Source organism: Papio anubis, chromosome 17 (assembly GCF_008728515.1).
Source record: "Papio anubis isolate 15944 chromosome 17, Panubis1.0, whole genome shotgun sequence".
Classification (NCBI taxonomy): Eukaryota; Metazoa; Chordata; class Mammalia; order Primates; family Cercopithecidae; genus Papio; species Papio anubis.
In genome coordinates, this window is record NC_044992.1 from 6,698,125 (window position 1) to 6,831,792 (window position 133,668).

Genomic DNA, 133,668 nt, shown 5'->3' on the forward strand with positions numbered 1-133,668 from the left:
TTCTGCAGGGCAATCCATGGCTACTGGTTGAAGTGACACCCCTTCAGCGATCTCTGCCTCTATTCTTGGACCTGTTTAGGCTTGGACAGCCACGCCATCCACACAATCACTACCCCTGGGCTGGTCTATTGCATGCAACTCTCAACTTTAGTCCGGAGTGGCTACAAAAAATGCCCTTTTGCACTGTTTGGGATTTAACCACCACAACTTAGGGCCCTCTGCCTCAGCCTTACCCACTGGAGCCCCTGAAAATCAGAGAGAGAAAGGAATAGTACCCCAGCAGGTGCCCCCCAAGGTTCATCTGTGCCACAGCTGAGGCCTTCCTGCTGAGAGCTTGCCAAACACATGAAGAAGGCAGAAGGCTGGGAGTCACCATTCTACATAGCAGGATCTGAGAAGCTTCAGTTAGGACTTAGGGCCAGGAAAATATGACTCCCTAAAAGAACTAAAATTCTTTCTCCCTTATAATAAAGAACTACGTAATTGATAATTTCCTTTTTTGCCATGGCTATCAGGAAGCTCAGAGATCACATTTACCCTCATGGCTCGTATACATTTCTCCAGTTTTCATCTTTGGCATTTAGATTCTTATTTTCCTACCCTCATTATTTAAAAAGCTGCCTCAGATTTTTCCCATAGAGATAAGGCATAAAGGCCGGGCGCGGTGGCTCATGCCTGTACTCTTAACACTGTGGGAGGCCGAGCCGGGTGGATCACCTGAGGTCAGGAGTTTGAGACCAGCCTGGCCAACATGGCAAAACCCCATCTCCACTAAAAATAAAAATACAAAAATTAGCCAGGTGTGGTGGCAGGCGCCTGTAATCCCAGCGACTCGAGAAGCTGAGGCAGGAGAACCGCTTGAACCCAGGGGGCGGAGGTTGCAGTGAACCAAGATCGCACGATGGCACTCCAGCCTGGGCGACAGAGTAAGACACTGTCTCAAAAAAAAAAAAAAAAAAATCATTTCCAGAGCCTAGCTCTGTCCACAACTCCATGAACATGAATGAATGAAGTTTCCTCTCTATTTTCCTTTAGGGACTGTTGTGCTACCCAACAGGGCTGAGACAGCCCAGAGGGGATCAGAGCTGGACTAAGTTTGCAGGGCCCCAGACAAGTTCCAGCCTCCCGTCTCCCTCCACACCCAGGTCCCAAATAACCAGGCCACACACCGAGTTTCAAGTATCTGTCTCTTCCTTTCACTCTCTCAAAAGAAAAAATAAATAAATTGCAGAAGGCGGCAGCATTTCCAGTCTTCCCTGGCTCCCGGACACCCGACCCCCGACCCCTGCCCCCCACCCTCCCTCCCGCATTTCCCACTCCCTAGACCCATCCCTCCCTTTTCCCCAAAAAAAATTCCCAGGAAAAAAAAAAAAAAAAAAAAAAAAGCCACATTTAGACCTTCCACTCATGCAAACCGGCAAAGAAAAAAGGTGGGGGCGTGTGGAAGGCAGGGGCCCACGGTGGAGTCCCCTGCTTCTCCCCCCAAAAAACCACCTTTGAGAAGAAAAAAAGTGGAAAAAATAAATGAGAAATCAAGGGACATGGGGAATTACGATGAGGGCAGGGGTGACCCCAGACCCTGCCTCAGGAGAGAGCGGAGGCCTGTGGCCCTGCATCCCTGCAGCGGGTGCTCCTCGAGGGGGCCCTGACTTCTGGAATGTGTGTGGGAGAAGATGGGGGAGGGCAGGTGGCCCCCGGTGGGTCTGTGTGTGCATTGGGGGCGGGCGGGGGCGGGGATCCTAAGGAGCAAGGGCTCGGAACCAGGAGCCCAGCTCCCCCCCCAGACCCCAGGTTCCTGGCATTCAGGAGCCCAGTTCTGGGGTACGGGGATACATGCAGAGGAGTGTCCCCCCTCCAATAGGCTGGATCCAGTTAGAAAGGAAATAAATAAGAAGGGGTGGGAGGGAGGCCGGGGGGAGCCAAGGGCTTGGGCGATTCAGTCCAGACCAAGGGCCCAGGTGATGGAGGCAGGGCGAGTCCAGGCCAAGCCAGGGCAGGAATCAGAGTCTCTCTCGGGCTGGAACCCAGATGTAGGGGCCTGAGAGGTCCTCGATGACACGCTTCACCTTGTGGTAGATCTCCTCAAAGCTGTCACCCTCCACGATGGCTGGGAGTGGGGTGGAGCAGGGAGTAAGGCCAAGGAAGGGCCAGAGGACACCTGGCCAAGGGAGTGGCACCAGCCCAGAGGAAGGGGCACCTCTTTCTAATTCTCCAAGCCATGAGCCATGAGGCTGTACCCACCCAAAGGGGCACCTCTTTTTTTTTTTTTTGAGACTGAGTTTCACTCTTAGTGCCTAGGCCGGAGTGCACTGGTGCGATCTCGGTTCACTGCAACCTCCGCCTCCAGGTTCAAGCAATTCTCCTGCCTCAGCCTCCTGAGTAGCTCGGATTACAGGTGCCCGAAACCACGCCCTGCTAACTTTTGTATTCTTACTAGAGACAGGGTTTCATCATGTTGGCCAGGCTGGTCTTGAACTCCTGACCTCAGGTGATCCACCTGCCTCGGCCTCCCAAAGTGCTGGGATTACAGGCGTAAGCCCCCATGCCACGCCCACAGGGGCACCTCTTTCTAAACCATCCACTGGGAGTGGCGGAGGAGCTCTTTCTAATCCGAGCAAAGGCACCCTACGTGCTGGCGACAGCCTTGCTGTGGCCTCACCTGAGAAGCACTCTGTGAACTCCTGCTCCAGCTTGGTGGCTCTGTCGAAGGCTTTGCGGGCTTGCTCCTCTGTGATCCGCTTGTTAATCTCTCTGTGAAGAGGGAGGGAGAGCAGGCCTGAGACTGGGCCCACCTGACCCTACTTTTTACCTCCTCTATCTAGGAATGTTAAGTTACAACTAGTATTCTTCTATTTGGAGCACATAGCAAAAAAAAAAAAAATACAATTCCCAGTATCCTCTGGGGCCACAGATGAGACCCCCCCACCCCAACCGCCCCAGCCAGGTGTGGCTACTCCAGGGACATTTCCAGAGCTTCATCCTTCCAGCCTTCAGCCCCAGAGACGGGATTCGGACTCCAACTCCCAACAGCCCCGGAGGCCCTGACTCGCCCCAGCTGGTATACCCCAGGGGCTGCTGGGAGATGTAGTCCCGTCTAGCCCAAGGCAGGAGAGGAGGGGAAAGGCCCGATTCCCCGCATCCTCTGGGTTCCAGGTCTCCTGGATTCCAGGTTCTGCTGGGTTTCAGGAATCCCCCTCTGGGGTTGCTGAAACCGCTGTCCAGCGTTCTGAAGGGAGAGTTGACTGCAGAGGCCTAGTGAGGCCCAGGGCCACATGTGTTGGGGGAGCAGAGGGGAGGCCCCCAGGACTATACTCACAGCACATTCTCCAGGGAGCGGGGGCGAATGAAGATGGCGATGGGGTGCAGGTGGGCCGCCTGCAGCCGCCGCACGGCATTGGCCGAGACATCGAGGATGCAGTGCTTCCCCTGGGGGCAGGCAGGGTGGGCGGAGGGGGGCCAGCAGGTGGCGGGAAAGGACAGACAGCAGTGCCAGAGGGACATGGGACGGGGAGAGGTGGGGAATGGGAGGTTGGCCGAAGGGGAGTGACATGGATGTCAAGAAACACGGGGGCAGAGAGTCAGGCAGGAAGAGGGCAGGGACAGAGTAAAAGACAGAGAAAGGAAAGGGAAGATGGAGAGCACGGGGAGAGGGCAGGGACAGGACAGAATGGAGGAAGGGAGGAGCACCAGGCAGACAGGGACCCAAAAGATGGTGGCAGAGCCGGGGCAGCAGCGAGTGGGGCGGGGTGTGTAAGGCAGGGGTGACACAGGCCGGAAGGAAAGCCAAGAAAAAGGAGAAAGGAAGTAGGATAGAGGGAGGAGGGAGGGGAGGACGGACAGAGGACAGACAGATGGAAGGAACAAGGAGACAGATGGGAGGGAGGGAGGCAGATGGAGAAAGGAACCATGGAGGGAGGGAGGGCAGGGTGGGGAGCAGTGGGGAAAGGAAAGGAGTTAGCAGAGGAGTGGGAGAAGGGAGCGGGGCCCCAGGAAAGGGTGAGGCAGGGGAGAGGACCAGAGGGGAGTCAGGAAAACGGGAGGGACCCAGTGGGGAAGGCCAAGCCACCAAAGACAAGGCCATGGGAAGAGAGGAGAAATGGGGCAAGGAGGAGGGAGTGGGGAGAGAAAGAGGCCAGATGGTGATGGGAAATTTGGGGTCAGGAAGCGAGGGAGGCGGGAGAGAGAGCAGGGGCAGAGAGCAGGCGGTCAGAGTTGCCCAAGAGGAGAAGGAGGTGGAGGAGCGGAGTCGAGACCCAGCAGGGAAAGAGACAGAGAGAGAGAGAGTTAGAGAGAGCTGGAGGGAGGCAATGGGGTGGGGAGAGGGGAGAAGGAAGAGGACCAGGTGCCCGCCAGGTCCTACCTGCTCTGCCACCTCTCGCACGGACTGAACGCTGGTCCCATAGAGGTGGCTGTTGTACTGGCCGGCCTCAATGAACTTGTGCGCCTGAATGTCCTTCTCCATTTTCTCCCGAGACGACACAAAGTGGTAATCCCGGCCATCTATCTCATACTCCCGCTTGGGCCGTGTCGTATCTGCCAGGAAGTCACCCCACCCCCCAAAGATCTAACCACCATCCCTCTAGCTTAAATCCTGCCTACTTCAGTCAAATCCCCACAGTGCCCAGCTGGTCCTTTGGTGAAAGGGAGCTTCCAGGGAGACCAAGACTGCAGAGGGCCAGAACCGCTTCCCCTAGCACCCTCCAGGGCCTCCAAGTTTCTGGCCTGGGCATGGGTACTGTGAAATGAGAGTGTGGTTGAGAAGCACCCCTTCTTGCAGAAACCCTGTATCCCCCTACACACCAATCCCCCAAAGGCTCTACCTATGGCCCCAGGGATGGGCCTCCTCCGTCCCACCCCCACCTCCACCTTCTCCTCCATCCAAGGCCCCAGCACTCACGGGGAACACAGGATCCAAACTTGTCGGGGAACTCGGAGAGAAGATCATCGTTGGCGCGGTCCTTGGTGGGCCCAAGGATGATGATGGGGCGAGCATAGTGCACTGCGGAGAAAGCCTGGCTTAGGCCGAGCACAGGGTTGGGGGAGCAGCAGGCGCTGGGGCCAAGGCAGGGGCCAGGGCTCACCTTCCATCTGCGTCACTGTCTCGTAGCTCAGAACCGAGTCTTCTCGACCTGGTGGGAGGTGGGGCATCTGCAAGGGGCTCTGAAACAGGGGACCTGGAGCCCTGTCTCCCCCTTGAGGATATCAAAAGCAGCTCAGTGCTTCTCTCACCCACATCTTCCCGAACTGACCCTACCTACCCTGTGATCCAGAGCTGGAGCCCCAGTCCTAGGAAGAAAAAGCAGGCCACGGGGTTAGTTACCAGCTCAGCTCCATGAGCCCTCACGCTTCCACCCAGGCTCACGCCCTCCTCCACCTACCTTGGCCTTTAACCTTGACCACTCTCGTCGCTCAACCCTGTGGGATACATGGAGAGATAGGCGGGTAGGGGAATGCCCAGTGAGGAACCCTGCTGCCCCCACGCTCCAGGCCAGCTGACAGCCCTGGGCACTGTGTTCCTCAATGAGGAGCTGTCCTTCCCAAAGGCTCATGGGAGCCAGGGTCCCCAGGAGGGCCCAGCAGACAAACTGCTAGGAGTTCAGAGGGCAAACGCATCCCCTGTTGGCTGCCCACCCTGGGGGACCTTGGAAACTTCAGTGCCTGTGGCAAGAAGCCTACAGAGCCCAGAAGCCTCACCGCCGTTTGCTGGGGATGAACCCAATGTCGTCGGTCTCACTGTCAGAGTGGACCCGCCGTGCCTGCCACCACTCCTCATCACTAGCATCGATGACATGCAGCACGTCCCCAAAGCGGAAGCTCAGGGCCTGGCTCAGGAAGCCGCAGTCCTTGGTCTTGTCGTAATCAAACAGGGCCCTGGAGGGCAAGTGGCTATTGGTCAGAGCCCAGCTGAAGACTCCAAGAAGGATGCCCCAGTCACCCTTCAGTGACAGAGGTCTGCAGATGGCCCTCCCATGAGTGCAATGGATGCCGAGGAACCCAAAACTGTGTGGGGACCAAACGCTGACTATCACTCATAATCACCACAACTGTTAGCCATCATTCAGTCCACACTGAGTCCAGTTTCCAGAGGGAGGGCTCGAACTCAATCCTCTCAAGAAAGCAGCTTGCAGTACACATGCATGTCATAAAGTCACAGGGGTACAGCCAGGCGTGGTGGCTCACGCCTGTAATCCCAGCACTTTGGGAGGCCAAGGCGGGTGGATCACGAGGTCAGGAGATTGAGACCATCCTGGCTAACACGGTGAAACCCCGTCTCTACTAAAAATACACACACACACACAAATTAGCCAGGCGTGGTGGCAGGCACCTGTAGTCCCAGCTACTCGGGAGGCTGAGGCAGGAGAATGGCGTGAACCTGGGAGGCGGAGAGCTTGCAGTGAGCGGAGAGCACACCACTGCACTCCAGCCTGGGCGACAGAGCGAGACTCGCATCTCAAAAAAAAAAGTCACAGGGTAACCTTCAATCTGCCCAAATTCATAAGAAAAAGAAAGGTCCCGTGTTTCCAACTAATGATTACCCTTACCAGTATCAAATCTCCATCAGTAAGTCACAACCCCTGGGGTCAGAACCAGAGAAGGAATGAAGATGGGCCTGGAGAGGAGGGAGGAGACCCTGGGCCCCCTGGGAGTGTGACAACCACATGATGCTCCCCCTGGGAGCCACCACATAACCCCTGTGGTCACTGGGAGTCAGAACAACGTTGGGGACCAACTGGCCCCAAGCAGGGAGGAAGGGCAGAGCAAGGGCTCAGGTGGGAGCCAGCATCCGGGTGGCCGGTGATGCCATTCAGCAAGAGGGAAACTGCTGGCACAGCAGGACAGAACACAGTTCCACAGCAGGATGGTGAGCTCAGTGTGGGACATGTTGAGTGTGGGATGCCTGTGGGACATCCCAGTGGAGATGGCCAGAAAGCAGATGGCCAGAAGCGCAGGTCTTGACCTCCAGAAAGAGGTCAGCCAGGGCCAACAGCTCCGAGAGACATCTGCAGAGCGGAGTGGCAGACGAGGCCATGCAAGCCACAGGGCCAGACGGGGAGAAAAGTGGGGGGTGACCCGCGGGGGCGGGACGGAGATGTGCTTTGGCAGAAACCTAAGCCACAAAAAGAGTCAATGGAGACGAACCCTAAGAGGGGAGAAAATGCCACTGGAGAGACGGGGGCAGGCACCACAGAGCTGCAGCCCCCTTCTCTGGAACTGCCCACAGTACCGCTGGAGAGACGGGGGCAGGCACCACGGAGCTGCAGCCCACCTCTCTGGAACTGCCCACAGAGATGTGAAGGCTGGGGCAACACTCCAAATACCCTAGAGGACCATGCTCCACCAAGCATTAACCTTCGAGAAGCCAAATTGTGCGGTGGCCTGGGAGTCCCGAGGAAGTGCTGGGATGACCAGGGGCTAGAAGGCAACTGGGATACTTGGGGTAGAGGCTATTTTCCCATCGACAGGGAGTATTTCAAACGTTAACCTGTGCAGTGAAGCCCATGAACCCCCGCTGCGCCTCAGGCCTGGGGTGGGGAGTCAGAGCAGGCAGGGTAGAGAGGAGGAGCGGCTGAGGCCCGGGCCAGGCACAGAGTGCCCAGGAACGCAGAGGGGCGGAGGAGCCCAGCCCAGGGAGCCTCTGACCTGATGTAGAAACCCCTTTTGGGGTTGCTCCGCAGGGAGGCAGTCCCTGAGCCCAGGCTGCTGTTCATGAGCTGTTCCCGGAGGTCGTGGATCTTGGCCTCGAATCGGCTGTACTCTGAGGAAGGACAGGGAGGTTCCTGAGCTCTGTCCCCATCCTACTGCCACCCCTGTCCTCCCCTACTGAAGCCATCAGCTGAGGAGGCAGAGTTCTAAGGGCCATTTTAGCTCACAAGACAGGAACTTCTGGCCTGGTACCTTCTGGTTTATACTGAGCGATGATCGTGACCGTCTGACCTGCATTCTTCAGGGCAATGGCGGCCTGCTCGTGGCTGGCATTTCGGAGGTCAACACCGTTGACCTAGAGAGAGGAGGACAGGCTGTGTCACCAGAGACAGAAGCCAGCACTTCTGGGTCCAGGTGGAGCAGGGAGTGGTCCCGCAAGAGGACTCGGCTGCAGCCCACCCAGGCCCCTCCCCAAGAGCTCTGCGCTCTGCCCTGAGGGGAGGGGGTGGTGCAGGTAGGGGCAGGCCTTCCCTCACCGACAGGATCTGGTCCCCCTTCCGCAGCTCCCCACTGAGGTCTGCAGGGCCCCCGGCCAGGATAAAGGAGATGAAGATGCCTTCACCGTCCTCGCCACCCACGATGTTGAAGCCCAGGCCCGTGGAGCCCCGGTGGATCACAATTCGCCTCGGTTCTCGGGGAATGTCTTCCTCCCCGAGCAGGTCCTTGGCCACTGGGGAGTAGCGCCGAGGGGAAGTGGGGGTCATGGCTGTGGGGTAATCGGTGCCCAGGTAGCTGCTGTGACTGATCTCGTTGTCCAGGTGCTGAGAATAAGCTGAGGAAGACACAGGGCAGAGATGAAAGTGCCTGGAGGGAAACAGCATCCACCACCCAACCTTCTCCCCAGGTGCCAGGAGAGCCAAAGTCAGGTGGAAGGGAAGCTGTTCTCTCAGAGACGCCGGGGTGGGGTGGTAAGGGGATATCGGATCACAGTGACGTCAGGGGTCAGGAATTTAGAGGTGACATCACAGGCTGGTTGTCCTAAGGGATAAAGAATTTAAACATTATATGTCCTCAGTATGCCAGGGATGGGGAAGTCAAAGGGAACATTAATATTACGCTTTGGGAGTTTTCTTTTGGTTCCTGTGTCACTCAAATCTCTTAATCCATAAAATTCTTCTCCCTCTTTTTCCCCCCAACTCTTTGCCATCCATTTGTTAAGAAAAACTAGGTCATTTCTCTAAAAGAATTTCCCACATTCTATGAGGGAAATTCTTTTTTTTTTTTTTTGAGAAGGAGTCTCAGGCTGGAGTGCAGTGCCGTGATCTCAGCTCACAGAAGCCTCTGCCTCCCAGGTTCGAACGATTCTCATGCCTCAGCCTCCCGAGTAGCTGGAATTACAGGCACGCACCACCACGCCCAGCTAATTTTTGTATTTTTAGTAGAGATGGTGTTTCACCATGTTGGCCAGGTTGGTCTTGAACTTCTGACATCAAATGATCCACCCGCCTATGCCTCCCAAAGTGCTGGGATTACAGGCATGAGCGACACCTTGACCAGCCCTATGAAATTCTTTTTTTTTTTTTTTTTTTTTTTTTTTTTTTTTTTTTTTTGGTGAAGTCTTGCTCTGTCACCCAGGCTGGAGTGCAGTGGCGTGATCTCGGCTCACTGCAAGCTCCACCTCCTGGGTTCACGCCATTCTCCTGCCTCAGTCTCCAGAGTAGCTGGGACTACAGGCACCCACCACCACTCCTGGTTAATTTTTTTGTATTTTTAGTAGAGACGGGGTTTCACCGTGTTAGTCAGGATGGTCTTGATCTCCCGACCTCGTGATCCACCCACCTATGCCTCCCAAAGTGCTGGGATTACAGGCGTGAGCCACCGCACCTGGCCCTATGAGGGAAATTCTAACAGGGAAATTACTGCTTACCCTCCTGTGGTTTGTTTAGCCTATGCCTCTGCCCCTGTATCTCCTGTAAACTGGCAGTTCATGCTGGAGGCTTGATCAGTTTCAAGTTCAATTCAGAGGTTTTTTTAGTAAGTCCTGTATACTTCATAGGTAGCGCTATGTTCTTCCTACGGCATCACCACAGGATACAATGTCTGGTTGTCTTTCTGTCAGGTAAGATTAATGGTAGGTTCAGGGTCGTCAGCCCTGTCCATCCATTATATGGCGCCCCACCAGCCTTTCAGGTGAGTTTTAGCCACATTGACAATCACCGCCTGGTTCTGATATGTATCAGGGACTGCAAAATGGTGATATTCTACTTCTTTCTTTCTTTGGAGTGGGGAACATTTATTAGTGGGAATTCTTCTTTAAAAAAGAAAAATCTTAGCCAGGCACAGTGGCTCACGCCTGTAATCCCAGCACTGTGGAGGCCAAGGCAGGCAGATTACTTGAGGTTAGGAGTAACCTGGCTAACATGGTGAAATCCCATCTCTACCAAAAATACAAAAATCGGCTGGGCGTGGTGGCTCATGTCTATAATCCCAGGTACTCGGGAGGCCGAGGCAGGAGAATTGCTTGAACTCAGGAGGCGGAGGTTGTAATGAGCCAAGATTGTGCCACTGCACTCCAGCCTGGGTGACAGAACGAGACTCTCTCTCAAAAAAAAAAAAAAAAAAAATCCTCCAGCTTGGATAACATGGTGAAACCCTATCTCTACAAAAGACAAAAGTTAAACGTTACCTGAGCATGATGGCACTCGCCTGTAATCCCAGCTACTCGGGAGGCTGAGGTGGGAGGATCGCTTGAGCCCAGGAGGCGGAAGTTGCAGTGAGCCAAGATCATACCACTGCACTCCAGCCTGCTGGGTGACAAAGCAAGACCTGCCTCCAACGACAACAAAAAAAAACCAGCCCTGTGTCAACCTATTGGTTACTCTCTGAGGTAGTCTGCACACTAAAGGGAGGATAAATGCATGCCTCTCTCTGCATGCCTCTCTCCCTTTATTCACCAATTTCAGAATGAATGAGATTGCCTAGCATCCTCCAAAAAAAATTTTTTTTTTTTGGGGACGCAGTTGGTACAATCTCGGCTCACTGCAACCTCTGCCTCCCAGGTTCAAGCGATTCTCCTGCCTCAACTTCCCGAGCAGCTGGGATTACAGGTGCCCGCCACCACGCCCGGGTAATTTTTTGTGGTTTTAGTAGAGATGGGGTTTTGCCATGTTGGGCAGGCTGGTCTCGAACTCCTGACCTCAGGTGATCCGCCCGCCTCGACTTCCCAAAGTGTTGAGATTACAGGCGTGAGCCACCACACCCGGCCAAAATATTTTTAAGTATTATTATTACCTTAAAGGTTTTAATATATTTAATGAGTTTTCACTGGCCAGTAGAAGCCTCTTCGATTTGGATCCTGTGTCTTTGCTGAGAACCTATTAGTCTTGGATACCTTCCTTGCTCTCTAGTATGAAAGAAGTTAGCAGCTCATCTTATACATTTATTGCCAAAGATTTTAAATTGACCCTTCTTCCGACGCTCCCAGGTTCCTTTTGGTAGGTTATGGTATTTAGGAACAGTACCATGTGATTTTAATATGGTTTTACAGTATTATTTCATATTTTGTACGGGCTGCCACACCTCATTATTCTTTTCCAAAATGTTTTAGCTTTTCCCCCACACAAATTTTTCCAGTCGAATTTTAGCATCAACCTTCCAAGTTCCCAGCAGGGAAACAACATTAAAATTCTGATTAGGATTGAAGGGAATGTAGAGATTAATTTGGAGCCGGTTGAGATCTTTAGCATATTAAGTTTTTCCATCCAGAAACACAGTGTGACTCTTCACCCCTTCCAGTCTTGTTTTACGTCTTTCAGTAAAGTCTTGTCATTTTCTTCATACAAATCTTACATTTCTTGTCAAGTTTCTATTTCTAATAATTTTATAGAATTTTTTTCTATGGCAAAAGGGGACTTTTTATTCACTACATCTTCTTATTGCTGGGAAGTTACTAATTCCTGTTATTTATCTCACAAATAGCCACATTCCTTTTTTTTTTTTTTTGAGAGAGAGTTTTGCTCTTGTTGCCTAGGCTGGAGTGCAATGGCACGATCTCAGCTCACCGTAACCTCCGGCTCCCAGGTTCAAGCAATTCTCCTGCCTCAGCCTCCTGAGTAGCTGGGATTACAGGCATGCGCCACCATGCCTGGCTAATTTTGTATTTTTAGTAGAGACAGGGCTTCTCCATGTTGGTCAGGCTGGTCTCGAACTCCCGACCTCAGGCGATCCACCCGTCTCGGCCTCCCAAAGTGCTGAGATTACAGACGTGAGCCACCGCGCCCGGCCTGTTTTGGTTTTTTTTTTTTTTTTTTGAGATGTAGTCTCACTCTGTTGCCCAGGCTAGAGTGCAGTGGTGCCATCTCAGCTCACAGCAACCTCCACCTCCCGGGTTCAAGCAATTCTCTGCCTCAGTCTCCCGAGTAGCTGGGATTACAGGCATGTGCACCACACCCGGCTAATTTTTGTATTTTTAGTAGAGACGGGGTTTCACCATGTTGGCCAGGCTGGTCTTGAACTCCTGACCTCGTGACCCACCAGCCTTGGCCTCCCAAAGTGCTGGGATTACAGGAGTGAGACACCGCACCTGGTCTTTTTTTTTTTCTTTTCTTTTTGCGATGGAGTCTCACTCTGTCACCCAGGCTGGACTGCGGTTGCATGATCTTGGCTCACCACAACCTCTGCCTCCCAGGGTCAGGTGATTCTCCTGTCTCAGCCTCAGGATTAGCTGGTATTACAGGCGCCCGCCACCACACCCAGCTAATTTTTTTTGTAGTTTTAATAGAGACAGGGTTTCTCCATGTTGGCCAAGCTGTTCTCAAACTCCCGACCTCAGGTGATCCACCCGCCTCAGCCTCCCAAAGTGCTGGGATTACAGGACTGAGCCACCACGCCCGGCCAACAAATAGCCACATTTTAACTTCCCATATGTATTCAGTTAATTCACTTACATTTTGATCTAGATGCACAGTAGTATAATTTACAAATAAAGATAACTTTTTTTTTTCCCTTCCAAATGTAACTGTTCTTCTTGTCTTGTTACACTGTCTGAAATCTCTAAAGTAGCGATTCTCAACTACCATAATTTCGCTGGGGCAATTCTGTCACAACATTTTTTATTGTTATGACTGAGGCGGAGGAGTACCACTGTCATATGATAGACAGAGGCCAGGAATGCTGCTTAGTATCCCACAAGGCACAGAACAACCCCCCACAATGAATAGTTATTGGGTCCAAAAATGCCAGGAGTAACATTGAGAAACCCTGCTCTATAGCAATGAAGGATAACAGCAGTGGGAAGAGGCATCCTTGCCTTCTTCGTAAGTTCACGGAGGCTGGGCACGGTGGCTCACGCCTGTAGTCTCAGCACTTTGGGAGGCCGAGGAGGGCACATCACCTGAGGTCAGGCATTGGAGACCAGTCTGGCCAACATGGTGAAACCCTGTCTCCACTAAAAATACAAAAATTAGTTTGGCCCGCCGGGCACGGTGGCTCACGCCTGTAATCCCAGCACTTTGGGAGGCCAAGGCTGGTGGGCCACGAGGTCAGGAGATCAAAACCACCCTGGCTAACATGGTGAAGCCCTGTCTCTACTAAAAATACAAAAAATTAGCCAGGCGTGGTGCCGGGCACCTGTAGTCCCAGCTACTTGGGAGGCTGTGGCAGGAGAATGGCATGAACCCAGGAGGCAGAGCTTGCAGTGAGCCAAGATTGCGCCACTGCACTCCAGCCTGGGCGACAGAGCAAGACTCTGTCTGAAAAAAAAAAAAAAAAAAAATACATATATACATACACACACACAAAATTAGCTGGGGTGGTGGCACATGCCTGTAATCCCAGCTACTCAGGAGGCTGAGGCAGGAGAATCGCTTGAACCTGGGAGACGGAGGTTGCAGTGAGCCAAGATCGCACCATTGCACTCCAGCCTGGGCAACAAAAGCGAAACTCCGTCTCAAAAAAAAAAAAAAAAAAAAAATTAGCCGGGCGTGATGGCGAGTGCCTGTAATCCCAGCTACTCAGTAGGCTGGGGCAGCGGAAACACTTGAACCTGGGAGGCAGAGGTTGCAGTGAGCTGAGATCGCACCACTGCACTCCAGCCTGGGCAACAAGAGCAAAACTCCACTTCAAGAACAAAATAAAAATTAAAATTAAATTTAAAAATAAGTTAATGGACACACTGCTAAAATTGTATCATTATAAAATGTTCATTACCGGTTCCTGATAACTAGTCTTCACCATCCTAAGGAAAATTCCTCTGTTCCTAGTTTACTAAAAGCTTTCATCCAAAAGAGATGGTGAATTTCACCAAATGCCTTTCTCACGTCTATTTGAGATGATCGTATCGTTTTCTCCTCTCGCTCTGTCACCAGTCTGGTGGGCAGTGGCACAATCATTGGCTCACTATAGCTTCCAACTTCTCGGCTCAAGTGATCCTCCAGCCTCAGCCTCCCAAGTAGCAAGGAGTATAGGTGTGTGCTAATTTTTTTTATTTTTTGCAGAGACAGGATCTCGCTATGTTGCCTAGGCTGGTCTCAAATCCCTAGCTGGTCTCAAATCCTCCTATCTTGGCCTCCCAAGTGCTGGGATTACAAGCATGAACCACCACACTTGGCCTCCCTTAACATTTTAATATATGAATCATACTGAGAGATTTCCTAATATTGAGCCATCTTTAGTTTTCTGAAACAAATCCTATGTTATTTCCTTAACATGCTGCCATGTTTGGTTTGCTACTATATTATTATAAAGTCTTGTATCTCTATTCAGAAGCAAAACAGGTCTATACTCTCCTTATTTTACGTTATCCTTGTGACCATTTGAACTGACCTTATAAAATGAAATGTGAAATATTTTATCTTTCCTATACTCTGGAAGAGCAGAAGAATTATCTATTCCTTGAGAATTTCATAAAATTAGCCATAAAACCAAACAGGTTTTGTGCCTTCCATGGGAGAGATCATTGACGATCTTTTCTAGTTCTTTTATGGTAATTGATTTTCCATCTCTTCTCTGACAACAGCAAGGATCAGAGGTTGTGGCTATTGCATTGGGAATATCTGAAGAGGGACAGCTATAGGGATGTCATGGGACTGCATGTCATGGGTTAAACGGGATGGGTCATGGGGAGCTTTGGCGTTTGAAGGGCTCTCACAGGTTGTGATGTCTGGGGGAGCATAGCTGTCACTCAGGTAGGCATTGCTGGGCTTGGCCACCTTTAGGTAGACAACATCATACGTGTTCTTCAGGGCTGCCACAGCATCTTCATGCATGACATCCTCTAGCCCCACACTGTTGACCTGGAGTCAAGGAAAGCAAAGCTCAGACAAAGCCACAAATGGCCCAAGACAGATGGACTGGGATGAAGTGATGAACTTGCGCCTGCCAGGGCTAGTAGGTGAGACCCAGATTTGGGCTAGAAAATGGGCTAGATGGGGTCCTCACCGCCAGGATCTTGTCTCCAATCTGCAACCTCCCATCCTTGTGGGCAGCACCCCCTTCGATGATCTTTGTTACATAGATGCTATTATCTCCTGGGATGTGCTGGTTCCCTACGCCCCCTGCGATGCTGAAGCCAAGACCTGGATGGAGGGGAGGCCAGAGGTGGGTGCCCAGGTGCCCAGGAAGCAGGCTTGGGGGCACAGGACAGTTGGGATGGGGGAACAAAATGAGTTACTACCTTTAGGCCCCTTGATGAGCTTGATCTCCATGACCTTCTCAGCTGGGGGCTTCCGGCGCATGACATAGAGGCGAACGATGGAGCCTGCCTCTTTGAGGGCCTCCACCGCTGCCGAGTGGGTCACCTCGCGCACGTCCACTTCATTTACAAACAGGATGCTGTCGTTGACCCTGGGAGCAGCAAGGTGGGCCTGAGCCAAGAGCTTCCTGCTGCCCTGGCCCTCCCTCTCCAGGGACCAAGCATCCTAACCCCTGTATCCTCTCCTCACCTGAGGCGGCCATCCTGGGCCGCAGCCCCACCAGGAATGATCTTGGTGATGAAAATGGACGGGTCGTCACCGATGTGTGGGTTGTCAGTGCCACCTGCGATGCTGAAGCCCAGACCTGAGTTACCCTGGGCGAAGGAGGGGAAGAGGGTCAGCTTCCCTCACTGCCCAAGTCTGGCAAGGCAAGTGGGGTGGGCAATGGCTTGGAGCAGCCAGAGCAGGAAGGGATAGGGTGAGGGGCTGGCCACGCAGACCACATGGGCAGAAAGAAAGGTACAGATGGGGGGCCAAGGGGACTGCCAATGGAGGAGCCTGCTCACCCTTTCCAATGTGATTTCCTCGTATTCCATCTCCCCCTCGGTCCCGTTCACCTGCAACTCCAGCACGGGACAGAAACACAAAAGCAGTGAGACAGACATTCCTGCCTCACAACCTGCCCGTCATCTGCTTCCCTCCCTTACTCCCTCCTTCCTTCTGCAATGGCCCTAGCCCCAAAATCTAAACAACTCACATATCCTGGGGCTTCTAGGGTATCTGTGTTGACAATCACAGGGGGAGAATTGGCCTGTTTGGGGAAACAAGAGACAAAAAGCCACCTGAGCCTTGACTCGAGAGGGAGCCCATAATGGAGGGTCCCATCAGCGTGGCTACCCTTTCAGCCTCTTAGCCAAGCCCACTCTGCCACGCTGAGAGCTGCTCAAGGGCCCAGTCTCACTCCACATCACACACACACGCACACGCGTGCACATGCGCACGCACACACATACGCACAGATGCACAAGCACATGGATCTAACTCTGCCCAGCCCGGGGCCCCCTGCATGTGGAAGGAGGTGTAGGAGAAGCGGGAAGGGAGACAGCCAGACGGAGAGGGGAGCAGCAGATGGCAAAGAGTGGGGAGAGGGGAGTAGGCTTGGGGGAAGGGAGCTTCTCACCGGATGTAACACCACAGGGTGTTACATGCCTTATGTGCTACACATGGACAACCCAGGGATCATGTCCACCGGGTCCTGGTACCCACTTCCTGCCCCATCCCCCCCAATCCCCCCATAACTACCCAGATATTATCATAATCCTCCCCTAGACTTGTCCCTCACCTTCACACACATTTGCCCTAAACCCTGCACCCCGGGAATCCGGGGTTCCCCCAGCTGCAGACCCCTCCCTTGGTCTCACCAACCAGACGTCCAATCCACCCCTTCCTCTAGGGACCGCGTTGCCTAGCAACGGTATCTAGGACCAGCCAAGACCCGGGGAGACCCACCTCCAGGAGGCCCCGTCGTCAGGACAACAGGGGGGTGGGGCGTGGCCTGAGGCCGACCAAACTCCTGAGCGCAGAAGGTTTCCGCTAGCCCCGCCTCTTCTGCCCTGGGCCCCGCCCAGCGTTAGCCAGGCCGAGAGGAGGCCGGGCTGAAGAGGTTTGTGGGCGCAGCGCATTCTGAATAACCTGCCTTCCTCGCTCCCCTACGCCCCTCACCCTACGCAGTGCAAAGGACGTCAGGAAGGGGGAGTGGTGAAAGACATCCGGGTCCTATCCCGCTCATCTATTCCCTCCCCCAACTTCATTCGGGAAGGGGTTAAAGTGGGGCGTGCCCAGGTCCCTGACGTCAATCGCCTGGTCTCTAGACTCCCAGGCGGGGCCAGCTTTAGGCTGGTCCTAGGGGCTTCCCCAATTGCCAGGGCAACCGAAGCCACGTCTCTATGGCAATAGGGGGAGGCCGCCAAGAGCCTCCTTCCGGGGTCCCCAACCTACTTCCTCCTTAAAGAAACATGTATTTGCAGTAGCCCAAGCCCAAGGATTCCCCAGTCTCCTTCCCGCTCTCCCCGTCCAAAGGGGTCCCTCCCCTCTCCTACTGCTATTTCCCAAGCCTACAAACTACCAACCATTTTCAAGCTGTATCACAGATTTCACACCCATAAATCGATTAACACCACCCTCCAACCCTTCACATCTCAGCAAATGCTGTTGTCCAACCAACAGCCACTGACTGCCAAAATCTCATCCACGTGTTCATCCTCCATCCCATAGCCTATCCTCAATCCCCATCCCATCCCTATCCTGGAACCTCCTTCCCAGCACACCCACCTTCATCCACTACGACATTCATTTGCTTCCCATCCCTGTCTCTGCCCGCATCCCACACGCTCCATCTCCATCCCTGTCTCGCCCTTCAACATCCATCTTCCAACCCTAGCCTCCAGCCTCCATTCTCCATCCGCTTCCCTGGCCCTATCACACCCTCCAGCCCCATCCCTTACCAATGTCGTGGCCTCATCCTCCATTCCAATTTTTTTTTTCTTTTTTTCCCGAGACAGAGTCTCGCTGCGTCACCCAGGCTGGAGCGCAGTGGTGTGATCATAGCTCACTGCTGCCTTGAACTCCTGGGCTCAAGCAGTCCTCCCACCTCAGCCTCCTGTGTAGCTACAGGCACATGCCACCGCACCCAGCTACTCCATCTCAATTTCTGATTCCCCAGAGAGTGTATCACCATTCTCCCTTACCCTGCCTTCATACCCTCAAGATTATTCTCAAGTAACAATCTTACACTTCTCAATCAACTCCCCCTCTCTTCTGAAAATTGGGGCTTCTCTTGTTCCCCAGGTGAGGCCTTGTCCTGAGACCTCCACCCCATGCTTATGGCCTCCAACACTCTCTCCCTCCACCCTCTTCTGCTCCTAAGCTTTGATCCACAGTAGCTCTGTACTAACTACCACCCCTCAGGCTCCCTACCTCCTCTTCCCCCTGCTCAGGGATTTAATGGCCCTGCCTTACAAAAAGCATCTCCAGTCTTCTTTCCCTCACTCCTAGCATCCACAGAATTCACACAAACACTCTGTACCATCCCTGTCTCCAGGGCCTTCCTTTCCTTGCTCTGTCAGCTCCATTCACCACCCTGATTTCACAGTCTTATCCCTATCCGGGCCCTGACCCAGGACCTCTTACCTTCCTGTTCCCCAACTCCTGTCTTGCCAGTTCTCACTCCAGAACCTGATTGCCCGCTCCCTAGGCTCAGAGACCTCCTCCCCATGCATCTTCTTGGTGAAATGTCAGCAACCTCCCCCTTCCCAGAGCATCCCACAACATCCTAGAATCCCCACCCTGACCCCACGGTGTCCTCTCAATCTCACAGCTTGCCTGGTGCTCTCCAGTCCTCCCCATCCTGTGTCCCCAGAAGAAGAGACGGAGGAAGGGGAAGATGGAAAGTGGCCTGGAGGATGGAAGTTCCCAGAAACCAGGCCTCCCGGGGCTGGAGAGAGGAGGACGCTGTGAGCAGAGAGGAGAAAGGGAAACAGGTGGTGGGGGATGATGGAGGGGGCAGAGGGGGACAGAAAGAAGATATGCAGAGGTGAGAACCCAAGAGGATGAGAGAGGGGAGGAGGAAAAGAGAGAAGGTGAAGATGAATAGGCAAGAGGGAACATGGGAAAGGGGAGCTGGCTGATGGAGGGAGGGGACTGATGAGGGAAAGGACTGATGAGGCCGCAGCGGCCTGAGCTGGGGATCAGGGAGAGGGAGAGGAGAATGCGTGGGAGGAAGAGAGAGACAGCATCAAGAGCCAGCCAGTCAGCCAGCAGGGAGGAAAGGCTGCAGAGCGGGGAGAGAGCTCAGGAGTGGAGCAAAGGCTGGGGCAGGGGACGAGGCAGCAAGGCCCCACCATGTGAAGTCTCAGGCCAGACAGATGGAAAGGGCTGGAGACTCGGGGACAGGGCGAACCAGGCCCAGAGGCGGAGGTAGGGGGAGGAGGCGGGGAAGGGACAAGAGCAAATGAGGGCAGCAGGCGCTTGGAACAGAGCTCTGGACACAGAAAATGGAAACGGAGGTTGGGGGTGTGAAGGAATGAGGAGGTCCCAGGCGTGGGGGGCTTCCTGGGGGATGCACACACCTCAACACACACGCATACAGCACACGCACACACACGCATATAGCACACGCACACACGCACAGGCATGCACGCGTGCACACACGCGCAGGCACACACACAGCACACGCACACAGGCACAGGCACGCGCGCACACACACATTCTTGCCTTAGGCTGGACATCCACTCCCATTGGCCTGGCCTGTTTCTCCTCTGAGGGACCAAGGTGTTTCCAGCCCCCCAAACGCCCCCTCCCCCAGGCCCCAGGAGCCCACGTCCCAAACCCCCACCCCCAGTTCCAGCATCCCCCCCATCCCCCCCACGGCTCTCTCTCACCCTACCGGCCCTTGGGGATTGCTGCAGCTCCGAGGCTCCGAGGGCCGCACTGGGGAGGGGGCCACCAGGGTCTCCTACCTTGAAGGGGGAGAGGTGGGCGTGGCCCACGACCCCGTGGCCAGCCTCGAGGTGGGACAAGTTCCTCTCCGCCACGTGCACCAGCTCGGGGGCGTTTACCTGGTTGGGGAGGTGGGCCGGGCTGTGCTCCAGAGGGGGCGTGTCTTCATCTTGGTAGCGGTATTTCTGGAGATGGGGACGGAGGTGTCACTGGGGCCGGCCCGGTGCCTCAGGCTCCAGGCTGGCCGCCCTGGCCGCCTGCTCTTCCCCCAGCCAGTGCAGTGCGGAAGGCCCTGGGGCCTGACCAGCTCCTCCCCCTCCCTCTCCTCTAGCCCATTGGCTCCCCTCTCTCCACTCTCCCGACAGCCCCCTCTCCCGCCAGGGCCTCAGCACCTCTCATCAATTCCAGGTCCCAATCAATCCCAGGTCCTAATCCTATCCCCCAACTCCTACTCCTCACATCCTGGGACACCAGCCTTCTGGCGGGCATAGCCCCTCTGGCATCTGTGTCTTCACCCCTTTCCCTGCCACCTTCATCTTCGGGTCCCTCCAGCTTCTCAGAGCTCTAGCCCCCGACACTCACACCTCCATTCTCTGCATCCAGTCCCCAACTTTCTTGCTTCTCTCACCATCTCAAACTCACTCTTGTTCTAGCCTCCCCTCCCCTATCCCTCTGGCTGCTCCTACTCTGCATGGCATCCTCCCCGCACCCCACCTCCATGGCCTCAGTCTCCCCATTGCAGCCTCTACCCCACAGGTGATTGGCTCTCCTTTACCTTGCACTCCTTAGGCAAAGACTGAAGTCAGCCCCTTCCACCAGAAGGTACTTGGCATCAGCCCCCGAGATAGGACAAGGCTAAGCCTGTCCAGTTCACTGCCCTTGCTGGTTTCCAAGCAGTCAACAGAGGGGCCCGGGGAGTCTGGTCCTACCCCTACAACAGCCCACAGCCCAGCCAGCTAATCCGGATATGCTAGAAGGGCATGGGCTGCGGAAGGAAGGGGAAGAAGAGAGACAGCAGGGCTCAGGACAGGGGCAAGAATGGGTGCCAGCCTCCCCGGTTGGGGAGGAGGGTAGCATGCTGAGCCTCAGAGTGAATTCCTGGTCTCCCTCTGGTCTTTTGGGGTGAAAGGTCCAACATGGCCCCTGACTCCCTGCCCAGTTAATCAGCTGCCATCCCAAGGGCCTCCTGTGCTAGCTTAATAGGGACAACAGTAAAATGAGATTAACTGGGGGCCAGAGAAGGAGGAAAAGGGCAGATGGAGACAGCAGAAGAAGACAGCGATTCTGCCTGGGCCGTTCCACGTCCGCCTCTGCCCTCTCCCCTGCTCCTCTCCTCTGGAACGGGCCTCCACAGAGACAGACCCTCCAAGCTTCAGGTTCAGGAAGGGGAAGGTATCATATGCAGGGTTCCCTCAAGGACTGAAGAAGACAGAATGCACCGCCCAGCACACATGGGTAAAAAGAGAAGGCACGGTAATCCCAGCACTTTGGGAGGCTGAGGCGGGCAGACTGCTTGAGCCCAGGAGTTGGAGACCAGCCTAGGCAACACGGTGAAACCCCGTCTACAAAAAATACAAAAATGAGCCAGGCATGGTGGTGCACGCCTGTAGTCCCAACTACTAAGGAACCTGAGGTGGGAGAATTGCTCAAGCCCAAGAGGTGGAGGCTGCAGTGAGCCACGATCACACCACTGCACTCCAGCCTGGGCAACAGAGTAAGACCGTGTCTCAAAAAGACAGAGAGGCCAGGAGCAGAGGCTGATGCCTGTAATCCCAACACTTTGGGATGCCGAGGTGGGCAGATCACCTGAGGTCAGAGACCAGCCTGGCCAACATGGTGAAACCCCATTTCTACTAAAAATACAAAAATTAGCTGGGCGTGGTGGCGCATGGCTGTAATCCCAGCTACATGGGAGGCTGAGGCAGAAGAATCGCTTGAACCTGGGAAGCGGAGGTTGCAGTGAGCCGAGATCATGCCACTGCACTCCAGCCTGGCGACAGAGCGAGACTCCATCTCCAAAACAAAAAAGAGAGAGAGACAGAGAGAGAGAGCAGAATTTCCCTCCCAAAAGTTTCTGAGAGGCTGAGAGTGCCCTAATACTTAGAGGGCAGCAGCTGCGAGATCAAACGGGAGGAAGCTTATCAAGGTCAATGGCCAATCCTAGAGTATGATTCTGAAAATGTTAAGGATGATGAATCAAGGCTGAGACTGTAACACAACTCTGGCTGCAGAGTAAGGGTACAATAAAAGAATGGGAGAAGGGAAGTGGTCCTGTCAGCACGAAAACTCTCAAACCCAGAAGACAGAGACAACGCGAATCAAGAAGCACCCTGATACATTTAAAGAGTCTTAAAGAAGGAAAACAGGGGCTCAGCAAGATTGAGTCTATTCTCTGGGCCACAGACTTGGAGAGGGAATCCTGAACTCCAGATTTCAATCCGATGGGCACAAAAAGTAGAGAAGGAAAATAGAACACACAAAATAGCCCTGCTCAAAGGCTGAGCTGTCTTGAATAAAGGAGTTCTATGAACCGACAGAGAATGTTCATTCCACATCCTGAGAAGGTGGTCTTCTACCTGGGCAGTGCACAAGCTGAGGGGCAAGCCCCAGAATTGAGGAGACCTGGGGGAAGGGGTGGAAGCCACTCTCTGCTATCCACTCTTTCTTCACAAGGCCTCCGATTCCCTGCAAGGTAAATTAGGACCAAAGCCCCAAGTTTTGGAGTCTGGGGGAGGGTTTGAGTCCAGTGCACCTCTATCTTCACTCCACCTCAGAAAATTCCTGAATCTGAGGAGGAAATGTCAGCGTGCACCCGAAGAAAATGGAAACATGAGGAGGGCCATTTCATCATTTATTCTAGGGAGGAAATGAAGGTAAATTTATATCTCAGCGAGCCCCCAGTATCTCTCCCTGCCCCACCCCCATGGAGGGAGGGTGGTGTCTGGCACTGAGGAAGAGGCTCCTCAGGATTGGGAGGCAACATGGGGAAAATGGGGAACAAGAAATGGGTACCAGGGTTTCCAGAATGTGGCTGGAAGAGGTTAGGGACTAGGTTCAGTCTCTGGAAATTTTCGACGTACGTGTGGGGGGTGGGGAAACGTCTGGAGAGGTCGGGGTGGGGGAGAGTAATTCTGAAACTGCATACTGGGGGCTGGGGAGGTGGCGGATCAGCACCTCTCAGTCCTGGATTACAGGGCAATTAAAGCAGGACCGGAAAGGAGGACCCCCCACCCTTTATCCTACTGGGACTCAGGGCCCTAACCCACGACAACTCAGATGCTACTGGGACATGTCTGCACCCCCAATATATTAGGGCTTAAGACAAGTAAAACGCCTGGGGAATGGGGGACACGGACGGAGTCGCTGTTGTTCCTTCCCCTTTGGCCCCCTCCTCACCGGAGCCCCAGTTGCACAGAATGACCTGGAACCGAGGCTTGCACCCCCAAAACATAGGGGTGTGAGTCAAAGTGAATGGTAAGAGGGACGACCCACAGCGCCTGTCCGCAAGAAGTTGCAACCCAGAGACCCCGCGCCAAGCAGAAGGAAGAGCGACAGCGCTTGAAGCTTGCACCCTGATATTTGCGGGGGTCCGGGAAGAGGGGAGCGGGGCCGGAGCCCATATCGCGGCACGTACCACGCAGAGACACATGGAGGCGAATCTGTTCCGAGCCGACATGGAGAAGGGGAGGGGGACTGAGGGAAGGGGGTGGGTGGAATATCAAGGGTCCCGGGGTTGGGGGAGGGGGAGGGGCAGAGGGGCGGGGGCTGCGGCGGCCGCGGCGACAGGAGGCTGCGGCCGGAGGGGGGGGAACGGCGCCTGCGCAGTAAGGGAGAGCGTCACGTTGGGAGAGAGAGGGGTGAGGGGAGACCCTCTTAGCCACCAACTCCCCTGGTTCATGCTGTTTCTCTGTGGACTTCACTTTCCACTGTACTTCTATTCTGACCCCTCTACAAATAGAGACAGACTTAAATTTGCCAGTTTATCTCTCTAGTTCTCGGGGACTCCTTATTCCATCCCATCTAATGCCCCAACCCCAACATCGCGAGACCCCTAACTGTTCCGAAACCTCACTGGACATCTCGTCATTACTGGACTCCCAGAGTCCAGGGAAGCAAACAGCACTTCTCTCACAAGAACCCCCAAGGGATCTACACTGCTTCTCCCACCAAACCCCCCAATCTCCTCAGATTCCAAGGCATCTCCTATTCTAACCAGCATAGTTCTCCCCTGCAGTCCAGCCCCACCTGATAGGCAGCCCATGATTCTTCAAAAGTTTAAAGAACCACAGATCCTTGTTGTGCCCCCAAATTAGTATATGCTAAATCATCCCTTTCCATATCACATCTATCCCCCAATCCACTAACAGGTACCTTGCAGTTAGTGCAAATATTACTCTTGCTCTAATATAAATATCCAAATAACAAGTCCTCCAATTTGTTTGGGATCCCCTGTCCAAACCCCCGAATCTAGTAAGATACTCATGACTTCCTCATGTGCCAGTCTCCAATTCCACACCAGAACCCAATTTCAGGAAATATTTAATCTACTTTAAAGCAGACCCTCCAAATTCAATTGCAATCTCGTCATTTTTTTCCAAAACCCTTATAAAAAGAAATTTAGGCGGGAGGATCGCTGGAGGCCAGGCGCTCAACACCACCTTGGGCAACACAGTGAGATCCCACCTCTTTAAAAAAAAAAAAAAAAAAAAAAATTTGGCCCGGCGCAGTGGCTCATCCCTGCAATCCCAGCACTTTGGGAGGCCAAGGCAGGTGGATCACGAAGTCAGGAGTTCAAGACCAGCCTGGCCAAGATGGTGAAACCCCATCTCTACTAAAACTACAAAAATTAGCCGGGAGCAGTGGCAGGTGCACGTAATCCCAGTTACTCGGCAGGCTGAGGCAGGAGAATCGCTTGAACCTGGGCAGCAGAGATTGCAGTGAGCCGAGATCGCGCCACTGCACTCTAGCCTGGGCGACAGAGTGAGACTCGGTCTCAAAAATTAATTAATTAATTAATTAATTAAAAGTATTTTCCTTTTCCTTTTCTTTTTTTTTTTTTTCTTTTTGTCTTTCTTTCTTTTCTTGAGACAGATTCTTGCTCTGTCGCTCAGCCTGGAGTGCAATGGTGTGATCTCGGCTTACAGCAACATCTGGCTCCCGGGTTCGAGTGATTCTACTACCTCAGCGCTTATCGGGGTAGCTGGGATTACAAACCCGCCACCACACCCGGCTAACTTTGTTTTGTTTTTTTGAGGCAGGTCGCTCTATGTAGGCCTGGGAGTACAGTGGCAGCGATCTACGGCTCACTGCAAGCTCCGCCTCGGGTTCACGCCATTCTCCTGCCTCAGCCTCCCGGTAGCTGGGACTACAGAAACCCACAGCAGCCCGGCTAATTTTGTATTTTTAGTAGGAGGCGGAGGTTTCACCGTGGTCTCGATCTCTCTGACAACAGCAATCCATCCGCTCGGCCTCCCAAAGTGCTGGGATTACAGGCGTGAGCCACAGCGCCCGAGCCAGCTTTTTTGAGACAGAGTCTCGCTCTGTGCGCCCAGGCTGGAGTGCAGTGGCAGCGATCTCGGCTCACTGCAAGCTCCGCCTCCCGGGTTCCGCGCCATTCTCCTGCCTCAGCCTCTCCAGGCCCGCCACCTCGCCAAGATAATTTTTTGTATTTTAGTAGAGGGCGGGGTTCCACCGTGGTCTGATCTCCTGACCTTGTGATCCGCCATGGCCTCCCAAAGTGCTGGGATTACAGGCGTGAGCCACCGCGCCCGGCAATTTTTTGTATTTTAGTAGAGACGGGGTTTCGCCATGTTGGCCAGGCTGGTTTCGAACTCCTGACCTCACATGATCCGCCCGCCTCGGGCTCCCAAAATGCTGGTGTGAGCCACCGCACCCGGCCTCTCCTCTCCTTTTCTTTAACCCTGAGGTTCATAGATTACACCCTTTTCTGGCTACGCAGAACATCTCCACGATTCTGAATTCCAACTTTGTCGGTAGATTGCTCCCAAATATATCTTCTCCACACTCAGGCCTCAAAAAATACACACCAAAGATATGGCCGGCAATTTGCAATTACCCACAAGTCGTCCAGAACACTCCCAACCTCCTCCTTCAGTTCTCTTCAGAGATTTCCATTTTCTCCCAAACAACTTAACCTGAAAGCCTCTCTTCCAATTGAACGCCCGGTTCTCCCATTGAAGGCCCACCTTTCCAGCTCTTAAAACCCAGTGAGGGGTCTCCTCAAATCGGCTGACTTCTATAAAATGCTCACACATGGTAGAAATGACGACTTCCCTAGAATCTCACCCAAGCGAGACTGACCCCGTTGATCGGCATCTGTTACATGCACCCCCAAGATGACCCCCAATGTCCTAGTTTCATATCTGGTAGGAAGGCTTGGATCACCAGAGGATCCAAGGAGTCAGTGCAGAAGGGGCTGGACTCAAAATTCCTTATAGAATAGAAAACTTACAGGCCCTGCTTATCCACCAGTGGGCGCTATGGCCCATAAAGACCCTTCCCCATCCCCCATTTCCCTTTTCCCTCCATTTTCCGTTTCTCTGTTGCCTGGCAACGCAGCAATCAAGGACTTTGCTGTCGCCTAGCAACCGTCTCCTGGGAACACAGAGCTGAGGTAGGAGGGGTGCTCTGATGAAATCTGAACAGACCTCCATCTTAGGAAAATTGAGACGTCAGACTTCCCAACCCCCGGATTCTCCTTTCCAAAGACCCCCGCGCCCTGAAGTTACTTGGACAATAGCTCCTTAAACCCTGTCTCCTTTACGCACGGGGGGCCACGCCACGCCCATCCCGGGTCAGCCCCGCCCTCATTTCGGTCAGGTAACCCAGCCCCAAGGTTCCTCCTCTTTCCGAGGGTTACTGCCTCCCTCGATAGGAGTAAGCCAGACTCCGCCCACCTGCCCGGGAGGCCACGCCTCCGTCCACTTCCCGCCCATTCGGTCCCCCTGCCTCGCCCACACTGTCCCTCCGCCACGCCCCTGCCGGCCAATGAATGAGGCCGTCGGCCACACTGCCCCGCCCCCGGCATCTCGGCTTTGCCCAATAAGGACCACCCGGAGGGTTTAACCGCTTCGTTCCTGGGGCTCTGGCAAATAGCCTCAGTCTTTCCCCCACTGTATCCCCACCCCCACTTGTTCTGCTCCGCCCTCCGCCACCCTCGCCCGGCCCTCCAGCCCGCCACGCAGCTTCAGTCGTCGCCGGTTACCATGGCAACGGCGGCAGCAGCGCGGGGAAAGGGGGAGGGACGGGGGCGGAGTGGGAGAAAGAGATGCTCAGAGACGAGAGATGCTGGCAGAGATAAAGGCACCAAGAAAGGCAAAGTGATCGCTGTAGAGTGGAGTTTGCATACAACACAGGGCCTAGCACGTAGTAGGCTTTCAATAAATGTTCCTTAAATTACTGCGGCAGGAGTCTAAATATAGGCAATGAAAGATGGAAGACTCAGGCAGAGCTGGGGAGCTCAACGACCGCAAAGCCTGAGCACTCCCTACCCCATCCAGCATTTGGGGAAGCAGGAGCCATGTGCCCCCTGCAGGCTCCTCTTGGGCTATCCTCCGCTAGCTGCCCTGGATAGAGATGAACCACAACTCCCAACATCGCCATGGGCAGCAACCCTCTAACATTGAGGGATCTTGTGCCTCGGGGCCTTATGGGAGTTGGAGTCCCCATCATCCCGAGGCTGACAAGTTTTCCAGCCAACGAATGTGGCAAGCCTGGGTCTCCACGCCTCTGTAAACCCCAAATGCATGATCTGCTCTGTAAGCCTCCTTCCTTCAGGGATGCTCAACCCTGGGCTCCATGGAAGAAGTAGGAGTCTGGAGTGGGTAAGGAATAAGGCCACCCACCCACCCAGAATAGCTGCCAGTGCAGGCAAGCCCCTCACCCTCGCTCCCATTTGTGTGTTCACGTGTTGGAAGCAGAGCCCACACATTCCAGCGGGCTTTCTATTTACACCTGGATACAGGGGACCACAGCCACGGAGCCTAAGGCCAAGTGGCAGGCCTAAGGGCAGGAGACAGCAGGAACAGAGGAAACCAGGCCAGAGAAACTGAGGCATAAAAATCCACCGAAACTACAGGGATGTGGGGAAGAGGCAGCCTGGGAAAAAGCCCGAAGCCCACAGAATGAGGGACAAGCAAGTCGCCCTGGTGGAGAGAGTGTGGGGGCTCCAAATCTAAAGGTCCTCAGCCCCCAATCTCTTCCAACCATCCTCACACGTGCACAATGCATGTGTACACACATGTGTGAGTTTGTGGCAGGGAACATGTGTGTCCTCAGCTCCCTCCCATGAAAAGCTGCAGTTCCCACTAAATATAACCCCCTCCCCAGCCTGTGACTCACCCGGACCCCGCCTCCCCCGGCCCCCACTTCCTGTCCCACCCCCCAGCCCCCAGCTGCCTGCCACCCGCCCAAGCCTCCCTCCACACACCAGGCATCCAGCTCTCCAGTCCCAGAGTCTCCAAGCAGAGCCTAGGTATCCGCATCCCACCAGGAGCTCGCCTGTGCTCCATCCAGGATCTCCTGCCTTTGCCAAGCTCCAACCAGAGGGACACTCTTGCACAGATCCCCACCGCTGCCAGCCCTGCCCTCCTCCTACACCTTTTCACCCCGGTAACCTCAGTACCCTCGGTCATAAGTCCTCAGGGACCCTTAAATCCTGGTGTCCTCCCCCACCTTGATCCCAAGCGTCAGGGGTATCTGGAACAGTCCCCCCATCTGCTCTTCTCCCTCTTTCTTGACCAGGGCTAGATACAGTGTGGGAGGAGATGGGGACATTGGGCCCCTGCCTTTGGGCCACCCCCAAATTGTGCACCACCCACCCGGTCCCCCTCCTCAAATCCCCTCTCTCCCTAAGCCTCTCATCCTCCTCCTCAGAGGCTGGCAAGCTCGGCTGCTGCAATCTTCTGCCTCCTATGGGAATACCCCCACATCCTTGCCTCACCTGGTCCATTCCCTCAGGTAATCCCATGCCAGGGCCCCAGCCCTCTGACAACTTCTAACTACCTCCATTCTATATGACTGAACCCTAAATTAACAGTTCCCTCAAATTGAGTGTGCATCCCTAAATGCAGCCACGAGATGCTTGTTCCAGAGTCTGAAGGCCCACCCCTTCCCTGCCAGCTAACACCCCAGACCAGTCAGGCACTCACAACCAATAACCTTTACCCCATGCCAGGAGCCCCCCAAAACTGGACAAGGCCCTTGGAAGCCAGCTTTTCCCTGGGGAGGAAAGAGGAACCCCCCAGCATAGCCCACCTTCCCACATACACCAGCAGGACTTCCTTGTGAGCCAGGCTTCTCCCTAAATAAGTCTCCCTCAAACAGCGCTGGTGAACCCCGAAACCCGCCAGGCCCCCCAAACCATGGAATATCCTAAATTTTCCATTTCCCTACAGGTACAAAGGGATCACTCCAGGGGGCACCTGTGGCCAAATCCAGCATTTTCTCAGATGTGAACCCCAAAACTAAATTAAGACCCCCAAATACATCTTACTTCTGATGCTGCCACTCCAGGGACGCCAGTCCCAGATAAGGCCTACTAACCCCTCCCCACAAACTCATGCCCTCCCCCCAGTTTATAGCCCCCCCATCATGCTTACCTTGGTTGTCACTATACAGAGACAGTCCATGTTGGGGGGCCTGGCCGCGGCGGCGGGTAAGGGGCTCTGACTTCATCGGAGTTTCGTTCCTCCCCTCCGTGGGTTCTCACCCCTCCCCCCTCCGCACCCCACTTTTGCAGGGGGGGCCAGGATGGGGGGAGGGGTGAGAGGGGAAGGAGGGGGTTGGAGAAGGGAAGGGGAGGGGAGCGTGGGAGGGGAGGGAAGGGGGCCCTAAAAGGGGCTCCCCAATGGAGGGGAGGGGGCCTGGGGAGCACACCCCGATTCTCAGGAGGGGCGGGGGCACCGGGGGCTGGCAGCCCCGGAGTTCGGGGGCTGGGGCATGAGCTGGGGTGGGGGAGGGGAACTGGATTTCGGGGAGCCCCGGGGTAGGGGGGGGTCTTGCCAAACGGCCAGGGGCTAGGGGCCGTGGCGGGGGAGTGGGGTGGGGGGGTTGGAAACGGCAGCGGCCGAGGGAGCCGTGGAGCCGAAGAGGGAAGGGGAGAGAGGAGGAGAGAGGAAGCAGGGGGGGGGAGGGGGGGAGCTAGGAGCCAGAATGGGGGGGTGCCTTGGCAGAGTTAACTCCTTCCGTGCTGGCAGGAACCCGGATAATGGGAAAGGAGATAGAAGCAGAAGCACAGAGGCCCTGAGGCAAACATGGAGACCTGGCCAGCCACCAGCGATGACAGCAAAGACGATGAGGCTGGATTTCATTTCTTAGAGAAGGAAGCACCTATAGTTGGGCTGGGAGCACCCATGGTTATTTGAATACGGGAGGGAGGCCACGACAGGCGGTAGGGGGTCGGGTATGAGGGAGGGGCTGCAGGAGGCAATCCCTGGGGGCCTAGTTCTGCCTCATGTTTCTCAGGGGGAAACCTAAAAAGCCTTAGACTCTTTAGTGCCTGAAATTGAGGCAGCCAAAGAAAAGGAGGAAGAAAGGGAGAGGGGGTACAGGACCACAGAGAGTGCATTCTCGGTGCCCCAAGTCCCTGGGCCACCGACTCAGTCTTTCGTCAGCAGGGCCCCCAAGTTTCCATGTAATATTAGCAATATTTGCCTCACCCCTCCAGCTCTGCCTGCCCCTCAGGAAGTAAGGCGCTCGCCCCCACCTCCTTACCTGACTCTCTGAGAGGGAAGCCTCATAATAGTCCAGGATGTCTGCCACAGAACAGAACTGAGTTACCTCCCCATCCCAGGCCTCTCCAGACACATCACCCCTGTCATCACCGCTGCTGTCCGGCTGGCAAGGGAGGAGCCCTTTCAGCCAAGGCTGGTCCACACTCATGGAGGACACCATAGGCATGACCCTGCATGGGGCTCCAGCTTGGACCAAATGATTTCCAGGCTCCCAAACAGCCCCCGAAGTTCAGTAACGGACGGCCCTTGGAGGCCCAGGTCCCTCAGAAAACGGGCTACTCACCCAGCAAGGCCTGGAAGAGGTCGCTATGCAGCACTGTGAGGAGGGGGGGTGCCCACCGCAGCAGCGGGGGTGCCAGGAGCCAGAGGGCTGACCTGGGAGCTAGTGCGATGCAAGGAGAATTGGGACAGGGAAGAGGCCAACACAGGAAGACGAACACACTGTCACTTCATCTCCCCAGCCTGTGCCCTTCACCCCAAGCCCTATGGAAAGATTCAGGGAGAAGGATCCCTGAGCCCCAGCCCCCCACTTCAATCCCAGACCTCCCCTCCACAAGGACCCCTGTTTTTCACCTCTTGGTCTCTGGGACATCTCTCTCTTCTCTCACTTTAATCTCCCTAATCCTCCAGGATTGGAGTTGAGCTGCTTCTCCCCACTAAATTCCAGCTGTGAGTAAAGTAGGCCATCTCTGAACCGACCAGCTGTCCCATTCCCCCAGGTCCCAAGGCACCAGCACCGCCACCATCTTGCTGCACACACCCTGGCCCGTCTCCCCATAGGCAGGCAGAACCTAGCCACACTCTCCTGAGAAGCCAGCAAAGAGGGCCTCCTCACAGAGGGCTCCAGCAGCTCAAAAAGAAGCTGACCCCAGCTCTCTCTCTTCCAGGGCCTCCTCTCACCCCAATGAGAATTGCAGAAAGAGGGGTAGAAATTGTTTGGAACTTCCTGACCTAGGGCTAGAGAAGTTGGGGTTTCACAGGTAAGAGGCAGGAGAATTCCTGCAGTTCCTCTCAGGCCCGGGAGGATTCCATCTGCCTGGGCACATGGTCTCTGGAAGTAACACAGGGCAGAGACAGAAGGGAATGTTCAGGAAGATCTCAGAGGCTTTATTAAGGGAAGCGCAATGAACCTGGCGGGGCCTTCCCACTGGGAAACTGTAGCTGCTTCAAGAGTTAGTGAAATGGTTTACATCTCAGAAGAATACACTTAGGGCACTCACACCCTAGCTTGGGTGCCCCCCACCACCACCGTGCCCTCCCTTTTGTGTTGGCCGAGACAGATTTCATCAGGAACCTTAGAGTCTGTCTTTCGGTGCCTCTATCTCTGCCATCTACCTTACACTTCTCTTTCCCTACTTCTCTCTTCTAACCCCACCAGAGAAGCCCTCCCTTCAGTCCACCTCCATCCCTCTGGCTGCAGTGACTTAAGCCCCTTCCTCTTCTGTCTCATCCTATCCCATCACCCCGTCGGAGGACTAGACTCTAGTTCAGACGGGCGGGATTAAGGAGTTTGGGGGAGACGAGAGACGCTTGGAGATCCCCCTAGGTCAGCGGAACGCAGGGCCGGGCTCCAGGGAACTACAGCTCCCAGCATGCCCCGGGGCCCGCAACCGCCGCCGCCCGGTGCACTCTGGACGATGAGTCAGGGCTAGGAGGTCCAGGACTTGGGCGTACAGGACGCCAAAGCTGGGTCAGCGCTCCGTCCAGCGACGCCCGGAGAGACTCGGAGATGCAGGCGGCTCGGATAGCCCCGAGCTTGGGGCGGCAGCTGCTGAGGCTCGGGGGCGGAAGGTCTGTGTATGGACAAGAGGAACGGGGGGCAGCGGCCCTGGGCACCGGGCCAGGACTGAACCCCCACTTCCCACAGCTCGCGACCCACGGCGCTCCTGGGGCAGCCCCGGCCCGGCCCTGCCCGGCGGCCCTATGCGGGAGGTGCCGCTCAGGTAAGTCGCGGCAGCCTTGGCAAGGGGGTGTGGGAGCAGCGGTCCGCTTAGGCGCCCGCCTCCCGCCGTCGGCAGGGGTCTCCCTCTTGGTGCCAGGCACCTGCCCACAGCTCTGTCGCCGAAAGTAGGGGAAAGGGCAATCCAGGGTGCCCTAGGGCGAAACTAGGGGAAAGGTCACCGCTTCGCGCCGCCTCCCAGCGTGGTCTCGCCTGTGCTCCCCTTGGCACAGCGGAAGTCCCTTCCCTGGACTTGCTAACCATCTCTTTTCCCAGCTGGCTCTGGACAAGTCAGATTCCCACCTCTCTGACGCTCTGAACAAGGAAAAACCGGCCAAAGCGGTAGGTACCCTCAAGGCCAGGTAGGCCTTAGCCAGAGACACTCACCCCAACCAGAGTCCTGAAACTCGCCTCTCTCTGCCCAGGAATCTAAGTCCTTTGCTGTGGCGATGTTCAAAGGCCAGCTCACCACAGATCAGGTGTTCCCATACCCGTCCGGTAAGGGAAGGGGTAATCAGAGCTGGGTGGGGCCAGGGTGGTTTCCCCTGCCAGCCTGGCTTGACCAGCCTGTCCCCCACCCCAGTGCTCAACCAAGAGCAGACAGAGTTTCTTAAAGAGCTGGTGGAGCCCGTGTCCCGTTTCTTCGAGGTAAGGAATGACTCGGGGCTTGGTCCCTGGTGGGGTGGATGGCGATGTTAAGCTCAAAAGGAGCCTGGATGTGGGATCCTGTGCCTTCCCCAGGAAGTGAACGATCCTGCCAAGAATGACACTCTGGAGATGGTGGAGGAGACCACTTTGCAGGGCCTCAAGGAGCTGGGGGCCTTCGGTCTGCAAGTGCCCAGTGAGCTGGGTGGTGTGGGCCTTTGCAACACCCAGGTGAGGGCACCCCATCGCCACATCCCAGTATCTCATACTCCAGCTTGGCAGACTCAGCTCCTTTACCATCTCTAGGGTCAAGGTCTCTTCTAAGCATCTGCCCTGGGTGCCTGTGGGATGGATGTTAACTCTCCAAACATAATACAATTTACATGCAGTCCCCTAGGGCTGAACCATGGGCCTCCCCCTGGTTCCCAAGTCCTTACAAATCTCTAAGTTGGGGATTGCCTAACAATAGACTAGTAGCAAGTCGTCCTCCTACCTAGACCTAAGACAGACCAACATTCTCTTCTGTACCCTTTGCAGACCCCACTTCCTTTCCACACACTGGGGATGGCCCAGGTCAGGCACTGCCCTAGGTCAGGAACTGCCCTGTTGCCCACACTCTCCTGTTAAAGTCAGGTCCCTCTGCAGCCAGTGACAGCCCCATATCCCTGCTTCCCCTCTAGTACGCCCGTTTGGTGGAGATCGTGGGCATGCATGACCTTGCCGTGGGCATTACCCTGGGGGCCCATCAGAGCATCGGTTTCAAAGGCATCCTACTCTTTGGAACGAAGGCCCAGAAAGAAAAATACCTCCCCAAACTGGCATCCGGTGAGGCAACCCTAGGAGACCCAAGGATTGGGGGGGTATACTGAGCCTGGCACAGATTAGGCCAGTTGGCACTCAGATTATCAGATGGCTGGGCATTTCAGTCGGGGGAAGATTCTGGGGAGGCATCACAGTGTGCTGGTTGGGACATGCAAAAGAAAACTGGATACTCCCAGGTGTTAAAGGGGAACTGCCTGCTGGAGGGATGGGGAAGTGGGCCGAGTGGACTTTGAAGCTCGTCAGAACTTGGGGTAAAGGAGCTCTCTCCCCAACAGGGGAGACTTTGGCCGCTTTCTGTCTAACCGAGCCCTCAAGCGGGTCAGATGCAGCCTCCATCCGAACCTCTGCTGTGCCCAGCCCCTGTGGAAAATACTATACCCTCAATGGAAGCAAGCTTTGGATCAGGCAATCTGCCTCCCATTTCTCCCCTTATCCTCCGCCCAATTCCAGGCCCCGCTGCTCCCCGTCTTCCATGCCCTGAATGTCCCTCATTCTTCCACAGTAATGGGGGCCTGGCAGACATCTTCACAGTCTTTGCCAAGACACCAGTTACAGATCCAGCCACGGGGGCCGTGAAGGAGAAGATCACAGCTTTTGTGGTGGAGAGGGGCTTCGGGGGTGTCACCCAGTGAGTGAATTTGGGTTGGGAGAGCTTAGGACTGAGGGGCAGGACTGGGTTCCTGGGCAAATGGCTGTTGCAAGTCACCCGGGGATGTGTGCAAAAGCCAAAGCAGGTGGACTGAATGTGGCCTTTGGGACTAATATGTATGCAACTGAGCTAAAGTTTTGGCTCCAGCAACCAAGTCCAACACAAAATAAGACATAGCCAGGCCTCCTTAGCCTTCAGGGCCGGGGGTAAGTGTTGGCTGTAGCCTCTAATAGTCTAGGAGTTGTAATTCCTCCCTAGTGCATAAAGAGCGAAGAAGCAGTTTTTCCCCACTGACAACCTGTTGAACACACCTCTGCTTTCCCACACTGCCCTGACACAGTGGGCCCCCTGAGAAGAAGATGGGCATCAAGGCTTCAAACACAGCAGAGGTGTTTTTTGATGGAGTACGGGTGCCATCGGAGAATGTGCTGGGTGAGGTTGGGAGTGGCTTCAAGGTCGCCATGCACATCCTCAACAATGGAAGGTTTGGCATGGCTGCGGCCCTGGCAGGTACCATGAGAGGCATCATTACTAAGGCGGTGAGTACCCTGCCCAAGTCCCCAGGTAACCCGAACAGTAGTCTCACTGTCCCCCTTGCCATGTGTCCCTAATCACTTGCAGGCACTCCCTACACCAGAAACTCCTCCCCTACCAGCAGCCCCAGACTTGTTAGCTTAGGTCTCCATCCAGCGTAGACTGAACTCTGGTTGTATGCAAAGCCCATCCCTGTGGCGCAAGCCCAGCCCCCGTCTAGGGAGACTGCAGAACCACACTGAACCAAAGTGGAATACATGGACCCTCTTCCAGGTAGATTATGCCACTAATCGTATCCAGTTTGGGGAGAAAATTCACAACTTTGGGCTGATCCAGGAGAAGCTGGCCCGGATGGTTATGCTGCAGTATGTAACTGAGGTGAGGGCCTCCCAAGCCCCTCTCCCTGGAGCCCTGGGGCTTTCTTCCCAGTTGGGTCAGACTACAACCCCCAGCAGCACCTGGGGCAGTGGGTCTCCAGCTTTACACCAATGCCCTAGGGGATGCGGGGAGGCATAGTCAGCTCAGCTTCTGCCGAAGGAAGAGAGCAATGATGTTCTGCTCAGGTGCCTGCTAGCAGTACCAGAAGTTAATTCTACCCCATCCCCTACGTCCACCCCTTTTAAGAAAACAAATACTGGCCGGGCGCGATGGCTCACGCCTGTAATCCCAGCACTGTGGGAGGCTGAGGCGGGCGGATCACGAGGTCAGGAGATTGAGACCATCCTGGCTAACACGGTGAAACTCCGTCTCTACTAAAAATACAAAAAATTAGCCGGGCGTAGTGGCAGGCGCCTGTAGTCCCAGCTACTCGGGAGGCTGAGGCAGGAGAATGGCGCGAACTCGAGAGGTGGAGCTTGCAGAGCTGAGATTGTGCCACTGCACTCCAGCCTGGGCGACAGAGCGAGACTCCGGGAAAAAAAAAAAACAACAAATACCTGGAAGCGCCTGATGAACTGACCCAGAACAACTATTTGCCTGACCTAACAAGCTAGGTCATCGTCATCCCTAATCTTGGAGATCTGGGTGATGAAGCCAAGTCTGACAAAGCCCTTTGCAATTTTCCTTCCCATGTCCCAACCATGCAACCTCAGTCCATGGCTTACATGGTGAGTGCTAACATGGACCAGGGATCAACGGACTTCCAGATAGAGGCCGCCATCAGCAAAATCTTTGGCTCGGTGAGGTCCCAGGCATGCTGGGAGGGAGTCCAGTTTGGGAGCTCAGCTCCCACAACCAGTCTCATCTGTTCTTTGTCCCTAGGAGGCAGCCTGGAAGGTGACAGATGAATGCATCCAAATCATGGGGGGTATGGGCTTCATGAAGGTACAGGACGGTCTTCTGAGCCTCGGTTGGGCCAGGGGTGGGTAGGCACATCTCAGCAGGGGCATATAATTTGTGTGGCCCTGTGCTAGGAACCTGGAGTAGAGCGTGTGCTCCGAGATCTTCGCATCTTCCGGATCTTTGAGGGGACAAATGACATCCTTCGGCTGTTTGTGGCTCTGCAGGGCTGTATGGTAAGAGGGAGAATTGGGTGGGGGTAGAGGTGGGGAGGACAGTGACTCCTGACTGCTGGACCCTCTTCCCCACAGGACAAAGGAAAGGAGCTCTCTGGGCTTGGCAGTGCTCTAAAGAATCCCTTTGGGAATGCTGGCCTCCTGCTGGGAGAGGCGGGCAAACAGCTAAGGCGGTAGGCTTAGGGTCAGGGCCAGGGGAGGGCAGGGCAGTGTATGACAACTAACCAGTCATTCTCCCTCTTCCTCTCAGGCGGGCAGGGCTGGGCAGCGGCCTGAGTCTCAGTGGAGTTGTCCACCCGGAGTTGAGTCGGAGCGGTGAGCTGGTAAGTGGCCAGGGGTCCAGGAGAGCCTGCGTCAGGGACTGTAGCCGACGGCCCGTCTGAGCCCTGCACTGTCCCCATCTCTTCAGGCAGTACAGGCTCTGGAGCAGTTTGCCACTGTGGTGGAGGCCAAGTTGATAAAACATAAGAAGGGGATTGTCAGTGAGTGAGCTCTACACCCTTCCGCCCCTCCCTTTCCTCTCCTTGAGACTAATGCCCCCACCCCCACCCCACCTACCCGGCAGATGAGCAGTTTCTGCTGCAGCGGCTGGCAGACGGGGCCATCGACCTCTATGCCATGGTGGTGGTTCTCTCGAGGTGAGGAGGCAGGTGGGGAATGCCTGAGCTGCAGGGGGCCTGGGCCTGGATCCCAGCCGGCCCAGATTTATTTTCATCTCCTGCTTCCTGCCAGGGCTTCAAGATCCCTGAGTGAGGGCCACCACACGGCCCAGCATGAGAAAATGCTCTGTGACACCTGGTGTATCGAGGTGAGACTCGGGGCTGCCAAGCTCAGGTGAGGGCTAGAGGTGCAGGCCCAACCCTCCTTCCCTCTCCCCAGGCTGCAGCCCGGATCCGAGAGGGCATGGCCGCCCTGCAGTCTGACCCCCGGCAGCATGAGCTCTACCGCAACTTCAAAAGCATCTCCAAGGCCTTGGTGGAGCGGGGTGGTGTGGTCACCAGCAACCCACTTGGCTTCTGAATACTCCTGGCCAGGGCCTGGCCCGGTTATGTGCCTTCCCTCAAGCCAAAGCCCCTCTCCTTAGGGCCCTGGTTTGTCCCGGAGGGGGCCTAGTATTCCCAGGACTGTGCCTGCTCTCAAGAGCACTTACTGCCTCGCAAATAATAAAAATTTCTAACCAGTCATGCTTTGCTCCTGTGTGTCCGTTCTTTCCCTCTGCTGCCTGCCTCCCTCCCAAAGAAAGGAGCCAGAGGCGTGGGGAGTTTGCCTCTATTGCTTTATTTGGTGTTTTATACAAGTGACTAAAATAAATAGAGTAACAAAGGCAGCTACATGGCCCAAATCTCCCAGCTTCTTCAGGCTGCTGTCTAGGGTGCCTAACCCCAGGGTACCACTGACCACCCCCAAACCTGCACAGGGCAAGGCTATGGGTAACTGGAGGAGGAGGTCACATTCTGGGGTTAGAAGGGGCCCAACGGAAGGGATTTTTCATATAAAAGAGAAAATGCCTATTTAAAAAGTCCCAAAAATGTAAGAAACTCTATTTTAACCCCCAAAAAGACTTATAAAAAAAACAAAGCTAAAAATAATCAAAGGTCCCTTGTCTACCCGAGGGAAGGGGGAGGAACCAGGCACTGCTGGTGAGAGTCACAGTGGCCACAATCTCCTGTATGGCAGCAGCTGCTAGGCTGAGCCCAGGCACTGTAAGAGCAAGCACATGATGGCCAGGACAGCCAGTCACACACCAGGAGCGCCAGGCCAAGCCTGGCCCCACAGTGGGCTACATGACATCCACAAAGAACTCGCTGGGATTGCCCATGGCCATGTGGAAGCTTTGGCGGCTGGCTGTCAGTTCTGGCGGCACAGAGCCCAGGTCTCTGACTGGAGGGGCCCCCGGAGGCTGCACTGCTGGAGGGACTGGAGGTGGGGGTGGGGGCATCATGACCACCATCATGGGGTTGTAGGGGAGGGCCATGCCAGGGGGTGGTCCATAGGGATGGAGCCCCGAGTGGGCTCGGAGATTAGGGGCACCCCCAGCTGAGCCTCTGGATGGAGGAGGGCCCCCATCGCCAGTCCCACTTGGTTCCCCACCCCGCCGAAGGCTGCCCCCTCGGCTGGAGGGCTCGGACTCACTGCCACTGCCGGACTTGGACTCGGGGGCCCGCTCCTCGGGCCTCCCTGTGCGCCCTGCCCCCCCCATCACTCCGGGTCGACCCACTGCTCCGGCTGCCTGTGGACGGACAGGAGGGGCAACTGAGTCCTCACCCAGGCTCCTCCCTGGCTCCCCTCTGATCCACCCTCAGACCCTGGCTGTACAGGTATGTGGGGATGACTTACCCTCACTGTGCTGGCTGCTGGCACTGCCCCCACCAAAGGTATAAGATGAAAGTTCATGGTACGGTGGGGGCTGCGGGCTGTAGGGGTGTGGGGCCGGGTATTGGTAAGAGAAAGTGGGCAGCAAGGGCCAGGGGGTGGCCCCAGGCAGAGGAGCCAGAGTATCCTGGTCCGAAGCCCCACTGGAGCCATCGTTGTCATTGAGAGACAGGTTGACTAGGTCTGGAAAACAAGGGAAGTGAGGAAGAAATCACTGCTTCAAGAGGCTAAGGCCCCAAGACACGGAATGGAGAGGAACTGGAAAGTTCTCCCAGACCCACCCACGATGGGGCTCAAAACAGGGGTTCACAAGGGTCTCTGACAGGAAACTCCCATCTACTTCTGCCATGAGGGCAGGGGCACAGCCAGGGCCACCACTAGCCCATGTCTTTGTGGGACTCAGGAGGATGTGCACCTTCCCCCGGTGGACACAGTCCTGCACCTGGCGCGTGGCTTGTCCAGCAGCGCATGGATGGATGCCAGCCACGATCCTCGGCCAATGCAGGACCTAGTGCGGGACACACGCTGCTCGACCATCCATCGTGGCCCTGGCTGCGGTTTCTGGGCTAGGTCTAGGGTTGGAGAGGCAGAACAAGGCAGGCAAAGCCATACTGCTAGAGTTGGGGCAGAGGGACTCACAGCTCTCACAGCCACCACTGAGGTCTCCGAAGACGTAATAGCACTGCTCAGAGAAGGTGATCTTGTTGACGGTGTGTCGGATCAGGCCCGCTTTGAGCAGCCCGCTGGCATACTTGCGGGCCTCCCGCCGCTCAGGAAAGCCCTCCACGTGATGGTAGAGCCAGTCAACCACATCCGAGCCTGGGAGCATCCACAGTGGAAAAAGGCCTCAGGTTCTCCTTCCGACTCCTGCTCTCGCCTCTGCCTGTGCCACTCCCAGCTTTGGCTGCCTCCTCCTCCCTTTCTCCAGCCACCTGCCCAGGACCCAGCCGTACCCAGAAAGGCATTAGGGATGGTGATCTTGAGCCACATGCGGTCCCGGACTTCCAGTCCAGACTCTGGAGCTGCCATGGCCTTGGTCACCGATGCCATGTCCGTATGGATGGAGAGACCCCGGCCCTCACAGCCTGGCAGAGGAGACCACAGGGAATGAGAGTCAGGGATCACTCCCACAAAGGCAATGGGTCAGACCACTGCAGGACAGCCTTCTGCTGGGAGGGTGGGATGCGGTGGGCTGGTGGCTCACCATCAGGCAAAGAGGATCCAGATGTAATGGTGCTCATGGAGGAGGAGCCCGGATAGGCTGGGAAGGTGCCAGTCAGAGCCGCAGAGTGGGACACCCAGGCAGCAGGGTCAATTGGCTGGATGGGCTCATCTGGGACAAAGATGGCACCAAAATGACCCATTCTCAGTCCCCAAAAGCCAGCCCAGTCCCTCCCTGACTCAGCCTCCTGTTCCACCTCTGCCTGGACCCTCCTCCCACCCATTCCCCATGACCAGACGTCCAGCCCCAGCCTCCTGGCCAGCCCCCACCCCCAACTTCAGGCCCCCTCCCTGAGTGTCACTCACTTCGCGGGAGAGTGAAATAGGCCTGAGGAGAGGGATCCCAGCACTTGGCCACAGTCAGCACAATGGGGCTACGGGGAAGAGAAGTCCAGTCAAGGGCGCAGGGGAAGAGGAGGCCTCAGGAGAGTGGGGGCCTGAAGCAACGATGGATTAAGAGACACAAAGAGAGGGAGAAGCAAGCACATCGCGGCTGGGCTAGAGAAGGTGAGGGTGGAAGGCACCACAATGCGGATGACTCATCAACATGGAAAACTCTTAAAAACATACTGCCAAATGAGACGAGAGAGTACACGCTGTACAATTCCATTCACAGAAAGACCAAAAACAGGTAAAATGAAACCGTGCTGCTCAAGGATACATGCAAGAGTGGTAACTATCGAGTGAGGCAAAGCTCTCCTCTGTTATGGTGATAGCCAAAGAAGTCAGGAGAGTGACCACCCCTGGGGGAGGGAGGCATTTGGGAGCAGGAAGGGACATCTGGGGAGGAAGTTCTAGAATATCAGCAATCTCCTATTTGATGGTCTAGGTGGCAGTGACATGGATATTCACTCTATTATTATTTGATACGTCACACATTTGTTTCCCGTACTTTGAACATTATGTCTCAGCACTTTTTTTTTTTTTTTTTAGACGGAGTCTCGCTCTGTCGCCCAGGTTGGAGTGCAGCGGCGTGATCTCGGTTCACTGCAACCTCCGCCCCCCGGGTTCAAGTGATTCTCCTGTCTCAGCCTCCTCACTAGCTGGGACTACAGGCGTGCGCCACCACACCCACTTAATTTTTGTATTTTTAGTAGAGACAGGGTTTCACCATGTTGGTCAGGCTGGTCTCGAACTCCTGACCTCTGGTGATCCACCCATCTCGGACTCCCAAAGTTCTGGGATTACAGGCATGAGCCACCACGCCTTACTACTTATTAAAATTGCAAAACAAAACATAAAAGAGAAAAAAAAGGGGACTGAGGACCTGCAACCTGCTCGGCAACTTACCCAGGCTTGTGCACAATGTCCCTCAGCACCCGCACGGCGTCATCATTGCTCATGTTCTCAAAGTTCATGTCATTCACCTGGAAGCAGAGGAAGTGGGTCAGAGGCATGGTGGGAGAGGCTGAGGGCTCCCGTGCAGGGCAGCTCGGTGGCCGCACCCCAGCACACCTGCAAAAGCATGTCCCCTGGCTCAATGCGCCCGTCGGCCGCCACAGCCCCACCCTTCATGATGGAGCCAATGTAGATGCCTCCGTCTCCCCGCTCATTGCTTTGGCCCACAATGGAGATACCCAGGAAGTTGTACTTCTCTGTGGAGAGAGGCCATGTGAGGAGAGGAGGCCCCCGCGGCAGGACCCCCAGAACCCTAGAGAGAGAGGCCATGTGAGGAGAGGAGCCCCAGCCGCAGGACCCTTGGAACCCTAGGGACCAGGCCCTCCCCACGCCCTAGCCACAGGCTCTCCCCATACCCATGTTTAGCGTGACTGTGATGATATTGAGAGACATGGTGGAATCTGTGACGCTGCTGAAGGACGATGTCTGTGGTGGGAAAAGGAGGAGCTAGAGTGCCCTTCAATAACCCACGGTCAACCCTGGGGTGCTGCCAGTGTCCAGGTACCACCCAAACCAAAGCTTATGCCCCACCTTCTCCCAGCACCAGCCTTCCCGTGGGAACCCCTCACCCTCTCCAGGCGGGGTGGCCGCTGCTTCCTCCGCCGTCGGTGGCGCTTAAGGAGGCGGGAGGCACTGCTCTGCTCCGTGGAGCTGCTGAACCTGCCAGGAGGTTGGAAGCAGAGCAAACGTAGGCCAAAGTGGTCATGGGGCCAAAAGAAAGAACCAGAGGATTGACTGGAGGGGAAGAAAGGGGGCTGGGCACGCTGGAGAGAGCTGTATGGAGCCACACCTGCTCATGGTGTCCTCCTCGTCAGAGTCCCCCAGGCTGGTACTCTCCAGCTCACTGGTCATGAGGGTAGAGGAGCTCTCATATCCCGCCAGGTGACGCTCCAGCCTTGAGGGGCCACCAGTCCTGTGGCCCCCAGCTGCATATGGACAGGAAGCTCAGGAACCAAACCTCCCCCTGCTCACCCCACCAAGGCTGGGGTCTGGCCCAGCCCTTCCCGGCCCCCAGGCCTGCCCCTCACCGCCATGCTCACTGCTGTCTCTCCTGCGAGGCCGCTCCCGCCTCAGTGACACTACTGACTCGGTTTCTGTCTCAGGCTCCAGATTCTCATGGCTGCTGGACACATTAGGGCTGGACAGGCAGAGATGGTTTCCAATCCACATCAGGAGAACAGGGTTCCGGATCCCAGGCGTACCCTACCAAAAGGCCTGGGTTCCCTCCTCACCTCCCTCCCTCGAAGTCAAGAATCAGAAGGACTCACTGAAAGGATGGAGGCCTTGAGTCCCCAATGCCGCTGGTCCTCTCGGGTGGCAAAGGGGGTAAAGGTGGGGCTGGAGGCGCCAGTTCTGCCCGAGGCTCGTGGGCTGGAGGAGCCATCTCGGGTTGGGGACTATCTGAGGACACCAGCTAGAAGGGTGCAAACAATAAACAGTGGCTCACCTGGGAGTCGGGGTGTGACAGGTTGCAGTAAGTGAAAGAACGAGAAAGGGTCTCAGAGAGCTGGAGAAGAGCAAAATAACCTAGCAAGTATTAGAGACTCCAGAAGGAGAAGGCTGAGGGCCTCTCGCTGGCTCTCCAAACAGATAGGAGGTAAAGAGCCAGGGCTGCTCATACCTGGCCTGGGAGAGGGCTACAGAAACAGACTGAGGCCTGCAGAAGCTTGGCAATGCAGAGGGGACCCAGCCCTCGGCGTGTGCACCTCTTACCCAGGATACCACCCTTCCGTTGAAGCAGGGGAGGCGGGCGTTGTCATCTGAAATTTCTTCCTTCACCACTCTGCCAAGAGACAAGGTGGAGGTCAGTGAGCTGGACCAACCACCCCCACCCCCACCCCCATCAAAGTTCCTCCCAATCTTCACCTGGCTCCAGGATGCTGACTTTCTCCCGCCCTGTTCAGGTCTTCTCTTACATTGAAAGAACTCACTCTGACTCCTAAGAAATCTCCAAACTCAATCCCCTTTCCTTATTTCTCCTCTCCCTAACGCACCCTCAGGGGCGTAGTGCTGCTCCAAAGACTTGATTGAGTCTGATTCAAACCTCTCAGTACAATTTCAAAGGCAATCCCCTATGCTGATGCAGCTGCCTAAGATACCTATCTAATGAGACTGGCTGGTAGCCTCCTCTCAACCCCATCCCTGTTCCTTACAAACCTGCCAAAAAGGCCGGGCACGGTGGCTCATGCCTGTAATCCCAGCACTTTGGGAGGCTGAGGTGGGCGGATCACCTGAGGTCAGGAGTTCAAGACCAGCCTGGCCAACATGGTGAAACCTCGTCTCTACTAAAATACAAAAATTAGCCAGACATGATGGTGGGTGCCTATAATCCCAGCTACTCAGGAGACAGAGACGGGAGAGTCGCTTGAACCCAGGAGACAGCGGTTGCAGTGAACCAAGACTGTGCCACTGCACTCTAGCCTGGGCGGCTGAGCAAGAATCTGTCTCAAAAAAAAAAAAAAACCTTCCAAAAAAAAGGCTTCGGTCCTCAACCAAGTGTCTACTTTTATACTTTCCTTTAGTTTTCACTAATTCATTTCCAGAAGACTGTCCTTTCTTGAGTAAAAACACCCATTAGAGGCCAGGCATAGTGGCTCACACCTGTAATCCCAGCACTTTGAGAGGCCAAAGTGGGTGGATTACCTGAGGCCAGGAGCTGGCCAACATGATGAAACCCTGTCTCTCCTAAAAATACAAAAATTAGCCGGGCACGGTGGTGCACACTATAATCCCAACTACTCCGGAAGCTGAAGTAGGAGAATCGCTTGAACCGAGGAGGCGGAGGTTGCAGTGAGCCGAGATTGCGCCACTGCACTCCAGCCTGGGCGAGAGAGTGAGACTCCACCTCAAACAAACAAAAAACAACAAAAAACAAAACCACCCATTAGATCAAACAAACAATGGAAGCTCCTCATTAGACTGAAAGCTCCCAAGGAGAGAGCAAGCTGGCGCTCCCATTCCCCTGTGCCTCATCTGGCACAAAATTCAGCACGAAGCAATCTGCTCAGCCTGACAGATCCCAAAGCCCAGCCTTGGGGTCATCTCTCCAATGGGTTCCCTGTGGTGGACTGGACTTGCCCCTTCTTCTTGACCACGACATCAAACCATGAACACTTACTCTGATCAATACCATGTCCTGGCCACACACCACACACTGACACTTAGGCATTAACAAATACTGTCAACTAAATGAATAAACGGATAAAGCATCAGACTCTCTGCCCTGGTTGTTTCTTTCTCTCTTTCCACACACACCCTTGCGGCCAAATTAGGACACCTTGTCTAATTAACCCGTTAGCCTAATATGGTCATAAGAGCCAGGATATATATCAACTTAATCCATTTGCTGTCAATGTGACAACACAGCCCAGTCACTACCAATCTGTCTCAGCATCATGTAGGATTCTTCCCAACATAACACAATCTCAGCATAGCTCAGTCCACTCTTAAGACAAATTACTCTGTATCACCATAACCTTTATAGAGTAGTCAGCCTCAATACTAATTACAATTACCATTCACCAAGAATTTACCATGTACCACACACCTCAACTAACCATTTCATTCTGTGATTTTCTCCATGTCACAGACGAGATCAAGACACAAAATTTAAATTAATTGTCCAAGATTGCACTGTTGACAACTAGAAGAACCTTGACTTAAAGCCAAGATAACTCCCAAGATAGTATCACCCTTCCCATATCAAACAATCTTTCTAGCTAGAGTCCAGTTTGTTCAGTTCTTCTAAAACCCATGCTATCTCAACTTAATCCAGCCTGCCTTCAAAAAAGGAGAGGTTGGACTGGGCGCAGTGGCTCACGCCTGTAATCCCAGCACTTTGGGAGGCCGAGGCGGTCCGATCATGAGGTCAGTAGATCGAGACCATCCTGGCTAACACAGTGAAACTCCGTCTCTACTAAAAAATACAAAAAATTAGCCGGGTGTGGTGGTGGGCGCCTGTAGTCCCAGCTACTGGGGAGGCTGAGGCAGGAGAATGGCGTGAACCCGGGAGGCGGAGCTTGCAGTGAGCCCAGAATCAGTCACTGCACTCCAGCCTGGGCAACAGAGCGAGACTCGGTCTTTAAAAAAAAAAAAAAAAAAAGCAGAGGTTGAGGACCCAGAGAGGGCTCAGCCCCAAAGACCATAAACACAAAAGGGCTTTCTCTGCATTATTTACATGCCAATCTAGTCCAAGATAGCCCTGAATGTCCAAATTACCCTAGGGATAGCCCAATCTATTCTAGCACAGCCTACAATGTCCCCACACGCAGCTGTCTGCACCAACATAGACTAGAATACCCCAATACAGCTACCTGTACTAGCATGGGCACCAACAGCCTTGTCTGCCCCCATACTCAGTGCTCCAATAAAACCATGTCTTGCCCCAAGAGAAACCAGGATTAACCAATACAGCCCAGTAGAGTCCATAATGGCCCAAGTTTGTTTTGTTTTGTTTTTTGGTTTTTGTTTTTGGAGATGGAGTCTCGCACTGTCGTCCAGGCTGGAGTGCAGTGGCGCGATCTCGGCTCACTGCCTCCTCCGCCTCCCAGGTTCAAGCGATTCTCCCTGCTTCAGCCTCCCAAGCAGCTGGGACTACAGGCGCCCGCCACCACGCCCGGCTAATTTTTTGTATTTTTAGTTAGTACAGATGGGGTTTCACCCTGTTAGCCAGGATAGTCTCGATCTCCTGATTTCGTGATCCGCCCGCCTCGGCCTCCCAAAGTGCTGAGATTACAGGCGTTACAGGACTCCTGAGAACGTACTAAACGACCAGACGATAGATGAATTTACTCAGTACAGTCTAGAACACTCCAAAATAAACCAGTATGCCCCCACCTATTCCAGTAGAGCCTAATCGTCTCTAATCTGGTTTAGGATATTCTAGTCTGTCCGTGTGCCTCAATCTATCCAAGCATAACCTTGTCCATCCTGGGAGAGTCAACCTACCTCAGCATGGTACAATCTGCTCCACCACAGGCCAGAAAATCCTAGTGTGGCCCGAAGTAGATGTGTGCCCCTCCACGTCGCCCAATCCACTCTAGCAAAGCCCCCGTCGGTCCTATCTAGGCCTTGCGCTCACCCGAAATCCTGATCCATAGACTTGAAAAAGTACTTGGCGCCCGCGGGCCGCTGCAGGACGCTCTTGAAATCGCCGAGGGTGATGCGCTCGGCGGGGACAGGGATCTTCACCAGGTATGGAGTCTCTTCCTCATCCAGGTGGTAAATCACCTTCGTCTCCCCAACCCCACCGCCCCCAGCGCTGCTGCCCGCCATGGTCTCGCCCGCGCACTCCCGGGCTCCACCGCCCACCCAAGGGGCTAATGGCCCCTGCCGCGCCTGCGCACACCCGCAAACCGACGCGCGAGCCCGGACAGGACGGACCCAGTACTGGAGAGAAGCAAAGGGAAAAAGCAGGGGTCGGCAAGGGTGGCGGCGGGGGGCGGGCCGCGAGGTGCGACTCAAAGCCGCGGTCTCAGCGGCCGCCGCGCGCCACCGCCACCGACAACGCGAGCGTCCTCCAGGTCCCCGCCCACCTCTCCTCATGTCACGTGACCTAAGCCCGCCCACCCCGCGCTCTTCAGCCGCCCCCGTCACGTGACCCCTCCCAGCCACGTGACCGCGTGACTCCTCCTAGTGCCCCCGCCACGTGATCGCTGCCTTCAGCAACGGCCTCCCAGCCCCCAAAGGTGTACCCCAGCCGAGGTCCTCCGAGCACCCAGGATAAGCTGGCCTGTGCCCTCAGGAAGCGGACAGTCGGCTCCCACCCAGCTTTACCCCACACCGGAGGGAGCGCGAAGCAACTCTGACCCTCAGGAGTGTGCGTGCAGGGAGTGAAGGTGGGGATTGTGGGGGTTCCTAGACTCGAGTGGGGAGGGCCAAATACAATGAAAGCTCTGAGGTGGCTTACTCAAGTATTTTGGGGTGGGAGAGGCCCAGTGCTGTGCCATCTTCAGACTGGACTGTGAGAGGTGGCTTTCAGCACCACGTCCAGCTAGTCTTCAGCCACCAAAGCCTCCCTCCCAAGCAGGACAGTGAGGGCTATAAACACAAAAGAGCCCACTCTGCTTTATTTACAACACGCAGGCTGTCTGTACAAACAGCGGCCAATATTATTAAAAACAAAAGAGGTGAGTGAGAATCGTCACCTTTCTGCTTTCCTCCCTTGCTTGGCCAGGCTCTAGTACTCCACCTTTGAGCTGCCATGCCCAGTAGGGGAAGTCCAAAATTAAAAATACAACCGGTGTAGAAGAAAATAAATGGGGAGTGAAATAGAAGAAAAGATGAGGGAGGGGAGTGCTAATATTTACACTAGAGTTTTATAGACAACTGTCCCATTCCATCCCAATTCCAATCCTGACCCAGAAAGTGATGGTGGCAGGTCCAAGAGACAGAGATTATGTGTCTAGAGACACAGACAGCCTCCCACCCGCAACCGTAATGGGTTCAATTTCAAGTTCAGAGTGGCGAGGACGGATAGGGTAGGAAAGTGAGACACTCATTTTCAAACAAGTCTCCCTTGGGAATTCCTGCCTTGAAGTGCGGACAGTATCCAAGCTCCAGGGGGTAGGCTGAGGACCCTGAGGCTCAGTTCCCAAATCATGTTATCATTTGGAAGTTCCAGGCTAAAGTTGGTGCCGTCAGGGCTCTCCAGATTTGGGAGGCCCCCCTAACCGCCGGGCCTCTGGCCTCAGTTCCTTGCATTTCTGGCAATAAAAGAAGTCAGGGACGTTGGTCTTCTTAATCTTAGCACAGGAGAGGTGGATCCACGTCCCACACAGGCTGCACTCAATCATGGGCCGCCCTGCAAAGGGCTTTCGACAGTAACACGTGATCAGATCCCATGAGTCATCACCTGGGGAAAAAAGGTTTGTTTGGTATTCTGCCTGAGCAGTTGTTGGATCCACAACACCCTCAAACCCCTCGCCCCAGCCCAAACCTCTCACCTGATTCTACCATGATGTCCTCATCCATGACCCGCATCTCGCCTTCACTGGAGCTGGCATCTCCATCTTGGCTTGTTTCAGTGCTGCCCACCTCCTTGCTTTCACTGTCAGTAGGAGGGACTCCTTCAGGGTGCACTGTGGCAGGGGGCCTAGGAGCCTCGGGGGGTGTTGGGAGCACAGGGGCTGGGGCTTCACCCCCTACCACTGTTGCCATCTCTTCCTCTTCTTCCTCTTCCTCTTCTTCCTCCTCCTCTTCAGAGTCTGTATCACTGGGGGGTGCCTGGGGAGGCCCAGGAGGTGGGAGTCTATCCCCCCGTTCTGCCTTTTTTAACTTCCGCTTCTTGCTCTTCTTGATTCGAGATCTCTTTTCCCCATCCCCAGGAGTTGGCCGAGGCCTCCGAAGCACCCCAAAGCCAGCCCCAGCTCCTGGCCCCAACTTTCGGTTCTTTCGGTCCTTCTTTCGAGGAGGATGGGAGAGGTCCCCCTGGGAAAGGGGCACGGGGGTAAGAGCAGCAGGAGGCCGGGAGGTATGTGTCAGGGATGTGGGAGACAAAGGAGATGCCACCTTGGGCCCATCGAGATCAAAGAGAGAGTCCTTGAGCTTCATCTTCTCAAGCAAGGTAGCACTGTCGGGGGCCTGCAGACGAGAGAAAGTGGACCTTGGGGGTCCTGGCTGGGTGGGACCTGCTTGGGCTGCCCTTCTCTTGGATGACTTTGCTTTCTTAACAAAAGTCTGGATGGTTCGAAGATCTGAGGGGGCCGAGTCCCAGCCATCACTGTCGGCCGCACTCTCTCCTCGCAATGGAGAGCTGGAGCCAGAGGCAGGCCAGTCACTTTCCTTAAAAGCGGAAAGAGACCAGGGTCAGCAGAACCCCAGTGTCATCTCAGCCCCTCCACAAACCCAGCTTGAAAAGGAGTGACTAAATTTACCCCAAAATGTCCTCTACCTCAACCACTAAATCCCACTGTACTCCCAAAACTTCTCCCCACCCCAATTCCCATCAGCATGTCCTCGTGACCACTCCGTGTTACCTCCACCTTCGAGTCTTGATACCTCACCGCTGCCCCGCCCAGGGCCTGTGGAACATGGTGTCCCCCAGACCAGAGCCGTATGTCCTTAGCTCTTTTCTGTGTAGCCTCATTTGTTACCATTTTCATCTCCCTAAAATTTATCCATAAACACCTTCTATTCACAGCACCTCAAGACTGCCAAAATCTCGACCAGCAACTCCAGATCCCCCTTGCTTTTCACTGCTGTTCAAGCTAGCTAGCCCTGCCATCCACTCCCTGCATACCAGCTTTCCTACCACAGTCCTAAGAATCTCCAACTTCCCTCTAGTCTTACATATTTCTAGGGGCTTCCTCCTATAAAGCAATACAGTTCTATTTGAACAACAGCCACTCTCTAGTCCCATGACACCAGCCTCAAGTCAGTAATTCTCTTGCCCCTACCTCTTTGCTAGGAGGGATGTAACCAGCATATGCCAAAACAAAACTGCAGAATTTGTTGAAATCCTCAATTGTTCTCCGCCGTTTCTCTGGTGGCTGAAAGGAAGGAGACATGGATCACATGGAAAGCCACACAGTTTAAGAAGGGCATTCCCAGAGAGACAGTCCCTAAGTGAGGCGTCTAGAAAAGGGGGGCGGGGGCGTTGTCAGGCAGGGCTACTAGGCTGCAAAGATCAGGGAAATCTCACCTGAGTCTCTGGCTTTAGGGTCGGAGGTGGATCTGGAAAAGCAATAAAAGCTGAGTCAAGACACTACGAAACAGTCTGTGTAAAATTCCTCCTCTAAACCCTGTTGTTCCTAAGTGAACCCCCGGCTCTCCCAGGTCCCTCTGCCAGGCCAGCAGGCCCCCAGCTGTGTTGGATCCGCCCCTGCTCCCCCTTCCGCCCCGCCAGGGGCGGAGCCTGGGCGCGGCGCCCTCTGAGGCCTCGCTATAGCGCTCCCCTTCCCCCAACCGGAGGCCTGGCGCCCCGCCCCCCCCAACTCACGGTCTCTCTCGACTCCAGTCTACTCGGATCCCTCAGCGCCCCACCCCACCTTACCGCTCCCGGGTCCGCGTCCGGGCCGCCGCCCGCCGCCCCCGTCCTTCACATGCGTCCAGAGCCCCGAGGTCCTACCCGACCGCGCTCCACCGCCTCAGGCCCTCCGAGACCGCACACGCCGCCCGCCGGCCCCCAGGGTCCAGGATGACCACGCCGAACCGCTCCCCGCCCTCCGGCCCCTTCTACTCGAGCACGCGGCCCGGCGCGCCCCTCACCCCCACCCCAAACACACACAGGCACACGCATCCAACGCTACTTCACGGCCGGGACAGACCCGGGAGCTCTAACCCGGACGCGGCCCCACCTGCCCCCCCGCCATACCGCGCTCCCCACAATTTCGCCGTCCCTCCGCCCCCATCCGGGGCTTTGGCCCCTCCTCGTTTCGAGCTCCCCGGGCTCCCCGCCGGGCCCCCCGGCCCTGTTCCGAGCCCTCTCCGGCCGCCGCCGCCCCCCCTCCGCCCCCGTACTCACCACCCAGTCACTAGGCTATGGACCCCTCAACTCCAGCCCCTTCCCCCCAACCAGCCAGTCTCTCTCCACAGCAGCCACCGCTGCTGCCACCGATGCCCCCCTCACCCTCAGCAACTCCCAGGCTCTAACCCTCGCGGACCAACCCTAACCCCCCCGCAAGTCGCCGGTCTTAACCCCCCCACCCCGCCCCCCCACCCCCTACAACTACCCAGCTCGCCTCGCTTCCTGGCTCGCTCTCTCCACAACTACCCCCCGGTACAGGTCCGTCTGCCGTAGACAATACCCAGACCCCCTCTTCTCCCCACAACTACCTGCCCACCCCTCCGACAATCACCGGGCATTCTCCGGCGGCAACTATTCGGAGCTCCCGTACCACCGCCACAAACTACCCCACCTCGGCGAACTACCGGGCCCCTCACTCAGCCTCTTCTACGTCCTCCCTCCTGAGCAACTCCCGGCCACTGGATTTCCCCAACCTTCCAGTTCCAGGGCCCCAATCTGCTGGTGGCCCTTTCGGGCCCTAACCCCCGAGGCTCCGGATTTCAAGCTCCTATCCCCCGCACCCCCACACCGTCTGATCTCCAGCTACCCCAGCCCAGTCTCCCACTCCTCTTTCTCCAAGGTCTCTCAACTCGTCGCTCTCCCACCTCCAGGGCCAGCCTCCCGACCCCCTCCCCGAACTCCCCCGCTGGGCTTCGGGGCTCGACCTCCAAGTTTGCCAATTGATTCCTCGTCCGCCCCCCCGCCGGCTCAGCGCTCCGCGCCGGTCGAAAGCTCACCTTCGGGACTGGGTTCCGCCATGGCTTCCAGCATCGCCCCCTCCCCTCCTCCCGGTCCGGCGCCCCCCTCCCCGGAGCCGGGGATCCCGGTGCCGCCTCTAGTGCTCGATGCTCCCACTGCTTCGCTCCACAGAAGTGTCCGCCTCAGCCCGGTTGAGACTCGAGTCCGCTAGCCGCTGCCGCCACCTCCCTCTACCACTGCCTCCCGCACTCCCGGACCGGGGCCCCCTCCCCCCGCGCCGCCGGCCGCCTGCTCCCTCCTCCTCCTCCTCCTCCTCTCTCCTCCCTCCCTCCTCTTTTCTCCCTCCTCCCTCCGCCGGCGCCGAGGCGCGGTGCACCAAGGGTTTTGTAGTCCGTCCGGGGACAGCGGAAAAGGGACCGCATGAGCCTCCGGAACTTTGATTCCCAGAAAGCCACAGGCTGGCGCAGGCGCACTAAGCTGCTCCCCTCCCCCGGGGAGTGGCGGGGAGACCGGGAGCCAGAGGGGAGAGCGGAAGTGCGCGCGCAGGCCCCTGGGAGATGTAGGCTGGGCGGGACCAAGAAAGAAGAGGAAGAAGGGATTAGAACTCTCGGCCACCATACTGCCTCGTTCTGCAGCTTCTTTCTCCCCCGAGGGACCGCCCCACTTCCGGCCTGCCGGAGAAATGATTGCTGGGAGATGAAGTATTCCTGGCGATAATGGCTCCCCCTCCCAGTCTTCTCCCTCCCTGATTCCACTCTGCCGAATCCCACACACCGGCAAAAGTCTAGCCAAGTGACATGCAACTGAGAACAGCCGTTTTACTAGCTTACACACATGAAAATATCTTCCTTAATTAGAATGTTCTAGCAAATGTGGATGTTCACCTAAAGCAGGTACTTTGGAACTTTCTCCACAGGAACCCACAGTTAAAAAAAAAACAAAACGTTTTACCTGAGCATTTTTAACATTCAGTTTCACATACATGTCATAAAACTAAAGTTTCATGAAATGATCCTCAGTATTCCATTCCATCATAAAAAAGCACCCTCTTTTTGCAGACAGGGAAAAGCCCAACATGGACAGAATAAACCAAAATATACTTCTATTCCTCCAGCTTGTACCCAATACTCCTTTCCCCACCACTGAAACCCACTGACACCTGGGAAAGACTAAAAATCAGCGGGACGAGGGGAGCAACACAAGGCAAAATTCAGTTCAGCTTGGTGGTTTCCTCTTTATTGATGTGCCTCCTACCTTTCCCCCCACAATTTCAGTCCCTTCCAACTACCCCCAAAAAAGAAGGTAGTGAAAGGAAGGGATTGCTGGGGTTCTGAGCCCCTTGGGCAGTCAGAAAGGGAACAGAAACCAAAACAATCACTGGATGTGACAGAGACTGACAATCAGGAAGTCTAAAGCAGGATGGGAAAGGCGGGCAGAGAAAGGGGAAGAAAGGAGAAAGGAGAGGTACAAGATGCCAACTCTACCATTACCCCTCCTAAGAGAGGCTGGAGAAAGAAGTGCCGGTCCTGAATAAGGGAGGTGGTGTTTGAGCTTGAAGGAGGAGGAGGTCAAGAAAAGGGGGCCACCTCTCTCTTTGTAGAATGAGACCCCCCTCCAGCTCAGGGACAGCAGCTTCACAGACCGTAGACACTTTCGTCACTGTAGGCAATGTAGAGAAAGAAGTCTTCTTCATGGTGTTCCTGGGATGAAGGCAGAAAACTGTTCAGCAACTGGGCTCCAGTTACTTCAACCAACCACGACCCAGACACTTTCTTCTAGAACCAGAAACCAGTGCCCGACTCCTTCACTGACTCCAAGGCCTAGCACACGAGCAATATAATCTCTGCAGTCCTGGGCAAAAAAGGCCTCAAACTGTTTTCTGCTGCTTTGGAATGGGGAGGAAGACTGGGAAGAGTCCCGAACAGTTTCTCTAGTTCACTGTTCTCTTTCCTTCTCTCTACTCCTACTGTTCTGTCCCAACCCCCAAACCACGGCTATTATGAAATGTTAAGGCAAGCGAGGAAGCTAGTCCAAAATACTGATGTAACAACACTTTCTTCCCCTCACGCTCTTCCAAGATTCCTCTCCAAAGCCTCCACCACTTCCCGGTCACCATACCTGGTAGAGCTGACCCATTGTGGCACTGGTGGGTGGAATGACATTGTTGACAAAGAAAAACAAGGCATCCTCAGCTCGGAGATGAATTCGCTTCCGGATCAAGAAGTAGAACTGACCAACTGCAAAAGATACAAGGTGCAAGAAAGTCACAGAGGTCAAAAATGCCCTCAAAAGAACAGCTGCTAGGTGGAGCCTTCTCCCGCAGAGACTGCACTCCCACCCACGGGAAGCAAGCCTGAGCCTTGGGTCAGGTTCCCACCTGTGAGATCAGAAGGCACCAGGTATTTCTTTTTGTCCAGGTCTCCTATCCGAGCTTTGGGAGCCTTTTCTACTATCACCTGATAAAGAGAGGAAAATTAGCAGACAGAAGGAATGCAGCGCCAAAGCTGCACCTGTCAGGAACTCAAGTAACAATATTCCTAGTACCTAAATCTACCCCAGACTCATCTCTTTGTCTTTGTACACGCGGTGCAGCACTGAGTCCCAGAGATCCTGACCTCACTGACTGGAGCTCATTTAAATATCCAGGATCCATCCACCGAATAGGGCGTCACCATAAACAACTATCTTAATCAGACGGAGATGACTTGTCTGGGTCCACTAGTGATTCCATCTCGCAACCTTAGCTAGTTGGGGGTATGGCCATTTGAGGCTCAGGCTGTCAAACTCTCTAAGGCCTCCACTCACACAAATGCTAAGGTTTCTCTCTCCTGTCCACATCCCTCTCAACCCCACGTCCACCACTACCCCACTCTTTTCATCCTCGGTCCCAAGGACAGCAGTTTCAGGCTTGCTCCCAACCCCAACACAGCCAGCAGCCTGATCCCTGCGCTGCCCGTCCCAGATCCAAGGCCAGGCTGTGGCGTCAGCGTAAGCGTCCCGCGCCCTCGGCCCTGGCTTCTGTCCTCACCGGCACCCGGTCCGGGTATTTCTTTCGGATTTTCTCGCCCTCAGAGCGGCGCTTCTCGAACGGATGCTCTTCTTTGTACACGAACTTCATCCTCCCGGGAACCGGGCTGGACCGGGCTGGGCTGAGGGAACCCGGGGGGGCCGGGACGGGGGGCGGCGGCGACGGCGGCGACGCGCGGGCGGATTCAGCGGAGCGATCCACGAATTTGCGCCACTTCCCTATTCACCAACCCCGCCCCCGACTATCGGGGACGGCCCCCCCACTAAGATACGCCACTACCTCAGCGGTGCTAACGCTGCTAGCGTAGCACCACCCACTGACCGGCCCCCTCACGCCATTAGCGTAATCGCTTTGGAATCAATTTGTGGGCTACGCAGGCGACGTAGCAAAGACGGTTGGCTTTTGGTCATGGAAAATAACTCTAAATCTGTTCCCCAACCTTCCCCTCAACGAAGCTGGGGCTGAAGAGGAGTAAGATATGGTAATCATCATACGTGACTTGCTTCTCCAAGTTCCTTTCGGAAACAACGTAGAGGAACAGCAGAGACAATTACAAGGTTAGCTATTCACGAACCGTATTGCTACGCTGAAGGCGGCCGTTGACACCAAAACAAAGTAGTACCCAAGTGGCGGAGATGATCTCCAGAAGTAAGAGGTCAAAAAGAAAACAGATGTTTGGAGAGATGTACAGAACGCTTAAGTGCCAAGAATGAGTAGACCAATAGGGACTGGAGAGGAGGTTGGAGGGGTAGGGACTACGCCAGCGCGGAGGAACACCGCAGGTTTTGAGTGAAATCATGTGATCTCAAAGAGGGCGGAGCGTCACGTGGCGGGTGCGCGAAGTAGGGCCGGCTTGGGAGGGCGCCGGGGAGGCGGGGCCGGCTGGGCGACGGCTGCGAGTGGGGACCGACGCCTCCCCGGACTGCGGAGGTCGGGGCGCCAGCCGCCTGGGGCCAGCGCCTGCTTAGTCTGTCCACGTCAGTACCCCGGACGAAGCCCGACGTTTCTCCAGCTCTACGCCCTTTGGCCGTCCAGGTTTCTCCTTTCTTGCTTTCTGGCCTGCTGCTCCGAAGGTATCCTTCCACTCCCCACCAGCGCGCACATCCTCGGCCCTTCCCGCCAAAGCATCTGGTGGCCACATTCATTATTGTATCCCGATACTCACCACCACCTTTCCCCCTGCCCCTTGAGTCCAACAGCAGTCTCTTCCCCCTCTGCTCGGGGCACAGGGTGCATGTAAACAAAGTTCCCTCCCTTCACTTCCCAAAACCCCAGAGAAGGACCTAGGGCCGTTTTGGTTTCAAAGTTATAATGCATGGTTTAAAAGAGAGGAAAGGAAAAAAAGACACAAAGCTGGTTACAGGTCTGAGGGAGTCTAAGGAGAGAAAAATAGAAGGAGAGGAAAGGGGGGACAAATTTAGGGAAAATCCAGTGGCCCAAAATCCCAGTATCCCACCCACAGCCCAGCCCTTGGAGCAGGAGTGAAGAATTAGATCAGTTTTGTACAAGAGTTTTAAAAAAAAATCCAATCACAACAAAGCTGACTTGGCTTCTCTTTGAGCCTCCTGGATCACCGTATGTCTGTCTCTCTGGCCAGTCCTGCCTCTTCACACACACTGATTCGGTCTCCTAGGCTTCCGCCTGTATCCCAGTCTGGGGTTTCCAAGGAGTGTGAACACGAAGTTAAGAGTGAGGCTGCTTCAGAGCCCCCGGCCCATGTGTCCATCCAGACTCCAAGTGGAGTGTAGGGCTCCCAGGGCAGAGAGGGGTGGGAGGGGCAGACCCTGCCCAGGCAGTCCTCACATTGGACAGGGCATCAGACGGCATCCCAAGGGCTCGTCCTCCCTTTCCCCCCCACCCCAACTCAGGTGGAGGGGGAGCAGCTGTCACCAGAGCCGATGCTGGTGAAGGTTTCGGCTCAGCACGGAACGAACATCAGCGGTGAACCTGGGGTGACAATAACTTGCATTGGTAGAGTACCTTATAGTTGATACCCTCACAACACTCATGTAAGGCGGCATCACTGGAGATGTGAGACCTAAATTATCACCATATTCATGATTACATAGGTTCAATTTGCCCACAGCCTACTCGCTAAAGTGATGAGCTTTTAAGTAAGAAGACCTGGTTCCAAATGTTAAATTGTTAAGGGAAGAGAGTTAAAACAGGACAAACGTTTTTTATTCCCTCTGAGGATCCCCCACCTCCTCCTTTCTTCAGATATCCAAGTGTCCAGAGCCCACTTCCCTTACCTGAGGGCATCCAGCATCGGGAGCAGGTTGAGAAGGGCTGTGTCGCTGGGGTCACTGAACCACGATTTGATGGGGATGGCATTGTCTAGGGTGGGTGAAAATGCAGATGAGGAGAAACAGAATTCAAGAGACTGGGTGTTTTTATCATCTTGGAGGGAAGGAGGAATTATTATTAAAAACATATACTTCCCACTACTGGAAGTCAACAACCTAAGTAAAACCTTCCTGATTTATGCTCCAATATTAAGTTTTAATCACCAGGTCTCATACTTATTGATGCTTCTAGTCAAACTAACTGCCATTGTGCCTCACTAGAAACACACTTGGCCAGGCGCAGTGGCTCACAGCTGTTATCCCAACACTTTGAGAGGCCGAGGTGGGAGGATCACTTGAGCTCAGGAGTTTGAGTCCAGCCTGGGCAACACGACGAGATCCCTTCTCTACTAAAAATCAAAAAATTGGCCAGGGGCGGTGGCTTATGCCTGTAATCTCAGCACTTTGGGAGGCCAAGGCGGGCGAATCACAAGGTCAGGAGTTCAAGACCAGCCTGGCCAACATGGTGAAACTCCGTCGCTACTAAAAATACAAAAAATTAGCTGTGCGTGGTGGCAGGTGCCTGTAGTCCCAGCTACGTGGGAGGCTGAGGCAAGAGAATCGCTTGAACCTGGGAGTCGGAGGTTGCAGTAAGCCGAGATCATGCCACTGCATTCCAGCCCAGGCGACAGTGCAAGACTCCATCTCATAAATAAATAAATAAAGCTGGGCATGGTGGTGCACGCCTATAGTTCCAACTACTGCGGAGACTGAGGCAAAAGGATCACTTGAGCCTGGGAGATTGAGACTGCAGTGAGCTATGATCATGACGCTGCACTGCAGCCTGGCCGACAGAGTGAGACCCTATCTCAAAAATAAAAAAATTTATTTTTTAGTTTTTTTTTTGAGATGGAGTCTCGCTCTGTCACCCAGGCTGGAGTGCAATGGTGCGATCTCGGCTCACTGCAACCTCCACCTCCCGGGTGCAAGCGATTCTCCTGCCTCAGCCTCTCCAGTAGTTGGGATTATAGGCACATGCCACCACGCCTGGCTAGTTTTTTCTATTTTTAGTAGAGATGGGCTTTCACCATGTTTGTCACGCTGGTCTCGAACTTCTGACCTGGTGATCCACCTGCCTTGGCTTCCCAAAGTGCTGGGATTACGCGCATGAGCCACAGTGCCCGGCCAAAGATAAATTTTAAAAAAGAAAAAAATGATATAAGAAATCTGACTTATGAAATGGACATATATGGTATCTCACTTGAAACAGAAAAATAACTTGCATTTGGACTTTTCGCAAACTACGGATGATCTAGGCAATCCCAGCTCTCAAGGACCAAAGCCCAGGTCTCCTGGAAAAATACCTTCTCAGAACCATGTTCTGGTCCTGCCAGCCTTACCACCTTCCCCCGTACCTGGATGGCTCCTGTAAGCCCCTGGGGAGTTATCCAGGATCACAATGCTGGAGAGGTCACTGTGGACCACAGAGAGGTCCTTGATGTAGCTGCCCAACTCCAAAGTGCAGTGCTGGAAGGCAGGGGATTATGTAGTAGGCCTCTCTCCAGGATTCTTTCCTCAAACCCAGATCCCTCCCTGGTGGCCTCCCTCCCAAGTCACACTCTTAGACTGGGATTCTAGCTTACCTGTCTGTAGTATCTCCTCTTAAGAATGCTTCTGCTGTTGTCCAGTTTATCTGCCACAGCAGAGCCATAGATCTCCATGCTTGCTGTAAACACCACCAGCTCGTACCACTGGCTCACCTGAAACAGATTGGGGGAGAGGGCGATGCCATACAAGGTGATGATTCCTTTAGACATAGTTATCTTTCAGAAGGGCAACAGCATAGTCCTTCAGGCCTTCCATCAACATCAAATGTCTCGGAGGACATGAAATTTTGAACCCCCAGCCCAAACCTCCAAACTCAGTGTTAGGCATCCTACACTCTTAAGATTCAGAAATGCAAGCAAAAGAGAAAGATGCTGGCAGAAAAGAATTACATCAGCACAACAGATGAACCCCAAGTACTGAAAGCCACTTCCCCACCATTCCGCATCCTCGCCTCTCAAAAACTGCTCTTACCTATTTCTCCTCACCCCTTCCTCCAAATCCTCCAAATCCCCAGAGCCCTAAAACCATCCCTTCATTACAGAGCTCCCTTTAGCTCTCCAAAACTCACCACTTCCAGGAAGAAATCCACATGGGGCCTCTTATGTACAAAAAACCGGACAGGATGTTTGTCTATTACCACCTATAGAAGAACAGATGGGCTGGGGGAAAGTCATGACCACCACAACCCAGGCCTAGAAAATGCCCCACCCACCTGCTTCCCTCCTCCAGGCTGACACTGGTGCCAGTGGATGGAGACAGATGCTCTGGGACTGGGAAAGGGAGTCCAGGTCTGGGCAGAGGAACAGATGGAACCATTTCATCACTCCCCACCACCACACACCTTGAGGATGAAGTCAGGAGGCGTACCAGGCCGGACTGTGGGCCTCAGGACCCCATCATGGTGGGAGTGAATAAGTGTCTCATCCAGATCCAGCACCAGGATCTTCCTCTTCACCTGGGCTGAACCACAGTGGGGAAGAATAATATTGACCAACCTCTGGCCCAAAGCTGGCCCCTACTTCACCCTAAAGGAGGCTTCCCACCACATACTTACCTAGCCGATTCCGGGACACAGGAGATAAGGGGAGGATATCATATCGAACAGTTTGGTACTGAATTACCTACAAATAGCACAAAAGAGGATTGAAACCCTTTATAAGGAAGTCTTCCCCAGTAACAGTAACAAGGAGCACATACTGAACATTTACCACAGGTACTGTGTATGTAATTTAGGATTATTTCTTTTTTTTTTTTTTGAGATGGAGTCTCGCTCTGTTGCCCAGGCTGGAGTGCAGTGGCGCGATCTCGGCTCACTGCAACCTCCGTCACCCGGGTTCAAGCAATTCTCCTGCCTCAGCCTCCCTAGTAGCTGGGACTACAGGTGCCCGCCACCACGCCTGGCTCATTTTTGTATTTCTAGTAGAGATGAGGTTTCACCATATTGGCCTGGCTGGTCTTGTGATCCTCCTGCCTTGTGATCCTCCTGATCTTGTGATCCTCCTGCCTTGGCCTCCCAAAGTGCTACGATTACAGGAACGAGCCACCACGCCTGGCCTTTTTCATGTAATCCTCAAAACAACCCTAATACTACTGTTATTCTTGTTTTAAGGTTGAAACTGAGGCCACACAGCTAGGAATTATCTTGTTTCTCTCCCTAATTAAAATGAAAACTCCATGAGAATATGATTTTGTCTAGATCATGGCTGTATTCCCAGTTCCCAGACCACTATAGCAAAAGTGGTCAGTTAATATTAGTAGAATCAGCCGGGCATGGTGGCTCATCACTTTGGGAGACCAAGGCGGGCGGATCACAAGGTCAAGAGCTGGAGACCATCCTGGCCAACATGGTGAAACCCCGTCTCTGCTAAAAATACAAAAATTAGCTGGACGTGGTGGTGCGTGCCTGTAGCTCCAGCTACTCAGGAGGCTGAGGCAGGAGAATGGCTTGAACCCAGGAGGCAGAGGTTGTAGTGAGCCGAGATCAAGCCACTGTACTCCATCCAGCCTGTTGACAGAGTGAGACTCCATCTCAAAAAAAAAAAAAAAATAGTAGAATCAATGAAGTGATAGAGCCAGGATTATACCAATGTAGTTCAATCCCAGAACCTGCCCTCTTTTTTCTCTCTTTTTTTTTTTTTTTTGATAAGTCTCGCTCTGTTGCCCAGGCTGGAGTGCAGTGGCATGATCTTGGCTCACTGCAACCTCCACCTCCCAGGTTCAAGCAATTCTGCCTCAGCCTCGTAAGCAGCTGGGACTACAGGTGCGTGTACCACACCCGGCTAATTTTTGTATTTTTAGTAGAGACGGGGTTTCACCATATTGGCCAGGCTGGTCTCGAACTCCTGACCTCATGATCCACCTGCCTCGGCCTCCCAAAGTGTTGGGATTACAGGCGTGAACCCCCAGCCCGGCCGAACCTGCCCTCTTAACTATGATACTATCCTGCTATACTGAACAAAGAAATGACCCCCACAATGCAACCTTCACCCCAAGAATTATTTGTAGCAACTACCATCATCTCATATTGGGAACTGAGAGCCTCAGATTCGCTAGTGCACAGGGAGTAGGAGTCAGGAGGAGATTCCTGGGTCCTTAATGGGAATATAGAATAAGGGAATCCAGAGGTTGTCAGGTCAGCTAAGTTCCTCTGGCTAGAAGCCACCAGGCCTATTTTAACCAGCCACCTGTCCACTTCTGTCTCTTCTAGCCAAGTCACAAGTTCAGAGAACCTCAGCCCTCTGAACAGTCCCCTTATCCTGGTACCCAGGGTGAGGCAAAGAACACTGGAAAGCCCCTGCCAGGCTGACTGGCAGGGTTTGGAGAAGGCCAGAGTGAAGTCAGGGCCGTAAGTGAGAGGTGAATAAGGGACAAGGACGTCACCACCTCATCCTTCCAGCTCTGCTTCTCCAAGCCTTCTCTAGGGGTTCCTATTTCCTGATACGCACATCTCCCTATGCAAAGCCTGGCAATTCCCTCCTCCACACTTTTCTTCAAAGGCACAAAGCCTCTTCAGTGCATACCTAGGCCCCAAGCCACACCAGAACCAGGCTCTCCCTTGTAAACCCAAAGGGCTCTGTCCCCCTAATCAAGATCTGCCATTCTTTTCTCCCTGGGCCATGATGAGGTCCGAAACAGCTCCGGTGTCCAGCCTTGCTATCTCGGGTTGCATATGCTGGGCATGTAGGGAATGCTCCAAGCATCTGCCAGAAAGGGGGTGGGGAAAGAAACCAGATTGGAAGGGAAGGGAGGACAAAAGACTGTGGGGTCAGTGCTGCCCAAAGGAGAGCAATTTTGGAAGTAACTTGTGGATGAGCTGAAGCACCACTCCCCATACCCAGAAAACTGATGTGTTAGAGCGACAACATCAGAGAAGATGGCAGTCAACCCATAAAGAAAACCCCAAGAGGCCGGGCGCAGTGGCTCGATCCCAGCACTTTGGGAGGCCAAGGCGGGCAGATCACTTGAGGTCAGGAGTTTGAGACCAGCCTGGCCAACATGGTGAAAACCCATCTCTACTAAAATTACAAGAATTAGCCAGGTGTGGTGGTGGGTGCCTGTAATTCCAGCTATTCAAGGCTGAAGCAGGAGAATCGCTTGAACCCAGGAGGTGGAGGTTGCAGTGAGCCAAGATCGCGCCACTGCACTCCAGCCTGGGCGACAGAGCAAGACTGTCTCAGAAAAGAAAAGAAAACCCCAGGAGATAGCCCCACATATATCCCAGCATCTCTGACTCTAAATTTTTCTTGGCTCCTAGCTCTTGTCTCTGGGCCACAACCTAGAACCACAACCATCCTGTACTGTTCACGCCCTAAATCAGGAAGTGGAAGCAGACTGGTAAAGGAGAGAATGAATCCAAGACCAGACCCATTCTCCCAAATCAGTTAAGTCAACCACCACTACCACTGAGGGCTTTCTGGAAAATTCCCTGGACCCCAGGTCACCCCAACCTGGGTTTATTCTTTCAAACTGTATTGAGGTATGCTAAGGGATACAGACCAGAGTACAGACCCAGAACCTTTGTCTCTGCTTACTAAATTCTCCCCAGACTCCTTCCGAGGATTCTCCCTGGTGGTGGTGAGACCACAAGAGCACATTCATTTAAAAGTGCTGTTAGCTGAAGGAGCTCTGACCTTGGAGAAAAGCTAAGGGGGAGGGGACCCAGAGATGCTTGGGTCCATCCAGACAGTATCCCTCAGAATGCTAGGCTCTCCTGGAGAAGCAAACATGTCCTCAGATTCAAGCCTTACAACTGACCAGCGCTGTCCTCTGACAGGGACACCCAAACTTTAATGGTGGGCACAGCACCCACCTTGAACTTCCTCCCACAATTAAAGAGGCCCATCATAAAAGCATCTGCTTTAGTTCTCTAGAAATCCAGATACCTACACTCACACTATGAAATACATTTTCAGTCTTTTTGGAAGAGTTCCCCTAATGGGAACCTCAGGGGTTTCTCCTTCACACCCAGAGCCAAGTTCCAGTCCTTGTTTGTAACAAGCCCTCCCACCCACCTCCACCCTTGACACACAAGTCTGTCTGTCCCTTGTTATGGGACCAAACACCGAGGTTCCAAATAGGGTCTTTCACAAGCCCACATCAACAGATCTGGCTGTCATCAAACAGGTGTTCCCCGCCTCTCGGTTTCTTTAGCAACAACTCCAGCTTTCTTAAAAGAGCGCCCCACCCACCACCTTAGCCCCCAAGAGTTACCAAATCCTGACCCATCTAGCCCCATCAAAACCCCCAAGGGCTAGGTTCTATTACAAGGGTCTCCGTCCTCCCCAGCCCAAGCCCCGCTTAGGGTGCCCAATTCTCTAGCGAGAAAAGCCCCAGCCAGGACTCCCTTCCTAGGCCCAGAGGCCCGACACTCCGAAAACCCCTGACCACCACGGACAGACGTCCCCAACACCGCCAGCGCCCACCCTGGCTCACCGTGCGGATCTGCCTCCGCAAAAGGTAAATGAAGAAGCTCCAGAGCTTGGCGGCGAAGGCCACGAACGTGCGCAGCCCCAGCAGACACTGCGTCCGCATCATCCCGATGACCCCGGCACCGCCGGCCCCGGGGCCCCCGCGGCCCAGCTCCGCCAGCCCCCCGGGGGCAGCCCCCCGCCGCCGGGAGGGGGAACGGGGGCCCCGAGTGGCAGGAGAGGCTGCAGAGAGGGGCACGGAGCGGGCGGCTCAGAAAGCCACCCCTGGCGAGGGGAAAGCCCAGCGGAACGGGGAGCTGGGGGACAGGCGTGGGCAGCCCGCGGGGGCCCACATGGGCTGGGAGTGGCACCGACGGCTTCGGGGAGGTTGCGGGCCGAGACAGGTCGGGCTAGGATGGGGTCCTCCGAGACCAGGAGGGAAGGGGAAGGATAATTGGGGGAGGGGGCAGTGGGGGAGGGGGGCTAGGGAAAAGGGAGGAAGGGAAAAGGGAGGGGGAGGGGAAGGGGGAAAGCGGAGAGTGGCCCGCTGCGCAGGCGCGCTAGGGGGCTGCCCGCAGGAACGGGGAGGGCGGGGGCAGTGGCGCGCAAAGGGCCGCGGCAGCGGAGAACGGCCCTGCAGAGCGAAGGAGCAGGGAAGGAGGGGGAGGGGGAGCCGAAGGGCGCGGAGCACTGGGCCGGAGCGGCCTCCCCCTCCCCGAGCTCGGGGGTCCTTTAGCCGCTGGGGAGCGGGGCTGCAGCCTCTGCAGCTGGGTTTCCCACTCTGACAGGCGCCATTTTACCGCCCAAAGGACTCCCTCCTCCTGTCTTTCCCCCTCTCTTCCCCTTTGACACTGCTTCCGGTGGTGACGTGTATTCGCTTCACCGGGACTAAGTTCCCCCTGCGCGGTCTATGGGGGTAGGTATAAGGAAAGTGAGAAGCACTCCGAACGAGGCTGCAGTATTGCGCACGCGCAGAAGGTGGCCGCGGGGCGGGGCCTGAGGCGAAGCAGGCCCCGCCTCAAACTGCGTGGGCGGGGCGGAAGCCGTCACTTGTCCCCGCAGTTAGGACCCTCGCGGGGGGTTTGTGGGTCCTCTTCCCCCTCCCAATGACAACTGCCCCAACTGCTCTTCCCGTCCCGGTCACAGTGAAAATGTAGAAGGGGTCATTGTCCGTACGACTGTGCGCCAGGGCTCGGGGAGGGGCGCCCTCCTCGTGAGCGCCCCCCTGGGAATAGTGAACATAATCACCTCTCATTCCAGACTATGTTAGGTCTTAATGGTGGGAGGACGCTCGAGTGCCCCGCCCGTTTCACCCCGAGGGGGCGGGACAGTGGGTCGTGACGCTATCAGAGGGCGCCAGAGCAGGGACCGGACGCGAGTTGGGGATGTTGGACTCGCTGTTATCCTTGGGCGGCCTGGTGCTGCTTCGGGGTGAGAGCCAGCGGCACAGGGGGGTTCGGGTCTGGCTGAGGGGACGGAAGTGGAGAGGAAGGGCCATGGGTCACAGGCTAGGTGTGGAGATCGCGACGGGTTCGCGAAGGTGGTAATCCTAGCGCCCTCACACTCGATCCGTCCCTCGCTGTGCAGATTCCGTGGAGTGGGAGGGGCGCAGTCTCTTGAAGGCGATTGTCAAGAAATCTGCACTGTGGTGAGTATCCCACGGTGTCTCCTCAGCCTACCCTGGATAGGGAACCTGTGCCCACTCTTTGACAGTCCCCCCTCATCTCTGCCTTAGTGGGGAGCAAGTGCATATCCTGGGCTGTGAAGTGAGCGAGGAAGAGTTTCGTGAAGGTTTTGACTCTAATATCAACAATCGGTAAGTACCAGTTGGAAAAGATTTGATTAAATTGGAGACGTCTATTGCTAAGGACATTTATTTATAACAAGCGCAGAACCTGGTATATAGTAGCAGTTCCTTAAATATTCATTGAAGAATTGGATATGGGTCTTTCAGGAGGCAAGACTTAGTAAGAGGAGTAATGAGGAGTGATGAGTATTTGGGGAATCCAAAGCAAAGATCATAGAAGTTGAGAGAGAAATAGCCTGGAGATAGGGAGAACATGTGGGAAGGGTATTGCGGTAATCTATTAATCCAGGTTCGCCATTAAGGTGCATATGTACCGAGCACCAACTATAAACCCGGTGCTGTGCAAGATACTGGAGCTGGCAGTGAATGAGACAGACCTGTTCCTGGCCTAATGAATTTTAGGGAATAATGGTAGAAAGTGATAGAGGCCTGGTTTAAGGCAGTGGCAGTAGAGATGGAAAGTTTAGAACACATGTAAAGGACTTTAGTGGGTAGCATTTCCAGGATTTATTGACTAATGTGGGGGAGAAGACAGTATTGAAATAAGGAAGTCCCTAAACCCAGCCACGTGCCTGATCAGGAGACATTAAGAACCATTAGTAGGATGCTTTCTACTTCCTAGTCCGGGCAACTCAGTGGATGGTGATAGTAGTTTACATCTTATCTGTTGAGCCTCTAATTTTACATCAGCCATTGTTGTGATAGAGGTGGTGGTGTATGTTAAGATGGCATTCCATGGCCAGGCGTGGTGGTTCACGCCTTTAATCCCAGCACTTTGGGAGGCTGAGGGGGGTGGATCACCTGAGGTCGGGAGTTCGAGACCAGCCTGACCAACGTGGAGAAACCCCATCTCTACTAAAAATACAAAAAATTAGCTGGGCATGGTGGCACATGCCTGTAATTCCAGCTACTGGGGAGGCTGAGGCAGGAGAATCGCTTGAACCCGGGAGGCAGAGGTTGTGGTGAGCAGAGATCGTGCCATTGCATTCCAGCCCAGGCAACAAGAGCAAAACTCTGTCTCAAAAAAAAAAAAAAAGAGGGCATTCCACAAGAGAACCAGAAGATAAAAAAGAGATATCTGGGGGGAAAAAAAGTTCTGCTACCTTTGCTGGTCTACCTTTCCTGAGCTGTTATTTTTTTCTGTAGTTGGTACTCCATGACTTAATTTTTTACTTTCTTTAAGCTGTTCTACAGGCAGGAACCAAGTCTCATGTCCTCTGCTTTCTCATTTTTTATCCAGAGTGATAAACTTTAGGTGCCACACTCAGGAAATATGTGATAATGGTGATAACTAACATTTATGAGGCATACACTATGTGTCAAGCACTGTGCTGAGTGCTTAGAGGTTGGCATCTCATTTCACCAATGAAGCAACTGAGTCTTGGAGATAATTTATCATTTAGCTGACTTTGGGCAACAAGTCGCGAAGCCAAGCTTGGAGGTCAGGCTGTCAGACACCAAAGTCTGTGCTCTCAATCATTGCTATCTCTCAGTAATATTCTTTCACTAATATTTAGGATATTCATGAAAATTGAGAAAACAGAGCCACAAAGATCAGAGGATGAACTTTGTGATCCTCTGGGGGGAAGGAGCAATATTATATTGTGTCGTGTTTTCCCTTTGCAGGCTGGTTTACCATGACTTCTTCAGAGACCCTCTCAACTGGTCAAAAACTGAGGAGGCCCTTCCTGGGGGGCCGCTGGGAGCCTTGAGAGCCATATGCAAGAGGACAGATGCTGGTCCTGTCACCATTGCTCTTGATTCACTCAGCTGGCTGCTGCTTCACCTTCCCTGCACCACACTCTGCCAGGCCCTGCATGCTGTGAGCCATCAGGACTCCTGTCCTGGTGAGACCCCTCCTTCATTATTTCCCCTCATATATCTCCCTCTGCCAAGGAGTGTGCCCCTTTTCCTTTCTACCCTAGAAGAAACATCTGGGTTCTCCAGTCAGACCTTTTTTCATTTTTTTGAACTTTTTGTCTGTTTTTTTTTTTTTTTTTTTTTACTTCCCCTTAACGCCATCTACCATTTGCTTTTTTTCCTCCAAGTTATTTTTTTACTCATTTGTTTCACTCATTCATTTATTTAACAAATCGATAGTAAATACATATAATATGTCAGGTACAATTCTAGATAATGGCAAAATACAGACTGACTGTAGCTGGGTCCTTGCCTTCCAGGAGCTCGAAGTCCCATAAAAGATGGAGATAAGTAAACAGGCAGTTACAAGATGGTCTGATAAAGGCCATGATGATATAGGACATGCACAGGGTACCTTAAAGAAGGGCACTCTCGGCTGGGCGTGGTGGCTCACACCTGTAATCCCAGCACTTTGGGAGGCCGAGGTGGGCAGATCACAAGGTCAGGAGATCGAGACCATCCTGGCTAACACGGTGCAACCCCATCTCTACTAAAAATACAAAAAAAATTAGCTGGGCCTGGTGGCGGGCGACTGTAGTCCCAGCTACTTGGGAGGCTGAGGCAGGAGAATGGCATGAACCTGGGAGGCGGAACTTTCAGTGAGCCGAGATCGCGCCACTGCACTCCAGCCTGGGTGATACAGCGAGAGTCCGTGTCAAAAAATAAAGGCACTCTTGAAGAGCAAGCGGTCAGCCAGGCAGATTTGGCCGGGCAGGGGCACTGGGACTAGCCCTGAAGTGCACTGTGGGTACTCGAATGGACTTAGGAGTCAGACGCTCAGCTTTGTATTAAGGTGCTTGACTTTCACTTGCTTCACTTTCCGCTGTATATGGGGGAAGGTACAAGGGAAGTATTAGGATAAACCACTATATTGCCATTTCTTAGATCAAAAATTGTTAAATATTGGCTGGGCACGGTGGCTCACACCTGTAATCCCAGCACTTTGGGAGGCCAAGGTAGGTGGATCAGCTGAGGTCAGGAGTTGGAGACCAGCCTGGCCAACATGGTAAAACCCTGTCTCTACTAAAAATACAAAAAATTAGCTGGGTGTGGTGGCACACTTTTGTAATCCCAGCTACTCGGGAGGCTGAGGCAGGAGAATCACTTGAACCCAGGAGGCAGAGGTTGCAGTGACCTGAGATCACACCACTGTACTTCAGCCTGGGTGACAGAGAAATACTTCATCTCAAAAAATAAAAACTAAAAACAGTCCAGGCATGGTGGCTCACGGCTGTAATCCCAGCACTTTGGGAGGCCGAGACAGGTGGATCATGAGGTCAGGAGTTCAAGACAAGCCTGGCCAAGATGCTGAAACCCCGTCTCTACTAAAAATACAAAAATTCGCCAGGCGTGGTGGCACACACCTGTAGTCCAGCTACTCGGGAGACTGAGGCAGAATTGCTGAACCCGGGTGGCAGAGGTTGCAGTGAGCCAAGATTGCACCACTGCACTCTAGCCTGGGTGACAGCAAGACTCCGTCTCAAAAAAAAAAGAAAAAAGTTGTTAAATGTCAGTGATTTCATATGGTTTAACCTAAAAATGCTGACCTTTGTAAGGATTCAAACATTGTGTTAAAGTGTTTAGCATAGTGCCTGACACTCTCTAAAGGCACTGACTGAGATCTTGGGAAGTTCCAGAAACTACAAGTACTTCCGTGTGTAAGAGATGAGGCTAGAAAGTAAGTGGACACCACCTGCTAGAAGTGTTCATTCCATCCTGAAGGCGGAGGAGCTGCTGAAGGATAGAAGTTAGAGCGGTGCCTTGATCAGCTTTACACGGGGATAATAGAGGAGATTAAGGTATGGGCTGGAGGAGGCTCAGAGCACAGTAGTGAGATTGGCCAAGGGAAGTCAGGATTTTGGCAGCACTGTGATGGAATTGTGGGGCTCTCTCCTTTTCTCTTCACTGTTTGCTCCCAGGCCACCAACCTGAATGCTCCCTACTATCCTACATTTCTTGTCCATCTCTAGGTAACAGCTCCCCGGTGGGGAAGGTGAGTGTGCTGGGCTTGCTACATGAAGAGCTTCACGGACCAGGCCCTGTGGGAGCTCTCAGCAGCCTTGCGCAGACTGAGGTGACCCTGGGCGGTACAAAGGGCCAGGCCTCGGCCCACATCCTGTGTCGGAGGCCCCGACAGCGCCCAACTGACCAGGTCAGAAGAACCAACAGGGAAGGACTGGAAATTGGGGGCAGAGAAAGGAGTGGCACAATGGGAAGAACAATGAAAATGCTGATTATTTCAAGGAGACTTTAAAAACAAAGTTTTTTTAGAGATGGGGTTTCACTGTGTTGGTCAGGGTGGTCTCAAACTCCTGGGCTCAAGTGATCCTCCCACCTCAGCCTCCAAAGTGCTAGGATTACAGATGTGAGTGAGTGTGCCCGGCCCTCAGGGAGACCTTTTTTAAAAAAAGGCTGATTGGGTATCTCTCTCTGTTTTCCATCACTTACCTCATTTAATCTTCTCAGCTATGGTGTAAGGTAGATTGTTTTATTATCACAGTTTTTCAGGTGGGAAAGCCAGTACAGGGAGGGGTTTTTTTTCCTTGTTTCTTTTCTTTTTTTTTTTTGGACAAGGTCTCACTCTGTGGCCCGGGCTGGTGTGCTGTAGTGCAATCATAGCTCATGGCAGCTTTGACCTCCCATGCTCAAGTGATCCTCCTGCCTCAGCCTCTGGTGTAGCTGGAGCTGGGAACACAGGCACGTAGCACCACAGCCAGCCAGCTTGTTAGTTTTTTATATAGGTGGGATCTCACCCTGTTGCCCAGGCTGGTCTTGAATTACTGGGGTCAAGCCATCCTCTGGCCTTGGTCTCCCAAAGTGCTGGGATTACAGGTGTGAGCCACTGCACGCGGCCCAGGGAGGTTTAAATTTAAGTCACTTACCAAGATTATAAAGTGTAAGTGGGGCCCAGGCAAGGTGGCTCACGCCCGTAATCCCAGCACTTTGGGGGGCCAAGGTAGGCAGATTGCGTGAGGTCAGGAGTTTGAGACCAATCTGGCCAACATGGTGAAATCCCATCTATACTAAAAATACAAAAATTAGCCGGGCATGGTGCGCACACCTGTAGTCCCAGCTACTCTGGAGGCTAAGGCAAGAGAATCACTTGAACCCGGGAGGCAGAGGCTGCAGTGAGCCAAGATCATGCCGCTGCACTCCAGCCTGGGCAACAGAGTGAGACTCCTCAAAAAAAAAAAAAAAATGTAAGTGGGGCTGGGCAAGGTGGCTCACGCCTGTAATCCCAGCACTTTGGGAAGCAGAGGTGGGCAGATCACCTGAGGTCAGGAGTTCAAGACCAACCTGGCCAACATGATGAAACCCCGTCTGTACTAAAAATACAAAAATTAACTGGGCATAGTGGTGGGTGCCTGTAGTCCCAGCTACTCGGGAGGCTGAGGCGGGAGAATCACTTGAACCTGGGAGGCAGAGGTGGAGGTGAGCCAGGAACATGCCACTGCACTCCAGCCTAGGCAACAGAGTGAGACTCTGTCTCAAAAAAAGAGTAAGTGGGGCTGCTCTGCCTAAGGAGTAGCCATCCTTTTATTCCTTTACTTCCTTAATAAACTTGCTTTCACTTTTGAAAATAAAATAGAGGCTGGGCACAGTGGCTTACACCTGTAATCCCCACATTTTGGGATGCCGAGGTGGGCAGATCACCTGAGATTAGTGGTTCGAGACCAGCCTGGCCAACACAGAGAAACCCCATCTCTACTAAAAATTCAAGTTAGCTGGGCGTGGTAGTACGCGCCTGTAATCCCAGCTACTCGAGAGGCTGAGGCAGGAGAATCACTTGAACCTGGGAGGTGGAGGTTGCAGTGAGCCAAGATCACGCCACTGTACTCCAGCCTGGGCAACAAAGCCAGACCCTGTCTCAAAAAAAAAATTAAAAGTTGAGGGCAGGGGCTGAAAGCAGTGAAATAGGTGATTGGGGGCTGAGGATGTGAGGTCCTAGAGTCTCTCTAGTTTCTTCAGTAAGATGAAAAAAACTCTTTTCTTTTTTCTCTCCAGACTCAGTGGTTCTCCATACTTCCAGACTTCAGCCTGGATCTCCAAGAGGGACCCTCTGTAGAGTCCCAGCCCTGCTCTGATCCTCATATACCCCCGGTATCTAAGAATGCCAGGGCCAGAACAAGGAAATGTAGTTTAGGGTCTGGTCAAAGGGGAGAGAATAAAAGCTGCAGAGGTTGGGGGTGGGGTCAGGGATTCTAGGGATGGGGCAGAGTGGCAGCATCCTTTGTACCTACAGGTGGATCCCACAACTCATTTGACCTTTAACCTTCACCTGTCCAAGAAAGAGAGAGAAGCCAGAGATAGCCTGATCCTGCCCTTCCAGTTCAGCTCTGAAAAGTAAGGTCGGGACCTGGGTACGTGGATCCCTGAGTAGAGCCCAGCATCTGGGCCACGGAGAGGTGGGGCAACAGCAGGTTATTGACTAACCTGACTTTATAGGGGCTGAAGTCCACCTCCAGAGACAAGTCCAAGTTCTTGATCCACCCATTCCCCCTACAATGGCCGAGGGCCTTTATGTCTCTTTTCTCTCCCTTAGACCCTTGGGTCACAGCTCCAGTTGTCCCCAGAGCACCCTGGGCCTGGGCTGAGCCAGACCAGACCCTTGGGAGGTGGCCCTATCCCTAGGCAGTGGTGCTAGGAGGACAGAAGGCTATATGGGCGTGGCAAAGGCTGGTTAACAAGGGTTTAGTGCATGCCTGCTGTTCTGTGCCCAGTGTGTGGGTGGATGAAGCAAGACTACAAGATCCTTGCCCCCAAGCTGCTAGGAACTTACGGTTTTATTAGGAGAGCAGTACAAGGGTATCTATTCCAGTACCAAATGGTGCTTCAGCTCTAACATGGAGGTGAGAGAAAGGGACTTGGACCAAGAAAATGACATGGAGGCCTAACAGGTTGCCTGAATGAGAGTCACAGTCACCTAGAAGAAAGTATCCAGACCCAACCTGTCAGCTACCCTCACCAGCACCAAATCTTCCCTTCTCAGACAGCAGGCTCTCCTGCGGCCTAGGCCAGGCCAGGCTACCAGCCACATCTTCTATGAGCCAGATGCTTATGATGACCTGGACCAAGAAGACCCAGATGACGACCTAGATATTTGACTGGTCAGATTTGATTAGATTGTAATTGGAGGGGGCGCAGGAAGACTTTGGGCCCAGAACCATCTTTCTCTTGTTTGTGTTAGCCTTACCCTGTCCCTACCCCACCTTGGTTCCCCTTGTCTATGGATCCCTGCTCTGTGAGCTAGGAAGCAGCGTCTCATCAGGACAGAAGGCAGGATGAAGACATGGGATAATGTGAGAGTAGAACCCCGTACCTAATAAAATCTTTATTTTTTTATTAAAAAAGAAATACTTTGGTAGCTATTTAAATAAGGGGGGTGGGAATGGATGTCAAGATACAAGCACCTGCATCTTTTAGTCTATTGTCAATGGAGTCTGGGGGCCAGGAATGGTGTGCAGGCCACTGGGGCGCTAAGTGTTCTGCACTGAAGTAGGTGCAGTAAGGTTCCAAGCTCCCTGCGAGGATCCAGACGGGAGGAAAGCAGAGGCCCTGAAGGGAAAAAAGCCTGCTTCCCAAAACTTACTTTTTATTACTGTACAAAAAGCACACACTCCCTCTTTTTGTCTCTCCCACCAACACCCCCCACCCCCCACCCAAGAGGACTATACATGGAATGCAGGGACAGAGTGACCAGGAGGCCTTTGTCCCGCACCCTGCCCACAGGCTGAGCTCAGCCCCAGGCCCTTTCAGGCATCTAGACACGCCCACAGCCTGTCAGGCTGGGGCCAGGAGATTCCAGGTCACACATACTCCTTGGAAGAGTTGGACTTAGGGTAAGAGCGGGGTGCATGGTACCCAGCCTTGCTCTCATTCCTAGGACAGGAACAGGAGAGCAGTGCACCTCCCAGGATGACTAGGGCAGACCCTGCCCAGCCAATAAAGATGGCAGGACCAAACTCATACCTGTGAAGAGAAAGGGGTGGTTAGAAACCCTGACCTGCCTCTGCCCTCCTCCCTATCCCGGGACCCCAGACCTGTCCCCTTAGGAGGCAGGGTTCCCAGACTTACTTCATGTTGGTAGGGATCAAGGGGTTATAAAAGTCTGTGACAATCTGATGGCCATACCAGGAGCAAGCTATCAAGGCGGCAAGACCTGGAGAGAGAATGAGGGTTTCGGTATAGTGGGACCCCAAACGGGCACCTTGCACAGCCTCGCTCCTCCCAGATGGGAGAACCCTGGGGCTCACCTGCCACGATGAAAATTATGCCTCCACCCATGGCTATACGGGCCTTCTTCACTTTGTCGTCTCCCCCACAGCGTGTGCACTTCATGCCCATCGTGGCCACAAACATGGCCAGGAAGGCCAGCACCAGGGAGACCACCATTAGGGCTCGAGTGGCCTGCATAGCCGCTGCGGGCGAGGGGAAAGGGCGCCGTCATTGCTGGAAATGCAGGTGGCTCCAGCCTTCGTGCAGCCGGCCGCGCCCACTAACCCCTGGACCCCGTCTGTCCGGCGCCGTGTTCTGCCGCGGGCCAGGGGCGCCCAGGTGTCCGAGGCCTGGGCCAAACGGGCAGGTCCCGCCCCTCCCAACAGCGCGGCCTTCCTGCTCCCGCCCCGCCCTCTCCGCTCAAGGATCCGCCCGGGGCGCCGGGGTTTCGGTGAAACTGCCCTGTATAGGGGGAAGGGTGAAAGGGGCAACGAAAGGAAGCCGAGACGGTGGCCCGAGCCCCACGCGGCGCACATGCCAGCCGGCGGCCCTGCTCTGAGCCGCTATCGAGGCCACCGGGTTTGTGGCTTCGGCTAATCGGCCGATAAGATTAGAGGCCGCAGGCGGCGGCCCACTGTGACCAGCCGCACCGCCCTTCGGCCCTCGGCGCGCCCGGTGCCCCGCGCCCCGGGGTCGTTTCTGTCTGAGAAAAGGGCGGGAGATGACGGAGGCCGTGGCCTGCCCAGGGATTGGGGAGGGGACGGCTCCGGCCTAAGAACCGCTGCTCGGAGCCAGGGACTAGGCTGGGTTGGGGGGCGGAAGAGGACCGTGGGCAACCGAGGTGCGCTCCCACGTGCAGCCGCCAGAACCCCGGCCCGCCCCCGCCCAGCCTCGCCGCCCCCACCCGACCACTTCCTCGTCCTGCAGCTCCCCGGCAACCCAGGGCGCCCAGCGTGGGGCTTCGGCTCTCCCACGCGCGCCACCCCGCCACCTCGGTCCGGGGCGCGTCCGCCCCGTCGGTCCCGCGGCCTTACCGGGCAGGGCGAGCACCGAGTCGTACATTTTGCAGCTCATCATCCCCGTGCTCTGCGTGACGCAGTCCATCCACAGCCCCTTGTACATGGCCTGGGCCGTGATGATGTTGTCGCCCGCATAGGAGCTCATCTGCCACTGCGGGATGGCGGTGCAGGCCACCAGACCCACCCAGCCCAGCAGGGCCATGGAGAAGCCCAGCAACTGCAGGCCCGAATTGGCCATTTCCGCCCTCAGAAAACACTGGGGGCGCCGGGCGGGAGACCCTACAGTAAAACAAACGACACTTGGGGGGCAGCCCCACGAAAGAAAACTTGAGGTAGAGTTTTCCGGTCACCCAAAGAGACAAAAACAGTTTGGGTCAGGTGAATGCAAATCTTGTCACCGAAGTACACACAAATCGACCCCTCCAGTGAAGCGAAGGCCTCGCAGCAGAGGGAATAGGATCCGCCGGGAGGGTGGTTCCAGACAAAAGCGGTCCCCGAAGGCCAGGCGGTTCCCTCCGGCGCTCTCGGCGACCCTAGCCAAACAAAATGTGGAGGGGCCGTCTGGGCGCGGTTCTGGGCGCCGGCAAGTCCCAAAGTATCCTGGGCTGTTAGTCCGAGGCTGCGGTGCGCAGCAGAGGTGGCTCGGAGGTGAGCCAGCAGGTGCGGGCGGACAGGTGGGGCGCACCTGAGTATATGTAGGGCGTCGGGGGCGCGGCCCGCGGGCCCCGGGAGCGCGGGAGGGGAAGGCGGGACCGGAGGGGCGGCCGAGGGTGACCTGACGTCACCGAAGGGACACTCACCTGAACCGGAAGTCGTGGCCCCCACCCCTCCTTGCCCAGGTGAGGAGGAAGAAACCTGAGCACCAGGGTCACGCCCCTTCGCTTGCCCGGTTTTGACCGCCGCTGGGGAGGAGGCGGTGGCTCCCCGGGAGTCCCAAGCTCCGAATCAGCCCCTCCGGACTGGATTTCCCTCGAACACCGGGATGCCCCTTCCCTTCTTCCCAACAGGTGCGCCTGGGACGCTGCGGGGCGCCCCTGACCAGCCTCGGCGCCGCCCTTTCCCGGCCGGGTTCTGTCCAAAGTGCTCTCTCCCCGGCCCTGCTTTCGCCCTCACCCGCTGCTCTCCTTTTTTTTCTGTCTCCTACCCTAGTCGATCCCACCTTCGGGGACCCTGGCCCGATCCCTGAGAGTCGCCCCCGTCAGCACCCGCTTCACGGTCCCGGTTCTCTGGCTCTGCTACAGACACCCGGCTTCTGAGCGTGGCTCCCCAACAGCCCCACCTGCCTGTGCCCCCATTCCAACCCGACATGACTTACAGCCTGAACCCTTTGCACTCAACCTCCCCACCTACCACTAGCCCCTCCGGCATCAAGGATCCTAACTGGAGGAAGAAACCACTGGGACCGAAAGCCGGCCGAGGGTGGGGAGCGGGGTGAGGGCTAGGTCAGAGTCTTGGCCACACCCATCGTTCCCCTCCCTTAAAGTCTTTTCAGACCTGTCCTCCACCTTTCCCATCCCTCCCCCACACTCGCCCGTTTCTCTTTCCCTCCCGTGCACTGCCTATTGCTGTGCACACCCTCACGCCCTCACTGTTCCGTCCTCCCTGTAATCTGGCTCTCTAAGGTGGTCGTCCATGGTCCCTCACCCTGCAGTTTTGCTCTGTCTCCCCAAAGCGTTGCTCCCTCCTTCCTCCTGGCACCCCTTCCAGCCTTTTGCTCCTTCCTCCTTCATCTTTGGTCATCTCCCCTTCCTGCCTTTCCTGCTTTGGAGCTCCCTATTTTACTCCTTGTCTTTTTTGTTTGTTTGTTTGTTTGAGAGGGGAGGGGTCTGTGTTACCCAGGCTGGAGTGCAGAGGTGCAAATCTCAGCTCACTGCATCCTCGCCTCCCGGGCTCAAGCGATCACCTCGCCTCAGCGTCCCCAGTAGCTGGGACCGCAGGTGCACACCACCACGCCCAGCTAAAGTTTTTGTATTTTTGGTAGAGAAGGGGTTTCACCGTGTTGCTCAGGCTGCTCTCGAACACCTGAACTCAAGCAATCCCCCCACCCCCGCCTCCTAAAGTGCAGGATTACAGGCATGAGCCACCGCACCCAGACCACTCCTTGTCTTTTCGTTTACCTTTGCGCCTTGTCTCCAGTCTCCTTGGAACCCAGCATCAGCAATTACTCTTTCTTTCCCCTTCTTAGGTGCACACTGCACTTTCCCCACCCACCCTGCCCAGTTTCCTCCCAATCTTCCTACTACCCTCCAACCTCCTCATACTTCTCAGATTCTCACATACCCTGTTTATTCTGGCTCTGTCTCATTTCATTTTCCTCTCTCCGTTTTTTTACCTCAACTCTCTCACGTTTTTTTATCTTTTTTTGCCCTCTCAAACATTTCTCTCCTTCCTTCATTTATTCGCTAAACATATTAAAGGCTCCCTTACGCTAAACTAATTGACCTGCTTTTGTATAAAATGAAGACTTTCATGAACTCTTTTTTTTTTTTTTTTTTTTTTGAGACAGTTTTGCTCTTGTCACCCAGGCAGGAGTGCAATGGCGTGATCTCGGCTCACTGCAACCTCCACCTCTTGGGTTCAAGTGATTCTCCTGCCTCAGCCTCCCAAGTAGCTGGGGGGGGTACAGGTGCCCACCACCACGCCCGGCTAATTTTTTTTTTTTTTTTTTTTTTGACACGGAGTCTCGCTGTCTCCCACGCTGGAGTGCAGTGGCGCGAACTTGGCTCACTGCAATCTCCGCCTCCCAGGTTCACGCCATTCTCCTGCCTCAGCCTCCCGAGTAGCTGGGACTACAGGCGCCTGCCAGCATGCCCGGCTAATTTTTTTGTGTTTTTAGTAGAGACGGGGTTTCACTGTGTTAGCTAGGATGGTCTCGATCTCCTGATCTTGTGATCCACCTGCCTCGGCCTCCCAAAATGTTGGGATTACAGGCGTGAGCCACCGAGCCCAGCCAGTTTTTGTATTTTTAGTAGAGATGGGGTTTCACCATGTTGGCCAGGCCAATCTCGAATTCCTGACATCAGGTGATCCCAACCCACCTCGACCTCCCAAAGTGCTGGAAATACAGGCGTGAGCCACCACTCCCAGCCATGAACTCTTTGTTATTCATTTTTATTGTTGTATTTTTGGATTAATGGACTTTTCTGGATTAATGTACCCTTAGAGACAGGGTCTCACTCAGTCGCCCAGGCTAGAGTGCAGTGGTGCAATTACAGCTCACTGCAGCCTTGAACTCCTGGGCTCAAAGAATGTTCCCCCCGCCCCCCCGCCAACAAATAGCTGCAGTTACAGCCGTGTGTCATCATTGTTCTGGCATTGTTTGTTTTTTGAAACAGTCTTGCTCTGTCACCCAAGCTGGAGTGCAGTGGTGCGATCTTGGTTCACTGCAACCTCTGCCTCTGGGATTCAAGCAATTCTCCTGCCTCACCCTCCCGAGTAGCTGGGATTACACGCGCGCATCACCACGCCCAGCTAATTTTTTGTATTTTTAGTAGAGACGAGGTTTCACCATGTTGGTCAGGCTGGTCTCAAATTCCTGACCTCAAGTGATCTGTCTGCCTCAGCCTCCAGAGTGCTGGGACTACAGGCATGAGCTACCACAACCGACTTTCCTTTTTTTTTTTTTTAAATTTTAAAAGACTAGTCAGGTGCAGTAGTGAGAAGGGGACGAGAGTAGAAAAAGAAGTTCCATCTGTAACTGATTGTGAACAATCAATTGAAATAATTCACTACCTTCAGACCAGCTGAGATTTTCTTGAACATTTTCCTTTGAGCTCTAAGGAAAATGTTTGTCATCACTATACGCGGCTTCTCTCCAAACTCACTGCCGCCACCCTACACCAGCCCAAGGCTGGACACAGCAACTGCCTCCAAACTAATCTCCCTGCTTCCACACGGATCCTTTTAAACTCTATTCTCTGGAGTGACCGCTTCTTACCCACTCAGAGCTTTGTCATTTCCTGTTTAAAATCTTTCACTGACACTCATGTTCTCGCCAGTAAGTGCCACACCATGGCTGACCTGACGGCCTCAACCACACTTCTCTGTGTTCCTGCCAACTGAATTGCCTTTGTACAGTCTGGTCTCTGGGTCTGGAAGCTCTTCTCCATCCACTCCCACCCACCTTCCTCTATCCAGCTAACCAACTCATCCTTCAGCTATCCCTCAAATATCACTTCTTTTAGAAAGCCTGGCCTGACCACCCCACCCCAAACTGAGTCAGATCATCTGCATAGTACTCTCACGGCTACCAGTACTTTGCTTTCAAAGCTCTTTTCACAGTTGGAAAATACTATATTTACTTTATGTGCTTATTTATTCAGTATCAATATCCCCACTGTACTGTATGGTCCAAGAGGGTAGAGATTTGTCTGGGTTTTATCACCAATAAATATTTGATGAATGAATAAATTGCAAATAAATAATATTTTCATTCACTGTTCAACAAATATTTTCTTTTTTCTTTCTATTTTTTTTTTTTTTCTGAGACGGAGTCTCACTTTGTTGCCCAGGCTGGAGTGCGGTGGCGCGATCTCGGCTCACTGCAAGCTCCGCCTCCCGGGTTCATGCCATTCTCCTGCCTCAGCCTCCCGAGCAGCTGGGACTACAGGTGCCCGCCACCACTCCCGGCTAATTTTTTGTATTTTTAGTAGAGACGGGGTTTCACCGTGTTAGCCAGGATGGTCTCGATCTCCTGACCTCGTGATCCGCCCACCTCGGCCTCCCAAAGTGCTGGGATTACAGGCGTGAGCCACCGTGCCCGGCCTCTTTTTTCTTTTTTCTTTCTTTCTTTCTTTTTTTTTTTTTTTTTTTTTTTTTGAGACAGTCTTGCTCTGTCACCCAGGCTGGAACGCAGTGGCGATCTTGGCTCATCACAACCTCTGCCTCTCAGGTTCAAGCAATTCTTGTGCCTCAGCTTCCCAAGTAGCTGGGATTACAGGCATGCACCACCATGTCCAGCTAATTTTTAAAATATTTTTAGTAGAGATGGGGTTTCACCATGTTGGCCAGGCTGTTCTCGGACTCCTGACCTCAGGTGATCCGCCCACCTTGGCCTCCCAAAATTCTAGGAGGGAAAATAGCTGGGACTACAGGCGTGAGCTACTGCACCCAACCCTCAACAAATATTTCCTAAGTGTCTATAATGTGCCAAACATGGCCAGGCACAGTGGTTATGTCTGTAGTCCCAGCTACCCAGGAAGCTGAGGTGAGAAGATCGCTTAAGCCTATAAGTTCGAGGCTGCAGTGAGCCGTGATCATGCCACTGCACACCCCAGCCTGGGCAACAGAGGGAGATTCTATCTCTAAAAAAAAAAGGAAGATAACCAGGCATGGTGGCTCATGCCTGTAATCCCAGCGCTTTGGGAGGCAGAGGCAGGAAGATCACGAGGTCAGGAGTTAGAGACCAGCCTAGCCAACATTGTGAAACCCTATCTACTAGAAATACAAAAATTGGCTGAGTGTGAGGGGCCTGTGTCCCTTGGCTTCTCAGGAGGCTGGGAAGCAGGAGAATCCACTTGAACCTGGGAGGCTGGGTTGCAGTGAGCTGAGACCACATGCACTCCAGCCTGGGCAACAGAGGCGAGACTCCATCTCAAAAAAGGGGGTGGGGAGCCAGGCAAGATGGCTCACACCTGTAATCCCAGCATTTTGGGGCTGAGGCGGGCAGATCCACGAGGTCAGCAGTCACCCGAGAGCAACACAGCCAACTTTTATGGTGAAACCCCTCTCACTAAAGATACAAAAATTAGCTGAGTGGTGGTGACCGCGTGCCTGTAGTCAACTACTCTGGAGACTGAGGCAAGATAATTGTAGACAGGAGGTGGAGGTTGCAAGGTTGCAGTGGCAGGCGAGATGGCGCCATTGCACTCCAGCCTGGACAGCAACAAGACTCTGTCTCCGATTAAAAAAGCCAGGTGCAGTGGCTCATGCCTGTAATCCCAGCACTTTGGGAGGTCAGGAGTTCAGCCAGCCCTGGCCAACATGGTGAAACCCGTCTCACTTAAAATACAAAATTGTGAGCATGGTGGTAGGCGCCTGTAATCCTGAAAGCTGCCAGGGAAATAAAAGCAGGAGAATTGCTTGAACCCGGGAGGCCAGATGTTGCAATGAGCCAAGATTGGCGCCATTGCACTCTAGCCTGGGGACAAGAGCAAGACTTCATCTGAAAAAGGATCAGTCACTATAGTTGACCCTGGCAATACAGCAGGAAACAAAACAGATAAGGATACTGAACTCATGCAACTTGGCCTAAGAAAGGAAGAATAATAGAACATAAGCTAAAAGGCAATTGCATGTTTAGAGAAGCAATAAAAGCAGTGTAATGTGATGAGGTTCAATCTACTCTAGGATGAGGTCAGGGAGAACTTTTTGAGGAAATGACTGTTAAATAATAAGCCAGCGGCTGGGCGCAATGGCTCATGCCTGTAATCCCAGCACTTTGGGAGGCTGAGGCAGGTGGTTCACCTGAGGTCAGGAGTTCAAGACCAGCCTGGCCAACATGGTGAAAACCCATCTCTACTAAAAATATTTTTAAAAATTAGCCAGGCATGATGGTGTGTGCCTGTAATCCCAGCTACTCAGGAGGCTGAGGCAGGAGAATCGCTTGAACCTGGGAGGCAGAGGTTGCAGTGAGCCAAGATCATGCCATTGCACTCCCACCTGGGTGACAAGAGCAAAACTCCATCTCAAAAAAACAAAAAATAATAATAGTAAGCCACGAGGGAACCATATTATAGGCAGAAGGAACAGCAAGTGCAAAGGCCTTGTATGGATTGCCCCTTTGAGACTCATACTAATTAATTTAAAGCAGAATTTCTCAACTTTGACACTGTCAACATTTTTTCTCCCTGCTATCTCTATTGCCATTTTGGGCTAATTTTTTGTTGTCCTGCATATTATAGGATATTTAGGAGCATCTCTGACTTCTATCAATTAGATACACCCTCCCCTGCACCTAAGTGTGACAAAAATGTCTCCAGATATTGCCAAATGTCCCAGGGAGGAAAGGAGCAAAATGGGTCCCAGTAAAGTGTGACTGGTGAGCATCATTGTGGATTTTTTCCCTCTAATGGCCTTGAAGTAAGTAGTTGGATAACAGGATCCAAGTAGGGACCAGACACGGTGGTTCACGCCTGTAATCCCAGCACTTTGGGAGGCTGAGGCGGGCGGATCACCTGAGGTCAGGAATTTGAGACCAGCCTGACCAACATGGAGAAACCCTGTCTCTACTAGGAATACAAAATTAACCGGGCGTGTTGCATTCCTGCAATCCCAGCTACTCGGGAGGCTGAAGCAGGAGAATCGCTTGAACCTGGGAGGCAGAGGTTACAGTGAGCCGAGGTCTCACCATTGCACTCCAGCCTGGGCAACAAGACTGAAACTCCGTCAAAAAAAAAAAAGTAAAAAAAAAAGGATCCAAGTAGATGAATAGTTGAAATTAACTAGAGTTGGGTGTTACTAAAAAGAGGAAGAAGGAGTTTTATAATATTTTCATGAGAGTGATTGTGTTAGATTATATATATAAATTGGGTAAGAAGGAGAGCAAACACAAAAGAGTTGATGGATAGTGAAAAACTGGTAGGGTCAATGGTTTAGAGGTCCCCTGAGGTGAAGGAAGTGAGGATACATGAGGCTGGGCATGGTGGCTCATGTCTGTAATCCCAACATTTAGGGAGGCTGAGGTAGGTGGATCACTTGAGCTCAGGAGTTGGAGACCAGCCTGGGCAACATGGCAAAACCTCATCTCTACCAAAAAAATACAATAGCAAAAAGTTACCCAGGCATGGTGCTGGCACCTGTAGTCCTAGCTACTCACTTGAGAGGCTGCGGTGGGAGGATCACTGAAGCCTGGGAGGTCGAGGCTACTGTGAGCCATGATCATACCACTGCACTCCATCCTGGGCAACAGAGGAAGACCCTGTCTCAAAAACAGAAAAGAAAGGGCCGGGTGCGGTGGCTCAAGCCTGTAATCCAGCACTTTGAGAGGCCGAGGTGGGCAGATCACAAGGTCAGGAGATCAAGACCATCCTGGCTAACACGGTGAAACCCCATCTATACTAAAAATACAAAAAAAATTAGCCGGGCATGGTGGTGGGCACCTGTAATCCCAGCTACTCAGGAGGCTGAGGCAGGAGAATGGCATGAACCCGGGAGGCAGAGCTTGCAGTGAGCCAAGATGGCGCCACTGCACTCCAGCCCGGGCGACAGAGCAAGACTGCGTCTCAAAAAAAAAAAAAAAAGAAAGAAAAAATAGGGAGAGAGAGAAAGGGCTGGGCGTGGTGGCTCATGCCTGTAATCCCAGCACTTTGGGAGGCTGAGGCGGACAGATCACGAGGTCAGGAGATCAAGACCATCCTGGCTAACATGGTGAAACCCTGTCTCTACTAAAAATACAAAGAAAATTAGCCGGGCATGGTGGCAGGTTCCTGTAGTCCCAGCTACTCGGGAGGCTGAGGCAGGAGAATGGCGTGAACCCGGGAGGCGGAGCTTGCAGTGAGCAGAGATTGCGCCACTGGGCAACAGAGTGAAACTCTGTCTCAATAAATAAATAAATAAAATTTTTTAAAAAGCAAAAAAAAAAAAAAAAAAAAAAGAAGTGAGAATATGTGAGTAAATGAACTAGAAGGCCAGAAATGATTATGAAACATTCCTGGCTTGAATCTAAAAAGTTGGAAGAAGGCCAGGCACAGTGGCTCATGCCTATAATCTTAGCACTTTGGGAGGCCGAAGCAAGCAGATCACTTGAGGCCAAGCAGATTGCTTGAGGCTTGAGACCAGCCTGACTTGTTAACATGGCAAAACCCCATCTCTACTAAAAATACAAAAATTGGCCAGGTGTCGGAGGCCTGCAGAGAGCCGAGATCACGCTACTGCACTCCAGCTTGGGTGACAGAGCAAGACTCAGTCTCAAAAAAAAAAGCCAGGTGTAATCCCAGCTTCTTGGGAGGTTGAGCCATGAGAACTGCTTGAATCCAGGAAGCAGAAATTGCAGTGAACTGAGATCACACCACTGCACTCCTGCCTGGGCAACACAGCAAGACTCTGTCTCAAAACAAAAGAAAAAAATTGTTGCTAGGCATGGCAGCTCATGCCCGTAATCCCAGCATTTTGGGAGGCCAAGGCCAACAGATAGCTTGAGGTCAGGAATTCGAGACCAGCCTGGGCAACATGGTGAAACCTATCTCTGCTAAAAATAAAAAAATTAGCCAGGCATGGTGGTAGGTGCCTATAATCTCCGCTACTCGGGCGACTGAGAATCGCTTGAACCCCAGAGGCAGAGGTTGCAGTGAGCCGAGATCATGCCACCGCACTCTAGCCTGAGCAACAGGAGAGAAATTCCCAACACTTTAGAAGGCCGAGGTTGGCAGATCACTGGAGTTCCGGGGTTCGTGACGAAACTGGCCAACATGGTGAAACCCTGTCTCTACTAAAAACACAAAAATTAGCCGGGCATGGTGGTGCACACCTGTAATCTCAGCTACTCAGGAGGTTGAGGCAGGAGATTCGCTTGAACCCAGGAGGCAGAGGTTGCAGTGAGCCGAGATGGTGCCATTGCACTCCAGCCTGGGCAACAGTGAGACTTCATCTCAAAAAAAAAAAAAAATTGGGAGAGTTTGTTTTTAGAGATAACAAAGCCTAGGGTAGAGGTCTGAGGATGGGCTGAAGAGGAAGGTCACTGGAGAAGAGACTGAGGAGCGGAGAGGCCACAATGGATTGCCCTGATGGATTCTGAAGTTATCAACGATGATGTGAGGAAAATAGGTGAAAAGAGGAAGAGGATGAGCCAGGTGCTAACATTATCAGTGAATGTGGCTGAACAACCAGGTTTGAAGACCCTCGCAACAAGTAGAGGCAGCAGATAATATAGTTTGAGACATTAATTTCAAAGAGCAGAGGATTTTGAAAGATGAAGAAAGAATAAGGGTCTAAGGCCGGGCGCGGTGGCTCACGCCTATAATCCCAGCACTTTGGGAGGCCGAGGCAGGCAGATCACAAGGTCAGGAGTTCGAGACCAGCCTGATTAACATGGTGAAACCCCGTCTCTACTAAAAATACAAAAATTAGCTGGGCGTGGTCGTGCACGTTTGTAATCCCAGCTACTCAGGAGGCTGAGGCAGGAAAATCATTTGAACCCGGGAGGCGGAGGTTGCAGTGAGCCAAGATTGCACTACTGTACTCCAGCCGGGGTGACAGAGCGAGACTCCATCTCAAAAATCAAACAAAAAAAAAGGGTCTAGACGCAGCACTAGGGAGCAATACTCATACTTGACTCTGCAGTATGCAAAGACCGATGAACAAGTCTCTGTAAAGAGGGTTGCCAGGGAAGTGTGCCCTCCAGACGCCAGGTTCCAGTAAGGTCTAGGAAAGGGAGGTTCAGAGAAGAGGATGGACTTACAAGGATGATGACAGACATTGAGCCCAGAGGTAACAATGGAAAAGTTTGAAAAGTCAAGTCTGGTTAAAGACATCAAAGTATATTAGGATGCTATACACTATAGTATGGGATGGTAGATGATGACATTATGAGTTAAACAACCTCGTATGAAAACCCAACCAAGGCCGGGCGCGGTGGCTCGCTCTTCCCCCCTGTAATCCCAGCACTTTGGGAGGCCGAGACGGGCGGATCAGCCAGGTCAGGAGATCGACCATCCTGGCTTAACACGGTGAAACCCTGCCCTACTAAAAAATACAAAACTAGCTGGGCGAGGGTGGCGGGCGCCTGTAGTCCCAGCTACTCCGAGGCTGAGGCAGAGAATGGCGGAACCCGGGAGGCGTGGAGCTTGCAGTGAGCTGGGAGATCCGGGCCACAGCACTCCAAGCAGCCCGGGTGACAGGAGCAAGACTGGCCCTCAAAAAAAAAAAAAAAAAAAAAAAGAAAAACCTAACCAACTTTGTTTAGAGCCTCTTTACAGAAAATAACCCTGAGTCTCCGGAAAAACTGGATACATAAATTAACTTTGGAAACTTGCAGCATTATTTATAAAGTAATTGGTCACTGATTAGATTTAAGGCAGATGGAATATTCCAGGTTCTAATTCTGCTTCCTTCAGGACTTCATCCTTGGGCTTTGACCATCTCATCTATCGAATAGGAGTGATAATGTTTTTGCCTACTTGGGAAACAAGAGGCTGGGCTAAGTGTTCCACTACGGTTCATTCTGGAGTAAATATTTGAGATACAGATTTGGAAAAGAAGTGAAAAAGTGACCAACTCATTTATGAGGCTAGGGTAATCTTGCCCCTGAAATCAGTTAGGAATAATATAAAAAATGAATTTTAGGCCCGTTTAATCTATGAATATAGACCCAAAAGTCTTTAATAAAATATTACTTAACTAGGCTGGGAGCAGTGGCTCACACCTGCAATCCCAGCACTTTGGGAGGCTGAGATGGGCAGAACACATGAGGCCAGGAGTTCAAAACCAGCCTGACCAACATGGTGAAACCCCGCCTCTACTAAAAATACCAAAAAATTCAGCCGGGCACGGTGGCTCACGCCTGTAATCCCAGCACTTTGGGAGGCCAAGGCAGGTGGATCACGAGGTCAGGAGATCGAGACCATCCTGGCTAACACGATGAAACCCTGTCTCTACTAAAAATACAAAAAATTAGCTAGGTGTGGTGGCGGGCGCCTGTAGTCCCAGCTACTCGGGAGGCTGAGGCAGGAGAATGGCATGAAACTGGGAGGCAGAGCTTGCAGTGAGCCGAGATAGCACCACTGCACTCCAGCCTGGGCGAAAGAGCGAGACTATGTCTCACAAAAAAAAAAAAATTAGCCAGGCGTGGTGACGCACGCCTGTAGTCCCAGCTATTCAGGAGGCTGAGACGGGAGAATCGCTTGAACCTGAGAGGCAGAGGTTGCAGTGAGGCGAGATGGTGCCACTGCACCCCAGCCTGGGTGACACAGCAAGATTCTGTCTAAAAAAAACAAAACAAAAAAATTACAAAATCCATCAATGTAGTTTATCAAATAATAGACTAAGGAAAAAAAAATCAGCAGGACACAGTAGCTCTTGCCTGTAATCCCAGCACTTTGGGAGGCCAAGGTGTGTGAATCATGAGGTCAGGAGATTGAGACCATCCTGGCTAACATGGCGAAACCCCATCTCTACTAAAAATACAAAAAATTAGCCAGGGGTGGTGGCACACACCTGTAGTCCCAGCTGCACCCAGGAGGCCTGAGGCAGAAGAAACACTTGAACCCAGGAGACGGAGCTTGCAGTGAGCCGAGATCACGCCACTGCACTCCAGCCTGGGTGACAGAGTGAGACTTCATCTCAAAAAAAAAAAAACCAAAAAAGCAGAAAAAAGAAAAAAAGAGGCCGAGGCTGGCGGTGGCTCAAGCCTGTAATCCCAGCACTTTGGGAGGCCCGGTGAGTGGATCACGCGAGGTCAGGAGATCGAGACCATCCTGGCTAACATGGTGAAACCCGTCTCTACTAAAAATACAAAAAAACTAGCGAGGCGTGGTGGCCCGAGGCATGCATGATCCCAGCTACTCGGAGGCTGAGGCAGGAGAATGGCCTGAACCTGGGAGGCCAGGGCTTGCAGTGAGCCGAGATCGCGCCCTACCTCCAGCCCTGGGTGACCTGTGAGACTCGTCTCAAAAAAGAAAAGAAAAAAGAAAAAATCCTTATGGCTATTTCATTAAGGAAATTTTAAAGGGGATTTGATGAGGTTCAATATCTGCTTATCATAAAAACCCTTAGCACACAAAGTTTAGGCAGGAAATTCTTATACTTAAGGAATAATATTAGACTGATCTCTTTTATTATTGAGGGAAAAAACAAAGATGTCCACTGTTACCACCCTTATTTTACAAAATCCTGGAGGTCTTGAGCAGTACTACAAGAAAATAAAAGAAACAAGTAGTGCAAAGATAGGAAAGGAAAACATAAAACTGATTATTTGCCGGACGCAGTAGCTCATGGCTAATCCCAGCACTTTGGGAGGCCGAGGTGGGTGGATCAACAGGTGAGGAGTTCGAGACCAGCCTGGCCAACGTGGTGAACCCATCTCTACTAAAAATACAAAAATTAGCTGCAGGTGGTAGCTCACACCTGTAATCCCAGCTGCTTGCGAGGCTGAGGCAGAAGAATCACTTGAACCTGGAAGGTAGAGGTCACAGTGAGCCAAGATCATGCCACTGCACTCCAGCCTGGGCAACAGAGCAAGACTCCGTCTCAAAAAAACAACAAAACAAAACAAAACAAAACAAAAACCCTGATTATTTGCAGGTAGTATAGTCATCTACTTAGAAAAACCAATAAAATCACCAGTTGCAGTAGCTCAGGCCTGTAATCCCAGCACTTTGGGAGGCTAAGGCAGGTGGATCACCTGATGTATGGAGTTCGAGACCAGCCTAACCAACTTGAAGAAACCCCACCTCTACTAAAAATACAAAATTAGCCAGGAATGGTGGTGCATGCCTGTAATCCCAGTTACTCAGGAGATTGAGACAGGAGAATTGCTTGAACCCCGGAGGCAGAGGTTGCAGTGAGCTGAGATAGCGCCATTGCACCCTAGCCTGGGTAATGATTGAAACTCCGTCTTAAAATAAATAAATACAATAAAATCAACAGAAAGACTGTAGAACCAACAAGGGTATTCATAAAGGTTGTTGTGTACAAAATTAACCTATAAAACAAATAAACAAAAAAACCACCAGTATTTTACTGCACCAGAAATAACCAACCAGAAAATGTTAAGAAAAAAAAAAGAAAAAACAAGGGGGCACAGTGGCTCATGCCTGTAATCTCAGCACTCTGGGAGGCCAAGGTGGGTGGGTACTTGAGCCCAAGAGTTTTAGGCCGGCCTGGGCAACACAGGGAAACCCTATCTCTACAAAAAAAAAAATACAAAAATTTGCTGGGCGTGGTGGTATGTGCCTGTAGTCCCAGGTACTTGGGAGGCTGAAGTGGGAGGATTTCTTGAGCCCAGGAGGTCAAGACTGCAGTGAGCTGTGATTGCACCACTCTACTCCAGCCAGGACAACAGAGTGGCACTCTGTTTCAAAAAGGCGGTGGCAGTGGCTCAAGCCTGTAATCCCAGCACTTTGGGAGGCGAGATGGGGCGGATCACGAGGTCAGGGTCAGCGAGACCATGCTGGCTAACACGGTGAAACCCCGTCTCTACTAAAATACAAAATTAGCGAGGCCGAGGTGGCGGTATACCTGTGGTCCCAACTACTCGGGAGGCTGAGGCCAGGTAGTGAACCGGGGAGGCCGGGCACAATGAGCTGAGATCAAGCCTGCACTCTAACCCTGAAGCGACAAATGAGACTCCGTCTCAAAAAAAAAAAGAAAGAAAGAAAGAAAAAAGAAGAATAATAAAATAATGTTGGTCAGTATGATTGGCTCAAACCTGTAATCCAGCTGCCCCGGGAGGCAGTGAGGTGGATCCGCGAGGTCAGGAGATCGAGACTATCCTGGCTAACATGCGTTGAAACCCGATCTCTACTCCTAAAATGCTTGGTGTGGTGGTGAGCGCCCATAGTCCCAGCTGCAGGAGGGCTGAGGAGCAGAGAATGAAACCCGGGAGGCGGAGCTTGCAGTGAGCCGAGATCACGCCACTGCACTCCAGCCTGGGAGACACAGCGAGACTCCGTCTCAAAAAAAATAAAAATAAAAATAAAAATAAATAACATTCAATGGCCAGGCCCGGTGGCTCACAGTTGTAATCCCAGCACTTTGGGAGGCCGAGGCGGGTGGATCACAAGGTCAGGAGTTGGAGACCAGCCTGTCCGTCCAACATGGCGAAAGCCCGTTTCTGCTAAAAATACAAAAAATTAGCCAGGCGTAGTGGCACACGCCTGTAGTCCCAGATACTCGGGAAGGTGAGGCAGGAGAATTGCTTGAACCAGGGAGGTGGAGGTTGCAGTGAGCCAAGATCTCACCATTGCACTCCAACCTGGGCAACAGGGTGAGACTATGTCTCAAAAATAAATAAATAAATAAATAAATAAATAAATAAATAACATTCAATTTGCATCAGTGACAAAATTATAAGGCATCTAGGAACTAACCAAGAATTCCTAAAACTTTAGTGAAAAAATGTTTTTTAATTCTCATAAAATACATAGATGACAGCCTGAATATATAAATCAATAGTCCATGCTTTCGAATGGGATGACTTAATATTATAAAGATATCGACTGTCCTTAGAATAACTTATAATTAAATGCTACCAATAAAAACCCAACTGGCAGCCAGGTGTGGTGGCTCATGCCGGTAATTCCAGCACTTTGGGAGGCCGAAGCAGGTGGATCACCTGAGGTCAGGAGTTCAAGACCAGCCTGACCAACATAGTGAAACTCCATCTCTACTAAAAATACAAAAATTAGCCCATAGTGGTGGCTTATGCCATAATCCCAGCTACTTGGGAGGCCAAGGCAGGAGAATATCTTGAACCCGGGAGGCAGATGTTGCAGTGAGCTGAGATCGCGCCATTGCACTCCAGCCTGGGTGACAAGATCGACATTCCATCTCAAAAAAGAAAAGATAGGCTGGGCGCAGTGGCTTATGCCTGGAATCCCAGCACTTTGGGAGGCCGAGGCGGGCAGATCATGAGGTCAAGAGATCGAGACCATCCTGGCCAACATGGTGAAACCCTATCTCTACTAAAAATGCACAAAATTAGCCTGGTGTGGTGGCAGGTGCCTGTAATCCCAGCTACTTGGGAGGCTGAGGCAGGAGAATTGCTCGAACTCAGGAGACGGAGGTTGCAGTGAGCCGAGATGGCGCCATTGCACTCCAGCCTGGGCAAAAAGAGCGAAACTCCATCTCAAAAAAAAAAAAAAAAAAAAAAAAAAAAAATCCAACTGTTGTTTTAGTTTTTTTAAAAAAAAAACATTAAAGTTATGTAAGCGAGTTTTTTTTTTTTAAAGGATCTTGTTAAGTGTATCCCCAAATTTGTATAGAGCAATAAAAAACAACAAATATTAAGTCTATAGTGAAAAGAAAGAGTAACAGCCGGGCACGGTGGCTCACACTTGTAATCCAGCACTTTGGGAGGCTGAGGCGGGCGGATCACTTGAGGACAGGAGTTCAAGACCAGCCTGGCCAACATGGTGAAACCCGGTCTCTACTAAAAATACAAAACAATTAGCCAGGCATGGTGGTGGGCACCTGTAACCCCAGCTACTCAGGAGGCTGAGGCAGAGGAATCCCTTGAACCCAGGAGACAGAGGTTGCAGTGAGTCGAGATCAGGCTATTGCAATCCAGCCTGGGCAACAAAAGAAAACTCTGTCTCAAAAAAAAGAAAGAAAGAAAGAGTAACAAGAAATCTCTTGCCTTTCCCGGAAATTTAAACTTGCTACAAAGTATCATAAAAATCAACTTGTGCAAGAACAGACAAATACATCAATGGAACAGAATACAACTTTAGAGACAGACCCTTACATCATACATCAGAATTTGATATATGATAAAAGTGGTTCACTAAAGAGAAAAATAAATTGGATCCCTAACACCTAAAACAAGGATGAATTCCAGAAGAATCAAGAAGACCTAAATGTGAAAAGTAAAACTGTAAAGTTACTGGAAGAAAATGTAAAAGAATACATCTGTGGTGCAGAGTTGGGAAAGAATATATACAAATGATCAGCAATCACAAACCATAAGGAGAAAAAAATGGTCATTTTCATTACACTTAAATTAAGAATTTCTATTCTGGCCAGGGGCGATGGCTCACACCTATAATCCTAGCACTCTGGGAGGCCGAGGTGGGTGGGTCACCTGAGGTCAGGAGCTCCAGACCTACCTCACCAACATGGCGAAACACCGTCTCTACTAAAAATTCAAAAATTAGCTGCATGTGCTAGCTCACACCTGTAATCCCAGCTACTCAGGAGGCTAAGGCAAGAAAATCACTTGAACCCAGTGGGCAGAGGTTGCGGTGAGCCAAGATTGCGCCACTGCACTCCAGCCTGGGTGACAGAGCCAGATTCCATCTGAAAAAAAGAAGAAAAAATAAATCTATTTCATGAAGTTCACAAAGGAAAAATTAATATAGAGATAATAGAAAAGGAGAAGGTATTTGCAATGCCTAAATCTGACAAGTAACTGATCTCTCTCTCTCTCTTTTTTTTTTTTTTTTTGAGACGAAGTTTCGCTCTTGTTGCCCAGGCTGGAGTGCAATGGTGCGATCTCGGCTCACTGCAACTTCTGCCTCCCTGGTTCAAGTGATTCTCTTGCCTCAGCCTCCTGAGTAGCTGGGATTACAGGCGTGCACCACCACGCCAGGCTAAATTTGTATTTTTAGTAGAGACAGGGTTTCTCCATGTTGGTCAGCTAGTCTCAAACTCCTGACCTCAGGTGATCAGCCCACCTTAGCCTCCCAAAGTGCTGGGATTACAGGCGTGAGCCACTGTGCCCAGCCTGATCTCGTTTTTTGTTTGTTTGTTTGAGAGGGATCCTCGCTCTGTCACCCAGGCTGGAGTGCAGTGGCATGATCTCGTCTCACTGCAACCTCCACCACCCGGGTTCAGATGGTTCTCTTGCCTTAGCCTCCCTAGTAGCTGGAATTACAGGCACCTGTCACCGCGCCTGGTGACGCCTGGCTGATTTTTGTATTTTTAGTAGAGGCAGGGTTTCACTATGTTGGCCAGGCTGATCTTGAACCCCTGACCTCAGGTGATCTGCCAGCCTCAGCCTCCCAAAGTGCTGGGATTACAGGCATGAGCCACCGCGCCCAGCCAGTGCCATATTGTTTGTTGTGGTTGAGAACTGGAGGCGCAATGGGTGCTCCTCAGTGGGACTGTGAGCAGGTAAAGTGTGATGCAACTCATACTGTAAAGTATCGTGCAGCCATAGCTCTGATCATCATACAACACAAGTGGATTTTAAAAACATCGTGGTTACTGAAAATAAGATCAGAGTGAAATATATAACAAGATGCTATTTACAGAAATTTAAAATGTTTGGGCCGGGCGCGATGACTCACACCTGTAATCTCAGCACTTTGGGAGGCTGAGGTGGGCAGATCACTTAAGGTCAGGTGTTGAAGACCAGCCTGGCCAACATGGTGAAACCCCATCTCTCTTAAAATACAAAAATTAGCCAGGCACAGTGGTGCGAGCCTGTAATCCCAGCTACTCGGGAGGCTGAGGCAGGAGAATCACTTGAACCTGCGAAGCAGAGGCTGCAGTGAATGGAGATCACCCCACTGCACTCCAGCCTGGGTGACAGAGTGAGACTGTGTCTTATAAAAAGAAGGAAAAAAAAGCTTTGCACACAAAATGATGTATATTTTGTAAGAGCACAAAGAAAAACAAATGAACATTTAATGCATTGCAATAATCTACTTTTTTTTTTTTTTTTTCTTGTGAGACGGTCTCACTCAAGTGATCCTCCTGTCTCAGCCTCCTAATCTGCTAGGATAACAGTGGGATTACAGGTGTGAGTCACCACACCCAGCCTGGAATAATTGACTTTTGAAGGAGGAAAAATGAGAAATGGATATGGAAATAGATAATTTAAAAAAAAAATAAGCATTTGGGTGTGGTGACTCAAGCCTGTAGTCTCAGCTACCTGGGAGGCTGAGGTGAGAGGGCTGCTTGAGCCAAGGAAGTGTAGGCTGCAGTGATCCGTGACTGTGCCTCTCACTCGAGCCTGAGCCACAGAGACTTCAACTCAAAACCAATAAAACTGCCGGGCGTGGTGGCTCACGCCAGTAATCCCAGCACTTTGGGAGCCCGAGGCAAGTGGATCACCTGAGGTCGGGAGTTGGAAACAAGCCTGACCAACATGGTGAAATCCCCCATCTCTACTAAAAATACAAAATTAGCCAGGCCTAGTGGCACATGCCTATAATCTCAGCTATTCCGGAGGCTGAGGCAGGAGAATGGCTTGAACCCAGGAGGCGGAGGTTGCAGTGAGCCAAGGGTCGCTTGATTGAGCTCCAGCCTGGGTAACAAGAGTGAAACTCCGTCTCAAAACAAACAAAAACAAAAATAAAAATGAGAAATAGATCAATGAAGACAGTGTGATAAGAACTGTGTCATTTGGTCAGTCTTCTGTGCTGGAACTCAGGGATCAAGGTCCCCAGAAGCCGGAAATGAAGTGAACCTGTGGAGCAGGAGCTGGGTGGGGAAGCTTTCTCTGAAGGAAGAAGAGGAGTCCTTTGGCATTCCGGATTTTTTTTTTTTTTTCTTGAGACGGAGTCTCACTCTGTCGCCAGGCTGGAGTGCAGAGGCACGATCTCGGCTCACTGCAACCTCCACCTCCCGGGTTCAAGCCATTCTCCTGCCTCAGCCTCCCGAGTAGCTGGGATTACAGGTGTGCATAACCACGCCTGGCTAATTTTTGTATCTTTAGCAGAGATGGGTTTCTCCGTGTTGGCCGGGCTGGTTTCAAACTCCTGACCTCAGGTGATCCGCCTTCCTCCGCCTCCCAAAGTGCTGGGATTACAGGTGTGAGCCACCGCGCCCAGCCGGCATTCCACATTTTGCAGGGGATTAGTGCAGCAAAGGGATCAAGAAGGGGTGTAACGGCACAGCGTGTTCTGGGTACAATAAGGACTTAGGCATTGCCCAGAACAGGAGGCGAAGGAGATAGAAGGAGAGGCAGGAGAGTTAGGTTAAGCCAGAGATCGGAGAAGAGAGACAGGAGTTCACTCTGAAAAGGGATTTGAACTTGACAGTTGGGGCAATAGAGACAGTGACTTCTTGCATGAGAGATGAGATTGGACCTTTGAAAATTGTTCTCTGCCCTCGTCATAAAGGAAAGAAGAGCAGGAAGATCAGTGAGGGTGATGGTGATCTGGACTGAAGTGGCAGCCGCCACAGGGAATATCGAATGAATATGAGAGAATTTTGGAGGTCAAAGCACCAACGTTGGAAACTAACTGGATAAACCGGGAGAGCGGTGCAGGACAGGAGGAATCGCGCATGACTTCTACCATAGGGGTGACTGGGCAGGTAATTCACTGAAATAAGGAAGTTAGGAGGAGGAGCAGGTCTGGACATGCTGATCACTAGAGCTGCCACATCCAGGCGGTAACGAACACCTGGATTTGCCGCTCCAGAGAAGGGCCTGGGTTACATGTCCCTGAAGCCTTAGGGTGACGGAAAGGCAAGAGAGAGTGGGGTTGAGATTCCAAGTGCAATCCACTACGGCTCCTCGCTCGCCCTCCAGGTGGCACCACAGCCCTGCGCTTCCGAAGCCGGTTTTCTGAGCCAGACACTCCACGCTCTGGGTATCTCGGTTATCTCTCCCCACGCGCCGACCCTAGGTCGCGCACTTCCTGCCTGGCAGAATTTGGCCGAGGATCCAAACCCGGAGCAGCCTCCAGAGAGCGTGTCGTCCACGCGGCCAGCATATGCTCAGAGACCTCAGAGGCTCAGAGACCTTAGGGCTGGTGGTGTGGTCGGTGTGACCATTTGTCCCTCGGACCGGCTCCAGGAACCAACCTGGGGAATGTGTGTAGGGGAAGGACGGGATAGGCAGCGCCCGGGGCAGGGAGGCACTGAAAGACAGGACCAAGCAGCCCGGCCACCAGACCCGCTCTGGGAACGGAATTTTCTGGCCCCCAGGGCCACACTCGCGTGGGAAGCATGTCGCGGACCCTTTAAGGCTCCATCTCCCTGTCTCTCCGCCCCCGCCTGGGACAGGCTGGGACGCCCGGGACCTGACATTTGGAGGCTCCCAACGTGGGAGCTAAAAATAGCCGCCCCGGGTTACTTTGGGGCATTGCTCCTCTCTCAACCCGCGAGCCGGCTCGCGAGCCGTCTCAGGCCGCTGGAGTTTCCCCGGGGCAAGTATACCTGGCCTGTCCTCTCCTCTCCGACCCCACAGTCCAGACCCGCAGAGTTTAAGATGCTTCTGCAGCCCGGCATCCTAGCTGGTGGGCGGAGTCCTAACACGTGGGTGGGCGGGGCCTTTTGTTCCGGGGACTCTTCTCAAAACTTCTCAGTCGGATGTTGGCGGGAACCCGAGAGGCGTGACTCTCCAGCCACGCGGAGGGGCGTGGCCTTACTGGCCGGCCCCACCAACTCCAGCCAAACTTTAAACCCCAGGCGGAGGGGGCGTGGCCTTCTGGGGTGTGCGGGCTCCTGGCCAATGGGTGCTGTGAAGGGCGTGGCCCGCGGGGGCAGAAGCGAGGTGGAGGGGGCTCCTCGCGTCTTTTCCCCCAGCCCGGCTCCGTCAGATCCGCGGGAGCCCCACTGCTCTCTGACACCTTGGCTTGTGGCTGTGGGTCCCATTGGGCCCGCCTGCGCTCGTCACTTCGGGACCCCCACGGCCCCCGCAGCTTCTGCGCGCCAGGCCGGGGCCAGAGACTCCCGGATCTGTTCTTTCATCTTCGCCGCCCCTACGCGTCCAGCTCTTCTAAGACGAGATGCCGTCGGGCTTCCAACAGATAGGCTCTGAAGTAGGATTCATCATGAGGGGCGGGGCGGGGGGCAGGGGTAGCGCTTTTCTTGGGCTGGGGGTCGCGGTTGGGGTCAGCTGGGGGTGGTTCATGCGCAGGCGCAGGGGGTGAAGGTGGGGGGCTGGCTATTTATACCCGGCCTGGACAACCCGTGACTGTGAGATTCCAATCCTACCAAGAGGCAGAGTGGGTCTGGAGGGCCTTTCGGGGCACAGGCAGCAAGTGGATTCTGCGAGCCAGGGTTCACCCCCTTGCCTAATAGGCGGCGCGGCGCTCCGGAATTGGGGACACTCTGCCCTCGTTCCGACTCGGGAAAGCAGATCCAGGCGGGTCTTGCCCTCCGGGAGCTGTCCGTCCGTCTCCGCTCGCGGGCAGTGTTTCGAGGACTGGAGGCTCTCCGTGGGCCCCCACCCCCACTCCTGGCCGCCCTCCAAGACGCTGAACTTTCCCTTGGCCCCACGGTTGGTGGAGGGGCAGAGGGGACTGTCAGCCCCCCCTCCCCCAGCTCAGGTTTCCGCTTGGAGACAGTCTGTGCCGCCAGCGAGCGGCCACCACTGCCACCGCCCCTCACACCACCTTCCTGCCCTCCTCCCCTGGGCATGGCTCTCCCAGGCAGAACTCCTGGACGGCCCTCCCTGCACGCAGTTTACAGGGGGAGGGCAGGCTGCGACACAGATAGAGAAGGCCACCCCTAGATGACCGGGATGTCCTTTCTGGAGCAGCACTTCTTGGTCCTGTTGGGGTCCTCCTGGAGCTGGCTGACAGAACCCCCAGAGGGGAGGGAAGAGGACAGTGGCTGATGATAATAATGCAAATAATGCACTTGTCAATTTATGAAACCAGCACTGTCATGGATACTGTTAACATGGGATGTTGATTTTCACAACACTCTCACAGATAGGTAGGCAAGGCAGGAAACATCACCCACATCTCACAGAGGACACTCAGGTTCAGGGCAGGGAAGTGACTTGGCCAAGGTCACACAAATCTGAGCTCTTAAGGCCAAGCCTGTCCCAAGGTCACAGAAGAATTTTGAGACAAGTTCTCAAACATTTCTCTGCCTTATGGACTCAAACATCCAGTTTCTCCTTTATGCCCAGGTTGAAGTTGAGCTCCTGTTTACATTGAGATCTTTGTGCAATTCCTAATATGGCCCAGTTTCCCTCACCCAACGTGTTGGATGGAGCCCAGTATCTTCAGGCTCCAGCTGGGCCCGGGCCGCTAGCGAAGGAAAAAAAATCATGGTTCCATGTGACATGCTGTGTCTTTGTGTCTGCCTGTCCAGGATGGGGAACCCCCGCAGCAGCGAGTGACTGGGACCCTGGTCCTTGCTGTGTTCTCTGCTGTGCTTGGCTCCCTGCAGTTTGGCTACAACATTGGAGTCATCAATGCCCCTCAGAAGGTGAGGGCCTGCTGCTGGCAGGGTGGGGGTACCCAAACGAGGAGGACAGGTGTCTCAGGGGTGGTGGAAAGGTGAGGGTCTGCAGTAAATCTGTCCTCTGCTGTCTCCCAGGTGATTGAACAGAGCTACAATGAGACGTGGCTGGGGAGGCAGGGGCCTGAGGGACCCAGCTCCATCCCGCCAGGCACTCTCACCACCCTTTGGGCCCTCTCTGTGGCCATCTTTTCCGTGGGCGGCATGATTTCCTCCTTCCTCATTGGTATCATCTCTCAGTGGCTTGGAAGGTTCGGAGCTGGAGGGCAGGGGTGGGGGAAACAGGAAGGGAGCCACCGCTGGGTGCCCTCACCCTCACAGCCTCACTCTGTCTGCCTGCCAGGAAAAGGGCCATGCTGGTCAACAATGTCCTGGCAGTGCTGGGGGCCAGCCTCATGGGCCTGGCCAATGCTGCTGCCTCCTATGAAATGCTCATCCTTGGACGGTTCCTCATTGGTGCCTACTCAGGTACTCACGGGCACCACAGCCCTGCCTAGCGCCCTGCTGTCTTTCACCACACCTGAGCTTTCAGATGGGAGTGGACACCTGCCCTCAGCCCTCTCTTCTTCCCTCGCCTAGGGCTGACATCAGGACTGGTGCCCATGTACGTAGGGGAGATTGCTCCCACTCACCTGCGGGGTGCCCTGGGGACGCTCAACCAACTGGCCATCGTCACTGGCATTCTGATCGCCCAGGTAACCGGGACGGGCCTCATGGGCGCCTGGGCAGTGGTTGGGGTGGAGCTGTGGAGAATACGGTGTGCTTCTGAGGTAAGGCGGGAGGGCTGAGTGACCTGCCTTCTTTCCCAACCTTCTCCCACAGGTGCTGGGGTTGGAGTCCCTGCTGGGCACTGCCAGCCTGTGGCCACTGCTCTTGGGCCTCACAGTGCTACCTGCCCTCCTGCAGCTGGTCCTGCTCCCCTTCTGTCCCGAGAGCCCCCGCTACCTCTATATCATCCGGAATCTCGAGGGACCTGCCAGAAAGAGTAAGCTCTCCTGCTGCAGCCTGACCCAGGCCCATGCCTCCACTTTGTCTTGCTAGCACCTGGCTTCCTCTCAGGTCCCTTCAGGCCTGACCCTCCCTCCTCCAGGTCTGAAGCGCCTGACAGGCTGGGCTGATGTTTCTGGAGTGCTGGCTGAGCTGAAGGATGAGAAGCGGAAGCTGGAGCGTGAGCGGCCATTGTCCCTGCTCCAGCTCCTGGGCAGTCATACCCACCGGCAGCCCCTGATCATTGCGGTCGTGCTGCAGCTGAGCCAGCAGCTCTCTGGCATCAATGCTGTATGTGTGGAGCAGCCTCCAGGCAGGGCACAGCCCAGGGAGGGGAGACAGGAGCTGGGAGCAAACCCCCTCCACCAACACTCAGCCTGTTGTGGCTGGAGTAGAGGAAGGGACATCCCTGCCATCACTTCTTCTTCTCCCCCACCTCTAGGTTTTCTATTATTCGACCAGCATCTTCGAGACAGCAGGGGTAGGCCAGCCTGCCTATGCCACCATAGGAGCGGGTGTGGTCAACACAGTCTTCACCTTGGTCTCGGTAACTGCTCACCTCCGGAATGGCCCGAGTCACTGGCTTCACATCCCTGGGTGTCCCGGAGGTCCTGCTCTTGGTTGCCCTCACCCACGCAGCCCCTCCTACGTCCCGTGCCTGAAAGGCTCCGGTCAAGCTCTGACTCTCCCCACAGGTGTTGTTGGTGGAGCGGGCAGGGCGCCGGACGCTCCATCTTCTGGGCCTGGCGGGCATGTGTGGCTGTGCCATCCTGATGACTGTGGCTCTGCTCCTGCTGGTAAGGCCTGGAGGCTAGGAGGGGCTAGCAGCCCAGCCCATGGGAATGGTCCTGAGAGTCTCTGTGACCAGCCAGGTCCCCTTCTTCACACACACACTTTCAATCCTGGTGCCAGCTCTGGACCAGGACTGTGGGTGACTGGCTCCAGAATCTGCTGGGACTGTGGTCTGCTCCTGAGGGATTTAGGCTGCACTGTGAGGCAGCTGTGGCACAACTCTGGCAGCCAGGAGGGAGAGCCCCTGTCAAGCCTCAGGAACCATCATTCCTAAAGACCCAGCTCTAGAGCCCAGGGAGAGCTGACAGTCATAAGAACTGAGAGGCCGTAACATTTCCTCTGCCTTGAACACACTTGGGATAACCAGCAGAACGCCAGTGCTCAGAAAGACTCAAGGGCCTGCTCTAACCCAGGACGGCAGCCCCCCCACAAGCTGCTGGGGAGGGGGATAGATTTCACTTCTCTGGGTTGAGGGCAAGGGAGGATCCAGAAAGGCCTCAACTGGATTCTCCACCCTCCCTCTCTGGCTCCTAGGAGCGAGTTCCAGCCATGAGCTACGTCTCCATTGTGGCCATCTTTGGCTTTGTGGCATTTTTTGAGATTGGTCCTGGCCCCATTCCTTGGTTCATCGTGGCCGAGCTCTTCAGCCAGGGACCCCGCCCGGCAGCCGTGGCTGTGGCTAGTTTCTCCAACTGGACGAGCAACTTCATCATTGGCATGGGTTTCCAGTATGTTGCGGTAGGTCCTCCCACCCCAGCCTCCCACACTGTAGGCCACAGGTGGGCATCACACAGCTAGCCCACCTGCTTCCCAGTCAGGGACTCCTCCAGCCACAGACCATGGGTCTTTGGGTCACTTTGGTGGACCACCTGCTACACAGAATAAAGCAAGGAAGGGAGCTGACCCAGACTGGATAGCAACTGAGATGTCCGAAACGCACCAGTGACATAACTTACCTTAGTCCAAGAATAAAATGATATGCTTTGCATGAATGCTACAAACAGCTGGGACTCTCCTCTGAGTGCAGTAACTGAGGATGGTGAAGGGGGCGAAAACTAAAAGAGTGTTCGGGGTTCAGAGAATCCTCTTTTCCGTGTAAATTCTTATTCCTGATCATTTTCCTTGTCCCTGGAGGAGGCAGCTGCTGTCTGTCGTCTCCCCAGCTCCCTGTGAAGGCCTTTAGCTCCTGGTTGCCTGAAACCACCCCTTCCCTCCCCACCTCACTCTGTCAACACCTCTTTCTCCACCTGTCCCAGGAGGCTATGGGGCCCTACGTCTTCCTTCTATTTGCGGTCCTCCTGCTGGGCTTCTTCATCTTCACCTTCTTAAGAGTACCTGAAACTCGAGGCCGGACGTTTGACCAGATCTCAGCTGCCTTCCACCGGACACCCTCTCTTTTAGAGCAGGAGGTGAAACCCAGCACAGAACTTGAGTACTTAGGGCCAGATGAGAACGACTGAGGGGCCAGGCAGGGCGGGGAGAGCCAGCTCTCTCCACCCACCCCAGAGGCCCCTTCCTTTCCTCTGCAGCACTTCAACCCTCTCTTCCCTATTACTTCCCGGTGGAAAAGCAGCCCTGCAGCCTGGGAGAATTGGGAAGCTGGGGGAAGGGTGGTCTGAGCACCCCCTCATTCCCCTCGTGTGACTCTTTTGGATTACTTATGTGTTGTGGTTAGGCCGTGGCCATCAGGGTGGGCCACTCTCCCCTCCCTCTTCTTCCCCCCTTCCCCTTTCCTCCCCACCCCCGCAGGCTCAGCTCCAGAATCCCTTCTTCCCTGCTAGAGAAGGGGGATTGGAAGGAGGACAGGTCTAGACCTTCTCAGTGGGACAAACCAGAGCAGAGAGCAGGAAGGGGAACAAGAAATCCAGTTTCCCACCACCTTGGACTCCTCCCATAATCTGGGACTTTCACTGAATTCTTCCCACACAGACTCTGGGCGAAGGGGGTTCTCTCTTGACCCCTCCAGGGAAAAGGACTCACCTCCCTCACTGCAGGCTCAGCCTTCCAGGGCAAGAGGGAACAGGAGAGTATGTGCCCATGTGTGGCAGGACGGAAGGACAGCAGGCTCCCGCCTCTAGGCTTGGGGCTCTGCCCCGATTGTTCCCCAAAGCTGCCAAGAAGGAGCCCTAGCTAGCTTTCCTCCTCTCCCTTCCTGGAAGGGTGCTGCACCAACAGGCTTTTGACCAACTAAGGCAAAGAGGGGATTTGAAAAGCTGCCTGGAAACACTGGGCTGGGAGGAGCCTTTGGATATTTTTATATACGTTTGAAAAGGGGGTTGAGAGAAGAAACCAAAGGTCGGTTGTACTAAATGTATATATATAGATACTTCTATAAAGTGACTGCTGAAGACAAGCATCCTGTCGTGGAGGCACTTGAGGACGGGCTGAGACAGGGACCATAACTCTTCACCCCTCTTCCTCCCTCTGTCCTGCCTCAGCTCAAGGCCTCACAATCTTCTGGATGCCATTGCTCATGCCCCTACTCACATTTCTACTCATTGCTTTATTAATAGTAAATGCTCAATAAATTGTAGCTGCCAGTGCCGGGCACTGCTCTTGGCATCTGCAGAATACTCACTCTGCGAGGAGGTGTCAGCCCATGTCACAGGGGCAGTGAATCCCCCTGATGAGGGCACTGTTCACTAGGGGCACAGCTGGAGACACGGGAGCAAGGATGCCAGGCCCTGCCCACGGCCCCACATCCCCTCCTCCCCACCTTCAACAGTGAGTTACTAGCGATTCTCCAAAACAGAAGAGCCAGAGACCAAGACCACAGGAAAGCCTGTTTTTGTTTTTACTGGAGGCTCAGGTGGCAAATGACAGGTCATAAAATGGCTTCAGAGGTAGGGGCCGGGGGAAAACAAAAATAAACTTGGGGGGTGAGGCGGGAAGAAAAATGGCCAGGAGGCGGTAAGAGCTGGCTGGCCCCTTCTCAGCCTGAGTTACAGGAGGGAGGTGGTGCCTCTGAACAGTAAGGATGGCTCCCTTCCTTCAACCCTTGATACAGGGAGGGAAGAAAAAAGAAAAAGAAAAAGGCTGTTGCTTTGGCCCTCCTGAGTCTCAAGGAAAAGGTGAAAAGCTGGTGTTTTGATGCCATGAATTATGGGAAAGGGGGAGCAGGGTACTGGGTAGGGTACAGGTCAGTTGGAAAAACTGGCAGATACCTGAGAGAGAAAAGGAAATGGACAGATTGTGAACAACAGCGACTTATTGCCACCCAGTCCTCTGCCTTCCTGGCCACCTGCCCAACTGCACCAGCCACTCACCAGATGGCAGCTCTGGGTGTCCTTTGAGTTGGAATCACTCCAGGATGGTGGTGCTGGGGTCCCCACTGTTGACAGGGGCTGAGGTCTAAAGAACAGTGGTGGCCAATTGAGACTTGTTCTTTTTTTTTTTTTTGAGACAGAGTCTCACTCCAGGTTGGATGGAGTGCAGTGCCAAGATCTTGGCTCACTGCAACGTCCCGCTCCTGGTTCAAGCAATTCTCCTGCCTCAGCCTCCCAAGTAGCTGGGATTGCAGGCACGTGCTACCATGCCGGGCTAATTTTTGTATCTTTAGTAGAGCCTGGGTTTCTCCAAGTTGGTCAGGCTGGTTTCGAACTTCCAATCTCAAGTGATCGCCTGTTTCTGCCTCCCAAAGTGCTGGGATTACAGGCGTGAGCTATCGCGCCAGGCTGAGACTTGTTCTTTAGAGCCCCAAACTTCAACCCTCTTTCACATTTTCCCTTCCCATTAATACCCTCAATCACACCCCTCAGTTCACATCCACAAGCTGATGCGATGGCTCCAGGAAGCACTGGGGGCGGGTGGAGGGGGTAGGGGCATGACATGGGCTTAATTGCCTCTGCTGGGGCTTCCTGGTGGGAGGGGACACCTGCCAGGGGTGGACCCAGCAGGCTGCATGGAAGAGGGTGGTGGCAGGGCCAGGGCAGGCGAGGGAAGGAACCAAGGGATAGAGTAGGAAAGAAAAAGAAAAAAGGAAGGGGTGGGGTGGAGCTGGTCTCAGCCTTTTCTTTCATCCCACAGCTGAAGTCCTCACCTCAGGGGCTGGGGGCTGCCGGGGGCCAGGGGCCTGCTGCCGTCTCCGCTGGAAGTAGGGGCGGTTTCGTGGGCGCTGGGGCTCAGGCCGGGAACCATCAGTGGGACCTTGGCTGGGCTTGGTCTCACCGTCCCCACCTTCTGTGGTAGGCTGCTGGGGTGGCCTGGGGCGGAAAGGCCTAGGGAAAGGAGCAGGGCTCTGAGGGGACCAGGGAACACCCTGGACAGACCACTGCCTCCCCAGGGCTCACCCAGCTGCCCCACCCCACCTCCAGGAGCCAGGCTTCCAGCCCATGAGCACCGCCTCCTGGCAAGGCACCTCTCACCAGAAGCCCAGGCTCTGCCTAGAGCTTCGCCCTTCCATCCTCCTGTCCCTTTCCCCAAGGAGCCAACACTGGAAGGGGAAGACCAAGCCCTAGCAGGGGAGTCTTACCTTCGGTACCTGGGCCGGAATCTGGGCGGGGGGACCCGCTCATCTCCCTGCTGTTGGTGCCCCTCCAATGGGGCTGTCTCTTTGGGTTCTACCCCGTCAGTGCTCTGGGAACATGCAAAGGCCCCGGTGAGCTGTGGGGACAGCAGCTGCTCCGGAGTCAGGTTATCCACAGCTCTGCCCAACCCTCAGTTCCTCCTCCTTTGGGGACCCATGGTCTCTATCCTAATTCCCACTCTTCTCCTGAACTTGGGGAAGTGGCTCCCATATTCCAGCTTCCCCTCACCTCCATAGGCTGCTGCTGGTTGGGGGGCCGGGGGCCTCGCACAAACCGCCGTCGGTAGAAGAAGGGTGGGGGGCGCCGTCGTCTGGGCCGCTGCCCAGAGTCTTCAGCCCGCTCCCCTTCGCTGCCAGGTCCTGTCCCCCCGGAGGGGATCTCTGCCACCATGGGTGGTGGGACAACTGAGGGAGGCCGGGGGATGAATCGGCGGAACCTACGTCGGTTGGGGGCATAACGGCTGCCCTTCACGGGCACCCCCCCGGGCCCAGTTACATTAGCAGCTTCTGCGCCCTGGGAAGGTGGTGAGGGAATAGTCAGAATCCGCTCCAACAGCCAACGTGCATTTCCCAACTTGCTTCCCCTTCTTCCAGGGGAAGACCCCTCTCCAGCTTTCCTTTAGCTCCTCTAACTTCTTTCTCCCCACCCTGGAGTGGCAGTGGAGTGCATTTGCACCCATCTGGGAAGGAGCAACGTGTCCTTTTGAAATAATTGCTGCTGCACCCTCCTGAGTATACGACTGGGTGGAGAAAGGCCTGGCAGCCAGCATCCACCTTTTTACTACAGAGGCGGACTTGGAACGTCTAGAACAGGGCCCCACGTGGAGAACAGACGTCGAAGTGCTTGGTGAACTACAGAGAAGAAACCCAGACACTGCCAACCGGTAACAGGGACATATTTAGGACATCCCTTAGCCTGAGCGTTAAGGAAGAGGACATCAGGGTGAGAGAACACAGTCCCATTCCTGCAGAATGGGTCAGAGCTGGCCCCAGGAGAGTCTTAGCCTGCGATGACCTCCAGGCCACCCTCCCATACGCCTAGTCAACTCTATGCCCCATAGCAGTCCCCAAACCTTCTCTCCTTCCACGACATCAAATTCCACAGTCTCCCCATCTCCAACGCTGCGCAGAAACTTCCTGGGGTTGTTTCTTTTAATAGCTGTCTGATTGGGGAAAAGGCCATGTGAAAAGTGAGACAGCAAGATAGGAGTCTCTGCCACCCCTGCTGGGGCCACCACCCAATTTCATTCAACATTTGACTTGGGGTCTAGAGCTGGAGGGTGGAGCAAGGAGGTGGTCAAAGTTTAGCAGGGGAAAAGTCCTGAACTCAGGGCCTCAGCAATGACTGTGCAGTTACCACCATCCCCAGGACACACTCTTCCCCCTCCCCCGCCCCCGCTTTACCCCTCGGGATTTCAAAAAGGGAGGCAAGAAATATGAACTCCAAAGCAAAAGGCAGGGACAGTCTTCAGTTGCAAAGTGGGTAAAATGCACTGTGCTTCTTACCTCAGTCCCAATGAGAGCTCTTTCCACCAAGCAGTGGTTCTCAAGCTGTAGCGTGCATCAGAATCACCTGGAGAGCTCGTTAAACCGATTGCGGAGCCCCAGGCCCAGCTCTGATTCACCAGGTCTGGGCTGGGGCCTGAGAATTTGGATGTCAGGTGATGCTGCTGCCGCTGGTGCAGAGGCCACGCTTTGAGAACCACTGCACCCAAGTACCTTCTCCCTCTGAAAATTGCCTCAGTGCTTCCTGGAGTGTTAACAGGTCCCAGGAGGTAGTAAGCGTGCCATGCCCAGGGGCGACATGCTCAATTCTGACAGGCGTTTAGTAACCCAACACAAGTGCGGCTAATGGTGGTTGACACAGGCACCCGAGGCAGATGGGGGGGAGCTATTCCCTGGCAGACGGGCCGTTGTGAAGAAGAGCCGGAGAAACATGGTGGAGCGCACTGCTAAGGATTTCGGCAAAGGCCTTCAAAGAGGGCCGGTTCTTCCCCTCAGAAAGCCAACCTAGCTCTTACCTGGTGAACAAAGACATCTTCCTTGGTGTCATTCCTGCAGAACAGGATGGGTCGTTAAGGAGGGGACTTTAACAAAGCCCTCAGCTCCTCACTGAGGCCCCCCTAGCTGCCCAGTCTAAGCTCAGTAGGCCCGTCCTCTCCAGCATTCCAGTTAGGGGTAGACAGGGCCCGGGGAGTGGGAGGGAGAGCCAGCAGGACCTCCAGAAGCTGGTGTAGAGAGAGGTATACTTAAAACCTCAGTGCCAAACCTGGACTTCACAAGGAAAGGGCAGGCTGGGGAGGCAAAGGCACCTTGAGGGACCTGAGACAGCTCTGCCCTTGCCTGGGCTCCACCTTCCACCCCAGGCTAGCCTTACAACCTGCCAGCGCTGGGTGCAACTGTCCCTGGCCAACACCCCTCCCCCAACCCCCATCAGGCTTGGAAAATTCCAGTCTTCTTCCTTCTATAGTCAAGGAGGCAGAAAGTGCAGAGGGGGCCAGAGGTGCAGAACAAGTTTGAGAAGGGAACAACGTGTCAGGAACTTGCTCCAAACAGCCACCAAACTTTATTCTCATCCTCAGCCTGGACGTGAATCCCAGGGTCAGGCCCACTCTCAACACGCGTGGGTGCAAGGGTGAGAGACAAGAAAACACTCACCCATTCTCTATCACAAGAACCCCAGTGGGTGGGGGGAGGGGAGAAAGGAAAAGTTTTCCTGGAGGTGCTCTGCCCCCCACCCAGTCTGCCATTTCCAGAATCAGACAGAGACCATTCCCCAGAACAAACGTTTTAGCTTTAAAGCACATGGATCTGCACAAAGGTCAGCATGCTAAGAGTGAACTAGGGCCTCCCAGGAGGGCCAGGCCGGGCAGGATGCCTGGGCTGGGGAAGGGCCCACTGGGGGAGACCCAGCTCTGCTCAGAATCCACCGCCACAGCCTCTCCCAGTGCTGAGCGGTGGGGCTGCCTACTGAAGGAAAGCAGCAGCCTCTGGCTCCTTCCTCCTGCTCCCCACTGTCAGCCTCAGTCCCAACAGGTGGGGGGCTCGAATGAGCCAGAGCTCTTTAAGGGAGCTGAGTTGTGAGTGCTGCCATAACAGCAAATCAGTGAGGATTCCAGCCGGGGGCCCTGAGGCACAGAGAACCCTATAATACATTCTGCCCCAAAGGCATGTCAGAGTAAAAGTAATGAAGCAATTCCAGAAGGTGAGATGAGAAGCTGGCAGGGTCAGAGCCAGGTTTGCCAAGTTCCTGAATCATTAATCCTCCGCTGCCCTTGAAGATGTGGAGGAGCCTTCCTCTTGTCACTAAGCACACATTTGAGCTGCGGTTAAAGGCTTTCAACCAGCATCAGCTGGACATTGCAACCACGTGCCTCCGCAGGGGTCGAGATGAGGTTGGGCGGGTGTCCAGTCCCACAGGCCAGTTCGGAAGACACCCATTCCACCCCCGCCCTGGGTTCCTTGGATACCTGTTGATGAATCCGTAACCATTCCGGACGTTGAACCATTTGACAGTGCCCAGGACTCGGATTGCTGCCAGGCAGAGATGCAGTGGGGACAGTGAGATGGGGGGAAGAGATGGAGTTGAACTCAGTTTTGAGACACTCCAAAAAAAAAAAAAAAAAAAAAATCTAGCCTACTGCCTTATAACCTATTAAGCTTGCCTTCAAGCCAATCAGGTTTCACTAGTAGCTTCAAGGTATTCTTACCCTATTCCATTAAATGAAATCACCCACACAGGGGATTCAGGCTTTCAAAAAGCCTTCCAACTCTAAGGCATGTTCCCCACATCCTACAAATCCAGACCCTTCACCTAGAACTGGGTACTCACCTGGTCTGCAAAGTGCCGCCCCCAGGTCATAACTGAGGGTTTTTCTAGCCCTCCCAATGCAAGGGTCCCCAGTGCACCTGCTTGCCGGGCTCAGAGGTTTGCCTAGTTCTAACCCAGTTAACTAGGCACTGTGTCCCGCCCGGGGGCGTGGCCGGACCCTGGGGCTTTATTCTCCACCCCAAGACCTTAGCTGAACCTGCCCGCCCCGCCCTCCTGCCCAGGAAGGCACGGCAGGATTTCCCACCAGGGGAATCCACTTTGTTTGGTGCGCAGCTCCCAGCCCAGTTAGCGCTCTGGGCCTCCGGGCCAGGCCGCCTTTGGTTTTCCGGATCCTGCCGGGCTCCACACTGCCCCTCCCCCAGCCCGCCGACCCCTCAGAGCCTCCCTGTGCGCGCCCCCCCCTCACCCAGCACCGGCTTGTCCGCCTGACTCCGGGCCGGGGGGGCGGGGGTTCCCGAGGCCGCCGTCGCCGGGTTGCCAGGGGTGCGGGGGCCCGGCGCCAAGGGGGTCCCAGCAGCGGGGCCCGAGGCGGCTCCGCCCCCGCCGCCCGCCCCGCCGCCTGCTTTCTGCGGCTCCCCTGCGGGCACCGGTACCACCACCGCTACCACCCCTGCCGCCGTCGCGGGCACCGTCGCCGCGGGGACCGCTGTAGCCACCGCTGCCGCCTCCACCTCGCTCATCCCGCCGGGTCCAGTACCGGCCCCCGCCGCCACCGCCTCCTCCGCCGCCGCCGCCGCCGCCACCGCCCCGGCCCCTCCCCCCGGCTCGCGAACCCGCCGCCCTGCTCGGTCCTCGCGCCCCGAGCCTCGCCCGCACGCCGGCAGCGGGCACAGAGCCGAGGCCAATCGCAGCCCGCTGCCGCCGCTCGCGCAGACCCCGCCTCCCGACCACGGGCCAATCCCAGCCCAGCAGCCCCCAGCCCGCACGCCGACCCCGCCTCCCGGACTTCGCACCGCGGCCCGGGCCCCCGCCGGCTGCCCAGTAAGTACACCTGGGCCCCGCCCCCTGGCCGCCACGTGACCACCCCCGGCCCGACCCATTGGCCGGCGGCCCCTTTCCCCTCCCCCCTCCGCCCCTTTCCACCGGCCGCGGGAAATCAAACGGGCCGGTCGCGCCCCAACTGCCACCTGGCCTCTGCGCGAAGGGCGGGGCCGTGGCCGCGGCGCCAAGGTTGCCCGTGACGACCTGAGCGAGGGGCGGGAGTCTGCAGCCTCGGTTCTGGCAGTGAGTAGCACTGCTCGCCTCCAACCTCGAGACCGACCTTGCCCGTATGCTGCCAGGTGCAGACGCCTTCCGGCCACCGCTGCCCTTGGCACCCTCTCCCCACAAGACGGCCCTGCACACCCTGGGGCTGCGGGGTCCGCCGCCGGATAGGCTGGAAAGCGCAGCAGAATGGATTTCCCGGCTCACACTTGCTCCCATAAGCCAGGACCCCCCACTCTTTTCTTTCTTTTTTTTTTTTTTTTTTTTTTGAGACAGGGTCTCGCTCTGTCGCCCAGACTAGAGTGCAGTGGCGCGATCTCAGCTCTCTACAACCTCCGTCTCCCGGATTCAAGCGATTCTCCTGCCTTGAGCCACCTCAAAGTGGCTCCTGGCCTGCCTCTACCTATGTCTGTATTGGAAACAAAGTTTACAAGTAGTACAATGTGCAACTCTTCGCTGAGTTGGGTGTGTTTGTTTGTTTGTTTTGACACAAAGTCTCCCTCTGTCGCCCAGGCTGGAGCGCAGTGCGTGATCTGGGCTCACTGCAGCCTCCGCCTCCCGGATTCAAGCGATTCTCCCTCCTCAGCCTCCTGAGTACCTGGAATGACAGGCGTGCGCCACCACAGCCCGGCTAATTTTTGTATTTTTAGTAGAGATGGGGTTTCACCATATTGGTCAAGCTGGTCTCGAATTCCTGACCGGTGACCCACCCGCCTCAGCCTCCCAAAGTGTTGGGATGACAGGCGTGAGTCACTGCGCCTAGACTTCCTGAGTTTTGATCAATGTGTCCACCTATGTGGCCCATGCCGACTGCTGCAGCTCTGATGTCTACCGCCCTAGACTGGCTTTGGGGTCTCTCACATCTGCCTGCCGGGGGCTGTGGTCTCCGGTCAGGCGTCAAGCTCCAGCGGACTCGAGGCCTTTTGCACATGCAGTTTCCTCTGCCGAGAACACGCCTTCGTGTCCCAGGGTGGCTCTCTTCAAGTAGCAGCTTACATACGACTCTTCGCGATCGCACCATTCCTTCTTTTTCTGATGGCATTTTTGAAAATATGACACGATCCTGACCATTTGCTTATTTTATTTCCCTGCACACGGTGGGCTGTAAACTCCACAGCAGTAAGAGCCTTGTAGTTAAGCCGGACGCCTGCAGCAGTGCCTGGTACAACGTACACGTTCAATATTTATCGAATACATGAACAGCCCCCATTCCACAGATGAGAGGACTGAGGGGCAGTGAGAGGCTTGTACCAGGTTTCTCGGGAGCCTGGGAAGATTAAGAAAATGGGCCGGGCGCGGTGGCTCACGCCTGTAATCCCAGAAAAACGAGGCTCCAGCAGTATCTCCTCCCTAGGGCCGCCTCCCCCACCAGGGAGGACGCGGATGCGCGATGTATTTTTAGCCAGGGCAGCGCGCCCCGGGGCAGCACACGTGCCCCCAGGCGCTGCTGGGCCAGTCCCAAGTGCGCTTCCCAAGGGCTGGCGTCCTCCGCGTCCCCTTCGGGGCCAGCGGCCCGCAGCAGCTGCAGTCGCCTCTCCCGGTCCCGGCGCGCCCTCTGCCGGCCGCTCCCGGAGGCCGCCGGATTCCGCTTCCTCGCTGACCCTCCACTTGCTATGTCGCCTGCTGCACCCCTCCCGCCCTTTCAGAGTTGAAGATTCTGATTTCCGGGGCATCGGGCTCAGTGGACAGAAAAAGAGAAGAGACGAGAAAACAATTAAGTCGCAAGATGAGGCCGTGAAGCATACAAGAATGACCACTGGCCTTAGACTGTTAAGGACCGACTTACCTGTCCCTAGCTCTGAGCTCAAGGAATTGGAGAAGCCTAAGACCAAGGCTGGGGAAGGCCAGCAAGATTCCTCAGTAGTGACCGCTGCAGCAAAAGAATCCCATGGAAGGCACAGATGGAGCTCAGGAGCCGGCCAGTTAGCTATAGGCTGGAGGGTGAGAAGAGAGGACATAGGAAGGGAAGCTGAACTCTTTTTGGAGTAAGATTAAGAAAATGGACAGGGCGCGGTGGTTCACGCCTGTAATCCCAGCACTCTGGAATGAGGAGGCTGGTGTGTCACCTGTGGTCAGGACTTCGAAACAGGCCTGGCCAACATGGTGAAATCCCCATATCTACTAAAAAACCAAAAACTGGCTAGGCGCGGTGGCTCATGCCTGTAATCCCAGCACTTTGGGAGGCTGAAGCAAGTGGATCACAAGGTCAGGAGTTCGAGACCAGTCTAGGTAATATGGTGAAACCCCATCTCTACTGAAAAATACAAAAAAATTGGCCAGGTGCGGTGGCTCACGCCTGTAATCCCAGCACTTTGGGAGGCTGAGACGGGCGGATCACGAGGTCAGGAGATCGAGACCAGCCTGACTAACACGGTGAAACCCTGTCTCTACTAAAAACAAACAAACAAACAAACAAACAAAAAACCCAAAAAATTAGCCTGGTGTTGTGGCGGGTGACTGTAGTCCCAGCTACTTGGGAGGCTGAGGCAGGAGAATGGCGTGAACCCGGGAGGTGGAGCTTGCAGTGAGCCGAGATCGTGCCACTGCACTCCAGCCTGAGTGACAGAGGGAGACTGTGTCAAAAAAAAAAAAAAGTGGCCGGGCGCGGTGGCTCACGCCTGTAATCCCAGCACTTTCAGAGGCCGAGGTGTGTGACTCACGAGGTCAGGAGGTCGAGACCATCCTGACTAACATGGTGAATCCCCGTGTCTACTAAAAATACAAAAAATTAGCCAGGCTTAGTGGCAGGCGCCTGGAGTCCCAGCTACTCCGGAGGCTGAGGCAGGAGAATGGTGTGAACCCGGGAGGCGGAGCTTGCAGTGAGCCGAGATCACACCACTGCACTCCAGCCTGGGCGCAAGGTGAGACTCCGTCTGAAAAAAAAAAATAAATAAATAAAAAGAAAAGAAAAGAAAATGTGAGGATATGAGGAGACCAGAGGTGGGAGTGTTGCAGGGAAATGTACTCCTGGCTGTAACAACAGCTACACTGGCAACAGCTCAACAGCTGTGTGCTCTCCATCCCCATGAAGGAGAATTCGCAGATACCACGGAGAGATGCAGCTCATTGTCCTCTTCAGTTGAAGGATTTGTGCATGTAATTTTCTTTTTCTTTTCTTTTCTTTTCTTTTTTTTTTTGAGATGGCGTCTCGCCCTGTTGCCCAGGCTGGAATGCAATGGCACGACCTCATCTCACTGCAAGCTCCGACTCCCGAGTTCACGCCATTCTCCTGCCTCAACCTCCCGAGTAGCTGGGACTACAGGCGCCCACTGCCACCACGCCCAGCTAATTTTTTGTATTTTTAGTAGAGACAGGGTTTCACCGTGCTAGACAGGACGGTCTCGATCTCCTGACGTGTGATCTGCCTGCCTCGGCCTCCCAAAGTGCTGGGATTACAGGCGTGAGCCACCGCACCTGGCCTTTTTCTTTTTTGAGACAGGGTCTCACTCTGTCACCCAGGCTGGAGTGCAGTGGCACCATCTCAGTTCATTACAGCCTCCACCCTGAAGGCTCAAGTGATCCTCCCATCTCAACCTCCCCCCTATAGTTAACTGGCCCACTCCTGAGCTGGAACTACAGGCATGTGCCACCACGCCCAGATAATTTTTTTGGACTTTTTATAGAGAGGGGGTTTCACCCTGGGTGAACTCCTGGGCTCAAGCCATTGCCCACCTTGGTCTTCCAAAGTGCTTGGATTACAGGTGAGAGCCACCAAGCCTGGCCATAATTTTCTGGTTATTTAAATATTTTTAAGTACTATAGATAACAAGGACTCCAGGCATTCTAGTGAAACGGCTTCCTTCTTTTTCTGTCACTTCCTTTCCATTAGTTGCTGCTCACCTGAAGTGTCCTCTACCTGTTTTATTCATTACTTAAAAACAAAAACAGGCTGGGTGCAGTGGCTCATGTTTTTAATCCCAGCACTTTGGGAGGCCAAGGCAGGAGAATTGCTTGAGCTCACGAGTTCAAGACCAACCTGGGCAACATAATGAGACCCCGTCTCTACGAAAAATACAAAAATTAACCGAAGTTCGTGACACGCACCTGTAGCCCCAGCTACCTGGGAGGCTGAGGTGGGAGGATTGCTTGAGCCTAGGAGGTCAGGGCTGCAGTGAGTGGTGACTGTGTCCCTGCAGTTTAGCTGAGTGACAGAGTGAGACCCTATCTCAAAAAGTAAAGCAAAATGTAAAACAGGCTGGGCATGATGGCTCACACCTGTAATCCCAGCATTTTGGGAGGCCAAGGTGGGAGGATCACTTGAGGTCAGGAGTTCAAAACCAGCCTGACCAACATGGTGAAACCCTGTCTGTAATAAAAATACACAAATGTAGCTGGGCATGGTGGCACATGCCTGTAATCCCAGCTACTCCAGAGGCTGAGGCAGGAGAATTGCTTGAACCCAGGAGGCAGAGGTTGCAGTGAGCCGAGATCGTGCCATTGCACTAGCCTGGGTAATGAGAGCGAAATTGCGTCTCAAAAAACAAAACAAAACAAACTCCTGCTTTCTCAACTATTGCCCTGTACGTCTCCATTATTTGAACACCAAATTTCCTGAAACCAGTCTTTGCTGTGTTTACTTCAACTTTCTTCCACACCCCACCAACCCAAACCTGGTTTCTGCCCCATCACTGCACTGCGACAGCTTCAGCAATGCCCCGCTGTCCCTTCTCAGTTGAGACATGCAGTGGATGGCTTTGGTTCCCTTTGGACACCGTCAAATGAAGTATTCCTGCCACAGCTTCCACAACCCAACCTTCCCTGTCACCTCACACCTCTCCTGTTATACTTGTTTTCTCCTTCTCCAACCCCAGTGTTTCCTAGGCTGTGTTTTCCTGTCATCTCCTTCTTCTTCTTCTTTTTTTTTTTTTTGAGATGGAGTCTCATTCTGTCACCCAGGCTGGAGTGCAGTAGCATGATCTCAGCCCACTGCAACCTCTGCCTCCCGGGTTCAAGTGAATTTCCTGCCTCAGCCTCCTGAGTAGAGTAGCTGGGATTTCAGGCACGTCCAACTAGTTTTTGTATTTTTAGTAGAGATAGAGTTTCACTATGATGGCCAGGGTGGTCTCGAACTCCTGACCTCAAGTGATCACTTACCTCGGCCTCCCAAAGTGCCGGGATTACAGATGTGAGCCACTGGGCCCGGACAGCCCTTCTTTAGGTTGTTCTATCCATTTCCCTGGCTTCAGTGACCACTTTCTGATGGCTCTCAAACTTGTGTCTCTACTCCTGAGTCCCTCCCACCTGCTACCAGACCCCCATGTTAGGTAGTCTCTAGCCAACAGCTCCTAAGGCTTCTGGAAACTTGATGAGTCCAAGTCTAAGCTCCTCTTTTTCCTCCCTGCGTTCTCCCACCTCACTGAGTTTAGGTCATCACCACTTATCCACAGTCGTTTTGCGTAGAACAGTCTTCCTGGAGGCCCAGGTTTAGCACAATAAAGGTGAAGATTTGTGTGATCAAATTGAGATAATATTTGAACAATTGAAAAAATGGTGTCAGCTGAGCCTGGTGGCTCATGCCTGTAATCCCAAGACTTTTGGAGGCCCAGGTGGGAGGAATGCGTGAGCCCAGGAGTTTGAGATTAGCCTGGGCAACATAGCAAGACCCTGTCTCTACAAAAACTTAAAAAAAAAATTAGCTGGACATGGTGGTGCACTCTAGCTACTCAGGAGGCTGAGTTAGGAGGATCACTTGAGCCTGGGAAGTCCAAGCTGTGGTGGGCCCTGTTCACACCACTGCACTGTAGTCTGGGCAACAGAGTGAGACCCTGGCTCAAAAAAAAAGAAAAGAAAAGATGATGTCACCTCTATCCCCTGGTGCCATCTACTCCCAGAAATTTTTCACTCCAACTTTTTTGTTGCAGCCCAATCAGAGTTTACCTCTTCTCTCTCCTAATAACTGCTCTCTTATTTCCCAACAGCTACAGTGTTTCATACCCACAGTGTCCATCTTATCCTCTCCCATTGACTGATTGAGACAGAGTTTTGCTCTTGTTGCCCAGGCTGCAGTACAGTGGCACATCTTGGCTCACTGCAACCTCTGCCTCCTGGGTTCAAGCAATTCTCTTGCCTCAGCCTCGCAAGTAGCTGGGATTACAGGCGTGAGCCACTGCGCCTGGCCACACGTTTATTCTTTAGCTGCTCTTTCCACTGTCATTCTCTCTTTGCAGGCTCAGCTAGCACTCTGTCAAAGCCTTTACATTTTCTCTAGCCTCTACCTCCTTGTCTTATCTGCTGTATCTTTTTGTGTGCATTTTCAGTTTCTCTAAATAACATCTTGCTATAGATTTTGTTCTGATCTTATTTGCAATTAGTACTGTGTTGTTAAAATCCACCCGTGCTCTATGACAATCAAAGCTATTGCTGCACCATGCTCTGCAGTATGAGTTGTGTCACATTTTACCTGCTCACATTTCCACTGAAGAGCACCCATGGCACCTCCAATTCTCAACCACAACAAATCATATAGCAGTGAACTTTTTTTGTTTTTTCCCATACATGGTCTTGCTCTGTCATCCCAGCTGGGGTGCAGTGGCATGACCACAGGTCACTCCAGTCTTGACCTCCTCTACTCAAGTGATCCTCCCACCTCAGCCTCCTGACCTCAAGTGATCCGACTACAAGTGCATGCCACCACGCCTGACTAATTTTTAATTTTTTGTTTGAAATGGAGTCTTGCTCTGTTGTTCAGATTGGAGTGAAGTGGCATGATCTTGGCTCACTGCAACCTCCGCCTCCCAGGTTCAAGCAATTCTCATGCCTTAGCCTCCTGAGTAGCTAGGATTGCAGGTGCATGCCACCACGCCTGGCTAATTTTTGTATTTTTAGTAGAGACAGGGTTTCACCATGTTGGCCAGGCTGGTCTCAAACTCCTGACCTCAAGCAATCCACCTGTCTCGGCTTCCCAAAGTGCTGGGATTACAGGCGTGAGCCACTGCACCCGGCTAACTTTTTAATTTTTTTTTTTTTTTTTTTTTTTTGAGACAGCGTTTCGCTCTGTCACCCAGGCTGGAGTGCAGTGGCGCTATCTCGCCTCACTGCAAGCTCCGCCTCCCGGGTTCATTGAGACAGAGTTTTGCTCTTGTTGCCCAGGCTGGAGTACAGTGGCACATCTTGGCTACTGCAACTTCTGCCTCCTGGGTTCAAGCGATTCTCTTGCCTCAGCCTCCCGAGTAGCTGGGACTACAGGTGTCCACCACCACACCCGGCTAATTTTTTGTGTTTTTAGTAGAGACAGGGTTTCACTGTGTTAGCCAGGATGGTCTCAATCTCCTGACCTCATGATCCGTCCGCCTCACCTTCCCAAAGTGCTGGGATTACAGGTGTGAACCACCGTGGCCAGCCTAATTTTTTAATTTTTTATTTGCAGAGACACGATCTTGCTATGTTGCCCAGGCTGGGCTCAAGTGATCCTCCTATCTCAACCTCCCAAGCAACTGGGATTACAGGCACATGCCACTGTGCCCAGCTATTACTTGCTATTTTCTTGTTTGTATTTTCTTGTTTATAATTTGTAAGCTTGGAATCTTATCTGTCTTGTTCACTGCTATATTATCAGCTCCTGAAACAGTGCCTGACACCTAGTAAGTGACCCGTGAATATATGGCTGAATGAACGAAGGCAGAAAGGTTTGTCTAAAACGCATTTCTTTTTCTAGCAATACTTCCTCACGTTAAATATTTACATTCCCTATGATCAGGCAATTCATCCTCTGGGCACGTGACCTGAAGAGATTCTTTTACAGAAGACATACATGAGGCTGGGTGCAGTGGCTCATGCCTGTAATCCCTGTACTTTGGGAGGCCGAGGTGGGCGGATCACCTGAGGTCAGGAGTTTGAGACCAGCCTGGCCAACACGATGAAACCCCGTCTCTACTAAAAATACAAAAAAATTAGCAGGACGTGGTGGCAGGCGCCTGTAATCCCGGCTACTAGGGAGGCTGAGGGAGGAGAATCGCTTGAACTCGGAAGGTGGAGGTTGCGGGGAGCCAAGATCATCCCACTGCACTCCAACCTGGGCAATGGAGCGAGACTCTGTCTCAAAAAAAAAGACCTCCATGAGAATGAAGCTGGGAAGTTAGAGGCGACCTGGGCATCCATCTCTGAGAGTGTGAGGGTGAAATGTGGGTATATACTGTGGAGTGTCATGCAGCAATCAGAAGTACCAGGTTAGGTGTACACATGACAACATGGATGGATTTTTTTTTTTTTTTTTTTTCTTAAGACAGAGTCTTGCTCTTGTCGCCCAGGCTGGAGTGCAATGACGTGATCTCGGCTCACTGCAACCTCCACCTCCCGGGTTCAAGTGATTCTCCTGCCTCAGCCTCCTGAGTAGCTGGGATTACAGGCACCCACCACCACACCTGGCTAATTTTTTGTGTGTGTTTTTAGTAGAGATGGGGTTTCACCATGCTGGCCAGGCTGGTCTTGAACTCCTGACCTCGTGATCCGCCCACCTTGGCCTCCCAAAGTGCTGGGATTACAGGCGTGAGCCAGTGCGCCCGGCTGCCAGGATGCATCTTAAAAACACATTGCTTAGAGAAAAAGGGCTAGAAATAAGATGAGACATATACAACAGGTGGGGGGCGGTGGCTCACGCCTATAATCCCAGCACTTTGAGAGGCTGAGGTGGGATGATTGTTTGCAGCCAGGAGTTTGAGACCAGCCTGGGCCACATAGGGAAACTCCATCTGAACAAATAATTAAAAAAATTAGCCAGGCATGGTGGCACACACCTGTAGTCCCAGCTACTTGGGAGGGGCTGAGGTGGGAAGATTGCTTGGGCCTGGGAGGTAAAGGCTACAGTGAGCTATGATCCTGCCACTGCACTCCAGCCTGGGTGACACAGCAAGACCCTGTCTCAGTAAAAAGTAAAAAAAAAAAAAAAAAAGAAAAAGAAATATACACACACACACACGCACACACACACACAATGACATGACACACATAAAAAGAATCATTCCCACAAACAACAAACCATGTCTCTCAGAGTATATCAAAAACAAAACGTATGCAACATTGTAATTGCTTGTGGAGGAGCAGGGAAGTAAATGGGGTTGGGGGTGTTATAAAAGAAAAAAAATCAAGCCAATGGAGGAATGAATGAAATGTTCTATCCTGCTTAAAACTCTCCAGTGACTTCTCCTTGAAAACTCATAGGGAAAGCTCAAGCCCTTTAGCTTAATTCTAAAGGCCCAAGATCTAATCCACTGCCACCCTGCCCACCCAGGTCTCAAGCACGGCCTCCTGACCAGTCTTCCTGACATTGCTACAAGTGGCTATTGCAGTTTAACTAAAATAAGACTTAAAATTCAGTTCCTAAGTCTCACCAGCCACACTTCGCAAGCTCAATAGCCATATGAGGTTCATGGATACTGTATTAGCACGGATAGAGAACACGCCCACCCTCAGAGAAAGGCCTAGCAGACAGCACTGCTGTTCAACCAACTCTATTTTTTACTTTTATTTTTTTGAGACAGGGTCTCATTCTGTCGCCCAGGCTGGAGTGCAGTGGCACAATCACGGCTCACTGCAGCCCTGACCTTCCCAGGCTCACACGATCCTCTCGCCTCAGCCTCTGCAGTAGCTGGGACTACAGGTTCACATCACCACCCCCGGTTCATTTTTGTAGTTTTGGTAGAGACAGATTTCGCCATGTTGCCCAGGCTGGTGTCTAGCTCTCGGGCTCAACTGATGCCCTCACCCTTGGCCTCCCAAAATGTTAGGATTATAGGCATGAGCCACCATGCCTGGCTTCAAGCATCTCTGTAAATCTCAGTACTCAAGACACTAAATCTTCTGTTCTAAAAGTTTCAGAGATAGTTTCCTCTTTGAATTAATTTCACTGAGATTTCTTGAGTGCTTTCCTCTGACCATCTGGACTGGGAAACAAGTGCACCAGTAACCATCATATCTCAGCGCTGGTTAGCAACTCTGTGGGTCACCTTCTAAAAATATTTCACATAGTTTACAATAAAATATGCATATTCCTTTATTTCTTCAACAAACATTTATTGAGCACCTATTGTGTGCCAGGTGCTAAAATGTGCTAAGGTACAGTAGTGAATTAGACATACAAGATCCCTGTGGCAGGCTGGGAGCACTGACTCACACCTGTAATCCCAGCATTTTGGGAGGCCGAGGCAGGTGGATCATCTGAGGTCAGGAGTTTGAGACCAGCCTAACCAACATGGTGAAACCCTGTCACTACTAAACATACAAAAATTAGCTGGGCTTGGTGGCGTGCACCTGTAAATCCCAGCTACTCAGGAGGCTGAGGCAGGAGAATCATTAGAACCTGGGAGGCGGAGGTTGCAAGTGAGCCGAGATTGCACCACTGCACTCCAGCCTGGGTAACAGAGCAAAAGTCCTGTTGCCAGGCTGGTCTTGAATTTATGGCCTGAAGCAATCCTCCTGCCTCAGCCTCCAGAGTAGCTGAGATTATAGGCATGCGCAACTACGCCTGGCAGTTTTCAAGAATATCTGAATTCTAATCATGGTGAGTGGGTGTAACCACAAGGAAGTAGGAAATATTTATTTTATTTTTTATTTTTTATTTATTTATTTTTTTTGAGACGGAGTCTCGCGCTGTGTCACCCAGGCTGGAGTGCAGTGGCGCGATCTCGGCTCACTGCAAGCTCCGCCTCCCAGGTTCAGGCCATTCTCCTGCCTCAGCCTCCGAGTAGCTGGGACTACAGGCGCCCGCCACCACGCCCGGCTAGTTTTTTGTATTTTTAGTAGAGACGGGGTTTCACCATGTTAGCCAGGATGGTCTCGATCTCCTGACCTCGTGATCCGCCCGCCTCGGCCTCCCAAAGTGCTGGGATTACAGGCTTGAGCCACCGCGCCCGGCCAGGAAGTAGGAAATAAATGTGTATGTCATTAAGACAAGCTAGAACCCAAACAATTGTATTTGAATCTTTTCTTTTTTCCTTCTCTCTTTCTCTTTCTTTCTTTCTTTCTTTCTTTTTTTTTGATGGAGTTTCGCTCTTGTTGCCCAGGTTGGAGTGCAATCTTGGCTCACCGCAACTTCCACCTACCAGGTTGATTCTCCTGCCTCAGCCTCCCAAGTAGTTAGGATTACAGGCATGCACCACCACTTCAGCCACCTTAGGCCTGCAGTGAGTACTCCATGTTGGCCAGGGTTGGTTTCTTTTTTTTTTTTTGAGATCGGAGTCTGGCTCTGTCGCCCAGGCTGGCGCATGGCTGGATCTCCGCCACTGTAAGCCCGGCCCCGGCTTACGCTTATTCTCTTGCCTCAGCCTCCCGAGTAGTTGACTACAGGCGCCCGCCATGTCGCCCGGCTAGTTTTTTTGTATTTTTTTTTAGTAGAGATGGGGTTTCACTGTGTTAGCCAGGATGGTCTCGATCTCCTGACCTCGTGATCCGCCCATCTCGGCCTCCCAAAGTGCTAGGATAACAGGCTTGAGCCACCACGCCCAGCCCAGGCTGGTTTCAAACTCCTGACCTCAGGTGATCCGCCTGCCTCAGCCTCCCAAAGTGCTGGGATTACAGGAGTGAGCCACAGCACCAGGCCATTTCTTTCTTTCTTTCTTTTCTTTCTTTTTTTTTTTTTTTGTGAGACAGAGTTTCTCTCTTGTTACCCAGTCTGGAGTGCAATGGCACAATCTCAGCTTACTGCAACCTCCACCTCCTCGGTTCAAGCAATTCTCCTGCCTCAGCTTCCTGAGTAGCTGGGATTACAGGCATGTGCCACCGTGCCTGGCTAATTTTTGTACTTTTAGTAGAGACGGGGTTTTGCCACGTTGACCAGGCTGGTCTCAAACTCCTGACCTCAGGTGATCTGCCCACCTCAACCTCCCAAAGTGCTAGGATTATAGGGGTTAGCCATCGCGCCCGGCCAAATCATTTCTCTCTCTCTCTTTTTTTTTTTTTTTTTTTTTTTTTTTGAGCCTCCTGAGTAGCTGAGATTATAGGCATGTGCCACCACACCTGGCTAATTTTTTTGGATTTTTATTTTTTTAATTTTTTTTTAGGAGATGGAGTCTCGCTGTGTCACCCAGGCTGGAGTGCAGTGGCTCAATCTCAGCTCACTGCAACCTCCACCTCCTGGGTTCAAGCCATTCTCCTGCTTCAGCCTCCCGAGTAGCTGGGACTACAGGTGAGCACCACCACACCCAGCTAATTGTTGTATTTTTAGTAGAGATGGGGGTTTCACCATGTTGGCCAGGCTGGTCTCGAACTCCTGACCTCAAGTGATTTGCCCGCCTCGGCCTCCCAAAGTGCTAGGATTACAAGCTTGAGCCACCATGCCCGCTTGTGTATTTTTTTTTTTTTTTAAGTAGAGACAGTGTTTCACCATATTGGCCAGGCTGGTCTCGAACTCCTGACCTCGTGATCCACCTGCCTCGGTGTCCCAAAGTGCTGGGATTATAGGCGTGAGCCACCGTGCCTGGCCGAATCATTTCTCAAGGAGGAAACTTTTTTTTTTTTTTTCCTTGAGACAGAGTCTCACTCTGTCGCCCAGGCTGGAGTGCAGTGGTGCGATCTCAGCTCGCTGCAACCTCTGCCTCCTGGGTTCAAGTGATTCTCCTGCCTCAGCCTCCCGAGTAGCTGGAACTACTGGTGCGTGCCACCACACCCGGCTTATTTTTTGTATTTTTAGTAGAGAAGGGGTTTCACCGTGTTAGCCAGGATGGTCTCGATCTCCTGACCTCTGATCCGCCTGCCTCGGCCTCCCAAAGTGCTGGGATTACAGGCGTGAGCCACTGCACCCGGCTCAAGAAGGAAACTTCTATGTGAACAGAAGAGAAATGCTTAATATGTAAATTAGACAGAAGGTCAGGTTGGGCGCAGTGGCTCACACCTATAATCCCCGCACTTTGGGAGGCCGAGACGGGTGCATCATGAGGTCAGGAGTTTAAGACCAGCCTAACCAAGATGATGAAACCCCGTCTCTACTAAAAATACACAAATTAGCCGGGCATGGTGGTGGCACGCACCAGTAGCGAGACTCCATCTCAAACAAAAAAAAAAAAAGAAAAAAAAGAAGGTCAAAGAGAGGCTCTCCAACAGTTTTCAGAGAAGCCCTGATCCATGGTTATTAATATTCCAGGATTCTTCTTTTTTTTTTTTTTTTTTTTTTTTTTTGTGAGACGGAGTCTCGCTCTGTCACCCAGGCTGGAGTGCAGTGGCCGGATCTCAGCTCACTGCAAGCTCCGCCTCCCGGGTTCCCGCCATTCTCCTGCCTCAGCCTCCCGAGTAGCTGGGACTACAGACGCCCGCCACCTCGCCCGGCTAGTTTTTTGTATTTTTTTAGTAGAGACGGGGTTTCACCATGTTAGCCAGGATGGTCTTGATCTCCTGACCTTGTGATCCGCCCGTCTCGGCCTCCCAAAGTGCTGGGATTACAGGCTTGAGCCACCGCGCCCGGCCTCCAGGATTCTTCTTGAAGAGAAGACAGGCCTTTTTTACACTAAAGACAAATGTACTAAGCTCTTAGAGTTGTATGGTACTAGTCCTGAAGGAGGTGCAGCTAATTACCTTGCCTTGATTTCAAGGCTCTTTGAGCTTTGTCTTTTCACTCCCCCTCCTCCGCCCCCCGAGATGAATTTTCACTCTTGTTGCCCAGGATAGAGGCAATGTCACAATCTTGGCTCACAGCAACCTCCACCTCCCGGGTTCAAGTGATTCTCCTGCCTCAGCCTCCCGAGTAGCTGGGATTACAGGCACGCGCTACCATATCCGGCTCATTTTCTTTTTTTTTTTTTTTTTAGTAGAGACGGTGTTTCTCCACATTGGTCAGACTGGTCTCAAACTCCTGATCTCTGGTGATCTGCCCACCTCAGCCTCCCAAAGTGCTGGGATTACAGGCGTGAGTCACCACACCTGGTCTCATTTTTTTTTTTTTTTTTTTAATAGAGAGAGAATGAACAGATGGACCAACCAATATGGATATTCCATTGTCTTAGGTAATTTCAATTCATTTGTAAATAATCTGATACTGCCATATCTTTGTCAGTCTATTATGAATCTGGTTAGCTTAAGTCAGGTGTATCTTTATTCAACATTAAATTGATATTTATAACATACCAAGTATTTGCCAGGCACAATTCTAGGAGCTGAGTACATGGTAGTGAACAAAACAAACAGGTTCCCATCCCTTATACAGATTTATTCTAATGAGGAAAACTAGACATTAATAAAATAATTATATAAATATATGAATATCAACAATAAATGCTATATTTGCTGTGACAGCATGTAACACAGGAAGCTGACTTAGTATGCTAGGTCAAGAAAGGATTCCCTGAGGAAGTCACTTGAGTTGGCCAAAGAAATGTGGACCTTGGTCGGGCGCGGTGGCTTAAGCCTGTAATCCCAGCACTTTGGGAGGCCAAGACAGGCGGATCACGAGGTCAGGAGATCGAGACCATCCTGGCTAACAAGGTGAAACCCCATCTCTACTAAAAAATACAAAAAAAACAACTAGCCGGGCGAGGTGGCGGGTGCCTGTAGTCCCAGCTACTCAGGAGGCTGAGGCAGGAGAATGGCGTAAACCCAGGAGGCGGAGCTTGCAGTGAGCCGAGATCCGGCCACTGCACCCCAGCCTGGGCGACAGAGCGAGACTCCATCTCAAAAAAAAAAAGAAAAGAAAAAGAAATGTGGACCTTTCAAAGCTGAAGACTCTACCTGATTCCATAAACACAACACCACTGGTGGCCTTCCCAGGGGTTATCTTGTCATGCCACAATTCTACATGATATTTTGCCCTTGTTTTTCTCTGTGTATGCCTCAGTCTTCTGTCCAGATTATCTATGCTTCTAGATTGAATGGACGCTCCTGGGGGCTGTGAATACCCAACCCCTTTTTGATATCATGGAGCTTCTGCCTTACCCTTAGCTTGGTCAAGACACTTAGTCAATGTCTCAGAGAAATGAACTGGTTAAGACTGTCAGGCTGAGCGCAGCGGCTAACGCCTGTAATTCCAACACTTTGGGAGGCGGAGGCAGGCAGATCACCTGAGGTCAGGAGTTTGAGACCAATACAATACAACGGTAGAACCCCCATCTCTACTAAAATACACAAAAAAAAAAGATTAGCCAGGTGTAGTGGCACACACCTGTAGTCCCAGCCACTTGGGAGGCTGAGGCAGGAGAATTGCTTGAACCCAGGAAGCAGAGGTTACAGTGAGCTGAGATTGTGCCACTAGAGTGAAAACTCTTGTCTAAAAAAAAAAAAAAAAAAAGCCTGTTGGCCAGGCACCGTGGCTTATGCCTATAATCCCAGCAGTTTGATCACTGGAGCCCAGGAGTTCAAGACCAGCCTGAGCAACATGATGAAACCTCATCTCCATAAAAATTACAAAAATTAGCCGGAGGCAGTGGTGTGCACCTGTAGTTCCAGCTACTCAGGAGGCTGAGGTGGGCGGATCACCAGACTCTGGGAGGCAGAGGCTGCAGTGAGTCATGATGGTGACACTGCACTCCAGTCTGAATGACAGAGTGAGACCCTGTCTCAAAAAAAAAAAAAAAGTGGCTGGGTGTGGTGGCTCATGCCTGTAATCCCAACAATTTGGGAGGCGGAGGCAGATGGATCACCTGAGGTCAAGAGTTTGAGACCAGCCTGGTCAACATGGTGAAACCTCGACTCTACTAAAAATACAAAAAATTAGCTGGGCATGGTGGCACGTGCCTGTAATCCCAGCTACTCAGGAGGCTGAGGTGGGAGAATCGCTTGAACCCAGGAGGCGGAGGTTGCAGTGAGCCAAGATCTCACCATTGCACTCCAGAGTGAGACTCCGTCTCAAAAAATAAATAAATAAAAGTGACCAGGCACCGTGGCTCACACCTGTAAATCCAGCAGTTTGGGAGGCTGAGGCGGGCGAATCACGAGGTCAGGAGTTCAAGACAAGTGTGGCCAACATGGTGAAACTTTGTCTCTACTAAAAGTATAAAAAATTAGCTGGGCATGGTGGCAGGTGCCTGTAATCCCAGCTACTTAGGAGGCTGAGGCAGGAGAATTGCTTGAACCCGGGAGGCGGAGGTTGCAGTGTGCAGAGATCGCGCCACTGCACTCTAGCTGGAGTGATAGGGCGAGAATCTATCTCAAAAAAAAAAAGTAATAATGCTGCTTTGAACATTTATGTACAACATTTCTCTCTCTCTTTTTTTTTTTTTTTTCTGAGACAGGGTTTTACTCTGTTACCCAGGCTGGAGTGCAGTGGTGTGATCACAGCTCACTACAGCCTTGAACTCCTAAGCTCGGGCAATCCTCCCACTTCAGCCTCCCCAGTAGCTGGGACTACATATACATATGACCACGCCTGGCTAATTTTTAATTTTTTAATTTTTTAATTTTTTTTTTGTGATGGAGTTTTGCTCTTGTTGCCCAGGCTGGAGTGCAATGGCATGATCTCAGCTCATCGCAACCTCTGCTTCAAGCGATTCTCCTGCCTCAGCCTCGCGATTAGCTGGGATTACAGGCATGCGCCACCACACCAGGTTAATTTTGTATTTGTAGTAGAAACGAGGTTTCTCCATTTTGGTCAGGCTGGTGTCGAACTCCTGACCTCAGGTGATCCACCTGTCTCAGCCTCCCAAAGTGCTGGGATTACAAGCGTGAGCCACCGCGCCCAGCTAGTCTAGATATTTTCTAACAGTGGAATCATAGAATATGCGACCTTTTGCATCTTGGCTTTTTTCACTTAGCATAATGTTTTCCAATATTCATCCAGTTATATATAGTATGTACTTCATCTCTTTTTAAGGCTAAATAATATTCCACTGTATAGATCTACCACATTTAAAAAACCATTCATCTATTGAAGACATTTGGGTTCTCTCCACCTTTTTTGCTACTGTGAATAACTACTGCTATGAACGCTCACATGCCCAGATTTGCTCTGAGTACCTGTTTTTAATTCATTGGGAGTATATATACGTTGGAGTGGAACATTGGAGTGGTCACGGGAACAATAAATACTTTGAGAAAAGCAGGTGTTGGACTTTTGAACAATGTACTTACAAAGTTTTATTTTTTTCTTTTTTTTTTTACAAAGGAAAGGGCATGAATTTCAGAAAATTGAGGGCAAGTAGCTAGGGGTTAGTGTAACAGGCTACACAAATGTAATAATTCAATCTAGTGTTTGCAGTTCACATGTATCATGTCACAAGACTTTTTTTTTTTTTTTTTTTTTTAGAAACAAGGCTGCTGCCCAGGCTCAAGTGCAGTGGTGGGGATTATAGCTCACCGAAGCCTCGAACTCCTAGACTCAAGCTATCCCTCTACCTCAGCCTCTCAAGAAAGAAGAGTAGCTAGGTCTACAGGCACCAGCCACTGAGCTGAGCTTTTCTTGTTTTTGTTTTTTTAATTTTTTATTTGTAGAGATGGACCCTTGTTATGTTGCCCAGTGTCGTCTGTGACTGCTAGCCTCACGGGAGCCTCCCATCCCCGCCTCGAAAAAAGCTAAGACTACAGGTATGAGCCACTATGCCCAGCCCACGCTGCAGAATTTTTGCAACGTCCTGAAAAATTGGGAAGTTCAGGCATAATTATTCTTATTTTATGGGAAAATAATTAAGGCAGAGCTATCTGAAGTAATTCCTTAAAGACACAAAAGAAGGATGAGATCCCAAGATCTTTGGTCGCTTGTTTCCGTCCTTTTTTTTTTTTTTTGAGATGGAGTATTGCTCTGTCGCCCAGGCTGGAGTGCATTGGCGAGATCTCGGCTCACTGCAGTCTCCGTCTTCTGGGTTCAAGCGATTCTCCTGCCTCAGCCTCCTGAGTAGCTGGGATTACAGGCGCCCGCCACCATGCCCGGCTAATGTTTGTATTTTTAGTGGGGATGGGGTTTCACCATGTTGGTCAGGCTGATCTGGAACTCCTGACCTCAAGTGGTCTGCCCGCCTTGGCCTCCCAAAGTGCTGGGATTACAGGTGTGAGTCACCGCGCCCGACCACTTGTTTCAGTCTTGTTATCCAACAAGGCAGCCATGAAAGTAGTGCAAGACTGTAGTCCCAGCTACTCGGAGGCTGAGGCAGGAGAATGGCGTGAACCCGGGAGCGGGAGGCGGAGCTTGCAGTGAGCCGAGATCGCGCCACTGCACTCCAGCCTGGGCGACACAGCAAGACTCCGTCTCAAAAAAAAAAAAAAAAAAAAAAGAAAGTAGTACAAGAAACCCAGGAATTGGAAGAAGACTGCTAAGTTTTGGGAAAAGCGAAATGGGGGGCGGAGTGGGGGAGGGCAAAGAAAATAAAGTTGGGAAAATAGATCGTCTCCAGCCTCACGGTCTCCTATGATTAAGACAATGTCAATGTAATTTAACACACCACTCTCGCTGTGTCGCCCAGGCTGGAGTGCAGTGGGGTGATCTCAGCTCACTACAACCTCCACCTCCTGGGTTCAAGCGATTCTCCTGCCTCTGCCTCCCGAGTAGCTGGGATTACAGGCGCCCGCCACCACGCCTGGCTAATTTTTTTGTATTTTCAGTAGAGACGGGGGTTTCACTACGTTGGCCAGGCTGGTCTTGAACTCCTGAACTTGTGATCCGCCCACCTGGGCCTCCCAAAGTCCTGAGATTACAGGCCTGAGCCACCGCGCCCGGCCTACCACTATTTTACTTATGTATTATTTATTTATGTTTTTGAGACTGAGTTTCGCTCTTGTTGCCCAGGTTGGAGTGCAATGGCGCAATCTCGGCTCACGGCAACCTCCACATCCCGGGTTCAAGCGATTCTCCTGCCCCAGCCTCCCGAGTAGCTGGGATTATAGGTATGCGCCGCCACGCCTGGCTAATTTTGTATTTTTAGTAGAGATAGGGTTTCTCCACGTTGGTCAGGCTGGTTTCGAACTCTCGACCTCAGGTGATCCGCCCGCCTCGGCCTCCCAAAGTGCTGGGATTACAGGTGTCAACCACCACGCCCTGCCCACCACTCTTTTTTTATAGACAATTTTTTCTGAAGGATCTCGTAGACAATTCTTTTGGGAACCGCAGAGCACAGTTGGGGAAAACACAGTAATACCATCTAAGTCTCTTTACTGAGGACCTCAAAGCGGAATGGCCTCTACCGATGCCATAGAGACCAATACGGACTGCGGGTTTAAACAAGATGGTGTCCGCCGCAGCACCGCTCTATCTTCCCGGGTGAACTCTATGGCAGAGCATAGATAGGCGTTCGATTTAGAGAAGTGAAGCCGAGATGGGTGGGAACCCGACCACACTACCGCGCTAGGAAGAGTGGGGCGGAAAGACATCTTCCGCGCATGTGTGGAACTGGGGGGACTGATTCCAAGACAAGGGGCCCACCCCCCAGAGCAAGTTTTCTGAAACGTGTGAGTCGTTTAAGTTCAGTTAAAGCCGAAGTGGGGCGTATCCTGAGACGCATGCGTTCTAGACGAGACAAGTGATCCAGCGGCGTGGTCTTTTCAACGCCCGGCGTACACACGACGTCTGAGGTGGAAGGGGCGTTTAGGATTCCGAACACGCATGCGTTCTGAGACCCAGGCGTTTCCTTTAGAGGGTGTGGAGTGCAGGGCTCCGTATTGCGCAGGCGCAAGGACTGTCCGGTAGGACAAGCGGTCTATCAAGGGGAGGGAAGAGGAGGTTGAAGAGATTAAAAAACCGGGGGCGCCTGCGCGTTGCAGATTAGTTGAAGACGCTCAGGGTTTGTGAGGGGCGGGGTCACGTATGCGCGTCATTGGCCGGGTAGGTGGGAGGGAGGGTGGAGATGGGGAGGGTGTGTGCGCTTGCGCAGTGCGGGGGTGGAGGGCGGAGGAGAGAGATAGCACGCTTGCGCGGCTGTCATAGGGCTGCTTGGTTGGTCAGTGGGGAGTCGGCGCCTGCGTACTAAGACCCGTGTGCAGCAGCGGCGGCGGCGGTAGAGGCGGCGGCGGCGGCGGCAGCGGGCTCGGAGGCAGCGGTTGGGCTCGCGGCGAGCGGACGGGGTCGAGTCAGTGCGTTCGCGCGAGGTGAGAGCGGGCAGGGCGCGCGTGCGCGGTATCTTGGTTTGGGCCCGGGAGAAGATGGAACGGCGCGGGGGTCGGGGAGGGGGCAGAGGGGAGCGGCGGCCGCCGCCGCACGGGTTCAGCCGGAGAGCGGCGCGAGGTGCGGAGAGGCGCGGGCGCGCGCCCCGGTTGGCGCGCGGGGTGACGGTTGGGGCTGGCCCGGTGACGTTGGAGCGACGCAGGGCGGGGGACGGCGAGCCGCGAGGCAGCCACGCGGGAGAGGCCGCCAGGCGGCCACGCCGGGGCGAGGGCCAGAGGCCAGATCGGCCCACCGGGGCAAGGGTACCTGGGCCGTTGAGGACCCGGCGCAGCGCGGCCACGTGAGGTGGGGGAGGGGGCTATTCGGTGAGAGGGCATGATGGGGGGGGTTGGCGGACGGCCGGGGGGAGGGGAGGCGGCGTGGCTCCGGCCTGGCGCAGTCTCTGAGGAGGGGGCGGCCGCGGCACCGGAAGTGCCCCCCACGGGAGGCTGCCCTCGGGGTCGCAGGCCGCATGGCCGAGCGTGGACCGGGGCCGCATGGCAGCGCGGGGACCCCTCCCCCCCAGGTCCCGGCCACCGGAAGCCCAGAACGGCCACATGGTCTGCAGGAGCCGGCAACCCCTAGCGCGGGGAGAGCTAGCCCTCGCGGGGTGTCCTAGGGGGCCTGGGATTTTGAGAAGTGGGAGAAGCCGGAGGCTCGGGTCCTGATCACCCCGGAGGGCATGCTGCTGGCATATGTTAGCGCTTCCCAACCTCAAGGGCCCCTGGAGCTTTCCTGCAAAACCCTCCTGTGAAGTGTGGCGGCCAGCCAGGTGTAAGTGGCACTCCTTCGAGCTGGGAGGCCGGAGAAATGGGGAAACAGGGCGTTTGGACAGGAGCCCAACTCTTCTGTCGGCCCGGGCGGACAGCGCCTTCAAGTCTCCGGCAGATGAGTTTCCCACCGTGATAGGCATTCTTCACCTTGTCACTGTCTTCCCGTTGTAACTGGTTTGGGAGTTCCACGGTTTCGAAGTCCTTAACTCTACTAGCCTAGTATGATTTTCTACTACTCACTACTACCAACCTTTTGCTTTCATTTTATTGTCATTCACCACCCCCCACCTCTCCCACTTTCTACTGACTGTACTGGCCCGGCCTGAAAAGCCGACAGGACAGATGCATCCTGGGAAAAGTGGGAGGGCCTTCCAGGAGAGGCTGGGTTCCTGGGTTCTCTTTGGGAACCAAGATCGAGGTGTTTGGCAGGGGGATCATTTCGGAAACAACTTTGCTTTCTCCCCCTTGGCTTGTTGCAAGTGCATGTTGGCGAGGCGGGAATCCCCCAAAGAGGCCTTGTGGTTTCCTGTAGCAGTGACTGGTTTGTGTGTGGATGGAGGGGGGGCGGTGTAACAGATGGGTGGGGCCTTGTCCTCCGGTCTCCACCCTCCCCCCCACATTAGCCCTGCCCTTTTGCTGGATCATAGCTGCTCACCTAATTATAGCCCTGGCTGTGTGTGGGGAAGAGGGGTGGTTGGTTTCAGTGGCAAGTAACACCTGAGTCCTCCCCGCTCCCAGGAAGTAGGCCTTTTCTCATCTCTGAGATTTGACATTCCAGCTCCCTAGAGCCTTCCTTTCCCAAGCCACCACTCTAACTTTGATTTATGCGGGAGAAACCAGCTATTCCACCCTCCCATACACACACCAGTTCTTGAGTATATTTGAGCCCAGTCAGTATTTTAAGTTCAGGAACTTTGACTTTATTTTAGGTGGGTAATGGAATAAAGAGTTGGGAAAATGTTTCTAGAGAGAAATGGGATAGATTGGAGGTCCTGTTAACCTCCATGCTTATTCACTTCAGTTCTCTTCTTGGCTCTAGTTGGAATCGAAGCCTCTTAAAATGGCAGATGATTTGGACTTCGAGACAGGAGATGCAGGGGCCTCAGCCACCTTCCCAATGCAGTGCTCAGCATTACGTAAGAATGGCTTTGTGGTGCTCAAAGGCCGGCCATGTAAGATCGTCGAGATGTCTACTTCGAAGACTGGCAAGCACGGCCACGCCAAGGTTAGAATTTCACCTCCACATCTTGCCTTCCCCGTGCCTCCAGTATCCTTGGCGCTCCCAGCAGCAAGCTGCCAACAGTGCTGACTTTCCTTTAACTCTGCTTTTACTGTCTGATTCTTTTTGTTTAGCACTCAGCCTTCATACCCATTCAGACAACTACACCTGCTCCCCAGTCTTCAGCCTCTTCTGTGGTTACCCTTCTGTCCCCCCATCATTATCTGGTAGTCCCTCCGTTTCTCCAGCTTTGTGCCAGTCTCTTAACTTCAATTGGTAGGCCTTTATGCTCTAGCTATTCAGTTGCTCCTTCCTTATTATTGGTTTTCACTTTTTCTTCCCTTGAGCCATTGTAGCTGGTTGTTTCCATCACGTTGCCCAGGGTTTCTCCAATTCTACCAGAATGTGGCCTTCCCCTGGAGGGACTCCTGCGTTAATTCTGAGCTTTCAGATCACCTTGCTGCTTCGTTCCCCAGTTCTAGCTTTCCCTTTGGAACTCTGATGCAGAATCAAACTGCCCCTACCTGTCCCATCCCACTCTCCTTGGGTTCCTTGAGCCTCCATGCTGTCATGGGTTTTAACATTCTTGCTAGCACTTCCCTCATCATCTCAGATTTTTCCTGTCTCTAGAAGTTCAACTTGGTTCGTTCTTGTTGAGTTTCTTGTGGTGTTTTTCCTTAATCAGTTTTTCCATCTTTTGACTTGACACTGATCTTGGGTTATTCCCTAGTGTCTGGATCCTTCTCTGTGCTCTTCTGGCTTCCTTATTTTCTAGCTACATAGTTATTTCTGATCTCCCTGCAAGTCCTTTTTTCTCTTCAGCTCTTTCACATTTCTTATTTTCTTATCTTTCCCCTTCTACCTTCCTTATTTCCCAATTTCTCAGCTCCTTCTCCTGGTGTCCAGAAAACTCTTCCAAACTTTTACCCAGACTCCTCCCACTACCCTAGACTCCTAGCCTCTTATCTTTTATCAAGGTAACCGTCTTCTCTAAGCCTGCCATGCAGTTTTCTCTTGTGCTGTCAACCCCAATCTCAACGGTGGTTTTTAGCCTCTGTTGTTTTGTTTTCTTTAAGAGGCTTTACTGTTTCTTGAGTTGACTGGTTCAATTCCAATACTCCAGTCTTTGCCCCAACAATGTAGTCTGACTTCCCTCATCAGGCAAGGTCACTTGGCGCCTTTGTTTCCTCCGTCTTAAGAGTTCGGTTGGGTTTCTCTTTGTGATGCTCACATACAGGTCCACCTGGTTGGCATTGACATCTTCACTGGGAAAAAATATGAAGATATCTGCCCGTCAACTCATAACATGGATGTCCCCAACATCAAAAGGAATGACTTCCAGGTATGTAGATGGTTTGGATGAGGATGGGTTAGCCGTTCATTGTGGAGGGAGAAGTTGGGGGATAGGGACTGACCAGGAGAGCTTGTGCTGGGAGAGGAAGGAAATGGCAGGAGAGGTTATTTGGTATTAGTTTGCTATCACTCCAGTTTGTCTATCAGAGCCTTTATTCTCAGCCTCCCTGGGCCTACTACCTTCAGCTTCCTTCCCTATCTGCCCCCAGCTGATTGGCATCCAGGATGGGTACCTATCACTGCTCCAGGACAGTGGGGAGGTACGAGAGGACCTTCGTCTCCCTGAAGGAGACCTTGGCAAGGAGATTGAGCAGAAGTACGACTGTGGAGAAGAGATCCTGGTATGGTGCCTCCCTGCTTTTTCTTTCCTTTTTTTTTTGGAGATGGAGTCTTGTTCTGTTGCCCAGGCTGGAGTGCAGTGGCGCAATCTCGACTCACTGCAAGCTCTGCCTCCCGGGTTCTCGCCGTTCTCCTGCCTCAGCCTTCTGAGTAGCTGGGACTACAGGAGCCCGCCACCACATGCGGCTAATTTTTTGTATTTTTAGTAGAGACAGGGTTTCACCACGTTAGCCAGGATGGTCTTGATTTTCTGACCTCGTGATCCGTCCACCTTGGCCTCCCAAAGTGCTGGGATTACAGGCGTGAGCCACCGCGCCCGGCCCCCTCCCTGCTTTTGTGCTCAGCTTTGTTCTGAACGTTTCTTCCTGAGCTCAGACATCTCCTGGCTCTCTCTTGCTCCTCAGATCACGGTGCTGTCTGCCATGACAGAGGAGGCAGCTGTTGCAATCAAGGCCATGGCAAAATAACTGGCTCCCAGGTGAGTGTGACAAATCCCTCACTGTCCCCTTCACATTTTGTTGTCCTCAGCAGATCTGCTCTAGTCTTAATTGTTCCAGGCTTACTTTGTGCCCCTAGCCTGGCCCTGTCCTCCCTATCCTTCCTGTTGAAGGTATTATCCTATCTTACTAATTTCTCTCTCCTACCTAGGGTGGCGGTGGTGGCAGCAGTGATCCTCTGAACCTGCAGAGGCCCCCTCCCCCAGCCTGGCCCGGCTCTGGCCTGGTCGTAGGCTGGACTCCTCCTACACAATTTATTTGACGTTTTATTTTGGTTTTCCCCACCCCCTCAATCTGTCGGGGAGCCCCTCCCCTTCACCTAGCTCCCTTGGCCAGGAGCAAGCGAAGCCGTGGCCTTGGTGAAGCTGCCCTCCTCTTCTCCCCTCACACTACACCCCTGGTGGGGGAGAAGGGGGTGGGTGCTGCTTGTGGTTTAGTCTTTTTTTTTTTTTTTTTTTTTTTTTTTTTTTTTTTAATTCAATCTGGAATCAGAAAGTGGTGGATTCTGGCAAATGGTCCTTGTGCCCTCCCCACTCAGCCCTGGTCTGGTCCCCTGTTGCCCATAGCCCTTTACCCTGAGCACCACCCCAACAGACTGGGGACCAGCCCCCTCCCCTGCCTGTGTCTCTCCCCAAACCCCTTTAGATGGGGAGGGAAGAGGAGGAGAGGGGAGGGGACCTGCCCCCTCC

The 133,668-nt window shown here is 53.3% G+C and overlaps 12 protein-coding genes across 44 annotated transcripts in view; 4 read left to right on the forward strand and 8 right to left on the reverse strand.

The window, feature by feature from the left end:
- Positions 1-1,173: 1,173 nt before the first annotated feature.
- DLG4 (discs large MAGUK scaffold protein 4) lies at positions 1,174-29,959 on the reverse strand. Of its 9 annotated transcripts, none has more exons than XM_003912218.3 (20): positions 29,453-29,959; positions 19,952-20,017; positions 16,093-16,146; positions 15,902-15,952; positions 15,585-15,709; positions 15,317-15,486; positions 15,082-15,218; positions 14,792-14,936; positions 8,181-8,476; positions 7,897-7,999; positions 7,642-7,756; positions 5,695-5,871; positions 5,379-5,415; positions 5,259-5,286; positions 5,082-5,129; positions 4,898-4,999; positions 4,361-4,533; positions 3,317-3,426; positions 2,660-2,751; positions 1,174-2,107 (listed from the first exon to the last, which is right to left on the reverse strand). In XM_003912218.3, the coding sequence occupies exons 1-20, from the start codon at positions 29,480-29,482 to the stop codon at positions 2,001-2,003; spliced, it is 2,166 nt and encodes a 721-aa protein (XP_003912267.1). In that variant the 5' UTR covers positions 29,483-29,959; the 3' UTR covers positions 1,174-2,000. The 9 variants fall into 9 exon arrangements, 8 of the variants coding, with proteins under 8 accessions (XP_003912267.1, XP_009187786.1, XP_009187785.1 ...); XM_009189522.3 differs by having other exon boundaries at positions 15,902-15,961; XM_009189521.3 differs by having other exon boundaries at positions 19,853-20,017.
- A 1,518-nt stretch (positions 29,960-31,477) lies between these two features.
- Positions 31,478-37,873, forward strand: ACADVL (acyl-CoA dehydrogenase very long chain). Its single transcript, XM_003912220.4, has 20 exons — positions 31,478-32,377; positions 32,454-32,529; positions 32,802-32,867; positions 32,951-33,023; positions 33,109-33,173; positions 33,267-33,401; positions 33,851-33,995; positions 34,268-34,397; positions 34,495-34,620; positions 34,982-35,180; positions 35,449-35,553; positions 36,267-36,353; positions 36,436-36,498; positions 36,588-36,689; positions 36,765-36,862; positions 36,940-37,012; positions 37,099-37,171; positions 37,255-37,327; positions 37,422-37,497; positions 37,569-37,873. The coding sequence occupies exons 1-20, from the start codon at positions 32,316-32,318 to the stop codon at positions 37,707-37,709; spliced, it is 1,968 nt and encodes a 655-aa protein (XP_003912269.1). The 5' UTR covers positions 31,478-32,315; the 3' UTR covers positions 37,710-37,873.
- A 75-nt stretch (positions 37,874-37,948) lies between these two features.
- On the reverse strand, positions 37,949-47,602 carry DVL2 (dishevelled segment polarity protein 2). The gene is given in 17 exon segments (XM_009189528.4): positions 37,949-38,883; positions 38,885-38,919; positions 39,027-39,245; positions 39,505-39,570; positions 39,702-39,881; positions 40,016-40,147; positions 40,267-40,395; positions 40,590-40,657; positions 41,574-41,650; positions 41,739-41,878; positions 42,038-42,107; positions 42,251-42,341; positions 42,472-42,607; positions 42,710-42,819; positions 42,950-43,095; positions 43,395-43,464; positions 46,762-47,602. Coding segments are annotated over 17 exon segments (2,547 nt in total). The 5' UTR covers positions 47,226-47,602; the 3' UTR covers positions 37,949-38,469.
- Positions 47,603-47,721: 119 nt separating this feature from the next.
- PHF23 (PHD finger protein 23) lies at positions 47,722-52,397 on the reverse strand. Of its 4 annotated transcripts, none has more exons than XM_009189527.3 (5): positions 52,262-52,397; positions 50,323-50,354; positions 50,078-50,170; positions 48,626-49,463; positions 47,722-48,534 (listed from the first exon to the last, which is right to left on the reverse strand). In XM_009189527.3, the coding sequence occupies exons 1-5, from the start codon at positions 52,305-52,307 to the stop codon at positions 48,320-48,322; spliced, it is 1,224 nt and encodes a 407-aa protein (XP_009187791.1). In that variant the 5' UTR covers positions 52,308-52,397; the 3' UTR covers positions 47,722-48,319. The 4 variants fall into 4 exon arrangements, with proteins under 4 accessions (XP_009187791.1, XP_003912273.1, XP_003912275.1 ...); XM_003912224.2 differs by lacking the exon at positions 52,262-52,397 and adding an exon at positions 51,924-52,185; XM_003912226.3 differs by lacking the exon at positions 52,262-52,397 and adding an exon at positions 51,924-52,175 and having other exon boundaries at positions 48,626-49,262.
- A 697-nt stretch (positions 52,398-53,094) lies between these two features.
- On the reverse strand, positions 53,095-56,062 carry GABARAP (GABA type A receptor-associated protein). Its single transcript, XM_031657334.1, has 4 exons — positions 54,914-56,062; positions 54,263-54,341; positions 54,004-54,122; positions 53,095-53,585 (listed from the first exon to the last, which is right to left on the reverse strand). Exons 1-4 carry the CDS (start codon positions 55,001-55,003, stop codon positions 53,520-53,522), a joined length of 354 nt encoding a protein of 117 aa, XP_031513194.1. The 5' UTR covers positions 55,004-56,062; the 3' UTR covers positions 53,095-53,519.
- A 143-nt stretch (positions 56,063-56,205) lies between these two features.
- Positions 56,206-64,667, reverse strand: CTDNEP1 (CTD nuclear envelope phosphatase 1). 4 transcript variants are annotated; one of them, XM_003912227.4, is made up of 9 exons: positions 63,739-64,667; positions 59,861-59,927; positions 59,648-59,766; positions 59,375-59,446; positions 58,842-58,958; positions 58,614-58,725; positions 57,166-57,250; positions 56,804-56,860; positions 56,206-56,566 (listed from the first exon to the last, which is right to left on the reverse strand). In XM_003912227.4, coding segments are annotated over exons 1-9 (732 nt in total). In that variant the 5' UTR covers positions 63,841-64,667; the 3' UTR covers positions 56,206-56,565. The 4 variants fall into 4 exon arrangements, with proteins under 4 accessions (XP_003912276.1, XP_031513192.1, XP_009187794.1 ...); XM_031657332.1 differs by lacking the exon at positions 58,614-58,725; XM_009189530.3 differs by having other exon boundaries at positions 56,206-56,860.
- Positions 64,668-64,762: 95 nt separating this feature from the next.
- ELP5 (elongator acetyltransferase complex subunit 5) lies at positions 64,763-72,795 on the forward strand. Of its 4 annotated transcripts, none has more exons than XM_009189531.3 (8): positions 64,763-65,144; positions 65,301-65,361; positions 65,449-65,529; positions 67,147-67,367; positions 69,411-69,592; positions 71,446-71,541; positions 71,684-71,784; positions 72,431-72,795. In XM_009189531.3, the coding sequence occupies exons 1-8, from the start codon at positions 65,099-65,101 to the stop codon at positions 72,543-72,545; spliced, it is 903 nt and encodes a 300-aa protein (XP_009187795.2). In that variant the 5' UTR covers positions 64,763-65,098; the 3' UTR covers positions 72,546-72,795. The 4 variants fall into 4 exon arrangements, with proteins under 4 accessions (XP_009187795.2, XP_009187798.2, XP_009187797.2 ...); XM_009189534.3 differs by having other exon boundaries at positions 71,684-71,789; positions 72,431-72,539; XM_009189533.3 differs by having other exon boundaries at positions 71,684-72,795.
- Positions 72,796-73,012: 217 nt separating this feature from the next.
- Positions 73,013-76,074, reverse strand: CLDN7 (claudin 7). Of its 2 annotated transcripts, XM_009189535.4 has the most exons (5): positions 76,026-76,074; positions 74,691-75,208; positions 73,695-73,859; positions 73,516-73,600; positions 73,013-73,410 (listed from the first exon to the last, which is right to left on the reverse strand). In XM_009189535.4, the coding sequence occupies exons 2-5, from the start codon at positions 74,911-74,913 to the stop codon at positions 73,248-73,250; spliced, it is 636 nt and encodes a 211-aa protein (XP_009187799.1). In that variant the 5' UTR covers positions 74,914-75,208; positions 76,026-76,074; the 3' UTR covers positions 73,013-73,247. The 2 variants fall into 2 exon arrangements, with proteins under 2 accessions (XP_009187799.1, XP_003912277.1); XM_003912228.4 differs by lacking the exon at positions 76,026-76,074 and having other exon boundaries at positions 74,691-75,339.
- Positions 76,075-95,747: 19,673 nt separating this feature from the next.
- On the forward strand, positions 95,748-101,817 carry SLC2A4 (solute carrier family 2 member 4). Its single transcript, XM_003912229.4, has 11 exons — positions 95,748-96,043; positions 97,329-97,445; positions 97,557-97,729; positions 97,822-97,946; positions 98,058-98,173; positions 98,301-98,463; positions 98,569-98,756; positions 98,908-99,012; positions 99,161-99,262; positions 99,792-99,995; positions 100,514-101,817. Exons 1-11 carry the CDS (start codon positions 96,011-96,013, stop codon positions 100,715-100,717), a joined length of 1,530 nt encoding a protein of 509 aa, XP_003912278.1. The 5' UTR covers positions 95,748-96,010; the 3' UTR covers positions 100,718-101,817.
- A 211-nt stretch (positions 101,818-102,028) lies between these two features.
- On the reverse strand, positions 102,029-108,346 carry YBX2 (Y-box binding protein 2). 2 transcript variants are annotated; one of them, XM_003919459.5, is made up of 9 exons: positions 108,021-108,346; positions 107,253-107,316; positions 105,804-105,837; positions 104,856-104,945; positions 104,012-104,296; positions 103,729-103,832; positions 103,297-103,474; positions 102,524-102,608; positions 102,029-102,421 (listed from the first exon to the last, which is right to left on the reverse strand). In XM_003919459.5, exons 1-8 carry the CDS (start codon positions 108,292-108,294, stop codon positions 102,558-102,560), a joined length of 1,080 nt encoding a protein of 359 aa, XP_003919508.2. In that variant the 5' UTR covers positions 108,295-108,346; the 3' UTR covers positions 102,029-102,421; positions 102,524-102,557. The 2 variants fall into 2 exon arrangements, with proteins under 2 accessions (XP_003919508.2, XP_031513195.1); XM_031657335.1 differs by having other exon boundaries at positions 102,038-102,254.
- A 19,648-nt stretch (positions 108,347-127,994) lies between these two features.
- The window catches only part of EIF5A (eukaryotic translation initiation factor 5A), a 5,785-nt gene continuing 111 nt past the window's right edge, over positions 127,995-133,668 (forward strand). Inside the window, exons 1-6 of one of the 6 annotated variants that reach the window (XM_003912235.3) lie at positions 127,995-128,107; positions 130,611-130,796; positions 132,028-132,132; positions 132,353-132,484; positions 132,887-132,960; positions 133,131-133,668. The exon at positions 133,131-133,668 is cut by the window's right edge and continues 111 nt beyond it. In XM_003912235.3, coding sequence (XP_003912284.1) covers positions 128,039-128,107; positions 130,611-130,796; positions 132,028-132,132; positions 132,353-132,484; positions 132,887-132,949 — 555 coding nt within the window. In that variant the 5' untranslated portion in view covers positions 127,995-128,038 and the 3' untranslated portion in view covers positions 132,950-132,960; positions 133,131-133,668. Of the gene's footprint in view, positions 128,108-128,374; positions 128,744-128,940; positions 129,125-129,367; positions 129,573-130,093; positions 130,113-130,610; positions 130,797-132,027; positions 132,133-132,352; positions 132,485-132,886; positions 132,961-133,130 lie in introns of those variants that run through there. The other 5 variants (XM_003912232.3, XM_003912233.4, XM_009189540.2 and 2 more) reach the window with 5 other exon arrangements.
- The window catches only part of GPS2 (G protein pathway suppressor 2), a 4,803-nt gene continuing 3,210 nt past the window's right edge, over positions 132,076-133,668 (reverse strand). For 6 of the 9 annotated variants that reach the window (XM_003912231.3, XM_021928670.2, XM_021928669.2 and 3 more), the window contains one exon: positions 133,419-133,668. This exon is cut by the window's right edge and continues 493 nt beyond it. Coding sequence is in view for 3 of the 9 variants with exons in the window: in XM_021928667.2 (XP_021784359.1) it covers positions 132,090-132,219 (130 nt within the window). In the remaining 6 variants the exon portion in view is untranslated. Of the gene's footprint in view, positions 132,220-133,418 lie in introns of those variants that run through there. The other 3 variants (XM_021928667.2, XM_009189539.4, XM_021928668.2) reach the window with 3 other exon arrangements.

Coding starts and splice junctions, on each gene's coding strand:
- PHF23 (XM_009189527.3), bottom strand. CDS start 52,307: ATGCGGTCCCTTTTCCGCTGTCCCCGGACGGACTACAAAACCCTTG. Junction 50,355..52,261: donor GACGGACTACAAAACCCTTG/GTGCACCGCGCC, acceptor TTGCTTTTCCAG/ATCCACCTCCGACCCTAAAG. Junction 49,464..50,077: donor ACATCCCTCCTAGCAAAGAG/GTAGGGGCAAGA, acceptor TCCGCTTTTAAG/GAAAGTGACTGGCCTGCCTC.
- CTDNEP1 (XM_009189530.3), bottom strand. CDS start 63,840: ATGATGCGGACGCAGTGTCTGCTGGGGCTGCGCACGTTCGTGGCCTTC. Junction 59,928..63,738: donor TGCGGAGGCAGATCCGCACG/GTGAGCCAGGGT, acceptor TGCTATTTGTAG/GTAATTCAGTACCAAACTGT. Junction 59,447..59,647: donor CTCCTGACTTCATCCTCAAG/GTGTGTGGTGGT, acceptor GTTCTTCTATAG/GTGGTAATAGACAAACATCC.
- ELP5 (XM_009189531.3), top strand. CDS start 65,099: ATGTTGGACTCGCTGTTATCCTTGGGCGGCCTGGTGCTGCTTCGGG. Junction 65,362..65,448: donor GTCAAGAAATCTGCACTGTG/GTGAGTATCCCA, acceptor TCTCTGCCTTAG/TGGGGAGCAAGTGCATATCC. Junction 67,368..69,410: donor CCATCAGGACTCCTGTCCTG/GTGAGACCCCTC, acceptor GTCCATCTCTAG/GTAACAGCTCCCCGGTGGGG.
- ACADVL (XM_003912220.4), top strand. CDS start 32,316: ATGCAGGCGGCTCGGATAGCCCCGAGCTTGGGGCGGCAGCTGCTGAGG. Junction 35,554..36,266: donor TGCTGCAGTATGTAACTGAG/GTGAGGGCCTCC, acceptor ATGCAACCTCAG/TCCATGGCTTACATGGTGAG. Junction 37,013..37,098: donor TGAGTCGGAGCGGTGAGCTG/GTAAGTGGCCAG, acceptor CCATCTCTTCAG/GCAGTACAGGCTCTGGAGCA.
- CLDN7 (XM_009189535.4), bottom strand. CDS start 74,913: ATGGCCAATTCGGGCCTGCAGTTGCTGGGCTTCTCCATGGCCCTGCTG. Junction 73,860..74,690: donor CTCGGTGCTCGCCCTGCCCG/GTAAGGCCGCGG, acceptor CCTCGCCCGCAG/CGGCTATGCAGGCCACTCGA. Junction 73,411..73,515: donor TTGATCCCTACCAACATGAA/GTAAGTCTGGGA, acceptor TTCTCTTCACAG/GTATGAGTTTGGTCCTGCCA.
- DLG4 (XM_031657328.1), bottom strand. CDS start 19,001: ATGTTCCCTCTTGCCTATTCATCTTCACCTTCTCTCTTTTCCTCCTCC. Junction 14,937..15,081: donor TTGGAGACAAGATCCTGGCG/GTGAGGACCCCA, acceptor CCTTGACTCCAG/GTCAACAGTGTGGGGCTAGA. Junction 5,000..5,081: donor GACAGTGACGCAGATGGAAG/GTGAGCCCTGGC, acceptor CTTTCTCCGCAG/TGCACTATGCTCGCCCCATC.
- GABARAP (XM_031657334.1), bottom strand. CDS start 55,003: ATGAAGTTCGTGTACAAAGAAGAGCATCCGTTCGAGAAGCGCCGCTCT. Junction 54,342..54,913: donor AATACCCGGACCGGGTGCCG/GTGAGGACAGAA, acceptor TCTCTTTATCAG/GTGATAGTAGAAAAGGCTCC. Junction 53,586..54,003: donor CAATGGGTCAGCTCTACCAG/GTATGGTGACCG, acceptor CCTTCATCCCAG/GAACACCATGAAGAAGACTT.
- YBX2 (XM_003919459.5), bottom strand. CDS start 108,294: ATGAGCGAGGTGGAGGCGGCAGCGGTGGCTACAGCGGTCCCCGCGGCG. Junction 105,838..107,252: donor GGTTACGGATTCATCAACAG/GTATCCAAGGAA, acceptor CCTGTTCTGCAG/GAATGACACCAAGGAAGATG. Junction 104,946..105,803: donor AAGATGTCTTTGTTCACCAG/GTAAGAGCTAGG, acceptor TTCCCCAATCAG/ACAGCTATTAAAAGAAACAA.
- SLC2A4 (XM_003912229.4), top strand. CDS start 96,011: ATGCCGTCGGGCTTCCAACAGATAGGCTCTGAA. Junction 97,446..97,556: donor TCATCAATGCCCCTCAGAAG/GTGAGGGCCTGC, acceptor GCTGTCTCCCAG/GTGATTGAACAGAGCTACAA. Junction 98,464..98,568: donor CGAGGGACCTGCCAGAAAGA/GTAAGCTCTCCT, acceptor TCCCTCCTCCAG/GTCTGAAGCGCCTGACAGGC.